Below are 144,179 nucleotides of genomic sequence, written 5' to 3'. Positions count from 1 at the left end.
CGTAATAAAAAAGAGATAAAAGATCCAACTTTCCGTCCTGCGCACAGGTGGACTTGTGTTTTTTGACGCACATGTAAAAGATATAAAGCGACTGAGCACAGTGCATCAAAAATTCGTGAGGTAATTTGTCTGAGCAAGTGGGGGCAAACATATCTCCATCACTCAGCACTGGCTTCCCCCCATGCCATGGTAACCGGGCAGCGAATGAAAATGTGTCATCCCCTTTGTCAATTTCTACATGCCGAGGTGGCCGGATATGAACTACTCGTACTAAATGTTATCAAAGGATGAATACGAATATCCGTCTGCATTAATCAGTAGAGTTTGCATTTTGATTTTTTCCCCGTTCTTTTTAATCATTTTTTTTTAATTCTATAAAGGAACTAAGAAAACAACGCAAAGAACTAAAAAGAGATGTCATCATCTCGAATTTGCTCGTCTTCTTCTTCCATATAATTGTATATTTAGGGTATCCTTCGGGGTCTGAAGATTAATCACACAGCAGTGGTGCGCGCATATCGATCAAAGTGTGAGCACAGATGGGCTCTAGGTGCACATATTTACAGTGAGGTGCAGTTAAAAATTCATTGTAGGAATAATTGCTACAGTTTGACTTCCCGTAATGCCTTTTGGAAGGCATCAAGTGATGGGAAGTCAGCTGGATCTTCCTTGAGTGCATTCAATTCCATGCTCGTGCGTATGGGAAGAAGGAGAAAGCCATCGAAAGATTTTAAATATACCAACTACAGTGTATATCAATTTTACTTACATTTACTTCAAGAACCAGACTCGACAAAATGACAGCAAATGTTGTTATTGTTGGTTTTTTTTTTTTCGTTTATCATGTCGCCTGGAAACATATCGAAAACTCATGTACACTCACTAGCTGCGACGCTTGCTTTATTTAGTGTCCAATATTTCACGCTCATAAACTCGTTTTTTTCGTGGAGTCTGCAGGGTCATTACGGAGGCCTTCTACTAGTCAAATGCAATATCAAATTTTGGATATGGCAGTATTCTTGAGTACTTGGTACGTGTCGGTAACTGCTGCTATCATGGACTTGCGCATCTTCGCTTCCATACAATAATAGGCTACACGTCAATATTTTCAATGACACAATTTGGAAGAGGACTCTTACTTGAAGTGTAGTTTTTATCGAACATAACGTCGAAGAGAAGCAACACAATCACGTAATATTTAAGCAGATGACTGGATTGAAATCAACGTTCTTCCTTCATCAAAAAAAAAGAAAGAAAAAAAAAGAATAATATTATATGGCGAAGGTCGGAATTATGTGAATCAAACAGCACAAGCGTAATACCGGTTTCTCATTTCACATGTAGTGCGTTCCTAAAGGAGATTTCTTCTTTAATGAGATCAGAGCTTCAATACAGGCCCCGGGCGATTGAGACGTTTTATAAGAAGAACACCCACCGAGTCTGAAGGCAAAGTATCAATAGTAATCCAGGATTTTAGAAGTTTTTTGACTCTTGCACACTGACAAATAGGCCCAGCAATTCTATTTTCACAATAGGTGCGTTTCAGTAATGGCAGTTTAATGACGGAGGTCAAAAAGATTAACAAACTAGCTATATAGCAAACAGAAAAACACGGTGATTTCTTCGCTTCTACAATACTTTATTTGATGATGGTAACGCCGGCATACACGCAGAAGAAGGGGAAAAAAGAAAGAGAAAAACATCGCGATTTCAAAGACTTCATTGTTGGAGAAGAAATGAAAAAAAAAATTACAGACTTTCTCCCTTCACTGGAGATTTTCCCCTAAAACTTCGAAAAGAATAATGTACCCCTGCACCTTTGTGGAGAACTGATTAGGGATCTTACCCCATGGTCATCTGAATACCAGTCTAGAACCATAGAGCGAACTGTGTTGAACACTTTTGTGTGTGCAGGGGTGGATCCAGAAATTCCGTAAAGGGAAGGCGCCTTCACAAAATTAAAGGGGGGCACACGCGCCCCTCCCCATTTTTTTTTTATTTCTTTTGTTTTAACAAAAAAAAATAATAATAAAGAGGGGCGCGCACGCCCGATGCGCCCCTCTCTGGATCCGCCACTGGTGTGTGTGTGTGAAAAGAAATTTAGAGATGTGGGGTCCGTTTTATGAAGTTATCCCATTAAAGTCTTTACATGAATCTTAGAATGGCCAAAATCGCCCATTTGCAGCTTTGTGTAGATGCAAAATCCATTTCATGAAGTCTCTCATAAGTGTGTCTAATGAGCAAAAAGCCTCTCATCGGACTTTCATGAAGCTGACCCCCTACAGCAGTGGGAAGGCCGGCCTGACTCAGATGAACCCTAGTCTAGAATCCCTGTAACGAATGGTGTATCGTTTTATCACTGATCTCTGTGTAAAGTAATGCACACAGTCAACGAATCTCGACTAATATCAAACATTACCAAAGGGAGTACACTTCGATGCACATACAGTGCACTCCCATTATAACGAACACGGTTATAACGAAATTCCAGTTGTAACGAAGTAGTGATTCGGACGGCAGCATTTTCTGCTCTATGTTTTTTTATTGGTTATTTGTTCAGTTCTAACGAAATTTTGATATAACGAAAGAAAATTACCAGTCCCGAGGACTTCGTCATAACGGGAGTCCACTGTATTCGCTGATGGGCAATTCTATTATAGCATGCTTGCGCCAGTCGTGGTTTTCGAATGTACCCCGTTGCGCAGCAAATGATGAAGAGCTGTTCAATCTGGCCAACCATTTCTTCTCACGCTAGCAACGGGTCTTGAAATTTCAGGACATATCCTGTACAGTTCTAGGACAATTACCTCCTGGGCAATTGCCCCAGACCCTTCCCCTGACGCTTACCATGAACCTAATCCTTACCCTAACCCAAACTCTAACCGTAAACCTAACCCTAACTCTAATCTTTACTCTAACCCTATCACTAATCGGTATTTGGCATGGGGTGGCTGTCCTCTGAGAGTAATTGTTCCGATGCGTCCTGCAGAATTAGCGTGGCACAACAGTTCTGCTATACACAAGATGAGCACGACACACACACACACACACAAACATACATATTTGGTACACACACAGAGATCAAATATACACTGTAATCCTCAGAATCTTCTCTTTGTTTCATTATACAGTGTACTATAAATCCATGACATGTGGACAATATTTTTATTGAATGAGATTCAGTCCCATGCACAACTACCATAGCTTGATTGCTGTCGCATGTACATGTATGTGTTAGTACTGGATGAAGGGGAAAAAAACTAGAAATGTCGCTACAGCGACTGGTTATACCCCCACCAAACAACATTTCATAAGCTTTGGTCAAAAAACTGAGGAAGTAGTTAAATCCGCAAGATCTTTCCTTGATCTTCTGCCATTAATATGCCGTTACCATGGCAACGTACTTTCGGGTACTGTCGAAAAATGCGTCTTGCACATCTACAACCAAAGGCACACATCTGTACCAAGTTTCATGGAAATTGGGCAAAAACTGAGGAAGTAGTTTGCAACACAAAATTTTCCATTATTTTGGCTCATAATATGTGAGCTGTTACCATGGCAACATACTTTTTGTCACTGTCAAGAAATGTGTCATGCTGACCTATATCCTAAGACAAACATTCAATATGAATTCCATGAGAATTAAAAGAACACTGATGAAGCAGTTTTGCCATGAAGCATTTTGCCCTATATTTTACCAATAACATGCCGTTACCATGGCAACGCACTTTTTGCCACTGAGGAAATATGTGTCTTGCACATTAACGTATTCAGATGAACATCTGTACCTAATTTCATAAAAATTGATCAAAAACTGTGGGAGGAGTTCGCGACGCAAGATTTGTACCCATTTTTGCCCATAATATGCTGTTACCATGGCAACGTACTTTTGGGTACTGTCAAAAAATATGTCTTGCACATCTACAACCCAAGGCACACATCTGTGCCAAGTTTTATGGGAATCGGTTGAAAACTGAGGAAGTAGTTCGCGACGCAAGATTTGCAACGGACCGACTGCCCGACCGACCGCCCGACCGACCGCCCGACCGCCCGACCGAACATCCGCTGATTCCTATATACCCCCTTCAAACTTCGTTTGGCGGGGGTATAATGAAAGGCAACAATGAAAACATACACAAAAATTGGTCTATCACTATTTGCAATCTGACTGGCCAATTTCCACATAGAAATGTATGCTGTTGATTACCTGTTCAAATAGTTTGCAAGCAAAATTATATCACATAATTTTTGAATGGGAAGCATAAATTCCTGGGGAAAATAGATCTAGTTTTGACATTCCACTATGTTCACATGTCAATTTCATAAAACACATAATGAACACTTTGTGTGGAATTCTACAGCATACCTATATTCCTGAATAAACAGGTTATTCTCCTTTGTTCTGAAACTCAAATAAGAAAACAAAACAAAAACGAGAAGATCAAGACAATAATGTATACAGTCTACTCCCGTTATAATGAAGTCTTTGGGACGGGCAGTTTTCTTTTGTTATATCGAATTTCATTATCACTGAATGAATAAACAATAAAACATTAGATAATCTTAATTTGAATTTTAATCTGAATTTTTCCTCCGTTGTAACCTTGTAACCAGAATTTCGTTATAACAGTGTTCATTATAACGGGAGTGCACTGTATGATCAATTTTGACAAGAAATCTCACCAGTGAGAAATACTGGTATGCGTTAGGTACTATCCAAAATGCAGTACATATTGTATACACCCAATACCTGCCCTTTAATTCTACAACACAATTTGTGAATATAAGTATTGCCACTAATATCTAAAACTTGGATTAAAAAAGGATGCACTCAGTTTACTTATTTCTAAATCATTAGAATCATAATGTGACAATCACATAGGCATGCTCTCAACTTGTACATGCATGTCTGGTGCTACTGTCTTGTGAGTACATAACAAGACAATATTATTTAATGTAAATGACTAAGGCTTTAAATTCTCCTTCACAATTTAATTTGTAACAAGGACCTTTAATGCAGAGATGTGGGTAAGCCAAGAAAAAAAAACAACAAACAAAAATTGGTAATCACATCTTCATCTCATCTAACTTACATAATGTGTCATTGGGATCAAAATTACAGTTTTGTGAGAACTTGTCAAGCTATGAAAACTTCTCACGATTTTCTGAGTTCTTTGGTCCAATAAAACCTCTTCCACTCTTGTTGGCTTGATTTCACTCTCCTCATTTAACAAGTGAAGTTTTTGTTTTTCTTTTTTAATAGCCTTAACAAGTATGACAAAAGAAAAGCACTCTGATGAACACCATCTTCAGTGCCTGGGCAATATTCCTTACCTGACAGGGTACAGTAAAGAGTTACAATACTTCACACAACATCACATTTCTATTATACACCCGAGTTCAAAGAATTACTGTGGATGAGTGTCTACTGTACGAGCTGAAATTTTGGCATATAGCTATTTTCGCGAATTGCTACTTGGAGGACGTTTTCGCATGTTGTTAATTTTGCGGTTGCAAGGGTCTAAACTGAACTGAGTTATTCGCACGTTGTTATGTTCGCGTGCTGCTATTTTCGCGAATCAAAGGCGATTTTCGCGAAAATACAATCACAGCGAAAATTTCAGCTCATACAGTATCTTAATTAAGGTAAAACGTGATTCTCAAAAGGGCTAGAAAAGCATCTCGCATCGTTTGGAATTAACATGGAAAGGGTCTACTCAGAAACACACACATGAATCACTGACATACTGTATGTTGCCTGGAAAATTACTACATGTATAAGACCAGAAATGTTTGCAAGTATTTCAATTTTGTGTGAGCCAAGATTTCTGAAATATCTCACCTATATTATAATGCACTAGATGCCAATGGCAATTTGAGAAAATTTCATGCTCCAAAAGGGATCATCAGCTCCAATTCGCTACATTTTCATGCAGCGAATATTTCTCGCTTTACACTAGTTGTTTGGGAATACTGATCCTGCCAGTAAACCTTTTTGGCTAAAATCTCACATTTTGGTTACCAACAGAAATTGTATTATCACAGTGTTATCTCATCCATTTCTTATGCATATGTTTCCCTTTTAAAGGAAAAACTGAGTTTCTGCAGGTGTATGAGAACAATGTTTTTACATTGAAGTTCCTACATTGAAATCTAAATGTCATATAGAATTCATTGAACATAACATAGAATGTTATTCATTTTTTATTTGGTTTGATTTGAGAAGCAAAATAAACATGAACGAACGAACTAACGAACGAACGAATTAATATGTGACATACTGCTGCGAAAGCCAAGTTTTGAACTTTGTAGGGCCTGCCTAAAAAGGTCATGAGATTCCAACAAACATATCAACAAAGACATCTTGCTGTTGTCCTATCAAGATGGATGTTCAATATCCCTGGGCATACCAACTACAGCGGAAACTCAATATAGCGAGATTTGATATAACAAAATACCTGATGTATAACAAACTAATTTCTCCGGTCCCAATGAATCTATTTCCTTTGTTTTGTATTGTTTATTGACAACTGATATTATACAAATGATGCACAGGATAGAGTGCATTAGTGTAGGCGTATAGTGCACTCGAGGGTATTTACAATTGTGAAACATGCATGAGGCGAAGCCGAGTGCATGTTGCACTACATTGTAAATACCCGAGAGTGAGCTACGCCTCCACTAACGCCACGAAATAATCCTGTGCATCATTTGTCTTATAAAATGGGTCAAAAATTCGAAAACTAACAGCATTTTTCAGCGTTTTTCACGTACCTTTGTGGGTCAAGATGTCCGAAGATGTTCGTCCCAAACATTTACGCACGTCGCACTCGGAAATCCCGCACATACAGTACTATAATGGGGGGTTGGGTTTCCGGACACTTAAGTTCCCGCATGAAAACTTACTTATTTTACATAGAATATGCACCCTTTACCTTAAAGACTTGATATAGACTCCTCATATAGGCCTACTAGACAACATACTCTGAAAACGGCATGAGAATTAACCTGCTAAATCGTTGGATTTGCCCTTCAAAGTGACTCCATGTACGCGTCCGGTCCCACAACGCCTGGTCTACTGTACTGTACAAAGTGTACGTATAGTAGAGTATACGTACGCCACATTGTGCACAACCAAGGGAAGAAAGGCCGGCCGGCCGGCAGCCCGAACAAGAAGTTGTTTACAGGATTGACAGCGCATATGCATGCAATTCAAAGGAGCCGCCGCGCGCACAGACGATTGGCAATAGGATTTAACACGCAGTACTAGTGCAATGGGACTAGAATAAAGGAAGCACACGTGACTCATTTCAGCGCTTCCTATTGGCTACATTCTTGAACCCATTTTATAAAACAAAATATCTGATTATCTGAAATGAAGAACAAATTGTCGTGCTCCCAGGGATCTTGTCATACTGAGTTTTCACTGTATCCATACATATTATACAAAATCTATCTAAAGTTTCTATTTGGTAGAAGCAGGATGAATGATATTCTGCGGTGCTCACAGTATCTAATTCTTCTCATTTTCTCCTCTCGGCGATTTCGTCTTTGGCAGCCTGGAGTATCGGTCCTGCACCCTTGTCGAAGAGTGCCTTGGCCAGTCGTATCCCTAGAGCCTCCGCCTCCTGCATTGCATGCTGGGATATCCGAGGTGCCACAACCGAGGAGTAGAGTTGAGATTCGGCGTTGGATTCTGAGTCAAAGGAGTGCTGATGTGGAAACAGACACAAACAAAATTTGCGAATAACGTGCGCAAGTAAAAGAAACAAAACAGAAACAAAACAAAGATCAAATGGGCCAAGGCCAGCTCATTGGCATTACATAAATACAAGTACGTGTGTTAATAGTTCTTCCTCCATCTGTGTTATTGCGTGACTAGAAAGTCTTTTTGTTTTGCCTTCTTGTGTGTCAGTTTGTTCTCACAATGTCAGAATCAGAGTCATTTTTAAGATGTCTGTGTAAGGTGTGATGGTCAATGCAATTACTAATGATCCATTCTCATAATTAAACTCAATGGCCCAAATTCAAGAAGGTGGTACAAATGAAACCATGGTTTAAACCATGGACAAAAACCATGGAGCGCCAAGTGTCGCACGGAATATTTCGTTACGAAATCAGTCACTTCGTCGACGAAATGATTATTTTGTAACGAAATGAACATTTCGTCGATGAAATCTAACAAAATGGCCATTTCGTCAACGAAATGACTGATTTCGTAACGAAATATTCTGTGCAACACTTGGCGCTCCGTGGTTTTTGTCCATGGTTTAAACCATGGTTTCATTTGTACCACCTTCGTGAATTCGGGCCAATGTGTCCAGACAGCCACAAAAGGTTTCAAAAGCTAACATCAAACTTGACTGAGTCAGCCTCTGGTAAGTTGAACATCTATCCAAGGTAGCACTTCACACATAGCATTCACAATTCCCACAATAGACGTATGTGCAAGCAGCATCTTGATTCACTTTGTGCAAAGGACAGCTGTAGCAAACATTAACATATCGTTCTTTATTTCAATCGAGTCAATTTTGAGGAAGCTAAACCCGCTGAGGACGGGCTGATTTTGCTACAACACGCATTTCCAATAGACACCTGCCTGAGTTTACTCGGGATTCATTTTCGATGGGTTAATAGTGTGTAGATCTACGAGTCTTGGTTTATGCATAATAAAAAGCAACAGTGAACTCTCCATCCATTCATTCCTGTTGTTTTGGTTTCCAGTTCATCATCTTGTTTTTAGCCTTTTTTTTCCACAAGTGGATCAATTTACAAATGTAAGGGTGCACTTGAGCGCTCTAATGGAAACCAAAGCGAACTGAATTAAAGCGTACCGTACTGAACTGTGCCAGATTTGGAGCGTTTGAGCATTGTGCTGGGACAGTGTACCTCATGAGTAATTTTTAGAGGGGGTCACGCATTTTGAAGCAAAAGGGTCATTCACCTGGTGTGCTTGAACTTCTTACAGATGTCCCAAACAAAGAGAATGAACTGCATTATGATGTATGTGCATTTTACGCGCTCTCTCACATGCGAGCTTTTTGTAAGTGCCTACACTGCTGGTACCCTTTTGGAGCACATCAGGAAGTGGTCCACTTTTGGCTCGGTACAGTACAGTAAGGTACACTTTAGGAGCATTTGAGTGTTCCTCTCACGTGGGAATGGTATGGTACAGTTTGCTTTAGGAGGGCGTTCGAACGCACCCTTAATGTAATGAGTGACTCTTACTTCTTGCGTGAGGTCTTGTGGCAACTTCACTGTCATCTTCTCTTCTCGTAATTCGGATCCATCTAAACTGAGCACGGCGGCCGTGAGCATGAGCTTATCGAAGACAAGGGCAAAAACAGAACAAACAAAAGCATCACCACGTAACTCCTTTGTTTGGACGAAAAGCTTGTGGCTATATCCAGTGAGACACAATGACTTCCTTTGAAGGCAATGGATTGTCATGCACATATAATATGATCATTATCTGGGCTCTTGGCAATCACTGCACTCTTTGATGTTTAAAGGCACTATTTACCATTTGCTGATGAAACAAAAACCCAGCTTTAGCATTTCAAAATAGTTTTAAAATGTGAGTTAGGGATAGAAACAACCAAATGTAAAAATGTTAATCAATATAATCAATGGTGAGTATTGTTAAATATACAAAATGTGAACAATAGTTATGATAAAATTGTTTCTAGAATAAACCATCTACAGTTCAGGTTTGTTGAGATAAACAGTGATATCTCTTAATTAAGATTAAAAATTATTTAATTTGTTGTTTTGGGGACACAGACAATTTCAACACTCAACAGTCTATCACAAATGCAATTTCCAATCTGCTCTCACCTCCCCATCATTGACATCTGTATGGACGGCAACGGGGGCGCTGCACCCTCCCTCCAGCGTCTTCAACAGCGCTCTCTCAGCGACGCACCGCAGGAGAGTCTGCGGGTGGTTGAGGCTGCTCAGTACTTGCTGCATGTGGCGGTTCCTGGTCTTGATTTCAACACCGAGCGCTCCTTGACTCACGGAATACTTGCAGATCTCTGGTGAAAGAATCTGTTTAATGACCGTTGTATCATCAGCCAATAGGCAGGAGACAAATAGAAAGAAAGAAAATTCATGTTAACCCTATTCTAACTGGGCTATTTGAGACCAAGTTTTTATTGACCCCCCCCCCCCCCCCCCCCCCCCCCGAAGATCTCGGCCGCCGATCAAGCAATCGCCGCAAAATTTTGCCTGAACATAGAGCTGGATGTCAATTACAAGATTACATGGTCATACAAAAGAAAAATTTTGATTTTCTATTTTAAGTAAATTAAATATGCAAATTTATGCATGAAATCATATTTTCACCTATAACTCCATTAAAAGATTGAATGATTGCTACATTTTTGTGTAAGAGTTCCTCAAGACACATTGAACAATTTTCTTGTAAAAAATAGCACAATCCAAATCAGTTTCTTTTGTTTTTTATTGTTTTAATTTCTTATGTATTTCATTGTTTTTTGACCTTTTGTTTCTATTGTTTTTTGCCAAAATTTGTTGCAGGCACTTTTTCAAGCTTATCTACATTAAAATTGATTAATTTCAATGGTTATCAATTTAACCACAAAACACAATTTGCATTGGATTTGCACACGATATCATGAATTTGAGCCGTTTTCGGGTTGACATGCGTACGCAAAACATTATGTAACTTCAGAACGGTGTACCCAGACAATGCAAATTTGGTCTCAAAGTATGTGGGAGACTTCAAAGAAAACAGTCATGAAACGACGCGGCAAAATCTTTGTGCGATGCGGAATCGCTCCGCGCAATGTCGAGGGGGGGGGGGGTCAAATTGACCCCCCCCCCCCCCCCCCCAGCTAGAATAGGCTTAATCCGTTGAAGACTAGTCCCAAGTATACTCCGGCAGGGGTAAATGGGAAATGTGTGTGACAGGAAAATCAGTCCCTCTTCAATGGGTTAGCCATCTATGGACCACCATTGTAACATTGTACTAAATATGTTAATTTGAAGACGGAAATATAATTCCTTACATTTCACTTTCTTGTGGAAATGCGATAGCAAGTATCACAGGGGGACAAATTTACAAAAGAAAGAAAGAGAAATCAATGGAAAAAGGCACTAAGACCCTCACAGGAGAAAACACAACCAAAATTTAAGATTAAGCGTATGTCACCAGTTGTAAATGTGGGGATATGACACAGAAAAAGAAAGAAAGAATTGGCTTCAATTTCATCAATTTTTTGTTAGGCATATCACAGGGAATATAGTCTATCCTATGTGCAAAGTTCTTACGACTGACTACAATTCAGGCAAATAATATCAGACAGAAGACATAGAAACAGTAGGAAATATTTGAATACAAATCAAAGTACAGTACAGTTCACATAACAAACATGACATGACAGACTTGCTTACACCATAGTTGTTATAAGTTCAGGCAATAATTGCTGAATGCAATTTAGAATAAATATTTCAAAACTTCTAATGATGTACAGTGCAGTATTTACCTGACATCTCTGCCTTTTCTGAATGTTCAGGGAAGTCGGGTGGCATTTCCCTTTAATTAGACTGTGACCCTATCTCTGGTCTTCTTCATGACACAAACACAAAGTCGGAAGGAAATTGAGGTTTTACCTGACTGATCCTGTGTTCCCATCCCATGCGCAAAAGGCCTGCTACAGCCAGGATCAACCCGTCATACACCTTGTCCTCGTCCAACTTCCTCAGCCTGGTGTTGAGGTTGCCTCTCTACACACAGAAAGTCAGCACAGTCAAGGAAAATGCTGCTAGGTGTGAGGTTGGATTTAAAGGTACCAATAGGCATTTAGTTTTCTTTTTAAAGAAGAAAATTACTTGATTCTTTTTTCAAGAACACTTCTGGTTGATGGAAATTGCATGATTATTGTGCCCTTTTGAGAGTAAACTTATACTACAAACACCAAAGAATTGGATCAAAAGCGTAATAGAGGTAGCATACAGTGACAAGTAAAGCAGGCAATATCAATGAAATCTAAGATAAGTAATAGAAATGATTCATACACTCGAACATATGTAATTCATATCTTTATGTTATGTACATGAATATCAAGAAAGTGATTCCTCAGCAAACCACAGCCATGTAGATAGGTGTTTGTGCTTTCCAACTTGGCACAAGATCTGACTGTCCTTGGCATACTGTATCTTGATCGCCTCTACCGCCCTCAACAGTCGATGGAGAGAAAGGATACAACATCTTTGAAGACCAGGTGGGGAAACTTCCTTTTCAGCTGGGCCACTCTCCGCACCGAACTCGTCCCGATGACACTGCAGACAAAACAAATTAAAAGAGGTATCTACAGAGGTGTACATGATTGGGTGGGGGGGGGGGGGGGAGGAGTTGGGGGGTAAAAGTTGGTGGTGAGCACAAGGTAGGAGGGACATAGAAAAATGACCTTTTTTGGTCCAAGATCAAAATGTAGTGGAGAAAGATGTCTGCTTCTTGTAACTGCATAGTAGCTGTAATGCTGATGCAACATAAGTGCCAGGCAAGAATGTCAGATTAGGTAATGCCCCACATAAAAATGCCGGATATACAAGTATTAACATAAAATATTAACAAACATAAAGACAAAAAACAAACCCTGCAAAAAACTTGAATCCTGAGAAACTGGGGCAGATGGACAGATGGAGGGCCGCATACATGTAAATTCAGGGGTTGCACTTAACTTTTTTTTTAACTAGCCAGGAGGACTACTTAGAATCAATTTTGACACTGAAGCAATATGTTGGCTAGCCAGACGGACTAGTAACTTCTGAATTTTACGATTTTTAGCTAGTCCGATGTGATTTCGGGTGGCCAATGGCCAGCGGACCATCGCCAATTTCGAACCCTGAAAATAACCTAAAAAATAATATCTCCAGAACCATCTATAGATAGATACCATATACATACATAAACACAGAAATAAACAAGGAAAAGTAGAAATTACGCGGTGCGTAACATATGTCCCCGCCGGAAGTAGCATTTTGTAACAAAATGTGCAATATAGGTAAAAAATCAAGGTCAAAGGTCAAAGAAGTCGAAGGTCAAAATTCTGTGTAGAAGTTTTGAAGCCCTCACCTAGTGCCATCACATAAAGCAAATGGAATCGAAATTGGGTTAGAAATGGCGAAGGAGTAGCATTTTGTAGCCAATGTACAATATAGGTCAAAAATCAAGGTCAAAGGTCAAAGAAGACAAAGGTCAAAATTCTGTGTAGAAGTTTTGAAGCCCTCACCTAGTGCTATCACATAAAGCAAACGGAATCGAAATCGGGTTAGAAATGGCAAAGGAGTAGCATTCTGTAGCAAAATGCACAATATAGGTCAAAAATCAAGGTCAAAGGTCAAAGAAGTCAAAGGTCAAAATTCTGTGTAGAAGTTTTGAAGCCCTCAACTAGTGCCATCATATAAAGCAAACGGAATCAAAATCGGGTTAAAAATGGCGAAGGAGTAGCATTTCGTAGCAAAATGTACAATATAGGTCAAAAATCAAGGTCAAAGGTCAAAGAAGTCAAAGGTCAAAATTCTGTGTAGAAGTTTTGAAGCCCTCACCTAGTGCCATCACTTAAAGCAAACGGAATCGAAATCGGGTTAAAAATGGCGAAGGAGTAGCATTTTGTAGCAAAATGTACAATATAGGTCAAAAAATCAAGGTCAAAGGTCAAAGAAGTCAAAGGTCAAAATTCTGTGTAGAAGTTTTGAAGCCCTCACCTAGTGCCATCACATAAAGCAAACGGAATCGAAATCGGGTTAGAAATGGCGAAGGAGTAGCATTTTGTAGCAAAATGTACAATACAGGTCAAAAATCAAGGTCAAAGGTCAAAGAAGTCAAAGGTCAAAATTCTGTGTAGAAGTTTTGAAGCCCTCACCTAGTGCCATCACATAAAGCAAACGGAATCGAAATCGGGTTAGAAATTGCGAAGGAGTAGCATTTTGTAGCAAAATGTACAATATAGGTCAAAGGTCAAGGTCAAAGGTCACGACTGAAATTCTGTGTAGAAGTTTCAAAGCTCCCATGTAGTGCTATCATATAAAGCAAACAGAATCAAAATTGGCTCATAAATGACAGAGAAGTAGCAAATTGAAGATTTTGATCACACACGGACGCACACACGGACACACGGACGGACGGACACACGGACGGACGGACGGACGGACGGACACACGGACACACACACGTACGGAGCCCGTTTCATAGTCCCCTGCTCGAACTCGTTCGGCGGGGACAAAAATATTGAGTCTACATACATACATAAACACATAAACACAAAGATACAAAGATAGATAGATAGATAGATAGATAGATAAGATAGATAGATAGATAGATAGCTGGCTTGATGGATAGATATAGATTCATGAACTGAACTATCATACCAAATTCTGCCCTTTAACCCATTGAGGACAAGTCCCGAGTATACTCGGGCAAGTGTCTAAAATGCATGTTGTAGCAAAATCAGACCGTCCTCAACGGGTTAAGTGGCTTTCTTTCATCAACCCTTACCTTCACCCATAAAACAGAATGCCTTCTTGCATTTGAAGTATTATATCAAGGTAAATTCTGGAGATGATGCCAGGGGCTTTTGTGGAGATCACATCATTGTCTGTCTTCACTCACCTTCCTTCAGGCAGCGTTTCTATGGAAACACCCGTGTGCTTCTTGTGTAGTACCAATGCATCATGGGGATCCTCCCTCCTGGATTCAAGAAGAAGTAACACTGAGTTAATGACAACAGTTTAACCCTCTTAAAACGATCTCATGAAAATGTCACTGACATTGTCTACAAACCATGTGCTAATGGGAGTAAGACAAATTAATAAGACTATGTGAGTGTTTGGGGCCACTGAAGAAGCTATAATTGCTTTATTATTATTGCTTAATTGCATGAGCAATCTACCACAGGACCAGTGGTGTTATATCCTCTTCAAAGGACTACATGTAGATAAAGAGAATAAAATGCCTGGTCTAGGGGCTTTAAAAGCTGCAGCTTACAGTAGACAGGGACCTTGGGATTGAGTATCTGTGGTTTTACCAAAAACTCTTTCCATGGCCAGGAAAATCTTTGCTCTACTTATGATCAGCTTCAGAAAAACACATCCTTGGCTCAAATTTTACTTCCATCATCAAAACAGTTTTACTGCACTTTTTTTTTTTTTTTTGGTGAAAACATCCTTTACAGTATGCACAACTTCACAATGACCCCTCTGAGTTAAACTGTACTACAGCTTGAGAATTCAAGTCATTTGGTAACAGAGTATGTGTCCAATATCTGCATCAATAAAGTAAACCTCATGCACAGCTATCACGGAGTGAAAGTGTTTACTTTATAGGATACAATTCTTGTTCTTACTTAGTATGTAGTGTGCACAGAATTCCTTAGTGAGGTCAGGTATTTCAGTGGTCAGCCAATACATCCCAACAAATGTTTGTGGCAACATATGGACATGCAATGATGGTGATTTGGCTCAGTCGCTAGCACATCTGCCTTCGGATCCAAAGGACCCGGGTTCGATTCCCGAGTCTATCTGAGCAATGTTGTGTGTAATCATACCATCGTCTCTAGTAAGAGGCAAAACATGTGCTCTGTTCCACAGATAGGACATAAAATGGAGGTCCAGTGTGTGAGAGAGTCACAACTCATGCACGTGAAAGATCCTGCTTCATTCACTCATCAAAAAGAAGAGGGCAAATAACCTGGTGAAGTGGTCTCGCCTCACATCAAACTGGACCCCATGGAAGACCAGCTATGCAGTTGGGCCATCCAGCCATCTTCTCAAATAGAAAAATGAAACAAACAAACATGCATCACTATCATTCTAATGGCTACACAGACATACAATGAAGGCCTTGAAATCACGTTTTGCACTCACTCAGAAATGGCACCGATAGCCATGTCTGTGGGTAAGCGGGTAGGCATGTCCTTCAGTGAGTGAACGATCATGTCCACCTCGTTGAGAGCGAGGGCCTTTTCCAGCTCCTTGGTAAAGAGATTGGACTCTCCGATGGAGGACAGCGGCTTGTCCTGAATCCGATCACCAATGGTCTCCATGGTAACTGTTGAGGTGGATTTTATGTATTTGCAAGGCTTAAAGGGATGGTACATTTTTGGTTGAGATGGGGCTTGAGGTTTCCAATGTTTTTCTTTTTTTTATGATGATTCTTTGAGATGAGAAACCTCTTATCAAATATGAAAAAGCATATAATTCTAAGAGGAATTTGAAGTTTATTTGATGAATATTGGTTCTGCAATGGCCGAGATATCCCAAACAAAGTAATCCCAATGAAAGGTAGAACCCACCTTTTATTAGGATCACTTTGTCTTACTTCATTTTTTGGATATCTCAGTCATTTCACAATACATTTTCATCAAATAAACTTTGTATTCTTCTTAAAATTGCATGCTCTTTACTATTTCATAAAGTGGTTACTAAGAATCTCGCAAAAAGATAAAAGCTGTATCCTCACCTCAACCAATACTATATACCATCCCTTTAATTCATGAGGACCGACATGAAGAATATTCCTTCTGCAAAATTATAGTTCAGTGGAGGAAGCTTTACTTTTGCTTGTGACAACAAAGTTAACATGGAATTTAGCATAAATGTCCCGTATTTTGCTGTTGATACGTGTAACATGTTAATTTTGTATAATTCTAGTTTGGCAAGGTGAGTGTTCACTTTGGTAATGTGCCTGTCAGCACTACTTAGTAGCATTGCTAGCACATCTCAGACTATAATTCACTTGTGCACACCTACAGATAATTCACTTGTGCACGCCTACAGATAAATAGAATCTATTTACACTACTGAATCTTGGCTGAATTTCAGTTTTACATTTAAATGCAAATTAGTTGCTTTCAATTTTGTGTCTTTAAGAGAAAAGTGGAGTATTGACAGCCTTGCAAGCTGTGGGAAACTCACCAATCTTGAACTCGATGTCTGGATGGATCTTCTGCAAAGACTCCACTACAAGATTGGTCTGGATCATGGCCAGCTATGGCAAGAAGGGGAAAAGAAACAAGCAATTCAATAACCACTGCTGTGAAGACTCTGTAGTTTTGTCCTACCTCACAATGCACATTAGTATGTTTGTTTGTTTGTTTGTTTTTTCATTTCTAAAGATAGACATCATTTTCAGATTTTTGCAAACTTAAAGAGTACCATACATGTATGTACCCTCAAACAAATCAGACTTACATGTATTCACCATCAATACTACAATGTAGTTATAGTTTAAAAGAGAGCAACATTTTTTTTTTTTTTTTTTAAATGATGATAGAGTCAAAACTGGGGCTCGAATTCTGTTTTTTTTTTTTATATTCTACCTTGTAAGCAAGCTAGATCATTAATCAGAGTGGCAGCGACGTGGTAGATCTTTCTTCAATTTGTCTCCTTATGTAGAAATGAAATTTGTAAGATCACAACTTCTAGAAGTCTTTTATCAAAGGAATATTTCTGTCCATTTTATGACCTTTGCGATTTCCCCCCCCCCCCCCCATATCATTTAAAATTCCGAGTTGACAAAAAAAAAAAATCTCATTTTCCCCCTTTAATTTCAGCTTCCCATTTTGTTGTTTGTTAGGGGACCTGAGGAGATAATATTATGAGAACAAAAACTTATTTTTGCTATTTCATTCATGTCTCTCATTGTGTTAAATTGGTCTTTTGCCATCACTGCTATCCTGCAGGATATTTTCAAATGAATGACAAAATGTCAATTCCTGCAATTTTTACTCTTTTGCCTTGGTAGTAATCTACTACTATTACTAGATCTAGTTGGAGAGAGAGAGGAAAAAAAAAACAACAATGAATGAATGTGTACAGTCTGGCTAGCCTACTAAGTATATGTAGTTTCCCTTTGTATTAAACCTACTAGTTTGGTAGCTAATTACATTAACTTAAATATGGACCTTATTATGATACATTGGTTTTTATCTAAATATCATGACTCATGAGAAATAAGAACTCAAAGGGACTGTAGAGTAAAATTAAATTTACTGGTTGACCTTGAGGTGAGGATTCAGCCTTGTGACGTTTGTGAGATATGTAGAAACCACTCTATCCCCGAGTCTTGACTATATGAGTATGAAATGTTAAAAAGCATAGAATGGTCTACAGTTCAAAGGGGAATCAAAGTTTGATGAAATTCGGTGTTGAAATGACGGAGATATCTAAAAACAAGGTAAGACAAAAAGATCCTAAATATCTAATAAAACTCAAAGTCGTGGAATGTCAGTGTCAATTTAATTCTTATGCACTTGTCAATGTAATGACTCACCCCACTACCCCCGGACATGGGTGCGTCATTTCCTCGTTTGGTCCGTCAAATTTGTGACCCAGGTGTGCGTCATTTTACCAGCTATGTCCGTCAAATATTTGACCGAGAGGTGCGTCAAAATCCCATCATTGTCGTCAAATTTTTGACCGAGGGGTGCGTCATGGTACGTCACTTGGCTATGGAAAATAACACGCATTATTAACGAACCGAGGGGTGCGTCATGGTATGCACTTGGCTATGGAAAACTGCACGCATTTTTGCACGCTACCAGTACCGGATACACGTACGTACCGCGAGTGAATTTACAGTGAGCGCTTTTCCCGCGGCAAGTGAAAATCAAAGTCGGGAAGCGTTTTGGAGTAGGCCTAAGAGGGAAAAATGCTTGCTCGAATCTGGCAAGCAAATGACTTAAAAGCCACCCTTTCTCCTCACATTTTCTTTCCAACAAACTCATGAAATCACGCATACTCAATCTCAAGCCAGACGGACTGTTACCGATTTCGACCTCACAGACAGTACTATAGTAAAATCAAAGATCGTATACGGAGATCGTATACGGAATTCCGTATACGATCTTTGGTATACCGTTGCGTGGTGCGTACTGCGCGTACCTGCCGTAGCAGGCAAGTCGAGTGTTAGTGGTGCGCGACTCGCTCGCTAACGCTGTGCAATTCGCAAGTGAGCAGCGTGCTCGTTATTCCTCATCGAACGTACATCGTCCATGTGTTGCATTCAACCGGACTAGAAATGGACGCGCACATACAGCGAGCGCATCTGCAGACAAGTCATATGTATGGCCAGGTACAGGTGACTATGGATTGCATGCACATACATTCGGAATATCGTAGCAGCAGAGTGATGTACGGTGAATGACAGTACGGTGCTTACAGGGCCAGGGTAAGGGAAACTTGCCGAAACTTTGACAAATTGTGTTTACGAACCGAAAGGAAATGAAATTGCTTGAATAAAGCGTATGCAAAAATCCTTTCAGTATATACGGGGGTGCGTCAAATGTACCGAGGATGTCCGTCAAAAAAGTGACCTAGGTGTTCGTCAAAAACCCCGTGTGGTCCGTCAAAAAAGTGACTGTGGTGTTCGTCAAAAACCCCGTGTGGTCCGTCAAAAAGTGACTGTGGGGGTGCGTCAAAAACCCCGTGTGGTCAGTCAAAAAATGACCATGACGCACCCATGTCCGGGGGTAGTGGGGTGCGTCATTACATTGACAAGTGCATTAAGACTTATGTAGGATCGCTTTTTTTTTTTGATAGCTCGCTCAGCCATTTCAAGTTGAAATGGCTGAGCGAGCTACTTGAAATGGCTGAGCGAGCTATCAAAAAAAGCGATCCTAAGTCTAAGAATTAAATTGACAGGCCACGACTTTTATTAGGATCTTCTTGTTTTATTTTCAAGGGCACAAGGCCAATTTTCATCAATCAAATAAAATAAAATTAAACATTGATCCTTCTTGCCCTTGAAATTACATGCTCTTTTATATTTCGTGAGAGGTTTCTCATTATCTCACCCAAAAAAAAACAAAAAAAATGTTATAAACCTTAATCTTCACCTCAACCAGTACTGTACAGTCCTTTAAAGAGTGTTTACTTTTTTCTTTTTTGTCGCCGAGCGTCTGATACGAGCTGCGAGTACAAACTTTAACAACCGCCAGAATAAACGTATGGGACTAATAGTATTGAGAGATTTCCTACTTTTACCTCACTCTTCCTCGATCCAATCCGAACGACTTTCTGGTCTTCTTCCATGATAATATGATGGCAAGTTACTGTAAGAAGGAAAATATGATGTCTACTGCATGATACATCAAATCACAAAGAAGAGCGCAGAGGTTTTTGTTTCCTTGCAGCCACCAAGTCTTGTAAAGTCGAGCGTATAAGTAAAAACACACGTGCAGTGACCTTCAACCCGGAAGTATTTACATAATATAGCTTGTACATCGAAAACATATAGTTCGTGATTTTTTTCAACGTAGAAAACCCTACAACTTGCTATATGATATCTAATTCCAATTCTTGGTTTGAATAAATATTGAAGGATACAACAGATCTTCTGTAACTAGCTATCTCTTCACAGTGGCTCAAAAAACCTGCAACAGTCTCTCAACATGTTCTAATATTAATCCGCCAAATTCGTGACACGTCCCGTGGATGTACGTGGCCTCATATACCTAGACGTGTATGTACGTGGAGCTCGCGGTGGGCGACCAATGATTACTGCATCGGACCAGACTGACCTGACACAACAATAACCTGAAAATCTGACTTTTCAAAATGGTAAAGTATATTTCGTGTTCCTTACCTTTTCTTGTAATTTTACTTAGTCATATTACGCATGTAATGCGGACAAACTCTTTTCTGTAAAGTAAAAAAACGAGCAACTTGTGTCTCCGCTCCGTCCAGTTTATAGACTGTGTAGCTATAGTGTACCCGGGTACGGGGCACGCACGGGCAGTGAAACTGAACTGGTAGATTTTACATGCAGCAGTGGTTGTGGTAGGGAGGGTAAGGGCAGTGGGTAGTTGTCTAGTCCGCCTAGCGCCTGCCTCTCCTCTCCATCTCAAAAACTGAATTAGATTAGATCTAGGATTTACTTGGTAATCCTGGAGTCTAGGGGTAGTTAGAAGGTGGTTATTCAAGTGATGACCCCAGAACTATTTAACGTTAAAGTTTAGGGTGCCTACACTGCCATGTAAAAATTCAACAAGTCAAATGATGACAGTGAAATATTTTTATATGTTTCAGCTTCTCAGTGCCGTCTTTCCGCACTTTTATCTGAGCAGTCGAAAATGTTTAATTACAGCCATATATTGCCAGATGCACTCAACAATACCGCAGCCATAATACATATATCAGTCCGGGAAACCCGCTCATGAGGACCGCCCCCGCGTACGAGGATGGTCCCTCCTCATGAGGACCTCCCCCCTCCTCATGAGGCCCCCCGGGGAACGCCTCATGAGGCCCCCCCTTCACTTCTTATTCATCTCACATCTGACGTATAAATTGTCGCAACTTTGCACGGTGATTTTTTGTTACACACACATGTCCACTATCCATGATGAAAAGAAGAAAAAATCCTGTCTGGTTTTTTTTTTTTAAATCGAGTTTTAATCACCCGATGCAGAGCGCCCATCAAAACACGGGCGCCAGCGCGTTCGCACAATGCAAGACTGCCGCACCTAGCGGCCTGATCCGACTAAATATTTTCGATGCTTTTTTCTGCGGCTCTCACCTCTCCGCGCACGAATCAGCCTCGTGAAGCTGAAGTTTGACATCTTTTTACACAAATTCGTAACGAGAAAAATTAAATCAGTACTAACCTGATCTTGTCCATATATTCCAAATTACTATTCCACACTGATAGAGTAGGTGGGTAGATGACATACTCCAGTTTGTTAGCAAAATAATCACTTTGTAGGTATGACGAGTTCACTTTCTTCGTCAATTCCGCCCACGATTCCGCCGCCCGCTTACCGTTTGGGCGCTTTCTCTGGAATCATCCCGCGACGCGACGTACGTCGCATCACATCACGCATCCAGCACATACCAGTCTGGTACTTAGTATGTGCTGGATGCGTGATGTATGCGACGTACGTCGCGTCGCGGGATGATTCCAGAAAAAGCGCCCAAACGGCGGAATCGTGGGCGGAATTGACGAAGAAAGTGAACTCGTCATACCTACAAAGTGATTATTTTGCTAACAAACTGGAGTATGTCATCTACCCACCTACTCTATCAGTGTGGAATAGTAATTTGGAATATATGGACAAGATCAGGTTATAGTACTGATTTAATTTTCCTCGTTACGAATTTGTGTAAAAAGATGTCAAACTTCAGCTTCACGAGGCTGATTCGTGCGCGGAGAGGTGAGAGCCGCAGAAAAAAGCATCGAAAATATTTAGTCGGATCAGGCCGCTAGGTGCGGCAGTCTTGCATTGTGCGAACGCGCTGGCGCCCGTGTTTTGATGGGCGCTCTGCATCGGGTGATTAAAACTCGATTTAAAAAAAAAAAAACAGACAGGATTTTTTCTTCTTTTCATCATGGATAGTGGACATGTGTGTGTAACAAAAAATCACCGTGCAAAGTTGCGACAATTTATACGTCAGATGTGAGATGAATAAGAAGTGAAGGGGGGGCCTCATGAGGCGTTCCCCGGGGGGCCTCATGAGGAGGGGGGAGGTCCTCATGAGGAGGGACCATCCTCGTACGCGGGGGCGGTCCTCATGAGCGGGTTTCCCGGACTGATATTACGAAGACTCACTTGTCGATCGCTTAGCATCATTGGTGTGTGCACACATTCGCCTGTGTAATCCCATCACAACTTTTTGAGTTAGTTTGGAGTCCATTATGCAAGCAGACAAACAAACAACCCAACATCAATTAAGAAATACGCTGCAACCTCCGCCTCCTGCGTTTTTGAGGTAATAAAGTGGCTTCCTTAATTTACTGATATCACTATCAGCAAAGTCCATCATGTTTGGATCACAGGGAAAGTTGTGTTACTGTTACTGTTAGCTCAGTATAGAGAGCAGTGTGGTAAGATGTATGGTCAGGAGTATGTCTGTCTGTTGGGGTTTTGTGTGTGTATGTATATGGCTTGCCTGAATTCCCTCCTTTGGGTTTTTTATGAATGAGGTGCTTCCTTGGTCATGTGGTTGCCATGGTTATGTGACTTACAGTAAACTCCCATGAAGGAAGCCTAAACCCAGATGTAAATATTGGATTGATTGAAAGCAGCAATATTATCAGTGTAATACAATTGTAGGTCAGCGAAGTTTGAGGAAAATCGGACACTGGATTCAAAAGTTTCTGTGCAGTTATTGCTGGATAAGAAGACTGCTACAGTTCGTGACATCATGTATTCAGTTCAATTCAAATCAATTCAATCTTTATTACCGATCCAAAGATTATAGACCTGTATAAAATACATGTTAATATGAGCAAATTGTACAAAAGTGCAGGTATAAAAAAAAATGAAAACATTGACAAAACAAGGCAAGATTATGGAAAAGAAAAAAAAATGACATGGGGAAAACAGATCTATAGGTTCATAAAGAACACAAGCTCATTATCATTGTGTGTGTAGTTGATCAGAAAATGGTATGTGTGTAGAAAGCCAGAATAGGCTTGTTTATATGTTGCACTGTATACCCTGTGATATATTCATTATCAAAAATAGTTCTACAAATAATGTGTGCTAAATTAATCATGACAACAAAAAATATACTTTAAACAACATCATGTATAGACAACAATGTTACGGTTGGTTATTCGCCCTGTTTTCTGATTAGTTATATAAGTCAAGTACTCTTTCACTATGTTAGAAAAATGAACATATTTTGAATTTTACTCATATTTTTGTTATATTGTTGTGCATACATCACACCAGGAACTGTAGTAATCTTCTTATCCAGCAGTGACAGCCCCCCCCCCCTTCCCCAAAAAAGAACCCAACACAACATTGTTCAAAGAACAACTAGATTTAAATACCGATAAATGTGTGCATTCAATAGGTATAGATGTCTATAACATTACTTTTGGGATCTGCTAAATGCCCAATTACAATTGAGTGTGATGAGGAGGCAATTCCAAGCGTTACTGAGTGGTCATCTTGTTCATGGCGTTGCATGTAAGAAACAAAGCTGTCAGTGTCTTGTAAAATAATGTGATTACTAGAGCACCCTGTCCTTGATTATGCAAAATGGTCATAATTTCACTGTGCTGATTAACATTCAGTTTTATAGCATGGTAAATCAGACACAGTCATCCAGTTTAGACTTACCATAATTACCCGCCAAGGAAGGAAGTTATGTTTTCATCAGCGTTGGTTTATTTGGATTGTTAGTTTGTCTGTGTGCAAAATAGCTATAACAGTTTGAATGGATTTGAATAAAACTTGCAAGAAAACTCGATAATTACAAAAGGAACATATGGTAATATTTTGGAAGTGATCCAGGAATTTTCAAGGATTGTTAAAGGATTTTTTTATCTGTGGGCAGATAGGGTCAGTAAATTTGGGAGTTCAAGCTGTGCGCATTTGAACTTTGCATACACTACACCCTCTAAAGCTGTGGCGCGTGGTCTGCCTGGGACAGGCGCCAGGCTGCTGGAGTCTGATGATGTACAAACAAAAGGCTTCTACATTGGGAAATTGGGCAATATTCAGCATGTGTGTACTAGTAGGGGTGGAAATGAGCTGCTTGGTGGAGGTCTGCGCTCACGAAGTGCTTTTTCTAGTTTGCAGTGTACTCCCTTCAAGAGACCTTGTAGTAGCAGAGAGTGAGTGAAAGACGTTTTTCCATTCTCTCCCACCAGGTGCTGTTAGCAGCGGCCATATGCACCAAGAGCGGGAAGGCCCTGATTTCGCGCCAGTTCGTCGAGATGACGCGGTCGCGCATCGAGGGCCTCCTGGCGGCATTCCCCAAGCTGATGAACACGGGCAAGCAGCACACGTTCGTGGAGACGGAGAGCGTACGCTATGTGTACCAGCCCCTGGAGAAACTCTACATGCTCCTCATCACCACGAAGACGAGTAACATCCTGGAAGATTTAGAGACGCTGAGGCTCTTCTCCAGAGTAGTAAGTTAGCTGATGGGTTTTTACTTGATATCACAACGTTTTCATTTGAAACAGACATCTAAACCTGCTCTTGTGATAACCTTTCCATCTTTCCATTAATGCCACTCCAATTATATGTTCCTTCAGAGCACTTCAATGTCTGTGAACCAGTCTTTTTGAAGACCACATATTCATGGAAATTGCCTTTTTCTTGTCTTCTGAATAAGACAATCAAAATTTGCACATCTAGAAAAGTTTGATTATATGATATATAAAAGTTCTGCCTTTCTAACCAAGTTATAACACTAGATTCCTTTTATACTATTAAGTAGTTAATGTAAATTATCATAAGACATGACCTTTCTGTGTTATGTAGATGAAAGAATAAATTTTGAGATTGAGCATTCGTAAGCACCTAAATTATTTATCTGAATTATTATTTTGCTGCTATAACTGTCATTACTATTATGTGCAATGTTATGATGCCAAAGAGCTAGTTCTTTTAACTCTCAGACCTGTGTCTTTTACAGCACAAATTAGAACTGGGCTCTGTTGCATAGAAAGATGCAATCAAACATAAGTCTGGTATCCACCAATCAGAATTGAGTATTCAGAGACTTATGTGTGATTTTCTGACTTACGTTCGATCTCAACTTCTATGCAACAGGGACCTGTACACATTAAATCCTGTGTTTATTGCCAACAACATATTTTACATGCATTCTTTTTCGCACAGATACCAGAGTACTGCCGCGCCATGGAGGAATCAGAGATCCTAGACCACTCCTTCGAGCTCATCTTCGCCTTCGACGAGATCGTCGCCCTCGGCTACAGGGAGAGCGTCAACCTTGCCCAGATCCGCACCTTCACCGAAATGGACTCGCACGAGGAGAAAGTGTTCCAGGCTGTCCGAGAGGTGAGCCAGAAAAAAAGGGGCGTGACACTCTGTCTCATGTGGGTGTGTCCTCATTAAAACCTGTCAAATCCTAGGAGAATTTTTTGTTGCAGAAAGTATCATGCTATCATCATTAAATTTTCACCTCTGATTTTCACTGCATAGTACTGGAGAAAGGTTAAACAGAGCTAATTGTATTTTCAAAGTCTTCATTAAAAAAAGAATGGAAAAAAAAAATTATATTTTGCCAGTATAAGATAGAGAATAAAAAGGCACTTCAATCTTCTAAAATCTGCTTTGCCAATCCGAGGATCATTTACTGATATTGATTAAGCAACCATGAGGCTTTTGAAATTTCTGCAGTCGAACAATTTAAATCTGAACGGTAGTACAGAGGGCTTAACTGAAAGAGATTTTTTTTTTTCTCTCTACCTCATGATACTCTATCAATTAATAAAGGTATGAAACTGTTAAAAAGGTGAAAAAGTGTCATGTTTTATGCCTGATTTCGATAGATATTGTAGCATTCTGCTTGTCTGAGTTTATTGATAAAGAGTATTGTCTACAGCATCAGAATTATTATCTTTTCATGCAGTGGAAAGTATTTTGTCAGCTAGTTCTGAGATCATGACAAGCATTTCTCTGACATAAGTATAAACTGTATACTATTACTCCTATGAATGTAGCCATTTTTCTCTTCCATATTTTTTCTCTCACTTTTTTTATGTAGAATGACGTGGATTATGTCTGAAATGTGTTCAATCTTGACGCTCTGTATTTTTCCATTTTTTCTCGCAGTCACAAGAGAAAGAAGCAAAGCAGAAGATGCAGCAGCGAGCCAAGGAGCTATCCAAGCAGCGACAGGAAGCCATGCGGCAGGGCAAGAGAATGATGGGATACGGCAGCGGGGGCTACGGCTCCTCCAGCTCGGGGATGTCGTCGATGTCCAGTTCGATGTCGGTCATCACGCCGGAGAAGCCCGTCGAGTCGTCAAAGCCAAGCAGGTTAGAACTCGAGCGATTCGTCAATCGTTCCTGAGGCATTGTTGATGTCAGTGGTATATTTAAGTATTATGTGAGGAGCATCGTGTGATTTGCCCATGACATGAAGATATCTGCGTATTCTGACATGTTGAGATTCTGCGACTATGGATGGCCTACAGTGCAATGTTGCAATCTCATGTTGCGTGTTATAGAGTATTACTTTATTGTTTCCTGGCCTGTCAAATATAGATAAGACAACTTGTTTATCCCTGAACAGGACACATTTTTGGGTATGCATTTGGTTGTAATGACTGGCTGTGAATATGATGATGTGTCATAGTTTGTTCCAGATAGCAGAAAGTGAGCCATTGTATTTCCATTACATTGATTATATTTTCAAATGCATCCACGGACATGTTCTAGAGCTCTAACTATTTCTTAGAGGGACGGCAACACAGGCGATGAATAACTGTGCCTTGGTCATATGATTGAAATTAGAAGAGCAAGGTGTACAAATGAAAGTCCTGAAATGTGCAGGAGCTAAACAGATAACTGGTGAGGAAAACTGAAGTTGAGCACCGCAAAATGGATTTGGGCCGTCTTTGTGTACTGAAATGGAAAAGTGAGATGGCGGTGGCTACATCAGTATCCTGTCTGTTCCCCCCCCCACAGACCGTCGGCTACGGGCAAGGCCATGAAGCTGGGCAAGTCCAGTAAGAGCACCGACATCTTCGTGGACAAGCTGAGGTTAGAAGGGGAGGAGGTCACGTCCGACGCCCCGAAAACGAGACAGTCGTCAAGCGCAGCCAAGACCGTCACACCGGCGAGCAAAACGGAAAGGTACTCTCTTTGGGGATCCCCGCATCACGAAGATTTGCTGTAGTTGATATGCCATTGATTTAATTTGATTTACACGTAGTAGGAAGTAGGTTCTTTGACTAGAAGTTATCATGGCGAAGTTGTTACATCTTAACAGCATAGGATGCATTTGTCATTATGGATTCATATAACACATGCAAGTAGTTGTCAACATGATAATGAATTCAATGGCATAGACACACCCACCCACACACCAACTCACCACTAATTGATCCGCTACCTTAAACACAAAACTCTTGCAATCAATAAAGCGACCATATCATGCAAGATCCTGGTCACATTTCGAACTATATTGATGTGGGTAATACAAGGGGGACATTGATTGTGCTGTTTGGAAATGAACCTCCCCTTCTTTGTATTGATGAACTAGAGAAGCACTCTGAGAGCGCAGACCTCTGCCAGGCAGCTTCCACCACTGATCTTGTTCTGCCTGTAGAGATCAGCGATTTCCACCCATAGGTATGCATGCTGAAAATCGCCCGAATTCCCAATATAGAAGCCTTTTGTTACGTCATCAACCTTCAGCTGCGCGGCATGCCTCGCCCCAGCAGAAACTAGAGCACGCACTTTAGTGTGCATATGAAAACCTCAAGTTCATTCACCCTACCAGCCAAAATATTGAAAATCCTTCATAAAATCCATAAAAATTTCTGGATCACTACCAAAATTTAATCATCTGTTCCTTGCGTCATTCTCAAACTTTCCTGCAAGTTTCATCTAAATCGGTTCCCGACTTTTTGAGTATTTTTGCACACGGACAAACAAACAAACGGTAATGAAAACATGACCTCCTCCCTTGGCAGAGGTAATGAGAGGAGGTGGCACACAAACCATTGAGCTTGGCAGAGAAAGCCTCATTCTAGGTAATTCAAATCAGGCATTTGTTACAGTTTGTGTGTAGTCAGGGCCACATGCACACTAATGCCCTTTCCCTACTGGTCCAAACTTTTAAATTTACTAGCTCTGTTGCTTTTTTTCAACTGGCCCAGACAATGTTATTTTTGTTATTTTACTTGTCATGCCAGACCAGTAAATTTAGCAATCCCTGAAAAGTTGCTGGTCCGAAAGCGGTTTTTACTGGTCAACGACTGTTGAACCGTTATGCACACCCTCATGAATATTTGCTGCGATGCCCGAACTGATTTGCAGGACAGGCTTTGTTTTGTGAGATGGGAAGAAGTTACTGTGCACAACATATATTTAGCAAGTCCAGTTTTTGGGGAATCTGGATTTCCTGACAATATTGAGAGTGGTTAATGTTTGCCATTTTGGAGTACCGTAATGTATAGAGAAACCTACACATGCATGCTGCGGTCATGTCAGGATTAGACTTACAGATAGTTTAATGCATTATCAATTTTGCAAATTAGCACCTGACGCATGAATTTTACGTAGATAGAAACCCTGTGAAATGCTTGGCATGTACAGTATGCTGATGGTTTTTTAATGATCTCTTTGTGCAGTGTCCACCTGCGCGTGGAGGAGAAGATGACGGTGTCTACGGGGCGCGATGGCGGTCTCCAGGCCCTCGACGTCCACGGCATGATCACGCTCCGCATCAGCGACCAAAAGTTTGGCAAGATCAGGATCGCCGTAGCCAATAATGACGAGAAGGGCGCGCAGTTGCAGGTTCGTGTGTTGAAATGTACATCTGTCCTCTGCATTTGGACATGTCCTGGACTAGTGAACGAGATTTTATCTAGTCGAGAATAACAAAGATGCCAACTGTTACTTTTTTACAGTATTTTTTATTATTATTATTATTTTTTGTTTTTTACTGTTTGCCTCAAATACTGCAGGTTTTATGGAAGATAATGTTTTCCCAAATTGTATAATTACTATTGGAGGAAAAGTCAAGGTACTGTTTTCCCACCAAAAAAACCAAAACAAAACAAAACAAACCATTTCTAGCCCTCAGAATACTACACTGCTGTTTACAAGGTTGGTATCTCTTGGTTATGTTTAATTGATGTATGTTGTGAATCACTGGGATGTCTTGATTTGTTTTTGTTTTTGTTTTTTTTTTAATTGGCCATCAGATGGTATGTTTGCTTGAATATTGAAAAAAGAAAAAAAAAATGTCTACACCTGCATGGACATAAGGATATTTCTGCACATCATGAATTGAGAGTTAGGAGAGTTTTAACTGGGTTTGCTGGGTCAGTGGTGTTTGACCTCGTCTGTCGCTTGCTAGGATGGGTGCATTTGGAAAGACTTGCTCCGTGACTAAATCTATATGTCCATCCTCACTTTTATTAGACACATCCCAACGTCGACAAGAAGTTATTTTCAACTCAGTCACACATCGGCATGAAGAATCCAGACAGGCCATTCCCACTCAACAACGACGTCGGTGTGCTAAAGTGGAGATTCCAGTCTACAGATGAGACCTTGATTCCACTGCTAAGTAAGATTGACTCGAAAACGTTTTATGCAAATATTTTTGTTTCCTTCCATAACGTAAAAATATGAAGTCATATTCATGTCGTCACATTAAAGATAAACTAGACACAAAATTTTTTTTTTGAGGAAGTGTGTGAACTTCTTTTTGTGATATTTAGAAAATGAATATTTAGTGAATGAATGAGATTATTAGCTCTGATGTGCTTATTTTAAAAAGTACATAGCTTCCGACCAGTGGAGCATTGAGAATTGGGGTTTCTTGGACGAACGCTGAATTAGGGCTTTCTATTGCTCAGTTGGTTGAGCACCGGGCTAGCAATCGGGAGGTCTCGGGTTCGAATCCTGTTGGAATCCAATTTTCTTTGCTCTTTTTTCCACTGAAGAATATCTTAATACCAGGATTATGTACACAATTTTTTTTTTTTGCTAGCATGGAGATTGCAGTCGTTGTTGTGTTTCGCTTTATCAAACTGAGCTGTGGTGTCTTAATTCATTTCTCACTGGTTTCCGTTTCGCAGTCAACTGCTGGCCCTCGCCGAACAACTCCGGCGGCTGCGACGTGAACATTGAGTATGAACTACTACAGGAGGACATGGAACTGCAAGATGTCGCCATCAACATCCCCGTCCCGTGAGTTGAGTAGCCTAGTTTCAGGAGCTCTCTTGCATTTTCTTCCATTTTATGTGTATTATAATATGTATTTCATACATATTGCAGGACTCGACACTAACGGTGGCCCGGTGGCCCGGGGCCACCAAAAATGAAAGTCGGGCCACCATATTTCCAAAAAGGGCAAATTTGATGGCCCGCCTCGGGCCACCAAAATTTTTTGAAAAGTATGTCAATAAATTCGTAACTTTTTGCGCCGGAAATTAGCAGTTAAATTTGTTTAAAGGATGGATGAAAGGACTGAATGAGTGCCTGAGAGTGAGTGTTGCAAGTTTGCTGAAGTTTATTTATGAGTAGATATGTCCAACTTGTAATTCTTACTATCATAAACTTGAATATTCGACTCATAAAAAGAAAAGGACTTTTAATGTTTTTTATTGTTTTTTTTTGGCGGGGGGGGGGGGGGGGGACACCAAATTTTTCTCTCGGGCCACCAAAAATTTGAAATCTAGGATTTTGGTGGCCCCATCGGGCCACCAAACAAAAAAGTTTGTGTCGAGCCATGCATATTGATTGATACATATACCTCTTCGGCCGTCAAGCAAGCAAGCAAAAACACAAAAAAAAACAAAAAAATAATAAGAAAATAAAAATAAAAGTTTCCACCTTCTACCAACCCAAATCAAAAAGAAGCTTGATAATGTGGTTCTTTCAAGGTGGTTTAGTGAGTTTGTTTGTTTAATTTTTCTTTCTGAGAAGATGTCTTAGTAGCCCATAATCAGCTGCACTAGTTTGTCTTCCATTGGGTCCAGTTGGATTTGAGGTGGGACCACTTTAGCGGGTTAGTACCCTGCTCTTTGCAATGAATGGATGAAGCGGGATCTCTTATGTGCATGAGTTATGACTCTTTCATATACTGGACCTCCAGTTTTTGTCCTGTCGGAGGGACAGAGTGTTTTGCCTCTTATTAGAGGGGATGGTATGATTACACGCAACATTGCTCATTTAGACTCGGGAATGCGAACCCGGATCCTTTGGATTTGGAGGAAATGCACTCCCCACTGAGCCAAATCACCACCAAAATCATTGTTGCTGAGAGTATATTACGAAAAGGTGCTATCAGTATTCCACAGAAGGCTTGTGTTTGTGTGGTGGCTAGCCTTCTTCCAGTTGTTGTCTTTTTTTAGCACTGATCATTTTCACAATTGCAAGGCAGCTGTTAGAATTTTGGGCAGAGGATGTTAAAATAGTCCCAATAATCAATTTCATACAACCCTGCATGTTCACTTTGAAAGACAATTAGTGCTGTAAAAGGAGTGGGAGTACTTTGATGGAGGTGCCCCCAAATCATTGGCTAAATAAATGTCGTAAATGTCCGGCAGTACTGAGGCAAAGTTTGACATCACTGTCGCCAATATTCAATTGCAACCTCTCAGGTCGGGAGTTGGGGCACCAAAGGTCAGCGAGGTGGACGGCAACTACCGCCACGATGCCCGACACAACTTCCTGGAGTGGTCACTACCGGTCATCGATTCCAGCAACACAACGGGCAGCATGGAGTTCAGCATTGCTGGTCAGCCAGATGACTTTTTTCCCGTCACCGTCAGCTTCATTTCCAGAAAGTCGTACTGTAATATTCAGGTGGGTTTTTTTTTTTGCGTCCTGTCCTGTGGCCCCCTCCTTAGTGCCAATCTAATCATTTTGTGCATTTCTTTTTTATTAAACAGCGGGAAACGCCACATTTTCCCCACATTCTGTATATACTTTCCTAGTGCCACAGTCGGGCTTAGCGTTGTCATCCTCATAAGTGAGACTCCTTTTATCAGTGCTACCAGCCGTACAAATTTGACTTCCCCATCATAATTTTTGACCATACATTATGTGTGTGATAGGTGCTGTTACATATATGTCAGTGATTGCAGTTTGATGATGGACTTTGCATGGTAATAGTTGCAGGAAAAAGAAACAACAACAACCTAGAAGTAACAAAAATAGCAAAAGAAGCAAAACAAAATGGTAGCCATTTCTGAAATACAGTCAAACCTGTCTTCGGAGCCACCTACATGTATCTGTAGATGCCTCCTTCCACATACCGCCACCAAAAACAATTCCCTCTGAGAGAAAAATGCATGTTGAAGAACCTGTCTGAAGCGGCCACCTGTCTACAACGGCCACTTTTTCTCGTCTCCCTTGGATGGCAGCTATAGACAGGTTTGACCGTACTTTCTTTGTTTTTACAGAGGTTTTTTTTTACTGTATTCTCCGGCGATAAGGCCGCACCTCTGCATAGGCCACACCCCGATTTTGGCAGTAAAAAGAAGCCCCCCCCCCCCCCCCCAAAAAAAAAAAAAAAAAAAAAATCTCCCTGAAATTGGCAAGGAAACAAAAGCAGTTAGCAGGTGATGACAACAAAAAAACAAAACAAAACAAGTTGTCTATTGATTGCAGAACATAGCGTTGTCTATAAGATTGATTGATTCATTGTATGACTCTGAGTTGCTCATTGGCACACTGCATAGTCCCTTACATGATTACGTGTGTCTGTTCAGCAGCTTATTCGCTAGGTTGAACAGGCCATGATTTGGTTGTGATGGTGTATAGGCCGCACCCCCAGTTTTTTGTTTCTTTTCTGTGAAAATTAGTGCGGCCTTATCACCGGAGAATACGGTAGTTGTTTAGAGGATGAGTCGATTCAAGTTTACAAGAAGTAACTCATTACCTTATTTGTCTCTGTGCCATGTTCTCTTTTTCTCTTTGTCTGCAGGTTGACGACGTTGTATCTGTGGACAGTGAGCAGCCAGTGAAGTTTTCAACAGATGTCGCCCTCTTGGTTGAGAAATACGAAGTTGTATAGGACAACGTTCAGACGGGAAGAAGGTCACTTAAGCATTGCAGCCCGGTTGCAAAATGTACAGAAATAAAAAGTAACTTCTCGCCCAGCACCATCCAACATAAAATGCAGTATGTGGGACCGACGATGAGTACTGTTGTGTTTAGAAAGTAGAAAAAAAATCTTGTTAAGTCAGACACCATCTCTCACCTTCTCCTTCTCTAAAGACTTGTGAATTTCTTTGCTGTAGTGCAATTAGATTCAAAGCAACAAGAACAATTGAAAAACCTTGAAAAAAAAAAAAAACGTCTGCGAAATTTCGTGAGAAAAATTATGCAGTCTTGACACTGCTCAGTATTCATACTGTAGAGGTAACTCCATAGTTGGATGAATTTTTCATTTTTTTTTTGTTCCTGCCAGACCTTTCTTGTCATAGAAATATGTGAATAGTAATAGAAATATATTAAAGAAATATTTGCATTCTTTCCATGCTTGGTACTAGTATAAATATTAGTTTGGCATACCGAGATGCCTCCACAGATAACTTTTTGAAGTCATGTCTTCGTAATTGTTTGCAAGAGGTGATGCTTCCTTTACCAACGATTCACGGGAAAGCCAATTCAGAATATCTGATGGAATTCAGCATTTACCAGGGTATTCTCTCGTATAGGAAAACCAAGTTAGATGTAGAACCAAAGGAGTTTATTTATCATGGTATTCCTCTGTTCCCATTGCTTTCTGTTGGATGGTGCTGGAATTTTTTTTAATTTTTTTGTTTTTGTTTTTGTAAATACATATCAAGCATACTTATTGTAGCACTCCCCTTATTGTCCATTCCAAAAAAGAACAAAAAAACCTAAAAACAAATAAAAATGTAAAAGAAAAAGGAGATGCTATTGTTTACTGGCTGTAAGTGGTCTGATACATTTTTTCTCCCCTTTATTTATCGGCGGTATATAATTTTGTCGTTGAGTAAAAGTACTGCTTCGATTTTGTTCCCTGCGCACTGCAGATTGTCCTGTACTTGACGGGGGTGTTGAAAACTCTTGTACATTGTCCGCCTATGAGCCATGCCAAGTAAATGTTTGTGTAACTACTTCGTTGTTGTCTAGTTGGCTTGTAAGGGCAAACTCGTGTCAGGGTGGGCTTAGGGGAGGGGATGATAGGGGAGGGGCACCTTCTATTACCTCCTATTCTCTATTGATTTCTTAAAGTTTTGTTTATTTATTTATTTATTTTTATCGTCGATAGGGTGACATGAGCTTGGCAAAATAAAGGCAAAGTGTTTTAACCCTGGAAAGGAAACACTGATGAAGAAGCTCATGCTGGTCACGTCCATCCAATATCCACATAACTCTGTGACACTTGATGTGCCATGAAGCGTTACGTGCGAGAGTTGAGGGCGCCCTTCATGTATCCAATTTCCTCTTGTCTTCATCCTTAGCCATTGAAGACAAAAAATTGCATGAAACTGCCGCCCGACTTCCCATATGACATTAGACCTTGGGCTGGAATTTTGATAGGGCAGATTTCAAACAGGAATTTGAGCGACAGTTTCTTGCAGTTTTTGTCTGAGTTTGGCATTGGTCCGTGGGCTAGAAATTGGATAGATGTCTATAGATTTTATGAGTAACGGTAAGACAGAGTTGTATGTGGAATGAACGAGGTAAGAATTACAGGGAAAGCTGAATTGCTTGAAAAGAATTACATTTAAGCATAATTTTAGCATTACAATTGTACTTCATGTCAGTGCCATCCCCCCTCTGTCACTCCCTATATGACAGTATACAAATGATGCAAAGGCAGTGAATTGGTGAGAACTGGATGCACAAGTTTAACTTTGGAACTGTTTAAGCCCAGGAGTGCAGGAAGTGGGTTTTAGACTAATTCCAAAGTTAAAAGAGAGCATCCAATTCTCACCGATCCACAAATTAGGCCTGTGTATCATTTGTTTTATAAAATGGGCCCATAAATTCTTGAAATTCAACCTTTTTTCCCCATCATTTGTCTGGTACACCTACAACACTATACACAAGGCTTGAGCAATGCATTCAGATTTTACCGGACGTATGGCTCAGTGTGGATCAGTAAAAATCAATGCATGATAATTGACCAATCAGATTGCAGAGATTCAAAAGCTCCTTTTACAAAACGGATTATGTTTGTGCCTCTATTTATTCTGTAGATAGGCATTCATTTGCCATGTCAGTCTCCTCTGTAGCATTGTTTCTCTGCTTTTGAAATGCTGATAGCAAGATTTTGAGGACATTCCCAAAGTTCATTAGATTTCAGAAAATAGCAGCAAAATGAGCTCCCTGACTTTTGTATGTGTTCCTCATAATGGTGCGGGAGGCTAGTTCTTTGAATTGTATCCATTTCCTGTGTGTCCTAATATTTGAATTCAGTTGCTGCCTTATACCGTTGTATCGACGGTCGCCGATCTATTGAAAGTTCAAATATGTATGATCATGAGAAATGAAGTGGTATCTGATATTTTTTTTTTCTAATGCAGGGGGGGGGGGGGGGGGGATCGGGTTGATGGGTAAAAGATAATGGTCAAGATTCAATGTGATTACTTTTTTTTTTCATATCGCATGCTATGTTGAGAGAGAGATCTGATTGACCACAGTCATGCATGATGTAAGGGTAGTCATTGACTGATACACTTTCTTGCATGGTATTGGAAGACAGTGATTATATGTTTTCGTGTCAGAGGTCAAATGCCAGCTTGAGGTCAGAGGTCAAAGTGTACTCGAGTTCTTGACTTCTTTTCTTTTGTCAGAGAATTCTTGATGATGTGTTGAAATCATAACAAGGAAATGCCCTAGGCTCTTCATGATTGTCAGTTATCTTTCGATTGTGATTAAGAGATAATATGTGTTAATTGATTTATAAGGGAATGCCCTAGCTATTTTGGGATTGTTATATTTTCATTTTGATTCAGAGATAATCCGTGTTAATTGATTTAAATTAACTACTGATTAGACTTGTGAGGTGGCGGCTTCTCACGAACCTTTGGATCATAAGGTCGGGATTAATTGTGTATCAGTGATGGAATTATTTGATAATGATATCACTGAAAAGATGTGGCCGAGGATGCCACAAGTCTATGGGAGCCGAGTTAAGTAGAGAGAGATAGCCGTATGGTCATTTACTCTGGGGGAGATCTTTATGTCATTTCGAGTCTCACTGAGTTTCTTTTTGTTTCTATTCTTCCTTTGATGCAGAAAAGTGATCTAGTATTACAGTGATGGTATTGTTTTCATTCAGATGGGAATTCAGATTTTAACGTTTTGCAAGATGAATCACTTATGAAATATGAAAGAGCATACCGTACAATTCAAAAAAGGAATTCAACGCTTATTTGATGAAAATCGGTTTTGAAATGGTTGAGATGTCCAAAAACAAAGTAAAACAAAGATCTCTTTGTTTCTGTATATCTTGGCCATTTGAAAACCTATTTTCATCAAATAAAAACTTAATTCCTCTTGGAATGGTGTGTTCATTCGTATTTCAAAAGTAGTTTGAAATTATGTCACAAAAAAAGTTGGAAACGTGATGCCCCATCTCAACTAAAACTAAACTATCCATTTCAACAGCATTACCTTACGGCTTTTCTTTTTCTCAATTTTGTAGCGATACGTGTACGGCACAAATGTCTGTGTATCTCCCAGAGGCTCCATTTCAACATTCAAGACTTACTTGATATCAAAATTGTGCATCAGACTGATACTTGCGTAGAAGGTATAATTTGTGGTTTGTTAAAATCGAGATGTCTGCTATACTACTGCTGTAGCGATGCACATGTAGACAGTGTTTTTTTTTTCTCCTTGTCAAATTCTGTTTTGTATTTTCATATTCCAAAAAGTTTTATTGTAGTGGCTCCAATCAGACATGGCTATTGTATAAAATCAAATGTCTGCTGATCTATTTTCTGGCAGTGGCCCCCCCTTTTTTTTTTTGCAAAAACACAAAACAGAACTCACTACCCTTTTGCATTTGATTATTATTAATATTATTCACATTTGTAGTAAAAGGTGAAGTTTTAATGTGGTAGATGAATTGACACAAAGTTGGAGGCAAAACTTTTTTGTGTGTTATCATGACACATGTGTGTAATATGATGTATAAAATGATAATTGTAGAATGGACTATACTTAGCTGTACTGTACCATGACGAGTAATTTTTTTTTTTCATTCTGTTCCTTTGAATAGAAATCCAAATATATTACGAAAGAAATACTTGAATTGTTGTATCTGTGTGTTCTGTCTTACTGCAAAGTCCCTAGTATTTGTGTTAAAAACGAATTCAGTTTTACTGTAGCACATGAAAGTGAAAAGAAAAATATATACACTTGTACCTGTATATAAGTTGGAGGCCTCTAACCTTTCAAGACTTAATGGCTCGAATTCACGAAGGTGGTACAAGTGAAACTATGGTTTAAACCATGGACAAAAACCATGGAGCGCCAAGTGTCGCACGGAATATTTCGTTACGAAATCAGTCATTTTGTCGACAAAATGACCGTTTCGTTAACGTTAACGTTAACATTTAGTTACAAAATGTTGTCATTTTGTTACAAAATGATAATTTCATCGAGGAAATGACTAATTTTGTAACGAAATATCCCATGCGACACTTTGCGCTCCATGGTCTTTTCTCCATGGTTTAAACCATGGTTTCATTTGTACCACCTTCGTGAATTCGGGCCAATGAGTCCACAACACATTTTACAACCCTTGTCCTGTGTCAGATACTTCGGGAAGTGTAGTGTATCTTGTTCGACAAAAACTATCAAGATACTACAGTCAACCGTGCTGCAGTTGACCTCGCATAAGTCGAATAATCACCCAAGTCCAAGGTCTTTCCTCGTCCTTGTCTCTTTAAATTCTTTTGATTTTCATCCCTCATAAAAGTCAAATTTTCTCTAAGTCGAAGCTATTTCTTCAGTCCAAATAGATTCGACTTAGGCAAGGTTGATTGTCTTACCACTACCACAACCACTACTAATGTACTACAACCACCACCACCACCAATACTACAGGGGAGCCTCGTTATAGCAAGGATCTAACAGCCATGACAATTACCTTTTTATCAGGTGTCTCACTACTGTAAAACACAGTATTTTTGCGGCATGAAATTTTCGCGAGTTGCCTCTTACATTCAATGCCTATAGTGTAGACAAGAACTTTCTTGTGCATTTTAATTTCGCGAATCATGGCTCTCGCAAAATTTGCGAAATTAAAATGCATGCGAGCATTCCTCGTTTTACAGTACTGATATGTTAGGGTACAAAAACAAAACAAAAAGGATATATAGAGAGTTGGGACAGTCTGTAAATTGCCTGAAGTTGTATTTTGTCATATCCGACCTTTTTATGACAAGGTTCCTACGTACATTGGCCTACATACACAAACACAGACATACATGTATGGACACATACACATGAATTTATGCTGTATCTCAAAGCCAACATTATGACCACTCTCTTGAAATGAGAAGTTTTCTTCGAAAAGAATATCCTTTATTCATAATTTTCAAATTTTATGAGTTATGTTAGCACATAAGGTTCCATAGCATACAAAAACACAGTTGTCAAAATACATTGTACATCATAAACAATGCAATACGTCTTTTCTCACGCTGAAAAGACATCTAACTCTCAAATCACAGTAACAAAAAAAAAGTTTCAAAATCACAGGGAAACTGTCATTTCAGATCCATAATCTCCAGAGAAAGAAACCATCACGAAAAGAATTCAACATTTTATCTTATTTTCCATGTGATGGTTGAAGGACCACAGGATCCTATCGGTCTACAGACTCCATGGAGATGTACAATGCATTACTAGATGAGCCAGAGTTTCAAAACTTGCAACTTGTTCCTTGATGAAGTTTCTATTTGTGAATGGTGCACTAGTTCATCATTACAACAGCAGTTAGAAGTCTGTGAGTCTGGAGACTGTGACACGACATGCTACTGTGACAATTTCTACAGTCTTATTTTCTCCATTGACTTGGGGTTAGGCTTGCGTTTATAGGCAGAATTATGTTTGGCTTTAATAGCATGCAGATATTTCACTGGCGCAATTGTGGCAGGAGCAAAAATTTGTCGCTGGGGCGACAAGACCTCATATCTACAAAATGTAAAATGTTCAGGAGAGCCAAAAAACATGGCAGCCAACGCACAGTATCAAATGGGAGAGCCTTTCCTTTGACATGCCATGGTGGCTTCACTTTTGGGGTAAGACAGCTAGGATTTGGACAGGACATCACTTAACTGACTATCTGACCATTAATCCCAAAAAGTCATTTTCACCAAAGTTTGAGACAAAAGGTCTTTGTCACCCCAGCGACATAATGTCATGGAACCGGCTTTTACTAGCATTGTGCGAGTGACACGATGTGAAAGTTTACTTTCTTTTCTTTTGCTTCTTGTGTGTGTGTGTGTGTGTGTGTGTGTGTGCTGATAAATGAATTTTCCCATATGAGGACATGATGTTGCTGTGACCAGATGTACATTGTATGTAATTTACAAAGTTGGTCTTCAGTTTTTGTTTGTCCTTTTGTTTAACTTTTGTGAGATCTGGGGCCCGTTTCATAAAACTTGTCATCAGTGACAAGTTGTCATAGATGTGACAAGCTACTGAAATCCTTACATCTGATTGGCTGAGAGCAAATTTGTCATAGAAAAGTGGCAGTTGTCACTGATGACAAGTTTTATGAAACGGGCCCCTGATGGCTTATTCTCACTTTCTCACTGCACAACATCTTGTGATCTCACATACAAAATCTGCTTCCTAAGGGGGTTTGCTTAATGCTGAAATCATGATAATGGCATCTGGCATTCTATGATGGCATAAGGTGGGTGATATACAGTAGCCTGCCCTCATTAGGTGTATATAATAAAGTGTATTCCCTCTGCACAGGTACATTTCCTACCTAGCTATGGCCAACTTCCAGCATGACTGCTTCAAACACACAGATATGATACTCAATTTGCATTTAACCTTCAAATACACCGTCTGATAATTATTACACTGTATCGGCACAACTGCTGCCAAAGCAGCAAAATAAAATTTACCAAATCGAGTGGATCCCAAGTGATTAGGCTGGTATTTGATCGTAACTACATTGTAATGTTAGAGAACCAATGACAAGGAAACAAATTGCACCTGGATCAAACAAAATCTACTTGGTTACCACATTCTTCCATTCTTCTGAATTATTAATTAGGAACAAATGTCTCCTCCATCACCTGCACATTTGTAATTCTTCAAAGTTGCATTTAGACACTCTATTACAATGAGAATGAGGGCAAAATTGGCAATTTGAACAAACTGGTGGAATAAAAAGTATTAAAAAAAATAAGCAAAACAATAATGCTGAAAACTGGCTGTAAGTCAAAGACTACATAAATACCAGTGAAAACGATGCAAAATACGATTAGAACACCCATTTTCCACCAGTGGCATCCCTGCTCTTCTGCATACCTACTTCACCATAATTTTGAAACACCAATACCTGGATCTCTTAAAATAATGAAATACATTGTTGCCTTTGTCACATACCAATTCCTTGGTGACAGACTTGAATCAGTTTTTCAGACAAACAAGAACAAATACTTTTGCTATAGCAACCAGAATTATAATCACTCTTTTCCTCTTCCAATGAGAATATCCTCAGGAAGCGAAAGGGGTTTGGGTTACGGCAAATTTTGTGCTCACAAAAAAATAGTCTGATCCACATCTACACAAGCTCATTCTTACAATGTGTTTTGGCAGAACTGCAAGCACAGACATGTAATATCCTAGAGAATGTTAGCTGGTATACGAATTTGTATCACTGAATTCTAGAGGTCTAGAATGGCCATCCAATTTACATCTCCTGTCAAGTGACATGATTACAGTTTCCCATCTCTGATGTCCCCACATTCAGATGTTGTATAGTTGCAAGCGTCACAAGTGTTGGTGAAAGTGGATAAAAATCAGGTTTGTTGTGGTGTTTCACTTGAATTAATAGTTTGAAATCATATAAAGAGAAATCAAAAAAGCTAAGTAAAATAACAAAATAAAATAAAAACAGGTTTAAAAACAAACAAACAAACAAACAAATATTTGAATGCAGGAACATTTAGAAGTTTGATCAAGTGAGCAATCAAGAGACCAGAAGTTCTAAGCCCAAATCTGAGTTTTCTGCACATCCATGGATAGGAATTTCTGCCCTTCTATGGCAAAATGAAATAAATGACAAATCATAAATATGAGTTGATATTCTTTGAGCCTCGACTTACAATATCCTACCACTAACCAGCATGCTAAATTTGGAGTATAATACTCATCTCACCAAGGGATAAAGTACATTGTATCTAGAGTGGGTTAAGATGTTACAAACACTGCCCTGACACCAATGTCAATTACAAATACATTTTGCCCATTTATATATAAATTACACGTTGTAACTTACTTACTTTTTGCTAAAAATAGGAGAGGGTCATTAGTACATGATAACAAGCTAACATTTCACAACCAAAGCACGTACAAATGTGTCCACAAGCTGGTGTGGTCTTATCTGAAAGATCAATCGCAAACTTACGCTGAATTCTCTTTATGGACAAAAGGGGCTATGGGGTGTGAAGTTGTGGAGTAGCCGAGAACTTTATTTGCCACTCTTTGCATGACCTCTATGCAGCGTTAAGCAATTTTCCTTCCTCCACATATTTGAAGAATCAAACAAACAATGTCATTATATTGTATGTCACTATAAAAGATCAACTATGACAAATGCTATGCAGGTGATGGTGGCAGGTCCAGTTTGTATTTCCAGCAAAAATGAAATTATTCTATGTCATCGTCAAAGAGTGGTGCATCACATTTTGAAACAATAAGCTTTCAAGACCGTATACATAGATTCATACAAGTAAATGATTTTAAAAACTCATGCGTAGCTTTAATGTCCTCGTGTTCAGTGCTTAACACTTTCCTGAAAGTCTTTATGAATACACTAGAAATTCTTTAATAAACCTGTGTGTGTGTAAAGAGCAGATCGGTACAGAAAACCCTATAGCAATATAATGCCCTGTTCAAAGTCCCTGTCCCAGATAGGGTTAAATATTAAAAAACATGAAATATAATCCATGTGAAAGTTGTTTTGCCTCTCAGTGATGGATTCATCAGGCAGGAAAAGTGCCCTTTGAAGGACGGTGTCATCACCCGAGTTAAAGTTTGTGCATCTCTTATAAAGTTAGCAAACAAAATCACACCCTCCATGGCATCTCAACGCAACAAAATCATGGTTAGCAAAAGAATAATGATGTGTTAATAGCATCTGAGACATTGGGTAAACATAGAATGTTGGCTACTATTGACACTTGTGTTTCACACTCACTCCTTAAAAAAAAAAAAATTCTGAGAACAGAGCACCAGTGAGTAGCAAATGCCATTAATGAAAAAAAAAAGTAACTCACAGTATGTAAGTGCAGAAGCTCAACAGAAAAAAACAAAAAAGTCAGATGATCCCTTTTTACCATTGAACAACAAAGGCAAGACCTGCTCAGGAGTATACAATGTAATACAATAAAAAAACAAGGGAGAGAATAGAATTGAATCACAAAGTATTTGACAGCTCTCACAACCTTTGGCAGTAGCTTTTTCTCAAAATTTTACGAACTTATTGGCTAAGCCACGGCATGCCTTGAATTCTGCACAGGTACAAAACAGCCATCACATCTATTTCAAAGCATGGACCCAGTTTTGAATAGAATGGCTCATTGTGTTTAGCAAAGAGAAATTCCAACTCATCCATTGTGGGTAGTCACATCACAGGTCACAGGTCAACTTTTCACTGCGAAAATCCTCAAATACACTGTAGCCTCAGCTGGGAATGAAAAAAAAAAGGGATGTACCCACCCGAACTTGCTTTTCAATTGTGTGTGCTTCCAATGCATAACTGTGGGCCTGGGAGGGGAATTGTAATGAAGCTCTCACCCATAATGGACTCTCTCACATTCAAATGAAGAACTATCAAATGCCAATGCTATCATTCCTGTAATAATATTGTAAAAGTGGATATTTTTGCACAACTAATTTTTCGCGCTCGGCCGGGTAAGATGAGTTTCATGTGTCTTTAATTCCACGGAATTAAGATATAAACTACTGGAACATATGGCAAGCAAAAATATTTGCATGCTTTTATTTTCGCACTTGTTTGTGGTTGCGTGAAAAGCGCGAAAATTTAACACCGCGAAAATTTCCACTTTTACAGTATTGGAACAGCTGTGAACATGTATGTCACTGCACAACAAGTATAAACCACAAGTTTGATTGGGTGAATCTATTGACACTTTCAACCTTTCACAAAAGAGTGACCCTGTGTAATCCTAAACAATTGCTTTTTTTAAAGTTCCCTTTTGCCCTGTCATATGTTCCATGTATGATGGAGAATGTCAATTCGGCCATTGCTTGCAAGACAAAGGAGTCTTAATTTGATAGATTTTTTTGCAAGATGTCAAGACAGAGAGAGCGAAAGAGACAGATACAGACAGACAAACAGACAGACAGACAGACAGAAAAGAAAAAGGAAAAAGAAATGAAAAAAAAAAAAATCTACAGCATATATTTCCCTCATAGTGCATAATTGTGATTCACAATAGTAATGAAATAGTTGTATGAGGCAATGTGAAGCAGTGACAACAGGGGCCTGTTGCATAAAACTCCAACCGGATTTTTTTCCGGTTGAAATCACAAAATTCCGGTTGGAAGCTCCCAACCAGAGTTTTTATGCAACGGATTTTACATTCTTAGATTAGCAACCTTAAAAAATTCAGGTTGGGCAAATCCCAACCTGAATTTTCTAAGGTTGCTAAAAAAGTTTTATGCAATGGGACCCAGGGAGACGGTTGAAAAATGAGAATTGAAAGTGTGGCTTTACTTACAATCACAAGATATTAAAACAGGGTTTGAAATTAATTAACCTCAGAACATGTAGTGAGAACCACATCACCAAAATGCATCCAAGCAAAATCTTCGTGTTACACTAGTTGCTTTCGTTGCATACTGCCCAGTCATTCAAAGCGTGACAAATACAATGTACCTCTACACCGTTTTAGTTCCTTTCCTACAAAATAATATAAAAACCGACAGAATATAAATAGGCAAACGTTGGATGACGGTTTCTATTCAAACATTTCGTTCATCAGCAATGCCAGTGTGAGTGGTCTGGTATCGTTTCCGGTGGCACTGATGCTTCCAAGTTACAGGTTTACAAAGTTGATGACCTCCACAGGCACTGGTGTGTATTGTCGACGTCGGCCACGCTGTATAAGGCATCTCAACTTTGTTGGTGGTGCCCAGCATTTTCTCTTCTTCTCCTCCATTGTCTCCCATCTATCCTGTTCTGTGGAATGGACGAGGTCACACGTTTCGTGTTTCTGAACTCGTCAGGGACGGGCTGATTTTGCTGTAACACACGTTTCCCGCAGAGAGCTACCCGAGTATATTCGGGACTAGTCTTCAACAAAGCTAAATATTCATGCGGGCGTGGCTAGCGGGTCACTTTGACGCAACTCATGAAAGATGTTTCCCGATTCTAAGCATGACTAGTCAGAAGACATCTCATCCCTTCAGGGAGTGGAACCATCAAGGCCGGTAGTTAATACACGGCTTGACCTGGAGATGTGTGGTCAGTTTATCTGCCTGGCTATGATGGTGTTGAACCCACATATCGCTTGACCGTCACTGGCCGGGTCACCACTCTCGATTGACCTGCCGCCTGCACAATGCATCGAGTCCCACAAACGAAGCGGTCAGTGCTGCATCCAATACAGTCGATACTCTCTTTGTAAAGGTGTGGTCATCTCTAAAAGGGCAGTGTAGTCACTCAGGCATCACTGGCATCACTGATAGGCGAGGGATGGGGAGGGGGGGGGGTTATGATGGCCCCGCCGCTTGTTGCTTCTGCTCCTGTTCCAAATGATAAATGAGTTTCATCGTCTCTATATACTGATCACTCAGGTCTATTGTCTGTGAGGAGCTTACAAGGGGCGGGGTCCGAACTTTCAGCTCCGACGAGCCGTCCAGCAGCCTCTCCAGAAAGTCCTCCAGTTTGTCCTGCAGCTTGCCTGGGGAGAGACAATGGTGGCCTAAAACAATTTAACAGTTTGATCCTAGAACACGAATGAACTACGTTCTCATAAAGTTGAGATATTTGAAATTAAAGCTGCTAAAAAACAACAACAACAACAACAAAAATAATACGAAAAGATGTGATGATTTAAATCATAACTTCAAAAATAATCTTTGTGTTACAGGCTAGGTATCAAAGGAAAGGATTTATTTCACTCCATCTGATGATGGACTTACTTTAAAATGTTTAAAAATAGCACTAGCCCATTTTGCCATCAAACTCTTCAATTCTAGCCCTCTACTATGTCTCCTCCCCTCCCCCCCCCCCCCCCGTAAAACAAAAACAAACAAAAACACAGACATTAACTCTGTAAGTGCTCAGACACTCAGCTTAACCTGCCAAGCCTTTTCATCAGCCATAAAGGTGCATACATCGTCCACAGTTCCATGTGGCACCAAAAGGGTTAAAGGGATGGTACAGTATTGGTGGAGATGAGAATTGGGCTTCTAACTTTTTGGGAGATACCAAGAAAACATGTGATATAGCACAGAGCATACCATTTTAAGAGGAATTCAAAGTTTATTTGATGAAAATCGGGTTTGGAATGACTGAAACATCCAAAACCAAAGCAAAACAAAGCAATCGTAATAAAGTGTGAGTCTCACACTTTATTAGCATCGCCTTTTCGGATATCTCAGCCATTTCAAAACCAATTTTCATCAAATTAACGTTGAATTCCTCAATAACATGCTCTTTCATATTTCATGAGGTTTCTCATTATCTCACCAAAAAATGTTAGAAACCTGAAATTAGGTCTCAACCAAAACTATACGATCCCTTTTAACACCACCTCATCCCCCTCCACACCCACTCACCGCTGATGTCCTGACCAAGGTACGTGCACCACTTCCCCCGAATATCCTGCACGGCGTCGGCGTCCGGCCCCTGGCTGGCCGTCAGATGACTGATGCACGGCACCACCAGTTCGCTCATCACCTGCAGACTCTGACTCGCCTCAGCGTCGTCGCCAGACTCAAACGATGACATGCACTGCTCGCTTAATTGCTGTGGGGAAATAGGGAGAAGTACAGACTATAGCATATACTTTGTACTTCTGCCCTGCATGTATGCAATCAACTGAATCCGCACCGTATTCTACTTGACTTCATGGCAATCAAGTAAAGTCAGATGGCACAAAATGGTATAAATTTCATCAAAATCAGATCTGAGACAAGAAAAGTTATGATTCTTAGAGCGGTTACACATGGTCAAAAATTCGTCATTTGAATGATGATTTCAGTGAAAAATAATTCTAATGACGAATTTTTAGCACGTGGGAAGCAATTAGAATCACGAATGCTAATCACAATTACGAATTCAAATTCTAGTCTGGAGGTGAATTCCAGTGAAGTTTCACTCAAATTATGGTGCGAAATTTGCGTGTGTAATGCTTGACCTCCAAAACATCTTTTGAGGGGCGGAGCTTACGTGACCTTTCAAGCACTTTCGTAGATAATATGCGCGCCGCATGCATGCACTCGATCGTACGTTTTGATTGACAAGTCACCAAGGATTACGTAGCGCCTTAGCTCGAGAATTTGAATTCTAATCAGTTTTCGAGCGAGCGTGTGTAAGGTCCGATAATTCTAAAGACGAATTGCAATCATCATTACAGTGATGATTCAAGTTACGAATTTTCTCTCGTGTGTAACCAATCTACGTTTCAAATGTTTTCATCTCATCTTGATATCACTGGGAGCATCATGCATTTCAGCTGAGGTGATAAAATTATCAACTCATACGAGATTTGTATATACCATACACAAAAAAAAAACACCCATAAAAATTATGGTACTTTTGATTTCTATTTAAGTAATGATGACCATTTTTTTCATATTAAACTTAGCCATAAAATTGGTAAGATTATTACAACACAACGAAAAATGACAAATATGTGCAAAGATAAATCTAATGAAATAAATATTTCTGCGGGTGCATATGTCCAAGGGGTGGGGAGGAATTTTAAGCTTCAGGACTCTATCAAGTATCACACACATGCTGTATGAAGTACGTTTCGTAGCATTATCATTTACAGGAGAGTATGTACTTAGTAACTCTACTGTACATTTTGACCAACACTTAAAGAAGAAATCCAGGACTACATAAAGTCATGCTCAAATGAAAGACAAAAATATGAAACGCTCAGATATACTCTTAATTTCACAAATATTTGACGGAAAATATATTTAATCATTTTGTTTAATATTTTCATTTTGCGACACGCATTAAAAGTGAGCGAGACTGTTCTCTACCACAATGCAATTCCCGATGACATACGACCCGCCCTTCCGTTTTCTACGATCGCTGCCTGCCCTTGCCATAGAAATTGTGTGTGTGTGCCACATGTATAAAGTCCTATGTGTGAGTGAGTGTGTATGTACGTGTGTTGTCGCAGCGTTCAGCTCACAGCGTGCGTCGCGTCCTACTACACCGTGAACCATATACATACGTACAGCATACAGTTCATACATCGCTTGTTCTTTCCTTTATAATTTTCTCTCCGCTCTAATTAGCGCCCATTTTGTTAATCTCTGTTTATTGCCGTACGTTCATTCTATGTCGTTTTACTGCAAGTGTCATGTCGGGTCCACCTGGATACGCTTTCCAACCAGAGTGGAATCAAGAAGAACTGACCGAGAGGGCTGCCGCTCCTGGCGGTGCTGATGCACATATCCCATCACACGCGCACGAATGTCATCCTGGAACCAGTGCGGCTCAAAATGGTCTTCGCATACGACTCGATTTGGATTAAATTTGTATGTCTTCACATCAAATTTATCCGTTCCAATGTTGTTGAGCCATTTTGCACACCGTTCCCTTTCTATTTCTGGGTTGGGTATCTGAAAGAAGCTCTTTTTCTTGCCTTTCCCAGGCTTATTCGTACACCCGTATGCCTGACACATCGGCATCTTCGCTCAATGTTATGATGCACGCACGATGTCGAACAGCATGCATATCATGCATGCAGCTCAGTGTATACAACGCAGTTGCGCAAGGTACTGTACGTGTATTGAGCTCCTCCGAAGCTCCTCCGCAAATAAACTTCGCTCGAGCAATGTGAGGGTGAAACGTCATCGGGTCACGTGATTGATTTCAATTCCATACAGCAATTTGAACTGTTTGGCTGAAAATATTCCCAAATGTAAAAATCTCGTTTGCTACAACGGTTATGAAGTGAGGTATATCATTAAGCTCATCGGAATCCTGGATTTCTTAACTACATGTATATTATGAATAATCTTTGTATAGGTCGTGGATTTCTTCTTTAAAGTAAAAGTGGACATTTTCATGCATTTCACACAACATGAAACTGAGGCAAAAATAAAAACCTGCAAATCTTTTCGCTTCTCATGTACATGTGTATATAATAATATTTTATCGCTTCGATTCCACAGAACTAAACACATGCGAAATTCATTTTATTAAGCTGTCTACCAAAAATTACTCATGAGAAAATTTCCATTTTTACAATACACAATGGCAAAGTAAATTGGGAAGAATTTTGCCTATCTCATAAAAAGGTGTTTATGAGAGCATAATGGCACTGCAATCTGTTCCAGCTGCTCGCAAGCTGGACCCAGAGAGGTCACCCCATCCCTCTCGCCTTCATTCTTCACTCACCAGCAGACAGAAGCGTCGATATCTGGCCAGGAGGTCTTCGTCCAGTCTCTTGTTGGGTTCGCTCTCCCCAAATTTGTCGTTCAGAGCGCAGGCGTGTATCAAGTGCGGCAGGGCCTCTATGTACCTGGAGGGAAGAAGAAACATCCACAGGGCTGCCGACAATTACTCAACGAAATTACGGAGAGACTCCATAGGGCGATCAGGGAGATATTTGCTTAAAGGCATAATTTACCATTTGCAGATGAGAAAAAAACCCAGCATTAGTGCTTCAAAATAGTTCTAAAATGTGATAGAAACAAGCAATGTAAAAATTTGAACCAGTATAATCGATGTTAAGCATTCTTCAATATACAAAATGTGAACAATAGTTGTAATAAAATTGTTTCCAGACTATAAACCGTCTACAGTTATGGTTTAATGAGAAAAAGTGATATCTCTTTATATCTTGGGCTCTATTGCAAAAATTTTATATGGTAGAATGTTTTGTGATACAACTAATCTTCACGTATATGCATCAAAAGTGATATCTAGAACATTTTTCAAATCACTGCTCCCAAAGGTAAACAGGACCTTTAATGAATGTAAGATGCACATCAATGGACATATCCAAGGATTCTTAAGTCCCTGCAGAAAATAAGACCGGAGCAAATGTCGTGCCACCGCTTGGAACGCCATCCGCTACTCACATGTCGTTCTTCAGGCAGTGGCTGACCCCCTGGCAGAAATGCGCCGTCATCAGGCAGAAGGCGTCGTACTCCCTGACCCAGGCGTCGAGGGCGCCCTGCTGATTGCGGTACTTGGGGTCGCCCTCCAGCTTGCGCTGGGCTATCTTCCCGATAGCTTGAGAGCTTTGGGAGAACCACAAAGGGGATAAGAGTGAGTTGGAGACAGGTGTAGGGGGAGAGAGATAGAGAGGGAGAAATTGAGAGAGAAGGGAAAACATATTGTATTGTTTTTGTTGAGATGGGGATTCACATTTTTTAACTTTTTGAGAGATAATTACAAACCACTGATGAAATATCAAAAAGCATACAATTCTAAAAGGAATTAAAGGTTTATTTACAGCACTTCTTTCGACTTGTTTTTTGCTTTGTTTTGTTTTATTTATTTCTGTTCTCTTTTTTTTTTTTGCACAGTTGACCCAGAATGGCTTTTGACATAACAGCCTTCATTGGAAGTCCCTTTGGTATCATCAAAGGTGACACACTCAAAGAGTGTACAACAACACGCAAAGCAGTCCTTTACTGCAGTCCCACACACAGCAATTCATGCGCACTCATGAAATCCACCAATTCACATCTAGGAGCAGTCATCAAAATATAAAAACTACAGAGATGCCTTCTCAAGCATTTGAATAAAGCTGCTGCTAAAACAGGTTGCCTTTGTTTTGTTTTTTTTCAAATTTTTTCTCTGATTTATGTTGTACTTTGTCCCATTCCCCCCCATTCTATCCATACACACCATATCGTGCCTGTTTGAAATAATCACCTCTTGATTCAGTCCCACGCATAGGAATTCATGTGTGCAGGCAAAGCTACGTAAACTCCCCCTAAGCCTTACCCCAGGTCATTGGTCCTCATGCCTCGCTTCTTGATGTGGAGCAGGATGCTCTGCTGCATCAGTGCCTCGCTGGCTCCGTTCCTCAGGAGGTAGATGGGCAGACCCTCCAGCCGCCGGTCCTCGAAGGGCGGGTCCTCGGTCTGGGCGATCTGGTGGCACTGTTCCAGCATCTGGCCGTACAGCTGGGTGCGACGATATCGAATATGAGAGACGTGACAAAAGTTTTAGCATAATTCTATAATTACTTGAGGAAGGAGGATGCCTGAAATCAGGAGAGATGATGAGAAAACAAGACAGAATTGTTGCATGCTGCTCTTATTGCTGTAATAGTGGTCAAGAGTGGTTGGAAATGAATGCAATCAACTTTTTCTCTCTTTTTTTTCCTGGTGTTTCCAAGAACATGTATGTTGGACATGTCCATGGAAATATACACTGTGGTTCAATATATGGCAGAATACCAATTCAAATTCATTGTGGTGATAATCAACCTCAAAGAGAACATTAACAGTGGTTGCCACAATATCAAACTCTGTGTCTGATTTCTTTGGGATAATACAAGAATGTATATCTCACTTTTGCCCATTTCCTGAAACTCTTGCATAACAGTAGTAATCCTTTGTAGTAATGCTCTACCACAGCATCAATACAAATACAAATATTTTTTGGATCGGCCACATAATTTCTCAAGTGGTGAATTTGCAGGTTTAAAAAAAATGTGGAAAGTTTGTTCTGATCCATCTGCTTGTCAAACAAATTACAGTGTACTCCCTTAAACAAATGATAACAAACACAGTCATAATGAAATTCTTGTTATACTACTGTAACAAAGTAAAAATTCAGGTCCAAAAATCATAATTTCTATGTCTTTATACTGTTCGGCTGTAATGCAATTTCGATACGAGGGAAAACTGCCAGTCCCGAGAATTTTGTTACAATGGTAGCCACCTGTAATACCAATCAATTATCCACCGCTCAAATTAACCATCCCCGCCCATCATGGAACCAAGGACCAGCCCTTTTTACTTAACAAAAAGGGACCCTCCAGAAGACCACGCCTTCCTCCATTACCTTTCTCATGGCTGCCTCTGGCCCCCCTTCCCCAAAGAAAGGAGCGGCGGAGACTGGGCTCTTGGGTGTCTTGGGACTCTTTGGGGTCTTGGTTTTAGGCTGCTCCGGAGCTGCACGGATCAAGAAAAAGGAAAACAAAATTTGAAAACTTTAACGAAGATGAGCATGCAAACATTAGCCTTTCGTCAAGGCCCTCTTGCTGTACACTGTACGATAGCTACATTGTACATGTATAACAGGCGAGTGAAGAGAGCCCAACTGAGCGCGACAGCGAGAGGACCTTTTGAGATCTTCTTCGCACATTATTATTCATGACACATGAACCCTACTGAATACATGTTGTTACCTCAAATCCATCTTAGCTGCTATCCACAGGCCTAAAGTGCAGCCACTACAAACTACACCAAAAAAGAGTCATGAGTAAGAGTCCAGAAACCTTTCACTCAGGTGGCCACCTGTCTAACCTGGTCAGCAGACATCTTATTTGTCCCCCATGGGCAATATTTTGCTCTACATGGCACCTAGACACAAGCTGACAAGCTGTTGCCACAACAGTGCAAATTACAATGTACCAAAGGTAAAGTTTATAAGTTTTTAAAAGTTCTTTACGATGGGCGAAATGTGCCCACTCAGAGGCCTGCCACATTAATCTTCTGTCCGTAGGTAATATGATGATAATAAGTACAGCATTTGTAATGCGCCATCAATCTCGTGGCCAATTCTGAGGCACAGCGGGACATATAAAGAGAATAACATACATTGTATAGCTGTACATAAGAAGGTTGAAGAACAAGAAAGAGATAGAAATACCATGTATATATACCCGGTGAGCAATTCAATGAATATTCAACCAAAACAAGATGTGTACATATATGACTTCAGAAGCTTTTTAAATGTTTCAATGGTTTCTGCGGATCGGATCCTCAGTGGAAGAGCGTTCCAGAGAGATGGGGCTGCAGAAACAAAGGCTTTTTCTCCGAGAATCGAGATCATACTTTTAACTACCGGTATTAACTGTTTACTGAATACATAGAACGGAGATTTCTGCCAGGGATGTACTCTGAAACAAGGTTATTTTGCAAATATTTTGGAGCTGAAGAATGTACTGCTTTCCATGTATGGAGCAGATTTTTTAACTCTATCCTTTTGGATACATGTGTGAAGTTTGTATATGTACGACTCATAGGAGGGTCAATCACCCAACAATGATTGCTTCACAGATGTCCATGACATTCACAGTCTTAAAGTTGCGAATGTGAAACAAATGGGTTCTCATAGAAGTTGGGTCCCACCTTTTATTAGGAGCTCTTTGTTTTTGGATATCTCAGCCATTTCAAAACCAATTTTCATCAAATAAACTTTTAATTCCTCTTAGAATTGTATGCTCTTTAACATTTCATAAAAGGCTTCTCACTTTCTCATAAAAAACAGTTGGAACCTGACACCCTATCTCAACCAACACTATTCCATCCCTTTTAGCATCTCTCGGTGCTTGCACTGTTAACTCACGCGCCGTCTCCATGCGTATTGGCCCCGGTGGGGGCCCCCTCCGTGGCGACATGGCCTCCTCCTTCATGGGCACGTCGTCGAGGGCGACCACATCCCCATCCCTCTCGCTGGGCGTGGTGCTGGCCCCCCTGGATACCACTTTCTCCCTTGTCCCACCATCAGCCTGCCCCCTTTCTCCCTGCTAGAAAAGGAGATTGACAGGGAGCATTTTTCAGTACCTGAATGTATTAATGAGAGCTGAATCTTTCTGGTGTAATCCCACATCACGTTCATAAGTTGACTTGCATTCATAGAATGAATTTAGACAAACTTAAGAGGAAGAAGTTTCATAGCAATCGCATAAGAAATAAGAAAGTCACAAAATTTGATAATTTCATCTGTTTTCTGCAGACAGTGAAATTGGTCACAGTCACACGATATTACCAGGCCTAGTTATGTCATCCTCATAACTCTTCCAGTGGCATGTTTATGAACATACATATGTCATGGCTCGACACTAACTTTTTTGTTTGGTGGCCCAATGGGGCCACCAAAATCCTAGATTTCAAATTTTTGGTGGCCTGAGAGAAAAATTTGGTGTCCCCCAAAAAAAACAATAAAAAACATTAAAAGTCCTTTTTTTTTTCTAATGAGTCAAATATTTAAGTTTTATGATAGTAAGAATTAGAAGTTAGACATATCTACTCATAAATAAACTTCAACAAACTTGCAACACTCACTCTCAGGCACTCATTCAGTCCTTTTCATCCATCCTTTAAACAAATTTAACTGCTAATTTCCGGCACAAAAAGTTACAAAGTTATTGACATACTTTTCAAAAAATTTTGGTGGCCCGAGGCGGGCCACCAAATTTGCCCTTTTTTGAAATTCGCTGGCCCGACTTTCATTTTTGGTGGCCCCGTGTCACCGGGCCACTGTTAGTGTCGAGCCCTGCATGTGTACATGTACTATCAAATTCAAAATCGTATTTGTTATCAACACCTTTAATAGCATCTACAAACAACCCTTCACCCTTGAAGTAATCATTTCAAGGTTATTATATCAATACAAAAATTTGATGCAAAAGAGATGACTTATTTGTTTTCTTTTTGCTGTTTTTTGTAATGTAATTTTAAAAAAAAAATTGTGAAAAATTCATATTCACAAATCAATAAGGACTTATGACATGATTACATCATCAGTGCTAGAAATGCACATAATAATTATAATACAGTACATACCTATCTTTTCAGGAACACACACATATTTCACTACACCAACACACACAAAGAACCCTGCAGCTGGCCACACACATACACACACACCTCCAATCAGAGGCATATGCGTCCCCCACAGTTCGACGGAGAGGTGCTGAGATTTTATCGCACACTTTCAGCCCAGGGCAGGTTCATACTGATTCGCACAAAAGTCAATGGCAAATGCATTTATAAGCTAGTCTAATTACACCTCTCTGCTCTGTCCTCTTGTTTTTTTTTTTCTTACTGTCCATTTTCACTTTGATACTGTTTGTTTTTGGTTTTATAATTTGTTTTTTGTATCTTTTGTGCTTTCATAATTGACACTCTTTCTTTTCCCTCAGTTCTTTCACGCATGATCCCGAATTGTATTGATTTACACATACATTGTACATATTGTATTTTGTACTGTGTCATTATACAAAGTAACTAGATCAGACATCTTTATTTCAACTGATATCACGGAATATCAATTTAGTAATGAATGCAAACAGAGAATCGTGAAAACAAGAATGCCTTTGTTCTGTTGATCTTTACAATCCTGAAGTGCAAAAACAAACAAACAAACAAACAAACAAACAAACATATAAACATATTAACATATAAACATATACATTGTCACAGAACAAACACCCACAACCTTTGAGCAACACCCGCCAAACATACCTGCTGCATCTGCCGCTCGAGTTGTTGTTGCCGCCGTTGCTGGACCTGCTCGTCCCACTGCCGCAGCTCGTTTTCGAACTGCTGGTTGTCGCGGATGATGAGCTCGCGCAGGTCCTCCGCGAGACCGTCGGTGTTGATCAGCCCCGAGTCGTAGTGGGTCTCTGGTGGCGTGGTGCAAACAAATCACAAGCAGAAGGTGTCAGTCGTTATCAAGAGACACGGATAGTTATTGGTTCTTGGAGGGTTGGAGGGATGCACAAACTGTAACGTGTGTATTAATTCGTTCTTTTTTAAAAAACCTTCACTTGATGAGCTTATAACATCCTGACCTGATGATAGAGCACAGGGCCCTGTTTAAAGAAGACTTAAAATTGATTATGTAGTTGATTTTAACTGTAAGTCTGTGGCAGCTTGTGTGGTAAGGAAATTTAAAATCGATTTTATCTTTTGATAAAACAGGGCCCAGATGAGACCCAAATATGTTGGCACCCACCAAAAGAAAAAAAAAAAAATGTTTCGTACCTTCAAACAGTGCTCTGTTGCCCGATTCCACGTACATGACGCAGTAGGCGCTGGCGTTGCCGTCCCCGCCTAGCGACACACGCTCCAGCTCCTCCCACGTTACCTCGGTGACCGCGATGTCGTTGAACTTCAGCCAGACGTTGCGCTTGTGGTTCAGGATGTAGGCCCAGTAGTGGCCTGCCAGGGCCTGGCCCTCATGGACTAACACGGCGTGCAGACGGTACTTGTGCTGGAATAAGGAGAGTGACAGCATATTTCTATAAATCACACTTGAAATATATACATTGTGTAATATTAAGCCTTTAATAACCCGTGCCATACGTGTATTTCTAAATGTTGTTGCATTGCTCCTCTGTTCCTGTGTATTATGCTAAATGGAGTTGATTGTCAATATCAAAGTGTCAAAAATGTCAAGTTTGGTGGACTCGAGCGAGATGCAAGTACAAGTTGTAGCCACCAATATTTACAATATCATTATCAACTCATTGATAGCTACCAACAGCCGTCTGGCCCAATCTACTTCATAATGAAATTTACACTTGTAAAGTGAAATGTTAAGATTTTCAAATTCTATTCATATCTTCACTTCAACAGTTGTTCCAATCTGAATGAAAGCTTGCATGAAACTCCCTTGACATAGTAATAGTTTATTCATTGAAAATGAAAATGGACTTTGGTATTTTAGATTTTAGATTAAATTGCATTCAGTTGGAAAAACTAATAACTCCAGAAAAAAAATGAGTACGATGTACAACACTGTGGCTTTAACACTTATTGCAAGCAGACCATAAATTGTACTTGCAGTATCCACAGTGGAAGTTAGGCAAACAACCAAAGAGTTGAACATCTGTCAGCTGAAAGTATTTCAGTTGTTGCTCTGTTGATTGCAATTTTAATTAACTTGCAGCAACTGCTAAAAACTTCATGAATCGGGACTTGGAATGGTCAAGATCTACAAAAGATGAATGAAATTGACCCCTCTGGCGGAGAATCTGGAATGGTACTCACGTATTTGAGGTCGCTCCCTTCGTAGGCTGTGTGTATCCTATTGTCTAGCCTGGCAATATCATCCTGCAACTCTGTGTGAATGACAATGGACAGGACATGCTAAAGGTCAAATAATTTGCCTATGGTGTCCTAAAATCCATCACACAGAAGATAAAACCCAGCCAATGCTATTTACATTGTACATATATCTTCTTTAGAAAAAGTTAAAGGCATGAGCTGGAAACTGTACAGAGGTCTGATACACTCAGGAGGGACAATGAATAGATAGTCGTAAATATGGGGGCCTCAAGTCAAACAGAATGTCTAGAAGTGTATCTAAAAAAAAAACAGCAAACATGAAGATTATCGAAACTTCCTGGTATGTACAACTTTGTATTCTTATCATTTTTTTAGTGAATACATGTATCTGAGAAGTCAAAATTTGTTGATTGTCAAGGAAAACAACAATATGACACCACGTAACAGAAAGAACTAACTTAAATCATTATATTTTCATGTGCATAAACACAATAACATTTTTTTCTATCAACTGCCACTGCATAGCAGGCAATCAAGCTGTACTCCCCAGGCATAGTTGGATTAAGATGCCAAGTGCATATAGTGTAGTGTGGTGTGTCTAAAAACTGATGTAAGCAACATCTAACCTTTGACCTCTCCAATGACTTCCGTCCTCCATCGCTTGAGGCAGCTCTGCAGGATGTCCAGTTCGGTGTCCGTGATATGGCCAGGCTTTGGTGAGGCCAGGCTCTCTTTGGCCGCAGCCACACCCGATCCTAACGCGCCCCCACCGCCTGGGGAGGTCGGAGGAGCGTTGCCGGGGATGTTGATGGGCGGCGGCTTCTGGTAGCGGGGCTTGGAAGACACTGTCGGTGATGCGGCCGGGGCGGGCGTCGCCCCGGAGGACGCGCCAGTCTGCGGCGACGAGGGGCGCGGGAAGGTGACCCTGGAGGGACTCGGTGGGGAGAAACTCTGTTGCATCGGTTGCAGGCCAGGGGAGGAGCTAGTGGATTAAAAAATAAAAGAGTAAAGTTATAAACAATAAACAGGAGTGGAGCAGAAAAGTAGGAATCCATATGATACTAAACCACTCAGTCAAAAATGCCCATACCTTGCAAACCTAGCACCACCATATCATTGCAGAATATATTGAGGTCATCATCTCTTCCTCTAGTTCATGGTATCAAGCTAAACATCAATTTCCAAGTTGACATAGTTGACTGCCATGTACATCATTTTAAAGATCCATGCCAAGTTCACATCCTATAACTACTATATACGCCATATATTTACAAAGTCTAATATTTTGTTAATCAGGACTTCTCGAAAATTTCGGAAGTGGTTGAATTCACAATTGTGGAGCACAGTCCTGAATGGAGAAATGTATGCGTGCACATCGCATTCATGTCGGGATGAGCATTGATATTTTCGCATGCTTGAATTTCGTTAATAGCACCTGACTCACAAAATTTGTGAAAATAAAAACATAGCAAAATATTTGGTAAATACAGTAATTCACTCACTATAACGTTACGAAAAAAGGACATGACAAAAAAATCAATGTCTTGTAACAAAAAGTGTGCAAAAATTCAAGTTACTTCAAACAAAGTGCTGCATTAATTTCAATTATTGCATCATGACAAATGTTCATGCAAATTTTTTTAGCAGTTCGACCGACGATTTTTCAGCTAGACCCCCAAAAGCATGGTTAGTAACGTTACGGTTAGTAACGTTACATTTGTCCGGAGTAATTCCGCAGGTCATTTCACCCTTTTGTAATTGACAAAATGTCACATGACTTCTGGAGTATTTAAATGTATTCATCCTTTACCCTTTAGCAAAGCTTGGAGGAAAAAATTTCAAAGGAACCCACTGTAATTTGCATTTAAGTAAATTTCAGCATCCCCAGTCCCACATGTACATTTTAGATGATGGTTTTAGATCTCGCAAAATCAATAAATACGAAAAATAAAATCTACTGAATTTGAAAGACCTTAATGATTGATGAACATCCATTGCATTAGTATTTTTAGAATGTGACCCATCATGAATGTGCTATCATTCTAAATCCAGACCATTAGGGCCTATTTCTATAGTACCAACATTACAATGTCGAATATGGCATGACACCATGACGTTGTGCCGCATTTTCATTACGTTCACGTAGCCCCTCCATCTTAATGACAGGAATCCAAAAGTCTTTCAAGAGTACACGGTCTTGGGCTGTTTACATGTCAACTAAGTGGACATGAGCAAAGTTCTTATTCACTCATTCAAAAGGTCATAACTTCTTTTCTAAGTTGTATCGTAGGTCAGAAAGATTACTGTAAAACAAAAACATTCACGGCATGACACTTTCACAAATTGGAGCCAACAGCTTTTTTTGCAGCATGAAACTTTTACAACTTGCTGACAATGAGAAGATTAGGAGTATATTACATATACCAACATTCAATGCATTGTGTGGACAAAAACTTTTGCATGCATTCTACTTTCGCAAATCTTTGGGTTCTTGCAAAATTCACAGAAGTTTCATGTACACTCAAATTTCTGGTTATAGTATCCCAAAGGACATCACGAAGGGTCTACTCTGCGTCTCACCCTGGTCTCGGACTATTCCGGGCCGACCCACAAGGGGACGCCATCTCCACGTCCTCGTTGGCAGAGTTGTTATTGCAGCTGGGCTGGGGATGGCCCGTCTCCGCGGCAACGGGATGACCGGACCGGTGGAGCGAAGGCGGCGGAGAGGTGGACATCTCGGGGCAGCCGCTGTTGGCATACTCCAGCGTGTATTGCAGGACGTCATAGAGAGGCATGCGCTTTGGACCCGACCCGTAGCATAGAAACCTGGAAGGCATGTAGAAAGATTGTGTCAGAAACTGCGATCCAATAATTTTTTCTCCTTCCCAGTATTTGGCATAAAAAAAAAAAAAATATCAAAATAAACCAGACAATTGAAACAATGTAAATATCAAAGCCGCCTGCATACATCAAAATATTACCACAATAACAACACTTTGCAGGATGGATGAAAAGGTTAGTTACATCTTTTGGTAGCCCAAATAATGGAGTGTAGCGCAATGTAATGTGTCTACGCAAAATAAAAATATTGTTGCCCTAAGCCTGTTAAGATGGGGAGTAAATGCAAAACAGGGTTTGTTTTGCTTCAAACTTTAAACTATAATGATTGACTTCACTGCCAAGGAGGAATAGACAGATCCCCTTGCCTCAGAGAGAATGAACCAGTTTGCAATCTTTTTGACAGTAATGCTCCATATTTGTGTAATGCATACAGTGATGGATCCAGGCGGGGGTGCACCGGGCGTGCGCCCCGTTATTTTTTGTTAAAGGCGTAATTTACTATTTGCAGATGAAACAAAAACCCAACATTAGTGCTTCAAACTACATGTAGGTCTAAAATGTGAGTAAGCGATAGAAACAACCACGGTGAAATGCTAACCAGTGTTAATCAATGTTAAGTATTGCTGAATATACAAAATGTGAACAATAGGTATAATAAAAATGTTTCCAGACTAAACCGTCTACAGTTATGATTTAATAAGAAAAACAGTGATATCCCCCTTATATTTTAGGCTTTACTGCAGAAAATTTTATATGGTAGGATGTTTTATGATAAAACTGACCTACACATACAATTGTATGCATCAAATGTGATAACTTGAACATTTTTTAAATCAATGCTCCCAAAGGTAAACAGGACATTTAAAACAAAAGAAATAAAAGGAAAAATGGAGGAGGCGTATGCACCCACCCCCCTTTTACAGAATTCCTGGATCCACCCCTGGTATATAAGAAACAAATAGTTTCAGTTACAGCAACGGTAGCTCCCAACTCCGATTCTGCTGCCAGAATTCAGAGTTGCTGCAACGGCAACATGCAATTGTGGCACAAACCTCGCTTGTTTTCATTGGCTACCAGAGCTCACACCGCTGTATTACTGTCGCAAGACTTTCGATTCCACACTGACCTATTCAGCTTTGTCTGCAGTTCGCTGTATTGCTGCCTCAACATGGCCACCTCCTCACGCTTCTTCCTTACTGCGTCCTGATTGCCCTCCATGTATCTGAAAAAGAAATTAGAATATGGATAAAGCAAACTTCCTACAAAAAAGGTGATGTAAAAAGCTTTCATTTCCCTAAAAATAGGTAAAACATATTAGAAGGGAGGATCGACCTTTCATCATTAACCCACTGGTAACTGAACCACCCCAAACCACCCGTCTTATTACTCCCTAAGATGCCCTAAACTGCCCATCCGCTCTTAATTTATTTTCACATAGATCATATAATCACATAATTTGAAAGAGGTAAAAAGGTCGACAAAGTAAGTCAGAATTACTTCTGTGACACACCATTCTCTCGGTAAAGTCTTAATAGGCTTTCAAATAAATGTAACTTATAATAGACAAAAATGCAGTAAGCTATTTACACGCAACAGAAAGTTGTCGAAATAAGAGTAATATTGCTGTACCTTCCAGGGAACTAAAGACCATTATGGAAAGAATCTTCAGTTACAAAACTTGGTGGCTTGGGGTTACCATTGGGGGGGGGGGGGGGGGGGGGGGGAAGGCTGGCCTGACTTGGATATATTTGTGAATCCCAGTCATGAATTATGCACAGCTTAATCACTGATCTCTCTGTAAGTACACACAGAGCCGAAGAATCTCAACAGGGGTCGACCATTATACTGATGAATGTACACCTCCATGCACTAGTGTATATGTTGACAGGTGCTATTTATGGTTTTCAAATGTACCGCAGGTGAGCAGCGAAAGAAGATCGATCCAACAGGACCACCCATATTTCCCCACGCCACCTGGTTTTTAAACTTTCCAGACCCCTCCGCTCCCCCCCCCCCCCCCAAAAAAAAAGAAAAGACACACTGATGTATACGCTGTTAAATATTCAACAGTAAAAAGAAGGAATTTTCATATGAAAAGCAGAGACATGACAATAATCTGTCAAAACAGAAGAGTAATTTTAAAACTAAAATAACATGAATAGATAGGTTAAAGTAATGCATCAAACATTTGCCCGATTAGTTGGTACCTCATCCTGGTCATAGAGGCACAATTCCATTGAGAGAGAGAGCAAACTGCAACTTCTGCATTTCTAACATTTGAATGGAGTCGTGGATAAATCCAACTCACCTATCCATGTACAGCGTGGAAGGGAACTGAAACTGGTTGTGAATCTTCTCCGGCCGCCCCAGCTGCTGGTTGAATTGAAACCTCGACAGCTCAAAGATGAGGACGTGGGGTAGCCGGGTGAACCAGTGCTGGTGGAAACAGGAAACACAGGGGAGAGCAGATGCCATGTCATAGAATGCTTTCTTTCAAGACCAATACAAGGGGATATTGCACAAAGGTTTTTATGTTGATATAAAAATTAAGATCGTCCTCAAATGAGGATATGTGCGTGTGTTTTTGAGGATATGTGCGTGTGTTTGCAATGATATTTCAACTTCAAATGATCAAAACTTTGAAGCCATTCACACAAAACAAGACAAAATTCTAATGACAAAGGAATCTTTCCACAAATTTTGATATCAATTTGAGGAGGATTCCTGACATTAAAAAGGACTGACCACAGAAACTAATAGTATACCATAATAAATTGATTAACTTTAGTTTAGGCATCTTACGTGTACTATCCCTCTATATAGCAAAGAATCTGATACATATTGCAATGTCACAGAGCTCAAAGACTTTTACAGATGAAAGCATAAAAAAACATATTTCATAAAGACAAATTTGATATGCCATTACCTCTTGGGCTGACCGATACGTCGCGTCCCCGTTGACCGTTTCTATCTCACCCTTAGACATGGAGGCCTCAAGACTCTGGTGCAGGTCACTGTAGCCGTTAATCTGAAGCGGATACTGACCGAACGTCTCTTTGTTGCTGAAGACTTTGCCTGAATGTGTACAACAAATGATATTACGCTCTAGGAGGCAATTTCTTTCCGTAATCCAAATACTGTATACTGTAGAAGGGTAAATTTTTGCAAGACTAATTTTTGGCACTCGTCCCGATTAGAAGAGTTTCGTGTGTTTATAATTCCACGGAATCAAGAGAGTAGGTATTGAAACATATGGCAAGCAAAAACATTCGCGTGCTTTTATTTTCACGTTAGTTTCTGGTAGCGCGAAATTCCAGAAATTTGAACACCGCAAAAATTTCCACTTTTACAGTACGCTGAATATTTCGTAAGGTTTATTTAGGTAGCATACAGCTAATATTTCGAGTCAGGTGCTACTTGGGAATGTAAAAGAGCACAAAAATATAAACTCTGATCCAGACATGGATGTAATGAGCACGCATACACGTACATTTCTCCCTTTGGTGCTGAACTCCACAAGTGTGGATTTCACTACTCACGAAATTGTCGGGAAGACCCGAATCAAGAAAATTAAAAACCCTAAAACTCAGTGAATTTTCACCCATCTCCCATACACCAACAGTGAAGCAGGTGTTCACACACATAGCAACACAAGGTTGCATGAACTGTTTTCTTTCATAACGAACAGAAAAGTTCCTACTACATGAGAACAGTTGGAAAGTTTGTGATCAACCACGTCCATATGCAAGCATTTTGCAGCTTTATCTGCCATATATCAGTATCAAAGGACAGTTATGTGACTAGCTGCCTCCTTTTGAAGAAAAAAGGGAAAACAAAACGCAAAAAAAAATAAAACACTAAAAAGACAACAATAGTGCAGACTGGCTGAGTGGGTCGATAAAACATATGTTGGTCACTTTAATAATGGGGTTGTGTAAATAATGAGATCGGACATATTCATGTGAGAATCCACTTACCTTCGTTGATTCCGACAGCCTTGAACTGCCCGTAGAAGAGATCCAGCATGGGATTGGTGGTGGATGCGGTCTCTCCTTCACCCCCCTCAGCACTGGAGGGAAAAGGAGAATGCAGATTGAGATGGAGATGGAGAGGAAGATGTAACATCAAAGTATTTTACTGCTGTGATTCTATCTCTCTCTCTTTCTTCAGTCTCTCTTGCAAGCTTTCTTTCTATCTGTCTGTATTCTTGCTCTCTCCAATTTCTTTCTTTTTTTTCGGACACACATTCTCTAACTCTCTCTGCCCCTGTCTGTCCCTCACACTTCTTCTCCTCCCCCTCCTCCTCCTCCTCCTCTTCCTCTTCTTCCTCTTCTTCTTCTTCTTCTTCTTCTTCTTCTTCTTCTTCTTCTGCTTCTTCTTCTGCTGAGGACAGGGAATTCTCTTCCATCTGTCTCTCATTTCTGAATCACTTTCAGTCTCTGAGTGTTTTCTGTCTGTCTGTCTGTCTGTCTGTCTGGGTGTCTGGGTGTCTCTCTCTCTTTCACACACACACACACACACTCTCACACCGTCTTTTCTATATGTGACCGTGCACCACAAAACAAACAAAAAGTCACACCCCTTGATTTTACGTGAGGACTCAAAACAGGTGAAATGGATCAGCTAAGTCAATCCTGAGTTTTTCATATATTCTGAAAGAGCTATCTTTCTTCTACATTATTCTTTAGTTTGGGATCATAACATGAATGGGAAAGTGTGTTTCCAGCAGTTTTCTATAACCCCTTTTGGGAGGAGAGAACAATGATCAGGTATGTATTAGAGGCACCTTTTCATTTCTTGAAATCCTTTGTACATCCTTCACTTTCAAGTCTAATAACTTTTGAAAGAATAATGCTACTGCTTTGTAAGTTGGCATCAATCGTGGAGAGAATGTGTTAATAGAACATGCTCAATTTCAGCTTAATCCGATAATCCCTTCATTGTTGTTGCTCTGATGGTTGACATCATGTGTCTTGTCCCTTTCATCGCACAGCTAGTGTGGCTTGGTGCAAGATTAAGTGCTTGAGTAGACCCAGCACTTCAGAGCCTCTTTTTCAGTTCACACTTTTCCAGAGTGTGTGCATTCTTTCCAGTATTCAGGTAAGGTAGGGAAGTCCATTTGAATTGAGTTATACAAGGTACATCATTTTAAAGCTTAGAGTCTGCTCTTTCAGAATCTGCCCTTAACTAAAAATCCATATCTGGCGACTTTTTGTTGGCTTTGTGATGCAGGGTCACATAGTATGACAGCCCTGTGCTCTTTTTCAGTCTTCACTCATTACATGCTTGATGTTCCCTATCAACATGACAATGGAAACAACATTTCTATGTCCTATCGTAGATGAATAAAAATGAATCTGAATCTGAATTAGCATTCCTCCCTCTTCTGTTTATCTTTCTCTTTCTTCATCTTTTCTTCTTGGTGACTTCTTCCCTCTCTTTCATCTTGTCTTGAAGATTGAGTAGATCTTGTTATCATCAAATACATTGTAGCAATAATGCAACAGCAGCAGCAGCAGCAAAAAAAAGAAAAGAAAAGAAGAGTATGACATAATGGCCTGAATTCACAAAGGTGATTCATTCAAGCTTGGTTTAAACCTAGACCACGGTACAAATTAAGACCATGATCTACAGTGTGATATAGGCGTACCCTCAACATGTATTTTTCATTGTGCATTTGTCACTGGGCGTCTGTTGGTGTATGCAATCTGTCAATCGTACTTACGGCTAAGAAATTTGCATAAAACCATAGTTTAAATTTGTGCCACCTTCGTGAATATTCAGGCCCATGTGATTTCATACAAAGATAAACTGGAAGAGAGATAGTAATCTTTACCCATCCTCCTGCGGGGTTTTACTGGGGGCCTCCGTTTTGAACGCATCCTCCAGCCATTCCAGCAGTTTGTGTGTGAACTCACTGACGTCCTGGATGAACAATGGGAAGAAGGGTAAGAGGGGGAGAGGGGAGGGGTAAGAGTGGAGGGATAGAGAGGTGGAGTGGGGGAGGGGATGGAGGGGCGGAGGGGTGGGAAGAGGGGAGGTAGGTGATTGAGGCATAATTGGTCAGAATTTAAGGAGTTTTTATTCTGATTTTCTCATTCTTGACACAGAGACTCCAACTCTCCCGTTTTCGACGGGAGATCTCCCGCCGAAAACCCATTTTTGCAAAATCTCCCGTTCTCCCGTTTGAGATTTAATTTCTCCCGCCCTGGCTCTTTGTCTCCCGTTGGAAAGGATTTCTTACATATTTCTATCGTATGTTGAAAAAATAAGCCTTAGATAGCACCAGAGAGCATCTAGAACCCTGGGAATTTCGCGCTTCGCACACATCAACTTTGAATCTCCCGTTTGCTAGGGGTTTCAGGCGGGAGAATCTCCAGATCAAAAGGTACTTTGGGTTGGAGTCTCTGTTGACAAAGAGAAAGCATACTAAACATCAAAACAACAGACTGGTTTTGTCCCACAGAACTGAGAAGACTTAAGTCTTGGATAAGGGTCTATTCATATAGAAATTACTTACAGGTATAAACTGATGTAGATAATTATTAATCCAGTCAAAATGTAACCTCCAAATTCTTATGAATCAGAAAATGGACTTGCAATTTAACCCATTGAGGATGGGCTGATTTTGCTACAAAATGTACACATGTGTATTTCCCCATAGACACTTGCATGAGTGTACTTGGGACTCGCTCTCAATGGCTTAATTGTCGTTTGACGTTTCACCAATCAACAATCAGCTTCTTCTGGCATCCTCCCCATGGAAGAATGCTACTTATGGTACTTTGTACAGGTACATACATGTATATATTTGACGAAGAAAAGAACACTAAATATCACAAAAGCAGGCTGGTTGGAAAGTCCATATGTGACCGTGCACCACAAAACGAACAAAAAGTCGCACTCAGTGATTTTGTGTGAGGAGTGAAAATAGATGAAACGGGTCAACCTAACCGATCTTGAGTTTTTCATATTTTCTGAAAGAGCAAGTCTTTTTCTATATTATATAAAATTTTGGGATCATAAAACAAACAGGAATTTGCGTTTTCAGCAGTTTTTCTCGAACACTTTTGGTGGAATAGTGTGATTAGTTGATTCACATAGAACCCTCTTCCCATTTCTCAAAAACCCAGTCCACACACTTCAGTTTCAACTCCAATAACTTTGGAGAGAATAACTCTACTGTATTGAAAGTTGGTACTAGTCATGTACAGAATGTGCTAATGAAGCATGCTCAATTTCAATTTAATCTGATAATCCCTTCATTGTTGTTGCTCCAGTGGTCAACATCCTGTTTTTTGTTCAATTCACCACACAGCTAGCATAGCTTGGTAAAGATTAGAGCCTGTTTTCTCAGTTTCACACTTCCAGAGAGTGTCCTTTCTTTCCAATATTTAGATAGGATAGGAGAGTCCATTTGAATTGAGTTATACACTTGTACATCATTTTAAAGCTTAGAGTCTGCTCTCTTAGAATCTACCCTTTACTTAAAATCCATTTCTGGCGACTTTTTGTTTGTTTTGTGATGCAGGGTCACATATATAAATGTGAAACTATTGCTCCAGTCACTCTACTTCACAGAGAAAATTAAGTTCTTTACATATTCGTAGACTAAACACTAGGTACAAAGGGAAATGTGATGTGTAAAACCTGTTGGTTGTCTGCTCCACCGCTGCTGAAAGCCGCCTTTAAGATCTGGACCGACTTGGTGGGGTCAACATACTTTCTCTTTGTTCCAAGCATCAGTGCAAACAGCGCCCTCAGCTCTGCCATGAAGAGTGGATTTCTGTTCTCCTGTTCATATCGTCACACAAAGGATCAAGATTTAGTCACCAGATTACTTGTCTAGCTTGTGCCGGCAATACAATTTTGGGAAAAATGGTATTTTCCATAAAACCTACAGTATATGTGGCCACAGAAAAAAGGTACAAAATACTGCAAGAAAGCAACAGTTGGTATCTCTGTTACATGCACTTCATTGGGTAATGATAAGCCCCAAATCAGATTGGCTTTACATGTACATGTATGTATCCCGTTGTCAGGACATTAAAAAGAAAAAAAAACATCCTTATCATTTCTCACCATCTCCTGTGATATCTGGGAGACTTAGCAGTTCTGCGATAACATGCAATACTCTTTCTCTTCCCTTAGTATCTTTATTATTTCTATGGCACTCACAGTTTATAGATAAATTGAATATTTTGGAACCTCCAATTTCTTCTTTGGTGTCTTTGTCTTTATTCTTGTAAGTTTTCTGCAACAGAATAGACAAGATGTAATGCTGCAGAGTGGACTTACAAAATGATCTTCTTTACCCAGGGTAACCTCTTCAGTGTTAGCACAGCTCTTGCAGTAGGCACTGCCATTATCATTACCCTAGCAGTGGCGGATCTACAGGGGGGGTTTAGGGGGTTTAAACCCCCCTCTTGGGCTGCCAAGTAAAAAAAAAAATAAGAACATACAAACAAACAACAACTAATTAGTCAATTATATGAAGACCAAAATCAACAATAAAGGCACTTTTCTTGCGTAAAAGCTGTCAATTTTAAAACTAAATATGCAAAATTGTCGCCCCTAACGGGGCGAAAATTATCATACACTATCAATATACATTATCATATCTTTATACACTAATATTTACTTTATGAGTAAATTTAGTGTATAGATGGTAGCCTCGCGTCCTCGAGTGTGCCCCGTGGAACATACCTTTAGTAAAGCCTACTTTTTTTCTTTTCTTCTATGCTTTCTTGTAATACAAGAATAATTTTTATTGCTCAAACAATGCGATTACGTTTTAGCTTTTAATGAATACATTTCAGACGAATGGCAAAGTGAGAGTGGCTCGCTCACTCTGTCCATACTTATAATAGAATGAATAGTTTGCATAATTTATGATCATAGTCCTTCGCGGGAATTTTTTTTACTGTGTTTAGTTCCCTAGGAATTTGATTTAAATGCTCTAGAAACGCGACTTTTATACTCTGTTTTTACAAAAAGTCCCTATGCGTGGGACATGGGAAGAGGTATATCCCCCTCCCACACCCTCCCCCGCTCTGTCGCTTCGCTCTCGCCGCGGATCTCACACCGTCTCATGAAATAATGTTATACCCCCGTATAATCATAGTCATTTGCAAATGATTCTATCCACTTTTTAATTTCCTAGAAATTTGCTTTTAAATGCTCTATAAACGCGACTTTTGTACTCCCCCTCCATCCGCTCGGTCGCTTCGCTCCCTCGCCGAGGATCTCAAACCATCACGTCAATGTGCCCATCCCCGTCGAAATTTTGCCCCCCCCCCCAAACCAGACATGTTCCACCGCGCTTGGGGCGCGGGTGGGGCTGCACCAACCCCCCCCCCCCCCCAAAAAAAAAAAACAAAAAAAAACAAAAAAAACAAAAAAAAAAACAAATATATATATATTATATATATACACATTGTATATATGTTTGGCAAAAAAAGAGAGAGAGAGAGAAAATAGAGCATGCAAAGTAATTAATATGCTTAAAACTGCAAGCTGGCAATCCTAAAAATTGAAACTCTCCCTACTGTGGGAGGGGGGATACCCCCCTCCCACACCCTCCTCCCCCCCCCCCCCCCCCCCCCACTCGCTTTGCTCTCACTCACTTTGCAATACCCAGCTCAACCCTTAAACCCCCTCCTTGGAAAAAAGCTAGATCCGCCCCTGCCTAGCATTGCCAGGTTCCCATTTATACACCTGGGTCGAGAGGGACATGGTGGGTAAAAACATCTTGTCCAAGGACGTAAGTGCTTGGCAGGGCTCCAATTCGGGAGCTTTGTTTTAAAGTCAAGAGTCTCATCCACTACATCAAAGTGCCCCAAACTTACAGCATTGGACGCATCTCCACTGGTCCCAGCCGCTGGCTGCTGGCTGCTGAAGCTGAGAACGAGGTGACGAAAGGCCGGTAGGTGGAATAATGACTGGACAAAGAAAGAAAGAATGATAGAAAACAAGAACGAAAGACAAGAGTACAGCTTTTAGAAAGCCAGCACAAACGATTCCCCCTCCCCCCAACATGTCAAGCATTTGTCCACTTGGTTTAAAAACAAAAATTCACATTTTATTTATCATTCTTTCTCTTGAGAGAGATTTTCTACAGGCCTGTTCTTGGCATATGATATTCTAAAAGTAATATGTTTTTGGCATGTCCTCCTCAGTGAATAAGTATTATCTAAGCCCAATATGTTGTGAAAAATAAAATACAATGATGTTGTAGAGAGCTGCTAAACATCTAAACCACACAAGGATGTTTAAAAAAATAGTCTTACTCTCTAAAATTTTTACAACTATTTTGTGTGTCCAATTTTGTGTCCCCAAACTTTTACTGATTTACAAGTTTTCTGTTTTCATGCAAGGCAACATGTCAAGATGGAATATCCCTTTAATCTGATCTTTGATCACTTCCCTTTGACCTCTTATACTTTTAGCAAGTTCATCTTCTCCAGCATTTTGTTTTACTCCTTTGCCCTTCTCTTTCATTTCCTTTCCACACAAAGTCCTGTGCTTCACAACCAACGAGAAAATATTATAGAATGGGTAGCGAGAATCCTGCGATCTCATTGGTCGAGAGCTATGTGTTATTTTGTACTGGCCGCACGCTGAGTCACTGTGGTAAACATGTTATCGCACACTTGCAGCAAGAGTACGCACATTTGTAACGAAGGTTCACGCATTAAGCAAGCGTTTGCGCATTCAGTACGAGATGCCTATTGGCTAAAACAACCATGCATCAATTTTTACTGGATGCATGGTTCTGAAGAGAAACCATGCGCCCAGTAAAAACTGATGAATGGTCGTCTATAGCAAGCCAAAAGGAAATGCATCCAGTAAATTTGTCATCGGGTAAGAAAATTACCCATTCTATTAAACAAATGACGCACATGTCTTTTTGTGCATCAGTCGGAATACAGTGAGCATGTGGTAACTATGGAATTTAGCCTAAACCCACTCGGCTTCGCCTCGTGGGTTAAGCATTCCATAGTTACCTTATGCACACAATTCTGACTGACGCACTCAGACCTGTGCGTCATTTGTATACTAACAAACATACTGCTCACCAAACTGCAGTACTAGCACTTCTCTTCCAATTTACAATTTAAAAGAGTTGCCTGATTCACACCTTCGACGGGTTCAAGAGAAGAGGGCACACACACACACGACACACCAACCTGTATGACAGCGCTGAACCAGCACGTGTTGCCGACGTTCTTGAGACCCACGGGCCAGCCCACCTCCCTCTGTCTGTCGTGGGGGTTGAGGGGGTCCACAAACCAGCTGTTGTTGCGCCCCTGGCCCGCATCACGTATGCTCTGCTCCAGCACCCTGCAAATACATTGTACACATTTCTCCTTTAACCATCGCAGTGCTTTCTTTGACGATTTGCACAAGTGTCTCGAAACCAACGACTACCAATGAATTGAGGTTATCTAATAATCTCTTAAAGGACAAGTTCACCACTATATACAAGAGTATTGAGAGAATGCAACAATACTAGTAGAACTCATCAGTGAAAGTTTGAAGAAAATTGGACAATCTGTTCAAAAGTTATGAATGTTTGAAGTTTCACGAATTCTAAGTGTATTACAATCTACTGTATACGCTATATATTTCGCGGGGGTTTTATTTTCGCGAATTTCGCGAGTCGGGAGCTATTCGCGAAATTAACAACACGGGAAAATATTACCTTCCAAAATGAATCCCTTGCCATGATGATACGAACATCTCAGTTCTAGTATACCATGTCACGGCATACCGAACAGACCATACCGGCTAAGCTTGTTTACACACGTCCACGTCTACTTACGAATACTGTAGAGAGCCAATCCATTATCGCAAGGGGACCACTCGTCAGAAATCTAGCGCGATGGACTTTACCACTTCAAAAATGTTGAATTCTAACTTACTAGTTCGCAGAGTTTGGTAAGTTTTTTTCATGCAGTGTGTAACTAGTATCATTCTTATTTGCTAGTAAGTTGAAAATTCACACTTTCTTTGCCACTTCATATTTTCTCTGGTCCCCCAATTGCGAATTTAACCACTCGCGAAAATGTGTGACAGCGGCTATTCGCGAAAATTTATGTACGCGAAAATTATAGCGTATACAGTAATCTGTCATCTCAGAGACCCGCTATAACTGATAGCTTTTTGTGCATTGTGCATTTTGTACATGTACTTCTTGTACCAAGTGCACTGCCACCTGCACCTCCTAAAATGCCAAAGGCACCTTCTGATTTGCAAGCTGAATTTATTCTGTAACTCCAGATGTCAAAGTGTCCAATGTACAGTACCTGCTGTACTGGCTACTGCACCTACTAGAGGATAATGCAAACATCAGGCATTTTGCAGTAACACCTGTGCCATCTCCAGATGCAAGCTGTAAACTCTGCATTGCACCTCTATAAAGTTTTCACAAGTCCACTTCATCTTTTGGTCTGCCTGTTGCAACTTCAGACACTGGAGTCCAGAATCTAAACTTCTTATTGCATAATCTGGACTCTGCGAAGCTCTTTTCTCCTAGTAGCAATACCAGATTCTGTATCATTGTGTGCGTTCGAGTGCTCTCCTAAAGCGAACCGAACCGTACTGAACCCATGTCAGAGGAGCGCATAAATGCTCCGAAAGTGTAACGTACTGAACTGAACTGAGCCAAAAGTGGGCCACTTTTCCATGTGCTCCAACAGGATACCAGAAGCATACCAAAAGTTTGTAGATGCGAAGAATGCGCATAACATGCACATGCATTTGTACGTCCTAATGCAAAGAGCTCATTTTTTTTTTTTTTGTTCGGGACATCTGTAAGCAGTTTAAGCGTGCCATGACCCTTTTGCTATAAAGTGCGTGACCCCCTCCACAAATAACTCACGAGGCACGCTTTCTCAACAGAGCACTTGAACGCTCCAAATCTGGCATAATACAGTTCGGTACGCTTTGGTTCGCTTTCAGCGCTTGAATGCAGTCATTGACTGCACTCTCTGAACAGTCTAAATGCACCTCTGAAGTTTGGACTGCACCTTCCGTGTGGCAACTGAGGTGCCTAGTGTACCCTCTGAAACTGCCCTCTTTACACATGGTGTACCCTGAGTCTGCCCATGGGTACCTGCTGATGTCCTGCTCCTCTGCAGACACGCCGATGCTGGCCTGGTTGGTCTCCTGTAGACTCAGGGCGATGGCGCGCTGCAGGTCCTCTTTCTCATCCCGATCCTGGGTCAGATCGATGACGTCCGACGATTTACCCCCGTCACCTGCGGCATTGGGCAAGATTTGAATCATAGAGTGACTTTCCATTGCTTTGTTCTTTCTGAGATAAAACACACATGGACACTTCATAACCAAGATCACCTAAAAACTAAAACACAATAATGAAATCAAATGTTTCTGAAGTATCTGAACTGACTGCTTTATCAATTCTAGCACGTTTAAAGATACACATTTGTAAGAATGCTTGTGGTACTTTCTGGACAGAAGTAATCTAATGTTTTTAGATAAAATTAAGCAACAAACATTTAGTACCTGACACATGGTAGTTCAGATGACGAGATAATGACCACTTTTGATATGCTAATTTTGCTTGTATACTACATCACTGGTGCAATATTTACTTGAACTTGGAAGCCAAAACTAGAATGGGGTTCAAGATGCACATAGAACAAGTTCATCCTCTTGGACAAGATTGCATAATGTTTGGTACTAACCTTGAGTCCTATTCCTCGGGCCACACAGGGCGGGCGCATTTGCCGGCTGACTGACGGGTGCTGCCGGCTGGGCCCCACCATGCAGGGCAGCGGTGTGGGACGAGGATGGAGGAGGGTGGGCAGGGTTGTGGTCATGCCCCTCTGTAAGGAAGGCTATGGCCTGGCCCACATCCCCGTTGCTGGCTTCGTAGGCATGCTTCAAGGTATCGGGGTCTTGTACTCCTGTGATCTCCTTCAACTGGTTGATGACAGTCTCTTGGTTCTACGTATATTGGGGATTATAGAGAGAGAAAAAAAGGAATTGTAGCCAATCAACAATGAGGGCAGCAGACAGTTAGTTATTCAGCAGCTTGAGGGCAGCAGATTAGCAATGAGGGCAGCGAACAAAAACTGGGCAAGCTGATAAATGGACAGACAGAAGGGGATTAAAGAAAAAAAAAATCCTGGATATACATAGTATGTACAGAGGAAGAAAACATTTACATGTAGGGAGAATGGGATTTATCATTTATTAATGAAGAAATAAATGGATGCTAATGAGAAAGTAGTGAAGCTGATATTTCAGGTATAGTGAAAGAGAAATAAGGATATTACAGAGTGAAAAAAAAAGAAAACAAACAAAGAAATCGAGCATCAGAAAAAAGGGGAAAGAGAAGGAAAGAGCTCATAAGAATATATAAAAACAATGAAGGTATTCAGATTAAAGAATGAAAAAGACATGGGGGGGGGGGGGTTCAAAGGGGGAAAGGGGGCACCAGAGAAAACAGAACAAACCTCTGACAGATAGCCAAAACATAGAAGAAAAATGAAAAATCAAAAAGGCAAATACAGTGTATTCCAGTACAGGTGAAAATCATTTGTACAGTAGGTGAATATAAAAGTGAATGAACGCTTGCTTGTTCAGGGCATTTGTCCAAATACCAAGTTGGGCAAGTGGTATTTAGAAAAAGAAAAGTGGGAAAATACAATCTTATGCTTTTAGAGTAGAAGGTCATCTGAAGAAATCATATGATTTAAAGATTTTTAAAAAGAAGAAAAAAATAGAGAAGAAAAAAAAATACAAAGTATTAATACACTGTACATGTATCCTGAATTTTCAGTTGTCAACCTTACAACTCTCATCAGCAGGGGCCCAACAAAGTTCAAAAAAAAGTCTATGACCCACTAATTGACCATTGCGTGATCAAGGTTGAGATTGGTCAGTACGGTGACAGAAGCTGTGGAGTTTACAGCTGAAAATTGCGGTGGTAAACACTCACAGTTGTACTGTGATTAAAAGCATATAACTTTAAATCAACTTTTGTTTGTTTGTCTATTTGTTTGTTTCTGTTTGTCTATTTATTAGTTTGTCTACTTGTTAGCTTAAGTTTGTTTGTATGCATTAAATTGACAATGTATGGATAAAGGGGAGAGATCTAAGAAAGAAAAAAAAGACAAAAAATATCAAAGGCAGAGGGATTGACGGCTACAAAAGAAAGAATGTATTCATTATGACCCTCTTTGACAAAAAATACCAACATCCCAACTTCTGTATACTTTAAATCTTTATAAATTGTACAAGCAGTAACTGTACAAGTACACACAATCACCACAACACGAGGGAACAGTATCAGGAAAGCCCTACCAAGTGGATGGAGTGAATCTTTCTGCGCAGAGTGTACGTCGACTCCTCCTCTTTGTTTCTATCAAGCAGAACTTCTCGCACGGTCATCGTCAAGCCTGTCTCTAATCCCCGAGCGATATATATATAAATCCTCAAATATTGCTGAATGCGGGGCCAAAATCTTGGCAAACTTTTGTCACAAAAACTTGAAGAAGTTTAATTACCCTCACACGAGAGTCAGAGTGAGTTTTCTCTGCATTGGCGAGGTCATGGTGTGAGGATTACACTCGGAGCATGTTAGGAATAAAAAGTTTGATGCTGTCGCGATTGCAACATAATGAAAGCACAGTATCCACGGATAAGAAGTCAACGCTTTCAGCATATGAATCACAGCAGAGGTTATCACAACCAGACCTTCCAGAAAGTATGACGAGCTATCTCGGATTGTGTCAATCAAAGCGGTCTTGGTTTCCACACGGCACTGCCCGCATTCATGACTACAATGATATCACTTCAAATATAGTCTACCTTTGTATGCTACTAAATTCAATACAAATGAATGATAATGAATATTCTTCCTCCCACTGATAGAGAAAGGTTTATGAAAAAAAAAAGAAATACAGAAGACTAACAATGTAAAGAAACCAGAGCTGTCAAAGGCGCAATGGATCCATAAAGTCATTGATATGATACCTAATGTACCGGTACTGTAAATTTGCTTTCCAGAGTATACACAGAACCCACTACTGGACTATAAGCGCACGATCAGTTGCATTTCTAAAGTTGTCAATAATTCAATGATTGCGACATTGGCACCAGCTGGTTTTGCAACATCAGCAGTGATATCACAAGAGGGCATGATTCCACTATTCCACACAACGAAATATGTTCAGGTCACTAAACTTTTTCTCCACATGTTAAAGGACATGTGCATCTCTCCCGAGCATTGGTAGTTGATATATTTGGCAGATATTAAAGTGAGCATGTGCCAAAAATTGCCAGGTCGCCATATGAAACGCTGTCCAAAAATAGAGAACATCACATTACAGGGGCTCCTTTATAAGACACCATGCAGAGCAAGGATGCTACAAACCAGCAATGTGTTACAAGCACATCACAGCTCAATATATTCTTATCTCTTGACTTGGTGGATAGCGAAATATCCTCTGTCATTCACTTTTAATACCAAGAATACAAGATGTATGTGAAACTCAGAAGGAAAAAAAAAAAGCAGTAACTTTCAAAATAGTACTAAGTAATAGTAATGTTCCCCTTTACACATAGCAATATAAATCAATACATGTAATTCCTCCTCCTTTTCTTTACTCCTGACAGTTTGACATTTTCCAGTTCCCACAGATCTGAGCTCATCACACTATGCTATCTAATCAAGCCAACCTATAATATGCAGTCATAACAACAACAAAAAAGAATGAACAAACAGTGCTCAGTAAACCTGTACAGTAGCAGCGAGTTAATTCAACTTTTACTTTAGAATGTCAGCGCATGGCAGTACCATAGGGGTCATATCTCATCATAACTGTTTAATGTAGACATCTTCTCGCATCCAAGCTGTGTTGAGGCTCTGCTGAGCACAAACAACATCAGCTACAACAAAAAAAAGGGAATATAATAAGGAAACATAAATACTTCATGGCAGTTATTATGTCCTAGTGCACGCAGCCAGTCAGCACAAGTCTCCCATTGAATCTTACACCACGAGGCATCCGTGCAGGTATAGAGAGAACGAGAAGGTGTCTGAATTCCACAAATTGCTCGCATTCCAGCATGTCCCTCATCTCCAGTCACAATTGACTCGGTCTGTGATGGAGTGCATCCATGTTCTGCGTGTCAGCGATCCGCATGTTACACATTACGTGTGCAGCATTTCCCCATCCAAAGCATGCACATGTATATCGTATATGTTCAGTGTGCCCATGGGGCCAGTACATTGTAATATTGTAGTCTCACGTGTCTACAGGATGGAGCTATTTAATGCAGGTATAAATGCATAAGATCCAGCTATTCGTATCCTCTGCTCACAAACACACACACCACTCTTCCGCTGCTATCCTGCAAAGTGATGTAAGCGTACCATGCCGAGAGGAAACCCTACTCTCATCCGACCCTCAACATCCCGGTTGAATGGTCCCTTAATCGTCTCGGCGGATGCGGGGATTTACATACGTCCGACTCCAACTCTTCCTCCTCCTCCTTCAGCGCCCGAATGTTGCAGAGAAAAAGAAAATGAGGAGGAGGCCTTTGAGTATTTCCTTCCTAATAGTTCACTGACTGTTTTCTGCACATGCAGAACTTCTGTCTGAGGGAAGAGCTATAGAAGCCAAGGGGGATGTGTTATCCCAGATAACATTCCGGAGATTCTCTAAGGTCACCATTGGTGATGTGGAAGGCAGTGGGGAGGATGAGGGGATAAGAGATGAAGGGGGATGGGTCGGAGGGGAAGATGGGGAGGAATGGGGAGTGGAAGGGGGGGCATGGGGGGGGGGGGGGGGGGGAGTGTGGGAGGAGAGGGCAAGGCAAGGGGACGGAAATAGCCAAAGGCTTTCACAGCGACCTGATCTCGATTCTGCCTCACCCCAAGATGATCCCCATCTTCCTTGATGTGTGCTCATGTGTATCACCATGCAAAGCTGACTCAATTGCTCAAATAAAGTAATGCTGATGTCAATATTCTATTTAAAAAACAACATTTAATGATGATAATTTGCCAACCCAGAGATTAGAATGCCACTTTTTTATCCATGCAAAGCCTCATATATACTGTACATCTTGAACAGATCTGTAAGAATGACATTACCTGAAATCAGATATATAAATCTGTATTAAATACTTTCAGAAACTGCATGAGACTACCATGAGGGTTCACATTCATAGAAGTGTCATGAAAATAATGATACCAGTAATGAAAAAACAGGAGTGACCAGAAACCCAAATTTACATCAAATTCATGTACAGTGTATACACATCAATCTTTTGGTGTGTCTTTTGCTCTTTCTTGCCACAGAACTTAAATGGCACATTCTTAATAGAGTTCGAGCGACACTGTCTCTGACTCGGTCCCATCGTAGGTTAAAGGGATCGTACAGTTTTTGTTGAGGCGTAACCTCAGATTTCTAACATTTTTTTGGTGAGATAGTGAGAAATCTCTTATGAAATATGAAAGAGCCTGTAATTCCAAGAGGAATTCAAAGTTTATTTGATGAAAATTGGTTCTAAAATGGCTGAGATACCCCAAAACAGAGTGATCTGAATAAAAGGTGGGACCTATCTTTTATTATGATGGCTTTGTTTTACTTTGTTTTTGGATGTCTCAGCTATTCCAAAACCGATTTTCATCAAATAAACTTTGAATTCCTCGTAGAATGGTATGCTCTATACTATTTCATAAGTAGTTTCTCGGTATCTCACAAGAAGTTAGAAGCTCAATCCTCACCTCAACCAATACTATACCATCCCTTTAAAACCCAAAGAGATCATGTTTAAAAGAGATCATTTGTGTGTGATGGAGAGAGTGAGTGAAGATTGAATGGGAGGATGCGGGGAACCACAATGGATGAGAGAGGTCTGTGGAATCTTGGATGAAGGTGAACTCTTGTCTCGCTCATCTTTACTCCTGTTACGAGGGGGAAGGGCAGGGCACATGGGGAGGGGGGAGAAGAGGGTTAGGGGGTTGGATATTGATGAAAAAAAATATTCAGGTGGGTGGGGGCAGCAAGGGAAAGAGGGATGAGATGAGATTATAAAGAAGGTCGTCACAGAATTTTGTGGACAATGAAGGAAAAATAAAGTGTCCTCTTTTGATTTCATTGCTGCCTGCCAAAAAGATGCCTAGATGTCTGGCAGCTGCAGCACTTTCTTCAGGGATGTCACAGAATTATTCGCACCATGAAGGACAAACTGTCCACCCTTCGATCTCCTCACTTGACAGATGAGCAGGATGGATGGTACACTGTAGCTTTTGCACTTTCAACACAATGAAGATTTTTCCATATGTGCACATACTGTACGATAGAAAGTGTAAAGCATACAGATAATGTGTGTGTGTGTGTGTGTGCGTGTGTGTGTGTGTGTGTGTGCGTGTGTGTGTGTGTGTGTGTGTGTGTGTATGCAGGGAGGAGGGAGAGGGAGTTAGGAGTGTATGGGTGGGTGGGGTATGAAGTAGGATGTCACAGCAATTTGTGGCAGGGGGGAGAAAGTGTCCTCCTCCCTAATGACCTCCTCACTTGTACTCTCAGCAGATACCACAGCTGGGTCTTCCTGTTGAAACATGCACATGAGAGCTCTAGGCTACAGACTACAGAGAGATTGACTAGTAGGCCTGTTGGGAGATACCCCAACAGATTTTGACAAGATAAACTCAGAAACAACAGCTCACAGTATCGGCATTTTCATGATCAAGACAATCATAATCCTCCTCCTCCTCCTACTCCTCTTCAACAAATTACCATCATTATCCTCATCACTGACATTGCCTTCTCTTCATCAACTTAATTTTCATTATCACCGCCATTATGAAGTTATTTCATCATCATCATCATCATCACCATCACCATCACCATCACCATCACCATCACCATCACCATCACCATCATTATCACCATCACCATCACCATCACCATCACCATCACCATCACCATCACCATCACAACCACCACCATCACTATCACCACCATCACCATCACCATCACCATCACCATCACCATCACCATCACCATCATCATCTTCTTCTTCTTCTTCTTCTTCCTTTTCTTTATCACTATCATTCGTGAAATCATCATAAATATCATATCCTCCTCGTCTTCACCTTCATCATCTTGCCAAAATTATCTTCTTCCTTGTGAAAGTGATACTGCAGCTTCTGGGCCCCATTTCATAAACGATGTTAGGATACAATCTCTTCCTGGAATGGCAACTGCCCATAGCAACAGCTAATCAGGAAGCGTGATTCTTGTCCCTACCATGACACTTGTCATTCCAGCAAGAATTGCTACATGCATCATATCAACTTTTTTTTTAAATGAAATGTGACCCTCGTGTCTGTAATCTCTGTATATAGCAGTTTCTGCTGTCATCATAGCCATCACTATCATCTGTCTTCATCTTCCTCCTTGTCTACATCCTCCTCCTTCTCTTGTTCCTCCTAGGCCCATTCCTTCTCATTAAATCATCTCCCCATCTATTCTTTTTTCCTTTCCTCTCTTTCTCATTAGGAATGTTGACATATTTTTGCATACTGCTTGTGATTTGTATAACTTGTTTTTAATTCCAATCACCAATGTGGAAAATATTTTTACATTAAAGGGACTGGGGATGAGTGTTGGAACCCAAAATGCAAAAGTGCTATTTCATGAAGTGAAACAGGCAAAAACAAGGACCAATGTCTATGAAAGGACTAAGCAATGAAAAAGAATCGATGAAAAATACGGCATTATGAAGATATCTATGATTTTTTGAAGAGCGTTACATGTAACGCTTGTCAAAATCACGGGGGGTCGGCTTAGAGGCTCTCCGTTCAAGTGTTGTTTTTGCCTCCCTCTTTTGTCCGATTTTGGCACAGCGTTAATGTATTGCCTTCTCCTCGGCGAAAAGCAAGCCCAAGATATCGCCCCTATTGCGAGGCGAAACCCGGGTGCCTGTTCACTGGCTAGCGAGCGTTATCGGTGCATTTCCCGGGATCCGCCCGGCAGCTTGTAGCTGGCACGGGTCCGCTTGAACTCTGATCTGCTGGCTGCGTATAAATACCATCCACACTAACAATGGAGCCGCAGGTGGAGAGCGAGAGATCTGTCTCCAAGAAGAGGAAGACCATGAAAACCAGTGACAGAGTATGGAGATGGTGACAGAAAAATAAAATGTAGAGTCCCAATTCCCCTCAAGACACTAGAAGATAAGGGGCTGAACGACAGAGATGTCATTTCACTTCGGCTGGATCGGTAATAAATTTGTGAAACTCAGAAGACCTCATAGTCATACTAGTTCAGTGTGAGTAGGACCTATAACAACTGTTACAGTGTTTAGTGTTGTTAGTGTAACATTAATTGATAGAGATGTCACTTAGAGGATCTACACACACTATTGGCCTACTATTTAGTAATACTGATAGTAGGCCTAGATTAGTAATTTTGTTAGGTGTCCTATGCCACACCCTAACATTTTTCTATTAAACTAAAAGATATAGTCCTATACCGGTACTTGTAGGCCTATCAGAGTTTGCCTGAGATTTTTAATACTCACATATGTGGAGAAAGGCTACATGCAGATTCACAAAAAGGTGTATTCAGAATGCGATTGAGGTATGGTAGGTATCTTAGACCTAGACCTATGTATTTTGAGACCCATAATTTAATGACATGAAAGTAGAATAGGGCAACATAATCCAGTATACGGTAAAATAGGAATTCGCGTATTATCTACATGCAAAACACTTTATTAGCGTGCCATTTCTTAATGTGAACAGCGATTTATGTGTAATTAATAGAGAAGCACATTTCAAAAAGGAGAAATGTTGAGCCAAATTTGGGATGTCATTCATAGGCAAAAAAATTTCCAGTTATGGTAACTATACACAGCCCAGTCGCTGTACGTACGTAGCGACAGGATTCGCACAGTGTACTTACAGCGTGTGGTCGGGCTACAGCTATAATGGCAGAGAAAAAGGGCCTCGGACTAGGAGTGGTAGACGCTGTAAGTACGGTACGCTGTGCGAATCCTGTCGCTATGTACCTACGTACAGCAACTGGGCTGTGTATAGTTACCATAAGTTAACATGGAAATTTTTTTGCCTATGATTAGTATGAATGACATCCCAAATTTGGCTCAACATTTCTCCTTTTTGAAATGTGCTTCTCTATTACACATAAATCGCTGTTCACAGTAAGAAATGGCACGCTATTTGTGTTTTGCATGTAAATACGCGAATTCCTATTTTACCGTATTCTGGATTATGTTGCCCTATTCTACCTTCATGTCAAATTATGGGTCTCAAAATGTCGAAATAAGAAAGTTACGACACTCATCAGAACTGACGTTTGTTACAAATTGGCGATAGGCGAGAAATCCAATTTTACGAAACGACACTGAATGAATGAAAGTGTCAGCGAATCTGGTAACTCTCGGTTTTTACAAAATACTTTGTGGAGACTCAACTGTGTATATGTTGTCATCACAGCTATGATCGGACCAAAAACGTGAATTCACATGTTTGGTAAGGTACCAGTACCTTGTTATTGTCTCCGGTACACATGGCATTGCAAAAATGTTGATTGAAGTGTATCTATTGTGCGTACATACATAAGTGGCTAATGGCGTATATGCATTGTAGCGCAGTTCACTCAGTCTCTATAGTGTAGTGGTTAATGGTGTATGCTTTGTAGCACAGTAGGTGCTAATTGTTGAGAAAGGTCTGTCGGATATTATTGTGGGTATCTTTTGTAGAGCAACAGCCAGCATCGCATTCAAGGACCATCCTGACTAGGCAGCTCAGTGAAGCCAGTGACAGCCCCTCTGGTCAGTTGAGACCAGCCCTCCCAGCTACCCAGCTTGATGAAGCCAGTGAAATTCCCTCTCGTCAGTTTTGACCAGCTACCCAGCTCGGTGAAGCCAGTGACATCCCCTCTCATCAATTGAGACCAGCCCTCCTAGCTAACCAGCTTGATGAAGCCAGTGACATTCCCTCTCGTCAGTTTCGACCAGCTAGCCTATACCCGGCTTGATGTCCCCTCTCATCAGTCGAGACCAGCCCTCCCAGCTTGATGAAGCCAGTGACATCCCCTCTTGCCCATTGAGACCAGCCCTTCCGTTGGTACAAAAGGTTTGTACAAACTAACTTTAATTACCTGGTACTATTTTAATACACCTAGATCCAACAACTGTTTTGAACCTGCAAATGAAAGTTAATGTTGATATTTAGTACACAAAACATCAATAAATTGAATAGATAACTCTGTGTTCTCAAACGATGCTGTTCTTATTCTTGCTGTAATTTAACTTATAACATTTTTTTTTAAAACCCAAAGCTGTGGTAGTGGTTAATAAGATTATGGTTGTCTTGATCATTACTTTTAGGGTTACAAGTTACATAGTTTGTACATTGCAGCCACATATAGGCCTACTATATGATTGTATGTGGAATTATACAGACCCCCAAATCCCTTGCATGTGGCTGGATTGAAAGACATCATAGGCCCGATATGAGGTTGTATACACAACATATAAATAAATAGGGCCTACTTTGTAGATGGGTAATTCCATGAAGTTGGGGCAGTGTCCATGTATGTAGCATCGTGATATTGACAAAATACATGTCAGCATAACTCAATATCAATTATGCTATACATTTATTGTTTGTAGGCTTTACATTTGCATTGAGGCCACACATTTTCCTGGAAATTTTGTGCCATTCAGACTCAATTTTAATGAAGTTATTAAACAATATGTAACACTGTGTCCTGGAGCATCGTGACGTGTCCACGTAGCATCGTGATATTTTAAAATTTGGTCCAAAGAGACAAATTATGGCAATGAGCTTGACCAAAATTTGATGCAATATGCATATTTACAAGGTATGAATAAGATAGCTAAATATCTCAAATTTCCTGTACACAGTTTCAATTTTAAAAGAAAATTACAAAATGTATCACGATGCTATGCGGTGTCCTTTTTTGTGTAAAACTGTGGAAAGGAGAGTTAAGATATTTAGCTATCTGACTAATCTAGTAATTATGCATATTATATCAAATTTTGGTCAAGCTAATTGCCTTAATTTGTCTTTTAGGACCAAATGTTTACTATCACGATGCTACATGGACACGTCACGATGCTACAGGACACCATTACATATCGTTTTAATAATTTCATCAAAATTGAGTCGGAATGGCACAAAATTTCCAGGAAAATGTATGGTCTCAATACAACTGCAAAGCCTATAAACAATACATGTATAGCATAATTAGTATTGAGTTATGCTAAAATGTCACACTTCGTGCCCCAACTTCACAGAATTACCCAGATGCACAATGAGAGGCTGAGGTCATCCCGACGTCATGTGCAGTGTCAACTCATCAAAAATTTGGCTAGGGTCTCTGTAGGTCTTATTTTCCTTTTTGCTATTTAAGTTCTACAGTAGACAGTCTATTTCTAACATATTTCATGGAGTTTTCTCTGTTGCATGTATGTGAGCACTACAAGATAAAGCTACCTGGTAGACTCTACACTGAAATACATGGGATAGCAAGTTCTGTGACTAAATTTACAGATTGGTGAAGAACTAACGGGACTATCCTAATTGTAAGTCCGTGTTAATGCCTTTCATTGTGTCTGATATACAGATGAACTCCAGTCCAGATGCCCCTGTGAAATGGAAAAAGGACAAGTTCATGAATGCCGTTGCCTTCTCCAATTAGTTGTGGAGGAAAATGCTACTCTGAGGAAAGGACTTGGGTCAAATTGAAGTGGATCAAAACCTGGTGAGAGTGCTGACAGATATTGATTTTATCAGAGCCTGGGCAGATGTAAGGAGATAACAGGTTACTGTAAAAGTGGATATTTTAGCGCGACTAATTTTTTGCGGTCGGCGGGGTAAGAAGAGCTTCGCATGTTTATAGTTCCGCGGAATCAAGACATCAACTACTTGAACAAATGGCGAGCAAAAATATTCGCATGCTTTTATTTTCGCGCTAGTTTCGGCTTACGCGAAATGCGTGAAAATTTCAACCAACACCGCAAGAAATTTCCACTTTTACAGTAGATGATGAAGACGTCCCTTTGGCATGCATATTAGGGAATTTTTATGTAAATATCATAAATAAAATGAGCTATTTTCATTGGACTTTCAGCATATAACATAATTGCTTTCATCAGTACTAAACTTGTCATTGCTTGAATGATAGTCTTTAAAGAGAATATTTACTATGTGTATTACTGAATAGTTAATTGAGTCTATATGAGTAGTAAAATAATTTTTCATTGTAAATGTGTAGTAGTTACTTTATTACCAACATTCAGTCATTAGATGAGAGATCAATAGAATGTGCTTGTTGGCCTCTATTGCAGTGGAACAGCTAGCATCACATCCAAGTGCCATCACAGATATCCAGGTTGTTGAAGCCAGTGACACCCCCTCTCGCCAAATAAGACTGCCTCTTCTAGGCTACGCAGCTCGGTGAGACCTGTGACATCCATCTCGCCAGTGGAAACCAGCCCTCTCTGCCACCAAGCTCAGTGAATCCAGTGACATCCCCTCTCATCAATCAGAACCAGCCCTCCCAACTACTTAGCTCCATGAAGCCAGTGACATCCCCTCTCATGTTCTTCTTTGTGGCTGGCAAATGTTTGAAAACTGAACTTGGATGACTTCAATATCATAATTATGTTGAGTGCATCCAAGTGATGGCAATGATAATAGCTCTGACACCAGTTCTTCCTGTAGGCCTACTGTCAATTTATGCCTTCATTGTGTATTATAGCAAAAGACATGTTAGTAATGAAAAAGCTGCACCTTTGTACCAGGATTGTTGGGGATTCTGATAAATGCACATTGAACATGAATAACATCAATTCCAATCATAGACTACATTCATGTGATGGCAGTGATAACTGATATGACACTACATTTACATCTCTGAACTCTCTATTTCTGTCTTTCCTGTGAGGTAACAACAAACATGTTAGTACTCAAATGTGTGAATCAGAATGAAACAGTGAATTGATTGCCTGGAAAATTTGTTCTTGCCCCATGTAGCAAGTAGGGAAAATAAATCCTGTAAACTCCTAAACTGCATGTGCGTTAAACTGTTACTGGAAACTGAAAGGGCTGCAATATCCAGGCACAAAGTGTTTTGTCCTTTTTTAGCTCACCTGAGCCGAAGGCTCAAGTGAGCTATTGCGATCGCTCTTCGTCCGGCGTCCGTCGTGCGTCGTCCGTCGTCCGTCGTGCGTAAACTTTTTACATTTTCATCTTCTTCTCGAGAACCCCATGACCGATTTTCACCAAACTTGGCAGGTAGCATCCCTAGGGGGATAGGATCTCAATTTGTTCAAATGGGCACCATGGCCCACCTGGGGGGCCCCAGGGGAGCCCAAACACCCTAAAATTAAGGAATCTTTAAAAATCTTCTTCTCTAGAACCAGAAGTGATAGGGCTTAATTGATACTATGAGTAAGTACATTGATGAATGTAGTTTCAAGTTTGTTCATGGGGGAATCAGGGGTGCCCCCCTTGGGACCCAGGGGAGGGGGGTGGGGAGGAGTCCTATTGGGGCCTAAATTGTACATTTTCATCTTCACTTTGAGATCGCCATGTCTGATTTTCACCAAACTTGGTAGGTAGCATCCCTAGGGGGATAGGATCTCAATTTGTTCAAATGGGCACCATTGCCCACCTGGGGGTCCCTAGGGGGCCAAACCCCTAAAATTAAGGAACCTTTAAAAATCTTCTCTCGAACCAGAAATGATAGGGCTTAGATGATACTATGAGTTAGTACATTGATGACTGTAGTTTCAAGTTTTTTTCATGGGGTTGGCGGATTCATTCCCCCCCCCCCCCCCCCCCCCCCCCCCACACGCCCTTAGGACCCAGGAGAGGGCTGGGGAGAAGTCCAACACTTGTAATGGAGCCTGAATTGTACATGTTCATCTTCTTCTTGAAAACCTCAAGATGAATTTCGACCAAACTTAGCAGGTAGCATCCCTAGGGGGATAGAATCTTAATTCCTTCAAATGGGCACCATGTCCCTCTTGGGGGCCCCCTAGGGGGCCCACCCCCCCCCCCCCCACATTGAGGAATATTTAAAATCTTCTGCTCTAGAACCAGAAATGATAAAGCAAAGTTAACCATGAGTTTGAACATTGATGACTTTAGTTCCAAGTTTGTTAATTGCAGATTCAGATCCAGGACTGCCTGCCCCTCCCCCCCCTACCCCCCCCCCCCCCCGAGTTGAGGGGGGGGGGGGGAGGGATCCATATGCAGACCTAAAGTTTCCAATGTTCTCAGGTAAGAGTGTGCAAGAATGCATGGAAGGTGAAATTGCGATACTCAGGTGAGCGCGTGACCCGCGGGTCTCTTGTTTTTCATTTGGTCTTTTTTCCCCCTGTGTTTCCCAGGTGTTTCAGAGGTGAAATACTACAATTACTCCGTTACGATAAAATATTGCATCAGTGTTGGTTAGTTCCAATGCAAGTTTAGATATAACATTGTACCGGATACTTCGAATTCTCTGGCCTACTCGGTACTTGTGTTTCAAATCTTTGAAGAAAAAAAAAAAAGGGTTTGCCATGAAGATTGCATTGAATTGCATGTACATGTAATAACACAACCCGTTTGTGTTTCATGTAATAATTACATGAATTGTAAATTATTGTAAATTGAGATTTCGTTGATTTTTTTTTTCTACGTAGCCCGACCAGACGCCGTGCGAAGCACGGCAGTTACTGCGTACATGGTACCGACCTAGCGCTGGGCCGGCTGTGTCCGTCCTTACCCGGAAAAGTTTCTATGTACGTACACGCACAGCCCAGTCGCTGTACATAATAGCCCGCCCGGCGTCTGGTCGGGCTACGTATTACTTTACCGCATTCACCTATCCCGCTTTCGGTACTTCTCAACGAAGAATCTTGTAATAAATGGAGTTTGATGGCTTTTAGGATACGTAGCCTACCGAGTCTTCTGACGATAGAACTAGCTCTCATAATATCTTGGAAGAAGGACATGTGAATCTGAAAAGGAGGAGTCCTTTGATTTTAGGTTAGCGCTCTCATCAAATGAAAACACGCAAGATCGTACAGCAGCTCGAGCTTAGAAGCACTAGCACTGGACACTGTGTATGATGATGCAAGTGAAGTGCGGCCAGCGCTCGCCGCGCCCATAGCACAGCCAGCCGTAGAGCTAGCCACAATTGCTCTACGTATAACTACTAGTAGTTCCGCAGCTCACTCGGCATGTTGGCTTGATTTCGCTGTAAGTTGGCTTGATGTTCGCAGTCAACAAGCAGTATTCCGCAATTCAAATACGTATCGCCATCGTATCGAAGGGTCTTTTTCCAGAAAAGTATGTTTTGTTTTTCGCTTTTTAAAACATTTGAGAAGATTCCGATTTCCAAGATATTTTCACACATGTTAAGTTACATATCTACCTTTCATTTTATACCCAAAGCACCTTCTCTTTCGCATGTTTTGCACAACCGAACACTCATCCCCAGTCCCTTTAAACCCTTGTCTGCCCCCTCACTGACGCACCATGTGAACAATGCACATTTGCACATCACGTCTCCCAAAATACAGCGGTTACCCTCGAGACAAGAGGAATGATCCATGAGAGGGATGCAGTTTCCGTGGATACCCGGCAACCTCCGCCATCATCCTGCGGGGGTAAAAGAGCCCAACAAGAGTGTGTGTATGCTACACGATACTGGGGCTGTGTAGTCCCGGCCCGAGAGATCTTCCAGGCGTGGTATGTGTGGAATCCGAGTCGACCTAATGCAGGCATCTGGCTCCCTCGCTTGTCAGCTGTTATCAATGATCCTGGAGAGAGCATTTTAAAGATCTGCTGAGGAGTAGTCTCAGCTGCAGACCCCTCTCAGAATTTTTCTACGCCACATCAAGCACATGCTACACGCACATCCACTCAGTGACATCATCTTTATTTATATACCATTCATTCTTCTTAGCCTAGTACCAAGTGATGAGCTCATTTCATGCACTTATTTTAATTCTGCATAGGTAAAGATGATATCGATAATATAATAATATATATTTTTCTCTTTGAGGTTTGTTATTGCATTGGTTGCAACTACTGTCATATATTAATCATACAAATGTTTCTCTCCACAGTCAGGGCAACCCTTATAGCCATGTCACGCATAACCTTTGCGATGGTCGTATGCACACATTTGCATATAGACTACTGAGTAGCGTCTGGGGGGACATTGCATTATATTTCCTTCCCCATAAAACTCTATAGAGGACGTGTGTTCCTACTACGGTGTATCCCTGCTTGGTTTTGTTTTAAATAAAATGTGATGTGAAAGATTGGTGGATGCTCCACTGCAGCGTAGGGGTGTTTTAATGCTGCTGGTCTTTCATTCAGAAGTGCAGGGAAACATAAGAAGAGTTTGGCTGCAAAACAAATTGACTCCACTCTTGCTTAAACGTGAGATACAAGCCTGTATGTGCAATTCGTGCTGCCAAGAAATAAAGAATATATACAGCAGTTATATGGAACATATTGGATATTTTTATTCACAACTTCAAGAATACTTCTTCTTATGTGACAAGTGAGGTATCACTGGAAAGGCTACTATATCTTGTTTTATATTTATTTACATTCCACATACTAAGAATCTTGTTATAGGATTGGTCAAGAGCTGATCACGTGATAAAGCATTGTTTTGCCCATCGCATCACCTAAGAAGAAAAGTTCGTTACACTCTATGATGATAGTCATTTTTGTTCGCTGATCTCTTATAGTCCATACAGTCCTAACGCGTGATATAACTTATAATTTTGAGTACGCACGAAATAAAAGTGTGTTGCACTGTGGTCAATCATTTGACCTCGGTCAAGTGATAGACCACAGTGCAACGCACTTTTAGCGTCAGTGAGACGATGCCATGTTGTAATTGCCAGCCTACATCTAAAGTTGGCTCATACGTTACCGTACCGCGCGTGCACGTAGTCTACCTGTATAGTTACCTTGATGGTGTTTCAAAATGTTCAGCGTTTTTAGCAACAACATGATTGGTAAGTGAACGTAACCTAAGCCCTAAAGGCTTGGCCTAAGGATTGATCTATACCAACCTAGGATAGGTCTAGATTCTCCAACTCTCGCTAGACCTAACGTAGGCCCTACAGATCTGCAGTTTTAGTGTTTTTGGACTTGGAGTCTAGTCTAGAAATAACTAACATGTTAGATCTAGAAACCTAGCTGTGTTGTTCCCCTCCCCCCTTCCTGTCTTGTTCCCGACAGTTAAAATGATTTCAGATGTGGAATTAAACAGGAATATAGGCCTAGATGTGGAATATTACAAGCAAATAATCAACTTTTGATTTCAGGCAATGAGACAAACTATCACTTCCTCGGCGATCTGAATGTGTACGCTATCTTTCCTCAGCTGCGCTTCGGAAAGATACATTGTAGCTACATCCAGATCACCTCGGAAGTGATAGTTTGTCCCAACACCTTCACCAACGTTAATTATTTGCTTAGTACCATACTATTACGATGATGGACCTACAATACTGTACTTTAAAATGTTTTAAAATGGCACTTGTGGGTCAATCCACGTCAAATCATCCAGTGCTTGTCACCCGACCCCCTCCGATTTTCTTTAAAATCGCACCAAATGTTCCCCAAAGTGTCTGACGGAAAATTCCAAAATATTTTGCCCCAAGGTCAATTGGTTGCTAAGATACAGCCTCACATAGCAACCGATGCGCATTCCAAAATATTAGTTAAAAGAAAATTATGCATTTTTGATTGATTGTGGTAGCATGGATATTTATGCAAAAGTGTTCATTATCTGGAAATTGAAAGAACTTTATAGTCTTTGCAAGAAAAAGTGACTGTGACGCGAAATTGGCTTTTCGTTAACGTGCACGAGGTCACCGAAAATGGTGTTAAATGTTAATTTCGAAAATTTTAATGCATATTTAGAGGCTAATATCTTCCACATTTCATCACCTTAGGTTCTAAAATATTATGCTGTTGAAGGCTTTGACGTGCTCAGTAATTTTGAAAAAAATTAGCGGATTCGTGCTCACCGTTTTTACGGAGAGCGCCCTCAAAGTTGACAAAAATGAAAAATGTGCCAAATTCAAGGTCACGGATCACCCTTCGTCCCACCTAGGAATGGCATCAATTTTTTTGTATTGATAGACATGTACCTATGTTATCTTGGGTTACCAATGAAATTTTGCTACCGAAATGTTCAATGGTAAATTTACCCCACTGAAAATGGACGTAAACGGCCAAATTCCCATGTAATATCACATATTGGGTTTAGAGGACATTACAAATGTCCATGCGTTCAAGCTGAAAAGCCCTAGCCCTGTGATATTTGCTGTAGGGGTAGTCTGTTATACATATTTTAATAATATATACCACAAAACACTTTTATTACGTGATAATGACCTTGAAATTTAATCCAAAATTTGATAAAAACAATTAGTCGCTCTATTTTCCTCATTGCACTGCATGTAATATGTGTTTTGAAAGACTTTTCACACAGCAGTATTTCAAGAATTATGAAAGCTGACAGCCTACCATATTAAGGTTCTAAACTATTTTGTGCTCTTCTTTCAGATTTAGTGTCAATTTGATCATGAATGTTATACCCTTGACCTTGAAGTGTTTCTAAAAATAGCTGTAAATTTGTTAACTACAAATTACACACATGACAGGTGTTTTATGGCATGATATACTTGTGATTCTTTCACAAACACAAAAGCTTTTTATAGTGTAAATGTTATATACTGGAATTAATCTATACGTGCTTGCAAGATTATGTTACAATTAATTACTTTGTTTTGACGATGACCCTCAATTTCAATCACAAAAGGGGACAGTAATATTTTGTGATTTTGTGTGCATTTCCTATGGAAAACAGTGCTTTGTGGTGAAATTCATAAAAACATGACCATTTTTACTATTTATCACTTTGATTGATTAATTCTATTCAAATTATGGTAGAAAAAGTGGGATGTGACAATTTCCAATAAAAAAACCCTACAAAGAATGCTGTAGAAAATAAAAAACAAAGAAATACATAACAAATATTCCAAAAACAAGAAAATACATAAGAATGGAAATTATTTTGGAAGTTGTCACAAGTTACAGAACAAATCCCCCCAAGAAGAAGACTCTCAGTGCTTTTAATGTGCGTTTCACAGGCTAGAATAAGAATCTAATGTGTTGGGTGCAATGTCCATAATAATTATCAACTATTACTTACATACAGGTCTTTATGGGCAGGAATAGGCATTTCTCCTGATTTTGAAGGTCATAAATTCAGGGTCATTGTCAGAACAAAGTAATTGATTGTAATATATCTTGCAAGAACCTATAGATTTATTCCAGTATATAACAGTTACACTGCAAAAACTTTTGCGTTTGTGAAAGAATCACTAGTATGTTATGCCATAAAACACCTGTTGTGTGTGTAATTTGTAATTTTAACAAATTTACAGCTATTTTTAGAAGCACTTCAAGGTCAAGGGTATAACATTCATGATCAAATTGACACTAAATCTGAAAGAAGAGCACAAATAGTTTAGAACCTTAATACGGTAGGCTGTCAGCTTTCATAAATCTTGAAATATTGCTCTGTGAAAACTCTTTCAAAACACATTATTACATGCAGTGCAATGAGGAAAATGGAGCGACTTATTGTTTTTATCAAATCTTGGATTAAATTTCAAGGTCATTATTATGTAATAGAAGTGTTTTGTGGTATATATTATTAAAATATGTATAACAGACTACCCCTACAGCAAATATCACAGGGCTAGGGCTTTTTATCTTGAAAGCATGGACATTTGAAATGTCCTCTAAACCCAATATATGATATTACATGGGAATTTGGCCGTTTACGTCCATTTTCAGTGGGGTAAATTTACCATTGAACATTTCGGTAGCAAAATTTCTTTGGTGACCCAAGATAATATAGGTAAATGTCTATCAATACAAAAAAATTGATGCAATTCCTAGGTGGGACGAAGGGTGATCTGTGACCTTGAATTTGGCACATTTTTCATTTTTGTCAACTTTGAGGGCGCTCTCCGTAAAAACGGTGAGCACGAATCCGCTAATTTTTTTTCAAAATTACTGAGCAAGTCAAAGCCTTCAACAGCATAATATTTTAGAACCTAAGGTGATGAAATGTGGAAGAAATTAGCCTCTAAATATGCATTAAAATTTTCGAAATTAACATTTAACACCATTTTCGGTGACCTCGTGCACGTTAACGAAAAGTCAAATTTGCGTCACAGTCACTTTTTCTTGCAAAGACTATAAAGTTCTCTCAATTTCCAGATAATGAACACTTTTGCATAAATATCCATGCTACCACAATCAATCAAAAATGCATAATTTTCTTTTAACTAATATTTTGGAATGTGCATTGGTTGCTATGTGAGGCTGTATCTTAGCAACCAATTGACCTTGGGGCAAAATATTTTGGAATTTTCCGTCAGACACTTTGGGGAACATTTGGTGCGATTTTAAAGAAAATCGGAGGGGGTCGGGTGACAACTTTTCTGAAAATTGGATGATTTGACGTGGATTGACCCATATGCCATTATGCGATCCAACCATTCAGACATTGTACAATAATGTAGATAGATAATGGGTGACAAGAAAGGTGGTAACACATGGAATGCTCCTTCATGTAAAAGTTTTGTAGACCTACCGTCCTAGACTAGCATTGCAAGCATCGAGGTCGCAGCATTTTGTACATTCCCATTCCCAATGAGGGCCTTTAGTGTAAGAGCTGTTATTTTCACAGGGGTTTAATCTTCCCGAAATTTCGCATATCCACTGTTGGGCTGCGAAATCAACAACACCGGAAATATCGCACCTGATCTTAATCGAGTTAATCTGCGGCACAAAAATATTGACATGATCATTTCACAGCATTTGGTGCCTTCCGAACTGGGGCGAAACCACGGCCTTGGCTGGTCGGAAACACACACGCTAATGTGTCTTCTCATTACGCGCATTGCTCCTTATCAACAAACCTAAATCTGCGATAGGGTGCAGTGAACTTGATTGCAGAACAGTGGCAGTATGAATGTGAACAGACATTACATGTAGTGCACTTACAATGTACGACAGCCTCTGTGTCAAGTCACGAAAAATAACATCAAGTCTGTGACCTCCTCATTCACTATTATACGGTCTTTATAAATTTATGTGAAATTAGCAGCTTTTACAGTCAGCCATTCTGGGACACAGCGTCTACATGTACACAAGTGTGTACCTTGCAAAACAGCACTGCAGGATTCTGAGGGTAGTTAATAATAATAATAACAACTATGTCTTATTGAGCGCTTTTACAAGAACTGATCAAAGCGCTGTACATACATGTGTACATCAACATACAATATTCACAAGGCATATTTTTGGTGGAAAGATAACTATACAGTACCCAGCATTTTTATCTTTCGTTCAATCGACACATGTGTTGTAATACAATTTAGGGAAAGCAGAACTTTAATTTCTATACAACCTGCTGCATTTTTTGGCAACTAAACCAGCAGAAAAACACTGCACAAAAAGTAACAGTTGGCATCTCTGTACCATCCATGCAAGTACATGGATCAGTCAAGGTAGCTTGCAAGAACCCATCAAACCCAAGTTCAATGTACAGTATGTCATTGTTTTGCATTTTATTTTTTTCCATGTATTTTTTTTTTACAAATTTCTCATTCTACCATTTCATACCCATGGATGCAGATCAATAACAAAATGTTCTCCTTGAAATTGGACACTATTTATTAAGCAATGAATAGAGTCAATTTTAATCAAATTGCAGGTCTGGGGAATTTTATGTGTGCACAGCATTTCATGCACCAGGTAATTAGCACATTCTGCATTCCTGTCAATGTACAGTGTTAAGAGCTCCTGTGATGAATCCAAATGTCAACCACAATTTTTGCTAACCTTTCCATGACATTTGAAACAAATCTTACTATCCAGTTAAAAATATCTGGTCAAAACAGAAAAAAAAAAACACATTCTACAAATGTACATGCATTCAAATAACTACAATGTAGTTACAATTGCATCATAACCTTGAAACAAGAGAGTTAATGAGAGTGAGACTTTGAGTCGTTTGAATCTAGAGATTCATCCCAGATATACAGTTTATTAATTTAAAAAAAAAAAACCACTTTCCACTTTCGAGATGTATACACTTGTATATCAAGTGGCAAGTGGTCAAAAGTGGTTAAAAGTATCAATGAACAGTCAAGTAGTTTTGCGTGATAGGATAGATTACACCCTTACTACTGTGCTGGAAGAGCTTGTATTTAAGCTATGCTGTTGATCATGTTACTGGTTGGCCAGCATTTTAGTACTGTACATTGCATAGTGAGCACAATTGTACAGTGTGCTGAAACAGCACACATTGCATTGGGTCACATTTTTTCATACCGTACATGTAACACCACAGATAATGTATTTGATGTTTCATGTTTTTCTTTTCCTTTTTCCTGAGAGGGGATAGTTTTTCCAAATTTTGCTTTATTTTCTTGTTGTTTTCTTCTCTCGGGGGGGGGGGGGGGGGGGGGGGGGGGGGCTGAAAATCCTAAAGGTTTTCAGCATAGTTGATGTGTTACATTGACATTTTGGGTGTTATTGTTTCTAACTCTAAGAAGTTGTGTACAATGCACATGTACTTGTAAAAATAATTCATGAAACCTTTAAAAATATTGATAGCAGAGATGGCACAGTAAGAGAAAGAGAACAGCAGCCGAGGCCTAGGCATGAGATTATGCATCCCCCCCCCCCCCCTCCCCCCATGGTACTACAATGTATTGTAGTCATGAGCATTGGTATTCTACAGTTGTAAGCTGTAAATCACATGATAATATGGTACATTATACAAACATAATATTTTGGCTTAAATGCAGATTTAAAAAACGAGAGGAAATCCCTGTTTGTTCTGTTTTCACAGTCTTTTTTTTTTTGTGGGGGCAGCATAACCAAAACAAATATGATGATACACCTCCACACAATAAACAAGTATATGTATGATGATACACCTCCACACAAAACTTCAGAAAAGTTTGTAAGAGTGCAGACAATGAGACCCTAAAAAGTAAATTATTTTGCGTAAAAACTAGACAAGCAAATGGTGATACCACTAAGTAAAAGTTAAAGGCAGTAAGAAGTTCAAATGAATACATTTCCATATACAATTTTTGTAACGGATCATAAGCCATGCTGAGTTTGAATAAAATCAATCAAGAAATGCAGCCCACTGGCCATGCAGCCCACTGGCCACGCAGCCCATTGGCCACACACAAGACACTGACTTTTACTTGTACATACAGTGTTAGATACACTTTGTACACGTACATGTAGGGCCATTTACCCCATCAACGGGGGAACACTGGGGCAGCATCATCAAAAAGAAAGACAAAAATTACAGTGATGCACCTCCACACTGCTCCTGATTTCATTTTTCCCTTCAAACTTCACATCAATTTTTTTCGATATACTGGGTTTAATAGAGGAGTCAATGATACTGTAGGTTCTGGTGTTGTATGTACACCTCTCATGCATCAGAGTGGACTAGGCCTCTTGAGGCTGAGAAATCTGCTTAACGCACAGAGCTGGATTGTCAAGAAGATGCAATCCCCTCCCCCCCCCCCCCCCCACCCCACCAAAAAACAAACAAACAAAAAAAAAAACAGGAAAATCAGGTGGGAGGAAAGTTTCACTATGCCGAACCTTGGACCTCAAACGTAAGCCAAAAAGATACAGAACCCCACACATACAAATGTAGATACAATGTAGCATCAATTTTCAGCACACAAATCGAAAGCAAAAAAAAAAAAACCAAAAAAAAAAACTTTAACAATAACAACCTCCACAAAAATTTTTAACATGAGTCTGATGAAAATTGGTGATGTCAGTCATGTGCTGCCCATGTTTACTTAAACATACAAGTATGACAAAATTACAAATGGGGAGGGGGAACCTTTGGTAAATTATTGTAGTGTCAGAAGTCTACTGATAAACAGCCAAAACATTTTTAGAATTTGTTGGTTCATCAACATTCAATGGTACAAATCTCTAGCTACTAGTACCACATGAACAATGCAACTACAATGTACATATTCACTCATCTTTGCACATTCAGTTGTACAATGCTTGGGCAATATCAAATACAAGACAAAATGACACCAGAATCTAATATTACAGTAATAACAAACAAACAAACAAACAAGCCAAAAAGTAGAATAAAATATGTTAGGTCTGATTTTGTTTTCCAGTGCTGTAAATCAAATCGACCAGATACAGTACACTGCAGGTGGAAATAGTTTAACATGCAAGCAATGTAAACCCGTTTCCACTTTTTTGTGTGTTCGTTCTTGGTCTACAAGAACTTGAATGATAAAATGTTAGTTAAAAAAACCCTCACCAAGGTTTGACTTTCAATGCAAAAATTTGACCTTGTGCAAAAGCAAAGGTTTCTACATAGCGGGTGGTCAAATCGTTATGATCAAATTATGGGCAGCTTGCTTTACATAATTTCAACAGCTTGCAGTCAGTAGTAGACAAAGTAATCAGGCAGACACACATTGTACTACACAAATGATTGCTGATGATTAATGACCACCATTAAGTCAGTAACATACAATTGTAGCCAGTCAATGCACAAATTTCAACACTTAATGAATTTCTGAAGAGGAAAATGATAGTAAACAGGGAATAATTTTTCTAGTATCACAATTTGCTATGCATATTTCAAATTATATGACTGCTACACACGAGTACAATTGTACGCAAAATATCTTGTGTGTACATTTGTAGCAGGTTTTTCACACAGGAATGTACACAACTCTTGACATGACGTCAAAGTATTTTCCCATTGATCAAAACTGCTAATCAAATTTGAGAAGTAAAATAATACCCCTGGTAGCCGAACTAAACTACGTATAAAACTGTCAAAAGATGAAGAATAAATTTACATGTATCTAGAGGAGGGTCTAAACAAATTCAGTGATGAGTTAAAAGTGAAAAATTACATCCACATGTCCTCACTAACCTCAGTTTTTAATAAAGGTCTAGAACTAATTCATTGGATTTGCACTCCTGTGGTAGTGCTGTCTGTGCTAGTAAATAGTTACATTCTAGACCTGCTTTGTTTTCAACATTCAGATTTAGGAGCTCTTGAACATGAATGAACACTGCTGAATACATTCTCTAGAATCTATTGAAACGATATTTGGAAGAAATTTTTCAATTGATTACTAAACAGCATTATAACTTACATGTACGTATTTCCTGGAAAGTAGACGCAATAAAAACCGATAATAAACATGCACGTCAAAGGCGAAGGATGGAAAACTGGGAGTGGAGATTTAGGTTCTGTCATGTTTACTTTGACACCTTGTCCTTGCCACTCCACAGCAACACATGCATGAAGCAGCGCAAGACAACTGCTACTCACTCACGTACACACACGCAATAACACAGGTTGCAATGTTTGGGACTATACACAAATCTGAAGCGTCAAATGCCCATTACATCTCTTAGTGCCTTACCTTTGAAGGTCTGTGGGTACGGAGTACATTTTGTTCTACCGTCATTTTCTTTAAGAGTTTCTCAGAATCAGCGTCTCTTCAGTATCAGTATTTGCCATCAGAATTATGGAATCTGCGACAGGATAAGCTACGACTTCTTTGGCAGTAGCAAAGACATTCATAAGCACGCATTCTTCCACCGGTTTTTACATACATTTCAGTGTAGCAAATATTCTGCACATCACACTGCCTGCATGCATGCATGCACTGCACTTGTGACGTACGTACACACCACACACACAAGCACTGCAATGGGTTCGTGCGTTTGTGAATTGTGTGTGAATGAGTGATAGAGGAGCGGAGAAGCTGTGTTGTTTGCAACACTTACTCCCAAATATTATCAACTTTATGTAGATTTCCGTGAATTCTTAACTCCATTACAGATTTTGGTCACCATCATTTCATCATTATTAATTTGTTTACAGGAATTCAGAAGAGGAAATGGTCAGATATAATACAAATTCAATATATTTGTCTAAAATACATGAAACTACTATTTCATTGCCTGATAACAGGAACACTATTTCAGCTAGTCTGATTTAGGTTCTTCTTTTCTAACTATGCTCGATGAATGTCTTGGTTTCACCAGTTTTAAAATCCTGAGACAGTCTATCTTGTGATCCTAATTGATCTTAATTCTCGATGCATATTTATGTGTTTCTATCATCTCCTCAATCCAAATGAAGACCTTCAAATAACATCGAAGCTCTTTGAGAATGCCAAACGGTCTAGATTTAGAAAGACTAGATGTGAACCAAAATGGCAGCCCCCGTGCAGGTCAACAAAGTGTGATGTGCACCGTGGCATTGGTTGTTGGGTGATGAATGAGGAGTAGCGATTTGAATTGACACAGCGTCTAAGTGCTAGACACGATGGCCTTCTTTCTCGATTCATTTGTAATGTTCAGCACTCAGGTAAATGGCATTTATAACCAAATGAATTTCCCCCATTCTTATTTTCGCAGGAGCATCGAGTTCTCTTTGCTTGTTTTATGCGTGTACGCCATGACGCACGACGCCTGGCTGGCTGGCTGGCTGGCTCCCTCCGTCCGCTGCGCTGCCGCAGGCAGCGCGCTGCGCTAGCGCTAGGATGCGTCGGCCGGCTGGTCCTGGGCCCCGTTTCATAAAAGATGTTAGGATGTCAACTCTTGCTGGAATGACAACTTCCTATAGCAACAGCCAATCAGGAAGCTGCATTCATGTCTTTACCATGACAATTGACATTCCAGCAAGAGTTGTTATCATATCAACTTTTTATGAAACGGGGCCCTGGTGTGCACTCTGGTGTAAATTCAACTAAGCCCGGCCCTGAGCTAAAAATGTACATGTTTATGTATGTAGGGAGTCTTGCCTCTCAATTTGTAGATCAGTGACGTTACACCGTGTTCTCAAGTCGACACGGGTATCCATTTTTGTAATTGCTCATGTGTGTGTGTTCATTTAATGTTTGTTTGATGTGTGTGATCTTTGTTACCTCCGCCAAGGGAGGAGGTTATGTTTTAGTTACCGGTGCTGGGCGATGGTTTGTTCGTTCGTTCGTTCGTTCGTTCGTTCGTTTGTCTGTGCGCAAAATAACTCAAAAAGTATTAGACTCTAAATGGATTGGGATGAAACTTCCAGGAAAGGTTGAGAATGACACAAGTACCAAACGATTAACTTTTGGTAATGATCCAATAATTTTTAGGGAATTTATGAAGGATTTTTGATATTTTGGCAGGGAGGGTCAGTGAACTTGGGAGTTCAGGCTGCGCATATAGGTATTAGAGGTTTGCATGCACGCACTAAAGTGCGTGCTCTAGTTTCTGCTAGGGTGAGGCGCGCTGTGCAGCTGAGGGTTTATGACGTAACAAAGGCTTCTATATTGGGAAATCGGCGACTTTCAGCACAGCATGGGTGGAAATATCTCTATGGAAGAACAAGATCAGGGGTGAAAATGATTTGCATGCTTGGCGGAGGTCTGCGCTCTCAGAGTGCATAATTTCTAGTTTGTATAATGTGTCTTTGACTTTGTATTGTATGTAAGATTAACATTATTTCGTACAATGTTTGTGTATAAAATAATGCAATTTGTCTTTCTATAATGTTTTGTTTTTGTTTCTGTAAGCGTGAATTTTGTGATGATTATGAAATTGAGTGGACTTCAAATAAAGAGTTACGGCTTTACGCTATCATAACAAACAAAAGTGACCTGCAGAAAATGTTTGCATTTAGATCTCAGAGCATGCATTCTGAAATTTGTGGTTTCTATAAAGACAGTAAAGTCCAGGTTGTAGACTGTCTTTCAATTACAAGCACGACAAGTGAAAGTAGGAAGTTTCAATACTATCAGTCCCATACGTTTATTCTGGCGGTTGTTAAAGTTTGTGAGATAATGAGAAACCTCTCTCTCACGAAATATGAAAGAGCATGTAGTAACATTAACAGAGTTAGATTAGATCTGCATGTGGTTTATTAGTTCTGGGGGAGGTCTAGAATTCTGTGGCGTTGAACATCCATGTGAATTGTCAATTTGTTGTCTGGACCCTAAGTTCATTAAGGGAGCTACATGTGGCATGTCTTTCGTAAATTTGGGAGGATCAAGTCAGTGTGAGCCGTCCAAAATTTGACCTCCGGTTTATACATGTAGAAACCAATCCATTATACATGTGATCAAATTTTGGTATTTGATGGTAACTAAGGGTACACAGAACAGCATATCAATTTTTATTTACATTCACTATTGTTAATGTTGACATTGATCTTATTTTTTGTTTTTGTTTTTTTCCTTCTCTTTTGTTTTACTCTTTTTGAAAGATCCTCTTCTTTCTGGGAGGCTGGATATTTTTCATGCGCAAGCTCTTCAAAAATTATGAGGTAGGTGCATTCCTACATTATTTGTTGATTAAACACCATTACCCTTTACAATGTTTGCTCAGATTTTGTTTTACAGCTTTGTTTTTTTTCTCTCTCTCGTTTGATGTGCCATGTGAAGTTATTGTGTCAAGACTGATCTATTTTACTGTGAAGACCAAGTAGATCTGCAAGAAAGAAGGAGCCAGCCTGGGATTTGAACCTGTGTCCCCTGCTGCTTACTGGGCAACAGGGAGCCTAACTGCGACCAGCCCCAACGTGCAGCGTTGTCCCCGCGGTCTCCGGGGCTACGCCCTACATACCAACTGAACTGTAACCAGTTCATGGCAGTGACATGAAAAAGTCTCACCTCTCTTTCATTCTTAATCCGTAATTCATTATTTTCCAAAAAGGCATGTTTTATGAAGGAAATTGTTATTACAAAATATGTATATTATCATTAGATTTAGGGGCCATTCTCTGCTAAAGCGTTCAAAAACTGAAAATATGTGTCGCCAACGTTCCAACGATTATTTCCATTGCTAAAGGCCTGGTTTGAATTGCCAGAATTGTCTATGTAACACCTGAGGGTTTGAGGAGAAAAGTAAAAAAAAAAATTATTGTTGTCGCATGCGTAAATTTTGAAATATCTACTGGTAAAGTTGGAGAAGTATCCCAAAACCCAATGTCGCCGCAATCATGTACTTTTTGTATTATGCTAAAAAATTATACAAAATGAGCTTGAACCCAACATGATATTGGTAAATATAATTAATGTCTGATATATTTATGCATAAACAAGCCAAAATTTGAAATCTTCCACGTCATTTCCCTTCGGAGCTCACTGAAGGTGTGTCGCCAAAATTCATGTCAGATACGTTACCAAAATATTTTAATTGATAAATTAGTGAAAATAGCAGACGTGAGATACGACAATACATGTTTAATATCAGAAGGATATACTTTATCAAATACAGTTAAGTTTGATTTTCTGTTTCTAAATTTCGGTTTTCAAAATCAGACCATTATCTCCGAAAAAGCATTTTCCACATTTTTTTCGCAACAGATACGTTACCTATAAATCACGACCCCCTACAAAAGTGTTTGATGTAATATTGTTTAATTGTACATTGATTAAGACCTTTTGAGATTATGCATCATCACAAAAGATAATTACCCATTCTTCGCTAATGTTTAACAGTTATTGCGCTTTGAAAAAACGTGCGATCAGATACGTTACGTCAGATACGTTACTGAAAAATGCCCGCTCTGTGAGCATAATTTTCCGCTCATGATTACGCAAATTTAGCAAAGAGAGCGTCTCGTTTATCATGTGCTGCAGTCACTTTTTTCATGGCTACCCTTTGTGGAGCGCTCGGTAGTCGTTTCGATGGAGCATTTACAGTAAATTTTCACCGTTCTTCGCGAGACATCTCGTAAATGCGTTTGTCAAAATAATCTTTAGATAATAACGGTACATTTGGCATGTTTATGATATCAATAGTTTGTTTAATGCTAATTTAGTACAAGTGCACCACCTGTGCTATACATTTATTCAGTTGTCAGTAACTCGATCATGAATCTAACATTATGTGTTGTGCTACAAAAAGCTGGTAACGTATCTGACAGGTGCGGTAACGTATCTGTCGGTTAGGATCTGGTGGTTTTTTAATAAGTTATTGTGCCGGTAGACGAATCATTTTTTCCCTAACTGCTTTGAAATGAAGCATAATGATACTTATGATTATCATTACTATTATCATTATCATTATTATTGTTATTATCATTATAATTATTATTACTATAAGGTCTATCTTTAATAATACATTATTGTTGGTCGACATCGCACCGAACTTAATACTGATCCACCCATCTCTGTCCTTCATATACATACATGGGCATTTCCACGGTAACTCACGTTACATTTTGAACTCAAAATTAGGTCGTTGAGATCAATATCCTTAAAACCTAATTAGTGATATGAGTTACTATATGTGAATGAGTATCATGCACCTCCATCCTACCTCACAGTAACATTACATCCACAGACTCTTATGAGAACTATGAGAAAAAACACTACAAATGTCGGTAACTCACGTTACATAATTTGGACATGCAAAAATTTGGCATGCCTTATATTCAAAAGTTTCCTCAAACAAGAAACAGAGAGACTTTAAAGTCTATTGTGTCAAAGTCATGGACTAACAACATACATCACCAAGTATGGTAAAAATTCAAATTGTCTTACATTCTCCAGGTATCGTCATGTGAAGCGGTAACTCACGTTACGGTAACTCACGTTACAGTTTGTCCACATGATCACAAGACGATTTTTTGTCTTAATAATCCAAAGAAAACTTACCAAGACAACTTTTTTTCACAAACAAACTCCATGAATAAAGAATCTAAATTGATTTGAACATTGATCTGACAGTAATTAATCTCATTTTATCCATGAGATTACCAAAAGGCAGGAAACTTTACATTTAGAATACCAACTTGAAGATAAATTTCATTTTTAATTGAGTCGTTTTCCAAGCTTTCATTTGTACTGTGACAAAAATTGTATTCAACAAAATGATATGAAACAGAGTCTATTTCATTAAATTACACTCTTTTCCACTTAACAAGTGCATCAGAAATTGAGGATTTAATTGAGAATTTGATTTGATTGTTTTTTTATTTTACTAGATTTAAATGGATTTCAGGCTATCTAGATAAAACAAGTCATCCATAAACTATCCATTCAATACACTGAGTCACGAGACTAGAGACCTGTACATGTAGTCTGTGGAGAGTTTAAAGGTTCAGAAATGAATATTTCAATAAATCTTTTAACTTTTAAACAATGCAATTTATATTCCAATTATTTGATAATTGTTTGAATTACTCAATAATCAATTGTTTGTATGTTTGATTTGTTTACAAATTCTTATACTCAACTGGTACAGAAATTAGACTTGAATTACAGAAACTCCAGACAAATTTTAGTTATCTGCTACCAGTATTGATCAGTTTAATAAAACATGTTCATAAATGTTTAAGCCTTAAAAAAACAATGGCTTTGGTCTATGAAATGTCAAGTAGCCATTATTTAAATTGTACATGTATACATGTAAAAAGTATACCAGTATTTTCTAGAGTAATCAAGCAGACTGAAGCAGTAAATCCCAATGAAAAACATGAGTAGTAAATATTTTGTGATCAGGAGGCTAACTATTAATATCACAAAATGTTGATAGTTTGCTTTAAGGTACATAACTGTCCAGCTCTTAAAGAAAATGTCTGATAATGAGGTTCACATTCAACAAGTTTTTGGTAATAGATCAGCATGTAAAGTAAATTATAGTAAACATGGAAAAGTTTCATTGTAGGATTTTTCAACAATATAGCTAAAACCTCAGAGTAGAATAGTATAAAACACATAAGCGTGTCAAATTCACAATGTTCAGTTCTCAAAAATCTCAGAAAAAAACAGCAGGAAGCGAGCTCCAATCTTAAAATTCTGTTCACATGTAAATGTTTCAGCGTCATAAACAATGGCTTTGGTCTATACAGGTAGGTATAAACTACGAAATGTCAAATAGTAATCACTTGAATTACAAAAACAAGAACTTTTCAAGAGTAATCATGCAGTGATTATCCCAATCAGAAGGCTATTAATAGTTATCACAAAATTTTGATAATTTGCTGGAACAAGGTCCATGCAGCTTTAGAGGAAATGTCTTTTAACAACTTTTGTAACAGATCAGTATACATGCACTGTAAAATATGGAACCTGTTGAAGCACATGTGATGAACATGTGTAATTAATACATTGTACATGTAGACCAGTTGGTTTGGTGATAGAGAGAGACCAAGAGAATAACAATCTACTGGAAATAGAATCTTAATACAAGAGTTCAGTAATCATGTACTCATTGGTTACTTACAATCACAACCTTCATATCATTTCTTGGTATTAAAGAAAAATCATGTCAGTAACTCACGTTACATTGTGGTAACTCACGTTACATGGTAACTCACGTTACAATTTTAAGACCTCTGTTATGAGAATTTGAAGCAAAGACTATAAGTCCCATCATATTTCTTGGATGTGTGCTGCATAGTTATTTGATAATCCAAAATACCATGTCTCAGTTGGGCATAGCAAAATTGCTAGGTTAAAAAGTTCATGTTTCGGTAACTCACGTTACAGCAGCTTCTCGAGCTGTGTAAGAGCACGCTGGTGTCCGAAGAACATATCTTATATCGAGGTCTCCACTTTATTTACTGCTAGATTAGTATATTTTTTATTTGTAAAACCAAACAAAGTTTGATTTGAGTCTCAAATATAAAAGATAATCACAAAGAGCAACAAAAATGCATTTTTAGGGATTTTTAGGTCAAAAAATGCTTTCTGGTTTCAAAAGGTATAAAAATGCACAAAAGGGAACTTTTCTTAAAGGTAAAGTTGGTTTCACACACTTCAAACTATGGCTAACAAAGTAAGATTATCAGTTGTCCTGAAATATGCGGGTAAAATTTTGGTGGTCATGTCGCACAACTCACGGAAATGCCCACATACATACATACATACATACATGTATACATACATTTGTGTGCGTGTATTACATATTTGTATATGGCATCTTCTTTATATGCAGTTTCCTTAATAAAGCAGAGCCCTGCATTTTCAGATATTTCACTTACCACTCTCTTTCTCTTACCTTACAATGTACAGTATATGTTTACTTGTCACCTGTTTAGTCTCATTGTTATTATTTAGGTTAGATCTCATTAAGTTTTTGATTCCAGATTCTTTAATGCAGGCAGTATTCATCTTACATTGGCTAGTTATGACTAGTTGAATTCTTTTTTACACTACTATGATGAACATAATTATTTTGATAATCATTTTCTTGGTTTCATTTCTTCTTCAGAAAATGGGGAAAACACGAGCACAAATACAAAAGGCCTATACAGGAAAAGGAAGAAATTACATGACCCATCCTTCCTACAAAATGACAGATATCACCAGGCGAGATATCGTAAACCTGTAGAAGATTTGTCAAGCTCACCTCAATTTAAAAGACGGGCATTAAACAGGATTCACACTCGAAAGTACAGGTATAGGCGTATATATCATGAGATCACATTTTCATCTTTGCTTAAATTGTTTGTTTAGAAGTAAAACAAAGGACCATAACAACAAAATTGTTTTATTCAATTTGATAATCTAATAAATAGAAATTACAAAATTTGCAACTATACAGAGAAAACCGTTTTCTGCATGGTGATAGAGAGAATATCATACGTCATGAATAAATTAATAAACTTGTATAAATTAGAACTCAATAAATGAATATATAAATAAATCAATATATAATAATCATGTATATAATATATATAGGATATATGATGTGCTGTCATTACAGGGCAAAGAGAAAGAGCGCTACAGTACAAACAATAAGGCATTATTTCACATTTTCTTTAACCCATCAAGTACGTGCTGCACTACAGTACATGAAAGTCATTTCCAATTTGCTCAAATAAATTGACAACCATTTGAAAATTGAAATCTCACTTTTTCTCATCCAAATTTGCATCATTTCCAGCAGCATGACCTTTGAAATATTTGACTTTGCATAAAAAACATTGAAATATCGCATTTTAAAGGAATTTTCTGTAAAATGAAGAATTCTATGTGCAAATTTAAAGTTGTAATATGAAAATTGTCTCCTTAAAACTCAAATTAAGTTTTCGACCTTGATGGGTTAACATCTGTAATTATGGATGTGGAATTATATTTACATGATTTTAAATATATGGCAAATCGTGTAAAATGCTATTGTAAATATGTGTTAATTACATAACTTTATCATAAAAATCACATCTTAAGCGTATGTTAGGACATTGCTTGAAAATACTTAGATTGCCTGATTGAATATCAAATGAACTTTCATGCGGGCACTGTTGAAATGTAGCCGACGAATATGCATTATACTATCATGCATCCTTCTTATGGAGATAGACCTCCTCTAATGTTAATATTGGATGCGTATCAAAAAGGGATTTTCTATGGTATGTGATCAGAACAGGCTACTAAAATGTGTCACCTCGATATGAATAATGACGACAGCCACACAAATACTGCATTTTATCATTTATTACACACAGGAATTACACAAGATACACTTACAATGATGTTTCGATTCTGCCAGGTGCCAGAGAAGGTTACATGATATATTTGCTAGGCAGAAAATGGATAATCATTTTTTTGTCAGATACGTTACTATGACTTTTACCGTGAAAATGATATGTTAATGAAGAAGCATGTGAATTCACTGAATCGCATATTCAGTCTTTTTACTCTTTTACAATGAGCATAAGTAATACAAAACATGAACAAGTCTTTCTGATGTGATTTACACCGATATACGACAAGTTACTATTGCAACAGATACGTTACCATGATAAGATTATCAAAAAACTTCCTTTGGTGATTCAGTCATTTACCAAAGTTTGTAACCATGCAAAATAATATAATTGTAACATCGTTTTAAATCTATTTGTGTGCCTTTACAATTTGAGCTCTTCACAATACATGGTTTAGAATTTACGGAAAACTAACAATTAGATTATTGGATAAATGTACAGTTCTGATATACAGATACTCACAATACCTTTGCATTTTGATATATACCGTCAAATTTGGTAGTAATTGAAGACAGAAAGTGTTACTCTTCCTGCACTGAGCTCAAAATTCAAAAACAGATAGAGCACATTCATTAAAAGAGGTATCAATATCAATAACAGTTACGAAAAAGATGCAGAAACAGATACGTTACCATGGACATGTGGTCATTTTCGAGATTGTTGTTCCAAAAGTGTACAATAAAGCCTTTTGGAAGATGGTCAGTTTTAGTCGTGTTGGCCTTCCATGTAGTTTAAACCAATTTAATCAAATATATTGGCATTTTTGTTCTTTGCATGTCTAACTGAAATCAAGTGAAAAAAAAAGTTAGGAAATATCATACAAATTTTTGCGTGGATTCCTTATCAATCCAGCAAAAAGACAAAGTATATAATGAGTTTGTCTTTATTCTTACTTTAAAAAGGCAATTCGTGTTGTTGTACAGGATCAGACGCCATTCTTGGGTGAAGTTCGGTTTCAAATAGTCCGATATATTGATCTAAACTTGTTTTATACCATGCTGTGTCCTATCGGTAACGTATCTGTCATAGAGTTATATAGAGAAATGTATGCCCAACTTTGTGCCATTGTTACATTGTAAATGCGTTCCTTTGGGAATTTACTGTGTTTTGTTTCTTATCCAGCAAGTGTTGTTGTTTATATAAAGACAAGTTTTGAACAAATATTTCGTGGTTGATTTTGGGGGTTTACTCTGACTGAAATTGAACACTTTATGTGAGAATGGCCCTTAGAATATATGATTTTTTTTTTAGATAACTAACATAGTTATGGGTGTTTCCTTTTTACTGTTACTCTCCGTGAATACATTGTAAGATAAATTAGTAACAGACAAATGAGACCAATCCTATTTATGGAGAGTAACAGTGAAGAGAAAACATCTATTTAGTATAACTACACTTTCTCTTTTTTTTAAAAAAGTAAATAGATGAATTTAAAAAAATATCGGAAAACAATTTCCTTTATTTAGTTACGTACTGTAACCATCTTGAACTCCGCTTCTTCAGATTTAGTCAGTGATATCTTGTGAGTGGGTATCAGTATTGAAGTAACTTGATCTTTGCCAAGGGAATAGAGAAAATTATACCACTATACCTCAAACAGTATAGACGAATGGGATTCACACTGATTTCCCTTTTCTTTTGTTCTCAATCAGGTCCACCATGGCAGTGTACAGTTGACCTTTTCAGTGACCTTTGCCCTGTCCTGCACTTTATTTGAACTCATCATCTTCGAGATCCTAGGCATCCTTCATTCAGAGTAAGGGCATTTGTCTACTCGTTCTGTTCCGCGGCAGCCCCACTGTGTCGGTGGTGTAGCATACTGATAACAGTACAGAGACCAAACGAGTTTCAGAGTTGTGGAGGAAAAGAAAGTTGTTGCAGATAGACTGCAAAGATTGGAAATTAGGACTGAGAATGTTGAACAATGTTCAGTAATTCAAGTTGCCTTTTAGAATAGCACTTATATGTTGACTTGAGGGTGTTACTCAGTATTGGAAGTCATTCAACAGAAACGGACAAATGTACTCAAAGCAACATCTATATATGTGATGCGTCATCACAAAAGCCATATAATGTTGGGTAAATTATATTTTTTTTTGGGGGGGGGGGTTGGGCAGATATGAATTTGTTAGATGATAAGCTTTGAATTGATTACCCTATTTCATTACAATGACAATATTTCTAAAAAGAATAAAGTTGGCTTTGAGCGAGTTTTTCTTCTTTGTATGATCTTTATCGTTATATGGGTAACATGATGATGCATCACAATGAAGTTGAAAGTATATTGACAAGGGCAAAATGGAAGGAAGCCAAGCTCAGATTATGTAACAATGCATATATGGGACAGGTGGTTCAATCTAATTATTGGGAGCTTGAGCAATTTAACACTTGTAAACACTCACAAGAAACTATCCCTTGGGTGAATAATTTCCAGTGTGAGACCAGCCTGTACAAAAGCATACTACATGATATTGGCTCCAGATATGTTTCTGAACAAAGGGGTATCCATCTTGTGTTTACATAGAACACACAAAGTGACTCTCATTAGGATGCCTTGTACATGATAATTTCAAATCTTGTAAGATGTAATCAGATCTTACAAGAAAGGATATTTCTCACAACCTCAAAGATTTTGCATTCTATTTACGAAGATCACAAGAACATACTGTCTGAAATGTGTTTCATTTGAAGTGTTCCAATTCCATCAATGTTATTATGTCTTGGATTTTCAGCCTAGATCAGTGTGGAAGTGATGCTGTTCCTATTAGAATAGAAGCATAGAACCTCTGATTTAAATGTGGTATAAGGAAATAGATACTGTAAAACCATACATTTTCTAATGTATGAAACTTTTGCATATTTAACAAGGAGCCAAGATTTGCAAAGGTAAAATGCACATATTATTTTTTTCTACATGATGTGTTGAATGCTAGTGGCAATTCTCAAAAGTGTTGTGCCACTTTAAAGTCCATCAGCTCCAATTCACAAAAGTTTCATATCTGTTATTGTTTCTGTTATTTCAATACCTAATATCTACTTCTCTTTCTTTGAATACTACTGACTACTTGTTGTATTCCATTCATCCCACCCATTACAGTTCACGTTTCTTTCACTGGAGGATCGACCTGTACGCCATTCTCTTCACTCTCATCGTGGTTCTTCCTTTGTACATAGCATATTTCCTTGTTAGTGGCATCCCTTTTGGTAAGAAAAACAATTCAATTTCATTCACTTCAACCCAACCTGACCCGACCCAGCCTGGCCCAACAACCAAACCAAACCCAACCCAACCCAACCCAACCCAACCCAACCCAACCCAACCCAACCCAACCCAACCCAACCCAACCCAACCCAACCCAACCCAACCCAACCCAACCCAACCCAACCCAACCCAACCCAACCCAACCCAACCCAACCCAACCCAACCCAACCCAACCCAACCCAACCCAACCCAACCCAATCCAACCCAACCCAACCCAACCCAACCCAACCCAACCCAACCCAACCCAACCAAACCAAACCAAACCAAACCAAAAAATCATTTGGAAATACAGTATACAATGTTTACAAAGTGTAACACATATAATTCAGTAAAAGACAGTGATGTGTTTAGATAGGCTGTACCTGTATGTCATTGATTAGAAATCAAAGCATATGTGTAAAGCAATTTGTACTTTTTTTGCAATACTTGCTGTCAAGCAATTAGTGGTTTTATGGGAAACTTTATTCCGTTGGAGAGAGAAAAGATTCTGAAAAAGGTAGTGTGGCATTTGAAGGAAAAACAAATAGCCCCTTCCTAATGTTGTATAAAAGTAATTGATAATTTAAAAAAAAGCACCACACAGTTGTTGAAATGAAAGACTTACACTGATGTAAAGTAGATTTGGGACCTTACCTTCTGAAGGACTGAAATGTTTTTCTAGTGGTGCTTGTGTTCGCTGTCATTCATTATAGAGAAGTCTTTGTATAAGAAGTCTGCATAAGAAGTCTTTAAGTCATGATAAAGAATTCTATTAAAAAAACTCGCAGTGAAAAAGATATTGTCTAGCAGCAGGTTGTTCATACACTAGTTGAATAACTGAAAGTGTTTAGCTTAAATGCCAGTTTTCAAGAAAATACTTTGTATATAAATGAACCATGCTATCTCTCTCCCTACATATCTATCCTGTAATAGGGTTTGCTAGAAATCCATTCTGTAAAAGTGGATATTTTCGCGCGACTAATTTTTCGCGCTCAGCCGGGTAAGATAAGTTTCGCTTGTTCGTAATTCCGCGGAACCAAGACATCAACTACTGGGACATATGGCAAGCAAATATATTCGCACGCTTTTATTTTCATGCTAGTTTCTGGTTGCACAAAACGCGCAAACATTTCAACACCATGAAAATGTCCACGTTTACAGTATTAGAATTATAGCCTTGGCCAGACTTACAGTGGCAGCAGTGTCTCAAATTACTCGATTTTTACTTGGCTTTCTTCGCCCTCAGTCGCTCAGCGGCGGATGACTCTTATCCTAACGTTTGGGGCGTGGTTTGTCTTCATCTACTTCTTCTGGAAGCTAGGTGATCCGTTCCCCATCCTCAGTCCCAAACATGGTGAGTGTGCATTCTCTTTCCACAAATTTATTGCATCTACTTATTCTACTTTCGATTTAGCAGTTGCACTGTCTTGCAAATCGAGCTCGTGTTTGAACTGTCAGTTTCAAATTGCTATATTTTTGGATTGGCATTTGTAAACTAAACTGTATTAAAACACACTCCGAATATTTTCCTCTGAAAGGTAAAGCAGACAGTTCTTTATATAGCTACCAAAACAAAAAAGTCAGCCTAATCAAATGAAGCATCCTTTCAATGTTTGCGCAGGGCTCTGAGGAACAATGTATGTCACAGTATTTTTGCATCCCTGTATACTATCTTGAGCCATGCAGCACTTTGCTGAAAACTAAGCTTTTCAAATTTTTCTGACGTATCTTAATTTTCTTATCGTTTAAGTCATGCTATGTTGAGTGATGTTGAGCACGCAATATGCTATTTAACAAAAAAAAAATACTTTAACCCTAAAAAGACTGGGCTATTTTGGTAGCTCGAAAGACTGGGGGGGGGGGGGCCTAAAGGGCCCCCCCTTAAGATCTCGGCCGTGGATCGCGCGATCGCCGCGGAAATTTGCACAATGATAGTGTGCGATGTAATCTACAAGATCGTATATTTAGATTTTCCAAAATAGTCTTCTTTTATTTTATTTTGATTAATTATACTAATTTATGCGAGAAATCAGACTTTTTAATCTAAATCAGTAAATAAAGCTCCAAAAGTGCTCATTTTTGGTCTAGATATTCTTTGTAGCATTCTCAGCAAATGTACCTCGAAAAAAAATTCAGTATCAAAATTGATTTCTTATTTATTTTATTGTTTTATGAATTTCTTATGTATTTCTGTGTTTTTTCGACCTTTTGTTTTTGTTGTTTTTTTCAGCAAAATTTGTGGCAGACCCTTTTTGAAGCATAATACTACTAAAACAAATTGATTTTAGCCATTGAGAGTAAAAATAAGCATATTTATATGAACCATGTGATAAAACTCAATTTGTATTGACTTTGTACACAAAATCACATTTTTGAGCCATTTTCGGTCTCACGTGCATGTACAAAAAGTTATGTAACTTCAGAACTGTACCCCCGGGCGTCACAAATTTGGTGTCAAAATGTGCGGGAAACTCGAAAGAAAAAAGTAATAGAGCATCGCGGCGAGAGCATTGCGTGTTGCTGAGTAATCGCGCGAAATGTCAACGGGGGGCCTTTTAGGCCCCCCCCCCCCCCCCCCCCAGTCTTTTTAGGGTTAAGCTGATTGACTTAGAATTATGGCTGATTGTTCCGGATCTTTTGCTTTTTGGTGTCGTTTTCAGGCATTCTATCGATTGAGCAGGTCATTAGCCGAGTCGGCGTGATCGGGGTGACACTGGCAGCTATCCTGTCTGGCTTTGGTGCCGTCAACTGTCCATACACATACATGGCGTACTTTACCAGGTGGGTAGACATTTCTGACTTGAGATGCCAATGAGTGAATCTGTTGAAAGCAAGCAATAGAGTTTGAACTGAAACTTGTAATATGATGAAGGGTATGTTGTATAAGTCTGTGTATCCCACAGTGTCTAGAGTAAATTGCTTTTTTCTTGTTGTGAAAGAGATTTTTATTCATGTTTATTTACTGGATGGATTTAGAGTCCATGGCAGGCTATGTCTGTTGACATGCACGTCATAAAACTCCCATTTTTATGTTATCACTCTTTTACAATACACATCAGAACCTCAATAGGAATCGTTCCTTATGCTTTGCCAAGGTTTAGAAATTGGCCAGCTTGCCAGTGTATTTTAAGTTGCTGATATGTTCTCTTAAAGGCCATGTCACACCATTCCGGACAAGCTACGCGGGCTTGTGGCGAGGAGGTAGTTTCCAGCACGTAGAAGATTTTCAGCGGGCGAACAAGAATGTTTGCAATTTTCATTCATGCCTTGTCCTACCGTACGGGGGAAGTTTTGCGGCTTGACTTGCGGGGAAACAAATTTATTCCCTGGAGCTCTCCGCAGTTGGTCCGCACCTGACAGTATCTAGCGCGTAGTTGCCCAGAGGTGCTCACGCAAGTCCGAGTTAACCGCAGCCAAGTTTTGAGCATGACCGAAACTTTTTCCGGGTGAGTCGCGGGAATGCCCGTAGAGGTCCACGCAGAACGCCAGTAGGAGGCCCTTAGCGGCAGCACTTCCCAGGTAACTCCCACGCAGGTACTTCGCAGTCCCGTATGCAGCCAAGATAATGAAATTCTGTGGGATTTCAGCCATTCCATTAGAGGAATTCCTTCACTGAGTTGTCAGCCTCCACGCGACTGGTACAAAGGTCACACAGTATACTCGCAAGTATAATTTCAGTAGAACGCGTCCAGCAAGTAAGACACGTGCTCGACTCGCTCAAATCCTTTTCCGCCCTCAGGAATGTCCGGTATGCTAGAAAATCCCTACACATAACAAGCCCGAGTAGCTTGCCCGGAAAGGTGTGACAGGGCCTAAACACGGTTGCGGGTAAAAATATATGCGTGCGCACCTTCGGGCGACTACGGTTGAGATACATGCTAGGTACTGTCATGTGCGGATCATCTACGGGGACCTCCAGGTAGTCAAAAATGCTCTTTGCAAGTCGCACGCAAGGCTTGCCCGGAAAGGTGTGACACGGCCTTTAAGGACATGGTAATTTGCTATTCCATCCACCTGTGCACTCACAGTGGTTTGCACACATTCATTTATTGATGGTCTATCTGCAAGGCAAGCTGTGGGAGGACTGTCTGTTTTTCAGGAACAACCTGTCTTACAATAGGTACATATACACAAGATTTTACTGCGTGGGTAAGGAGTCACAGAGACTTGAATGAAGACTACTTGACCTGGAAGTTGCCTTTTGTGACAACAACAACAATAAAAACATTTTCCTGTGTTGGGTGGTTTGTTTTTTTTTTTTCATTTGGTCCCTGTTGCACATAAATTGAGATCAAACATAAGTAAGAAAAATCTAACAGAAGTCTCTGAATACTCAATTCTGATTGGCTGATAGCTGACATAAGTTTGATTTTCTGACTATAGGAATGTGTAATCGCATCTTTTTTATGCAGCTGGTCCCAGATTGTATCGTTACATGTGTACAATGTACGTGCATCCTGTGACAATTTGTTCTGTTTTTTGTGTGTCACTCCTTATCCAGGCCGGTGTCAGAGAGCGATGTCCACAATCATGAACGAAAGTTTATGCAGGTCATGGATATGATTCTGACCAAGAAGAAAAGGTATTTCATTTCATTTCAGATTTCATGTCAAAGGGATGGTGTAGTTTTGGTTGAGATTGGGCTTCAGGTTTCCAGCTTTTATATAAGGTAGTAAGAAACTTTATATGAAATATGAAAGAGCATACAATTCTAAGGGGAATTCAAAGTTTATTTGATGAAAATTGTTTACAAAATGGCTGAGATATCCAAAAACAGGTCCTATTAATAGATGGTGCCCAACCTTTTATTAGGACCACTTTGTTTTTCTTTGTTTGGTAAATCTTAGCCATTTCAAAACATTAATCTATGTATTTATTTATGTGTGTATAATATGTATGTATGTATGTATTTACTTACTTATTTATTTATTTGTTTATCTATTCATTTATTTATTTATTTATTTATTTATTTCAAAACATTAATCTATGTACAAAATTTGTATCTATTTATGTATGTATAATATGTGTGTATGTATTTACTTACTTATTTATTTTTTTTTTATTTATTCATTTATTCATTCATTCATATTTTCATTCATTCATTTATTCATGTCCATCCATCCATCATCCATCCATCCATCCATCCATCATCCATTCATTCATTCATTCATTCATTCATTCATTCATTCATTCATTCATTCATTCATTCATTCATTCATTCATTCATTCATTCATTCGTTCGTTCATTCATTCACATGAATGTATTTATTTTCTTGTCCTCACCCAGGTTGGCCCTTGCACAACGTGACCAGCTCCAGAGGGCATCGACAACGCCGCGGGCCAGCGGAATTTGGGGGATGATAAAAAGTGTGACTAACACAGGAAACAATGCCAGTATCCTTTACCACTATATTTCTATTCCATTGATGATATACTGTGTATTACAAATGAATATATTCTCTGTCCAAATTCAGGCTGTTGGGCCTTATTCAAAATGAATGCAGATTCATTATAAAGAATGCACACGTTCATGCCAAATTTCATACAAATGTACCTCATGTTGATGCAATGGAAATTGAAGTACAGTGTATGCTTCTTCAAATTTGTTTGTTATTTTTCAGTACCCCCTGAGCAACACGAGTCTTTTCTTCACGTTGTTTCTTGTACGTACGATCATTCCTATATTTTTGTTGGATTACCTGATATAAAGGAACTATAATGCAAATACATGTTGACTCGTGTGGATTCATGTAACCTCAACATCACTTATGTGGCTAAATGAATATCTAAATACATGTATATGCCAAATATGTGATAATGATTTCTGCACAATTTTTCTTCAGAATATGTGGAATTGCCCACCAAAAAAAAAAAAAAAAAAATCATCTAAAACCAATATTCAACTGACAACATTATGTGTCAATCTCTGCTAGCATACTAATACGATTAACAAAAGACATTGGAATGCACCTTTCCCTAGACTGAGGATGTCGCTGATTTGGAAGATTTAATCTCTGGGCATATCCAAGTAATGTGAAGAAAAATTGTTGAAGCATTATCATAAAATATATGACTTATACGTGTATTCAGATATTCTTTTGGCCCCATGAGTGATGATCAGGGTATTATGAATCAATACATGTCAACATGCATTTGCACTGCAAAGGTCCTTTAACATTATGTGTTTCTAAATGGATTTGGCAAATGATCAAGGTAGATAAGATAGCCTTTTCTTGTGCACCTGTTTCATGAACATCTTAAAATTCTCAAGTCCAGGTCATTGAACCCCAAGTGAATTGAAAGTCTATAGTCTGTGTATTTGAATATACAGCAGATATATGTATAGTGCAGGTCCGACTATTGCTGTCCAAAGTTTCTATGGAGGTGTTATTGCTTCATTACAATATATGTTCTTTGTTTTGTTGTTGTTGTTTTGTTTTTCCATTATTTTTTTTTCACAAAATTTCAAAGAAAGCATCACTGACCTTAACAGCAAGCCTCAGATACCAGCCAACTCCAGCAGGAGATAAAAGGCTATGAGGAGTTGTCGCGGCAACTCTACATAGAACTGGTGGATCTCAACAGCACAATGGTACACAAACTCTTCTTTTTGTTGGCTCGTAAAGACTTTTTGCCCCTCTTTCATTGTACCTGATCAAGTGTGTAGGATAGATACAACCCTCCTCAAAGGAGTCTTTGAATTCTTTGAAGCCTCTTCCATGTTGATTGGTTCTTGTTGAGTATAAAACACTGCAGAGTTTGCTAAATCTCACGAAGGCCTGGACTTCAACTTTTGATTGTACTCTATCTCCCCGGTAATTGCCTACCTCAAACTTCTCCTATGTCACTTAGGGTGCGTTTGAGGGCTCTTAAGTGAACCAAAGCGAACCAAGCCAAAGCATACCATACTGAACTGTGCCAGATTTGGAGTGTTCAAGCGCTCTATCGAGAAAGTGTACCTCAAGTTATTTTTAGAGGGGGTCACACATTTTGTAGCAAGAGGGTCGTTTGCCTGGCATGCTTAAACTACTTACAGATGTCCCAAACATAGAAAATGAACTCTGCATTATGATGTATGTCTGTGTTACATGCATTCTTCACATGCGAACTTTTGGTACGCTTTTGGTACCCTTTTAGAGCACATCGGGAAGTAGTCCACATATGGCTCTGTTCAGTTCAGTATGGTACACTTTTGGAGCGTTTAAGCGCTCCTCTAGCATGGGTATGGTACTATCAGTTTGCTTCAGGAGAGCACTCAAACGCACCCTTACTCCCTGGGAGTATTGTCAAAGACCTGTTCTCTAGCTTGTCATGGTGATTCTTCCCTTCTCAACTCTGCAAAGATTTTATAGATAATGGCATCTTTGACAAATCTTATGTAAAACTGTTTGAAATTCTCTTAAACCCTTGAAGATAACCTAGTCATTATTTCACCCTTCAGGATCACACACATAGAATACCCCAAAATAATCTACAGCTAAATATACAATTAATGGGTACTTCCTCCATATCCCAACATCATTGGCCCTTGTAGAGCCTATTGATACCTTGGACACTCTTTGAAGACCCTGTAGTGTGGGGTTACCATAGAGTGGGGAGGCTGGCCTGGCTCGAATTTATTCAAGAATGCCGGTAACAAGGTGTGTACAGCTTCATCACCGATCTCTGCAAGTACACACACAGCCAAAGAATCTCACCTGCAGTCAGCAGCTGTACCAATGAGCATACGCTTCGATGCACATATTTGCCAGTATACAAATGACGCACAGGTCTGAGTGCGTCAGTCAGAATTGTGTGCATAAGATAACTATGGAATGCTTAACCCACGAGGCGAAGCCGAGTGGGTTTAGGCTAAATTCCATAGTTACCGCATGCACACTATATTCCGACTGACGCACGAAAAGACATGGGCATCATCTGATTTATAGAATGGGTAATTTTCTTGTCAAAAACTCATTTTTCTATCGTGTTACCCGATGACAAAATCACTGGATGCATTTCCTTTTGGCTTGCCGTAAACGGGCATGCATACCCGTGCTTACCGTTTTTACTGGACGCATGGCCAAGCTGAGTGCGCGAACGCTTGCTTTAGTGCGCGAACCTTTGTTACAAGTACGCATACTCTTGCTAAGTGTGCGATAACATGTTTACCACTGTGACTCAGCATGCGGCCAGTAAAAATCAACACATAGCTCTCGACCAATCAGACTGCAGGATTCTCGCTACCCATTCTATAACAAGTGATATTTATGGTCTTCTGTTCAAATGTATTCCGGTAGGCAGTGAATGATGATCCATTCAATTGGACCACCCAATGTTTCTGTGCGCTACCAAGTTTTTAAAGCTGTCCCTTAAATCCTTAATCTCTACTTCTTCCCTTTCCTGTTGCTCTTCAGGAGCGGATAGAGTACTCCAAGACCCTCAAGGGCCAGTTCTTCAATCTCTCGGGATATTTCTTCTCCCTCTACTGCCTCTGGAAGATCACCATCTGCACCATCAACATCATCTTCGACCGCGTCGGCAAGACCGACCCCATCTCCAAATTCTTCGAGATATCAATCAACTGGCTCGGGTTCGACTTTGATGTAAAGCATTATTGTATTTAGTAGCTTACTGTAAAACCAGAAATTTTCATGTGCATGAAACTTTCGTGAATTCCATGAGGAGCCAAGATTTGCAAGAGTAGAATGCATCCATGTTTGTCTATACAATGCATTGAATGCCAGTGGCAATTTGTCAAAGTTCCTTGCCTCGAAAAAGCCCATCGGCTCCAATTTTGGAAAGTTTCATGCCATGATTGTTTCTAATTTTACAATGTTAATTCTTCACCCCTCTAATCCCCAGTTTTGCTAGTAGCTTTGCAAGAGACCCTATTTCAAGTTACATGTTCTATTGTCTTTTTTTTATCTTAATTTCATACAGATAAGATAATTTTATCGATACAGCTAATTATTTGCGTATGGAAACAGGATTTGTCATATGATTATCCTGTGAGAATCACATTATCTGGGATTTTGATTTGATTTGATTCTATGATACTGAACCTGCCCTGGTCCTACACTTTCGACTCAGTCAACAGTTCCAGCACTTTCATTTACATATTTCACTTCACATTAACCCTAAAAAGGCCGGGAATTTTTGCGACTACTCCGCCGGGCGAAATTTTTGACCGCGCCGTTCGCTGACTTTTCACTTTCAAGTCTCGCGCATCTTTTGACACCATTTTCGCGAAAATTGCGCGTACCGTTATGACGCTGAATAGCATTTTATACATGCCTGTCAGACCGAAAATGGCTCAAAAACGTGATTTTGTGTATAAAGTCTATGCAAATTGAGTTTTCTCTTCTTATTCATAAAGATATGATTATTTTCACTTTCATTGGCTGAAACTAATTAATTTTAGCCAAAAAAAATTTTGCTTGGAAAAAATGATAAAACAAAAAGTCCAAAACACCCAAAAAAGCCCGGCCTGGTTAGGGTTAAGCTGATACAATTGTATAGTAAGTAAAATACAGAAGACAAAATATACAGCAGATTATAACTAGAAAATGTGTCTACATGAGAGGTCGATATGCAAGACTTATTTTAACATGATGTGAAATATGATTGAATCATGTAAGCAGAGCTTGTAATTACCAATTGTGGGTTCCAGGGAAGCAATAACAGTGTGAATAGATATCCCAGTGGCAATGGGACACAAATTAGATAAAACACATAACTTGGAGCAAATATAACCAGCAGAGAAAACAAAACGGGGAAAAGAGTAATGACAGGGAAAAGGGAATGAGATGGGGGGTGAAGAAGAAAAAAATAACACAAGAATGCACGTGTGAAATAAGTCACATTCATAGCGAATTCCGATTCAAAGAGACAGTGAAAGTCAAACTTTGAGACCAGATGCAACCAAACATATCAAATAAATCTGTCACACGTAATGTTGTTTCAAAACAGCATCTATAATCGTATAACTAGTCAATGCATTTTTTTAAAATAACAATTGTAGTCAGGCAACTTATAGTCTTTGAGTAGCATTCATATAATTATTTGTTTGAAAATGCTGCAATCTTTGAACGAAAATGCTTCATCACAAATTTGGACTCGTATGAAAATTCATGAGTCCTTCCATTTGTGTGAATGTTCTCAGAGTGCTAGCTGAATACTGATTGTGTATTGCTCAGGCATCAGTTAAATAGAAAAGCCTACTGTGCATTCACATAGAGGCATAATACATGTACTTCGATGTGTTCCTACGGGCTTGTAATTTGGCAAATATCAAGCAACTGATAGAATTCACCAAGTTAAAACCACAGTGACGTGTAATTTGTTTACAGTGAGTGAACATTATGGTACACTGTAGTCAATTTGGGGAGCAGTCAGCATATTTAATGTCGTATAGAAAACAATAGAAAGTTTAGTGTGGCAATAAGGGTCTTCCAAATTCCATAATTACTGTTTACTTTCAACTTAATTTGTGTACTGTGTTTATATTTTCTTTTTCTTTCTTTCTTCTCTCTTTCCAGGTGAAATTCTGGTCCCAGCAAATTTCTTTCATCGTGGTTGGAATCATTATCGTGACACAAATCAGAGGCTTACTGATCAAACTCACAAAGGTAGGAACATTCCTTTGATCTGAATTTGAATTTGAATTCATTTTGTACCAGACCCCAATATGGACAGGTGTTGTGATGGGATCATTGATAAATTTGTATTTTGCCTTTTTGGGGGAAAGCCATGAAGGACACTGCACATATATGAGTATCCAATTCTTTTTTTCCCTGTTGAGGACAAGTGTTGACGTGAGCTGATTTTGCTGTAACATGTATTTCCCATTGATATCAGCCAGGGTATACGATAGTATACAAATATACCAGGCCTGAGAGATTATTGTTGAAACTACGTGCATGAGGTGACTTCAGTAGCGAAATAGTGCTACTGAAGTCACCAAAGGCACATAGTTTAACCAGAACCTCGAAAAATGGCTTGGTATGTTTGCTTTATATACCTCCCAATGAATTTTAAGAGTACCAGCAAAGTAAAGTGAGTGGTTTACTGATCTAAAGTCATCTTCTTTACGCACAAAATTACAACGTGAAAGTGTATGTATCGACTGCGCTGCGCGATGCCCTTTTTCTCTCAAAGCCTTCACGTAGCGCGTTTGGTGGAAAACCGTACTGTGACGTGATGCCTCATGCTGGTTACGCGCTTGCGACAAGAGTGGCGCGTGAGCGCTTAGCAAGTATCTCCATGGCAGCATGGTATAGTTTTTGTACTATTTCCCTAGGGAGAATAGTAAGACGCGGACGGGACAAGGATTTGTATGGTAGAAATATGTTTTGTCGTTTTCAGTGCTCTCGACCAATCAGCGGACAAGAATAATTTGTGAGGGATATGATTGGGACTAGTCTTCAAGGGGTTAATATGTTGCGTGACAATATTAGCCAAATATTTTGATGAGCAAGACTGACCAATATGAAAAGCAAGTTTACTGCCACATTATGTTTTACCCCTTGACTGAATATGCAACTGATATCAATCTTTCAATTTCCATTTAGGCCTCAAAAATCCACTTTGCAGTTCTTCTATACTTAAATAGGCATGTCCCATGCTAGAAACAAAATTAACCAGAAATGGTAAATTTTTAGAATAGATATACAACTGTTGTCTCTCCTGAAACAATATATGGTTTTGCTCCACTTTCTTTACAGTTCTTCTACACAATGGCAAGCTCCAAGTCTTCCAATATTATTGTTCTGGGTCTTGCCCAGATCATGGTAAGTTCCTTTCTTTGTGTACCCCCTTCTCCCTGAAAGCTGCAGCAAAGTTGTAGAATAGTGTAGATCTGCCACAATCATGTTCCATATGTTCATTCTTCAATTCAATTCAATTCAATTCAATTCAAGTCAATTCAATTCAATTCAATTCAATTCAATAGTTTGTTTATTTTTATCATAAAAAAGAAAAAGAAAACATGAATCAAAGCGGTACAAGTTGTCGATTTATCTTTCATTCATCTGATGAGGACAGTTTTTGGTTGTTGTTTTTCGAATACAGTATAAAGTATATGCACGAATTATGTCATAAAAAAAAGAAACAATGCACACTTTGTCATAGTAACAACACAAAAAAGTAAGTAATCGTAACAACGGAAAACAGTGTTCCACTAAATAGCTAAGCTTGTAAGATGTGGAACACTGGAAACAAAACAATGACAGCACCAATTTGTTATACCAATGAAATATATTCATGTTGAATTCATCTATATACCATTGTTTATTGGTTAACAACCATATCTTGTCATTATACTGAAACAGAAATATATGTCTGAATTGTTGTTGAATTATGTTTGAATTAGCATGTAAACTTTTATGGTGTTTGATTCTTTATTATGTGTGCGTGTGTTTTTGGGTGAATGAATGTGTCTTATCCAACAACCTGTAAATGACACTGTGAGAATTCTGTACCCTGTTCTACCAAACCTTTTGGCCTGAGAAAAGACTTGTTTACATGCGTGCACATCTCTTCCCTCGCTCAATCCATACAGGGCATGTACTTTGTGTCGTCGGTCCTCCTGATGCGCATGAACGTGCCGCCGCAGTATCGCATGATCATCACGCAGGTGCTGGGCGACCTGCAATTCAACTTCTACCACCGCTGGTTCGACAACATGTTCCTGATCAGCGCCCTCTCCAGCATCGCTTTCCTCTACCTCGCCCACAAGCAGGCGCCGGAGAAAAGCGTCTCTGGGTCTTGACGACCGCACACATGCGGTCACTAAGAATTTCCTTCCTCTCTGTTGTCGTTCTTTTTACTCTATGTCGTCATATTGCTGCTGTTGTTGAAGGACACTTCCAGATGATTTTTAGACGTTTGCATTTGAAGATTTATAAATTGGTTACAGTATACGCTGTTATTTTCGCATACAGATATTTTTGCGAGTGACGAGGTCATAGACATTTTCGCGAGATGTTGTTTTCGCGAATGGACGCCGACCTTTACATTAATGCTGTATTACCCGTTGAGGACGGTTTGATTTTGCTACAACACGCATTTCCCATAGATGCTTGACCGAGTATACTCGGGACTCGTCCTCAACAGGTTAACAAAGTGCATGGAGACATTTTCGCATGTTGTTAAATTCACTATCCAGCTGTGATTCGCTAAATTCGCAAAAATTAAACCCTCACGAATATAACAGCTTATACAGTATACCGGTTGCAGAGTTTCAGGATTTATAGCGATTGGGATGAGGAATGAGGATGTTTTCAAAATTCATAACAAATCACAATGAACAAGGATGATGACATAGCAGCTTCACATAAGAATGCATAATTGGGTGCTGACGGAAGTAGAACAAAAGAAGAAAGCATGCAATTCTATAAATGCGAACTTGTTAAATGGTAAAATTGGTGTTAAACTTTTGATCTCAATACGCCAATTTTAGTTGAATTTCCAAAACAGATAATAATAATAATAATAATAATAATAATAATAATAATAATAATAATAATAATAATAATACATTTATATGACGCATTTTCCATAAACATACATGTTCAAATGCGCTTTACCAGTGGATTATTGATATTAACGGAACAAGTGGGTTTTTAGATGTTTTTTGAAGGTGATGAGAGATTGCTGGCTTCGGAGAGTTTTGGGCAGTTGATTCCACAGTTTGGGAGCAGCAGATGAAAATGCTTTATCACCAAGTGTTGCCAACATCTTGGAAGTTGGGTGATTCAGTGTGATACCTTGTGAGGAGCGGAGGGTGTACGGGGATGGGTGACGGATGGTTATGAGTTCAGATGAGCTTCTATAATAGTATTAAATGGTATTGTAATGATATGGCATTGCTGCATTACTGGAATATGTGAGCCTCCTATGTCATCATCCTTGTGCAGTGTATTATGTTTTGGGTTAGTAGACTTTCAGAGCATTGGTTTATCTGCCCAAGGACAACAATGAATTCCTCATATCTATACATGGCGTTATCGATTTATGTAGTACATGATGTGAAAATATGTAAATCATCTGGAATGCCCTTTAAAATGTTAGTGCATTTTGCACACGTCTATATCTCTTGCAGAAAACAATTTTTTCGCCCACTTGAAATAGTTTGCTGTGTACAGAAGTGTTTATACAAGGAACATGTCCAAATTTTGTTGTTGTTTTTTAATAGCACATTGTATTAGGAATGCACAGAGCTTTTGTGAAGTGAAACGCCCTCTCCAAGGTTCAACCTCCCGTGCTGAAGTTCGACCACACGCAAAAGCATAGGTTTCTCATATGGCTGGTGGCCAAATTTTGGATGCCATTATGGTCAAATTATGGGCTACTTGCTTTACATACAGCAACAACAGAATTTCCACAAAATGGTTTTCAGACTATAGCTGCAACAAAAATGTCAAGGACAGGGACCAAAGCATCCTATGGCTTGCTTAGCTTTGCTGATCAGGAATTACAAGTCTACCACAACACTACGAATATGATTATGCTGACCCTTCTTTATTTTTTATATTGTGATGAATTGAAGTCTCCAGGTTTGATTCAAGAGCACTTGTTATGTCATTTTATATGCTGGCTCATTTGTATGTCCTTCACTTTTTTTCTAAAGAAAAAGAGGAAGAAATAAGAAATATCCCAATTGTAAAAGCTTTTGATGGATATGCCTACGCAATGTACTCCAGGTGCCTATTGCCTAGAAAATGACATGCCTGGAAAAAAAAGAAAAAAGAGAAACCCTGCTAGGAACTGAAAACTCAGATTGTTTTGATTCTGCCATTGGCTTTAATACCAGAAAAAAAAAAAGAAGAAGAAGAAATTCTGTTAAAAAGTGACTTAAGTTTTCTAAGGTAAAACATTTGATGCAGCAGGCCTCTGATGTGGAAGGAATGCATGGCTTGTTTTGAATTTTGCCACAATTCATCTTGCGTAAATGCTACTGTCACAATATAAATTCTTTTTTGATACTTTCTTTGTCTAGTGGGAAAGGGCAGCTATACATTTTCCCCCGAGAGAAAGTGATTAATAGTACAAGGATGTGGTGCCATCATCCCCTAGTAATCGCCAAGGACGTACTGAGCATTATCCGTAAATGTTAAAAGCCATGTGCCAATGACAACTGTACCGATATGCGCTAGGTTTTAAAGTGCGCATTACATCTTTTTTGTCATTCAGTAAATCTTACAAGTGATCCACCCCAAGCTGTAATCCCATGCAAGTCTAGGCACCTGAATATAACAGTCCCAGCTTTTTTCTTCTGTTAGGATGGAAGAAGATGGGGAAAACCCCAAATTCTCCCCATGCCGCTGTATTCAACTTTGCTGCGAGTTAACACACATCTGCCTAATCTGAAGGACGGAATAAGAATAATTGTGTGTAAGGATGTACGTTTGTAATTCTGAATTCTGACCACATCATTATGGCTTCATAGCGTCTACTGTAGCTGCAAGATTGTGGATGTGCAATTCATTATTCCACATGATTGTTTCATGCAATGTCTGCTTTTTTTTTAACGTAATAACACTGTTGCTTTTCATTAACTGCATCAATTGAATTTGGTATGCTACATGTGAACACAATTTTGATACATTTTGTCAGTGTTAGCAAAGCCCATTATGAGTGTATCAGAAAGCAGTGTACCAGATGCAAAGTGACTAAAAACGCTTGTCCTGACTTTTTTTGGACGGTACCACTCCCATCAACATGTGCCATTAAAGGGGAAATCCAGTCCAAAAATAAGTTAGTCTGATAAAAAAGAGTAAGACCTTACGAATTCAACGGTAAAAATTTGACTGAAATTGGACGAAAAATAGGAAGTTACGAAATTTTGAAGTTTTGCTAATTTCTGCAAAACTGTTCTTGTACAGCGGATATGAATTTGCAAATGTGTGAGCTGACTATGTCACAACCTCACAATTTTTCATTGTTCGTGTACAAAAAATGACGAAAATTCAATGTTTCTGTCATTGAGGTCCAAAACATGATGTTATTCCTGGTTGAATAACTTCAGAATAGTGATCAGTAAAGATATATCAGGATTTGAACCTCAGGCATAATTCCGTTTAAATTAAAAACTGGAACTTTTAAAATGTTATGTTAAACTATACGGTGAGTTGTGAGGGGATGACATGCTCACTTTCCATTTGCATATTCATATTGGCCGTCCCAGAACTGTTTCCCCCAAAAATAGCGAAACTTCAAAATGTCATAACTTACCTTATTTTTCACCCGATTTCAATCAAAATTTTACCATTGAATTCGTTTGATTTTACTCTTTCTTATCAGACTAACCTATACTTGGACTGGATTTCCCCTTGAAAGCAAAGTCAAAAACCATGCTGACATGTTCAATTTCAAGTTTTCAGCGTGCACATGTGTTAATAAGGTCATTTTTGTATAATGACAAGTCACTAAAAGTGTTTAGACAATAAGGATATAGGATGAGATTCTATTCAGCAGAATGTGTCACTGTGGGCATTAATATTCCGCTATGTACGAATGTATGTATGTATGTATGTATGTATGTATGTATGTATGTGTGTATTTATGTATGTATGTATTTGATCCTGCAACACAAAACCAACAAAAAGTTGCCAGTCATGGCTTTCTAGTTAAGAGCTGACTTTAAGCTTTAAAATGATATATAACTCAAGTCACATGGACTCTCCTAACCTATCTAAATATTAGAAAGAAGGCACACACTCTGGAAAAGTGTGTCTTGAGAAAAGAGACACTGAAGTACAGGGTCTGTTCAAGTGCTTAATCTTTACCAAGCCATGCACCCTGCCTTCAATGGGACAAAAAACAGGATGTAAAACCTCATAGCAACAACAATTAAGGGATTATCAGATCAAGCTGAAATTGAGCATGCTCTATTACCACATACTAGCCACGAGTATTACAAATTTTCAAAGTAGTAGCATCATCCTTTCAGAACTTATTAGAGTTTAAAGTGAAGAGTGTGTAAAGGGTTTCAAAGAAATGGAAAGGGAATCTAAGACACACCTTATCACACTATTCTACCAAAAAAGTGTGCTAGTAAAACTACTAAAAAACACAGTTTCCCATTTGTTTTATGAGCTCAAACTTTACAGTGATGTGGAAGAAGTATTGCTCTTTCAGAAAAAAAAACACTAAAGACTGACTTGGTTGACCCATTTCACCTATTTTGAGTCACCACACAAAATCAGTGAATTTGAATTTTTTGTTGCTTTTGTGATGCACAGTCACATATATGAAGACTCTTGATCTGTGAGTGTGAGCTATGAATTGTTCCAAATTGATAATGAGATATCTTTGCTGCTATATAGTGCTATCGTATCCTATGAAAGAGATGTTGTACGTACATTATAGTAGCATTGAAGTGTATTGAAATATCGCAATGTCATCTTAGTGAAGAGTGATGTTTTCTCAGCTAGTCACCTGTGGCTGTCATACGTTGATGTATGTGTATTTGTGTGTGTGTGTGTGTGTGTGTGTGTGTGTGTGTGTGTGTACAGGGGCCACAGAGCTTTTTTTTTTGGGGGGGGGGGGTCAAAGATCACTGCTTCAACGGGGCAAATGTCCAGACGGAACCTTTGGAAAGTTGTGGGTTTTGTTGTGATTTTTTGGTTGTTTTTATTTAGATTTTTTTTAAACAGTCAAAAATGTGTGTATGTGTGTGTGTGTGTCTGTGTCTGTGTCTGTGTCTGTGTGTAGATAAGTGCAAGTGCACTGTGTTGAGATGTGCACCCAACTTTGCGACCAGTTTTCCATGATGCAAACTTTGGTGGCATGTTGAAATATTTGCCTTGTGTTTGGCAAGCAGACACTTTTTGAATAAGGTTTGTGAAACTGAGGGTACGCCATTTGTGTTGGAGGACAGAACAACCAGTTTGATATACTGTTTTAAAGTTTATTGATTTCACTTTGTCTCATCTACAAGTGATTATGCCATGAGCGGTTTCTGCAAATTTCTTTGATTTACACTGTATTTGTACATTTCATTTTGAGTGTGACGTGAGAATTTACACTTTGTGAAAGCGAGTACATACTTCTGCTATAAGTGGCAGAAATGAATAATAATTATATATAATTATATGTATACATGTTGAAGTTCCCACTGTTTTCTCAAATCCACTTCGACCAGCTTTCAAGTGTGTCAAGGAATTTATAGACGTGCTGCTTCATATGACTCTATTCTGATGAATATGTTCGATCAGCAGATCAAAATATTTGGTACTGATATGTAGTATAAACAAAACAGAACACATCAAAGTGTATTTTGATGGCAAAAATCATGTTTTTGCTTACAAATAGGGAAACCTGCACATGCTAGGCATGCTAAATGAAGTTTAAGAAGAAACGGTTTTATTTTTCAAACGGTGTCTTGCTTTGATGTAGGAAAAATATACTGAATGTAGAGAAAAGGAAAATAAACTAGTTGGCAGCCCTATTTTTATAGTGCAATGAGTTGTATGAAATTCTTAAGTATCTGTATAACTACTCTCCAGAATCATTGTTTTTAGTGACTGTATTAGATCCATAGTTTTTACATTTTTTCTATTTTTGTTGTTATGTTTGCATACTCAACGACAAGGTTCCATATAGGCCTACTGTTACATTGCTCACATCATTGATCAAATAGTGAACAAGATTAGTGGGTATTATTTTCCTGTGGCAATTTTGCAAAATCATTTGCACAACAGTAATATCTGCCCAATAAAAATCCCCACCTGTTCGCCTCTGTAGAAATGTAACCTTCTCCACAGTACTAATGATTATTGGACAATCACATGTTGTAGGATATTCAACAGTCATTACGGCTTTGAGATGGCAAAACAATGTATCTACATCCAACCTCACTTCCAGTAAATCAAGCCGGAAGTTTCTCAAATCTACAGCTCTTTTTCTGTTTTCCTTCAACACTTCATATCTTACCCTAAAAGGACTAACAGTATCAGTAGTACAGTGAATGCAAATTGATTTCAGTAGACCCTTTATTTTTAGAATAATTTGCATTTAATCAAAACATAATGTTGTTTTGCCGTCTCAACATAACCACACTATTGCCATTGATACAGCAAAGCAACGTAAGTCTCTATCACTGGCGCGCGTATAATGTACATGTATTACAATGTCAATATGCGCGTGCTTCTGCAGTCGGGCGCGGCCTATTACTGCGTAAACATGTAGATGGCAAAATAACGTATCGCATGTAGATACATTGTTTTGCCAAGTCCATGCCTGACGTGTTGAGCATGGGCAAGTGTATCGCCGCTTACGTTGTTTTGCCAACAAAATTTGAACAATTCCCACTGGGAGGGATCGTCATATCTCATTAACGGAATGGATTTTTATTTCAAGATTTGGTCAAGAGTTAGATTATATTTTAGGGCCTACTTAAATAAGCTGAGATATGCGACTACAATTTTCATGAATTTTTGACATGGGACATTGTTTTGCCATCTCATGCCGCTTACACAAATTTTGAATTGTTTGAGGGCACTTTGTATAAACTCAATAGGGGCTAAAGAGTAAGAACAAAAAGGGTCACAATACAAGACTTTGGTGATATATTTGTTCATTTAAAGTCTTGTTGTACTGAAGTATGATGCAACGCTTTATGTGCCACAGTTGCATGCCCGACTCGGTCGATGGCTTGCCAAGTTCGCATGTTTTGCTCAAACGCACCACCCTGCCAAAACTGATAGATAAATCATCAAATGCCACAATACAATAAAAGCTTCACTCATGATCCAATTTTTCAAACAGATAGCTTGCGTTGTGTGGTGATTAAACAGTGATGTTCTGTAAGGTGTTTTTTTTTTTTTTTTTCAAGTAAATTCTTATTTTCTGTCACGATTGTTCCTAATGTGATGTTTCCAAGGTGTTCATTGTCATCTCATCCAGCAGTGGCTGTACCAAAACAAATTCCTCGGTTTTATACAGATCATCTAATTTTCCTCATACTTCGTTAATGTGTTCTAGTAATGCTGCATTCACTCAATCCACACATTCATTGGGTTCCATTTCCCTTTAATTTTGAAACCACACGGGGCGCCCTGCTCCCTCTGTTGAACCTCAAAGCTTCAAGTTATGTGCATTGTCAATCTGTTTCACCATTAAGGAACTGTTGAGGCAATATCCTTTACCATCTGCACTGCACGTTGCAAGTGTAACATATAAACTGTATTGTTAGAAAAGTGATTTTTTTTTTTAAAAGGAGAATAAAGGAAAAGAATGAGAGTTTCGTCTTCATGTGTTCCTTGTCCATGTACAGGTGTAGCTCCATATACACTGTATGACCCCAATTGTGACTGTACAGAGTTATCTGACCCAACCTTTCCGTATCAACCCTCTTCAATCACTGGCTTGTTTGACAAGAGATAATCTGCAAATCGCTCTTGTGATGCCAATCTCTCGTTCATCAGCTAATCTCCAGGTAGCTGAATACGAGATGTCTTCATGAAACCTTAACTGGCCCGAATGTCTTTGTGAAACCTTTAGTGGCACCATATCTGTGATAAACACTGACACGTCTGACATTAAAATTTGAAGCCGCTATTGTACAATGAGTGTGATGGGGCAGCCAGCTGCCTCGGTTGAACCTCAAAGCTCAATTACAAGTTTTATCTGCATCGTCAGTTTGTTACACCAGTTAGGAATTGTTACAATATCCTCATTTTACCTTTCATACTGCATGTTGCAAGTGTAATATATATAGTGTATTGTTTAAAAAAGAAAAGTGATTAAAAAATAACAAGAAAAGAATGTTGTCTTCCATGTGTTTGATGTCCAAGTAGCTCAAAATATGACCCCTGTCATAAAACAAGAATGCATTTCCCCCAGCCTCCTACTTTTAAAGCATCCAATCACACTCATCTGAAGAAAAAAAAGTCTTTTACAATTATTGCATATCATCAATCATATATTTTTGTTTCAAATGAAAATAAGTTTTCTTGAAATACATACCTTCTGATTCTGATTCATCAGGTAAAAAGTTTTTTTTTGCAGTTTTTTTAAGTAATATTCAAACTTACAAGGCTTTTTTCCCTTCCACAGAGATATTGTATATTCGATGTCACAAATTCGATATTATTCAAGACATGAGCATATAGTATTATTTGTATTTCATATCTCAACAAGATGAAATGGGACACTATTGAACAAAATGACCTGCCGTGTCACAAAACAAATAGACTGATTTACCAATGTAGTCATAGTTATGTTTTTGTTTTTGTTTTTTCCAGGGTTACACATAGTAACGAGCTTTCCATTTATGTTCCTGATGAATTAACTTCATCATGTACATGGAATCTACCCTGGATACAGTAGTTGTTGCTATGGCAGGCAAACCGCTGGTAAGCATTCTGGTTGTCAGGAACAACCTTTGTGTATTATATGTATACATTATATATATGAAGAGTTTGTTCGAAAAAAACGATAAGTCCATTTTTGAAGATTTTGAAGTACGGTCTCTGTCATAAAGTACGAAATAATACCTTTCAAATTATATATTGGTCACTACATATAAAAGTAAATTTTTGAAGTTATGGTCAAAAGAAGCAAAAATTTTCATATCATTCTCTTTATTTTTCTTGACCTGCAATCGCAAATATCTCCATTTGGCAAATATGGACTTATCGGTTTTTGCGAACCAACTCTTCATACCAAATCCATTATATATGTATATATATGAAGAGTTTGTTCGCAAAAACCGATACGTCCATTTTTGAAGATTTTGAAGTACGGTCTCTGTCATAAAGTACAAAATGATACCTTTTAAATGATATGAAGAGTTTGTTCGCAAAAACCGATAAGTCCATTTTTGATGATTTTGAAGTACAATCTCTGTCATAAAGTACAAAATAATACCTTTTAAATGATATATTGGTCACTACATGTAAAAGTACATTTTTGAAGTTATGGTCAAAAGAGGCAACAATTTTCTTATTATTCCCTTTATTTTTCCTGACCTTTAATCGCAAATACATGTCTCCATTTGGCAAATATGGACTTATCGGTTTTTGCGAACAAACTCCTCATAGAAGAGTTTGTTCGCAAAAACCGATAAGTCCATTTTTTAAGATTTTGAAGTACGGTCTCTTTCATGAAGTACGAAATAATACCTTTTAAATGATATATTGGTCACTACATATAAAAGTACATTTTTGAAGTGATGGTCAAAAGAAGCAAAAATTTTCTTATTATTTTCTGTATTTTTCCTGACCTTTAATCGCAAATATCTACATTTGGCAAATATAGACTTACCGGTTTTTGCGAACATATATACACAGGTATATATGAAATTTGAAGGTCAGTAAACTGGCATATTATCACAAAATAATGTTAAGAAAACGTTTCTGAAATTCTCTTGGACTGTGGACTGATTATTTTGAGCAACTCACTTTTCGTCATCATATTCCCTAATGATTTTCTTGCACAAATGAAAATGAGGTACAGTACACTGAATTATTTTATTTGGCTTAAAGATGTCATCAATTGTATATGAAGAGTTTGTTCGCAAAAACCAATAAGTCGTACAATGGAGATATTTGCGATTAAAGGTCAAGAAAAATAAAGAGAATAATAAGAAAATTGTTGCTTCTTTTGACCATAACTTCAAAAATGTACCTTTATATGTAGTGAACAATATATCATTTAAAAGGTATTATTTTGTACTTTATGACAGATACCGTACTTCAAAATCTTCAAAAATGGACTTATCGGTTTTTGCGAACAAACTCTTCATATGGATGTAATACTGCCTGTATGTTTTTTTTCTTTAATCTAGCTGTATCCAATCCTACCCATCCCCCCCCAAAAAAAAAAAAATAGAATGAAATAAAGGCATGCACACACACACACACACACACACACACATACACACATACACACACACACACACACACACACACACACACACACACACACACACACACACACACACACACATACACACACACAACAAAAACAGCATGTTACCTTTACAATACACTTGGTGACCAGGGGTGAATAAGGTGTACCTTCATGAGAAACAGCCAGGTGGTGCTGTGTCGCAACTTAAATCGCTTTTTCAATACCTTTCCCCCTCATCCTCAGATAATACAGCACACACACACACAGGGAATGGTACGCAGAACCTGTTTAATTACAGAACTACAGTGTAAACACTTTAAAGGTACTTCAGCCTCGCACATCCTGACACACCCGAAATTTGACACTTGACCCGTAATGGGTTGTGAAAGCTTAAGTCAGTTTCTATACTATCAAGGGCGGCAGAATATTTTGATTGTATTATTTGACGTGTACCCAGGTATACTTGAGGTCATTATCTTCATTAAGCATCTGCTTACAGTCATGACAATGGTTTTCTGCATTTCTATTACATGTACTCCCAGATTTGTTTAAACAGCAGGTACGTTAAATCTTATTTTCATCTAATGTGTAAAAGACACATGCCGGTAATCATTTTGTATTATCAAAAAAATAAAGTGCTGTACATTTAAGTCAACCACATCACTATTTTCCATGTAATTTACTGTTTAAAATATTACTCAATAACTTTTTTTTTTCAATTGGCTACCTGTTATATTCTTTGTATGAAAAAGGAGTGCTGAAATGCAACAAAATCCTATCAAATGTGTCTACAAGAAAAATATGAAAATCAGACTGCGTTCTGAAGAACATGAAAATAATATGATCGAATTGATTGATTGATTGATAATGGTTTATTGGAACAAACATGCAAAGTAGTAGCCCGAAGGCTAAATTATAATGCATCACATGAAAAACGTATAAATTACATCAAACAACAGACATTATATAAACATTTTAACAATAACAATATTGGTCGCCCCCCAGCCCAACCCTAGATCTGCCCAAACCTGGATGGACAGTCCCTAATATTAATCTACTTACTCATATACTGCAGCACTATTAACTTAGCTTGGGCCTTATCACTTCTGGTTCTTGAGAAGACAATTTGATTTTAAAATAAAATAAAAAATAGAATAGAATAAAATTCTCTTTTTAAGGCAAGTGTAGAATATGTTGCCTATCTATGAGCATACAAATATTTACGGCTACTCTATCATCTTGGCAGTAACACCTGCCATGTTTGGCAAAAATCTGAAAATGGATTTTTAAGAAGATGAAAATGTACAATTTGGGCCCCACTTTGGCATGGTGCCCGTTTGAACAAATTGATTGTGATCCTTTAATCCCAGTGATGCTGCTCTCTGCCAAATTTGTGAAAAACCGTCTTGGGAGTTTCAAGAAGGAGTTGCTGAAAATCTAAAAAAGTTTACGCATGATGGACGATGGACACCGAACGCGAGGCCGGACAATTACCGGTAATATCGGCAATATATACCTGCAACAACTTCACTGCTCAGTATACTAGCTGTGAGGTGAGCTGAAAAGGACGGCTTGCAAAACGATTCTTCACGGTTTGAAGTGCTGTAGCGCCATCTATTGGCGTACACTACCAGACAGAAAGGAGGCCGGGTCGCGGTCCGACTGCAGCTTATTGTAGGGCCTATAACTTGCAATGCCAGGTGTTATAATCCATTCTGAAATTGAGAATAGCGGCTGCTACCATTTCATCATTCAAACATTCAAAATGACGGGGGGGGGGGGGGGTACAAACAAACAAGTACAAGTACGTCGTCCACGTACTCATACAAGCCATGATAAGAAATTAATTATGAGGGCAATTCGTTCAGTGATAGATGCAAACTTCCATTATGGTTGCAGCTGTGTCACGTTTGTTAATTACTACTTATCAAACTGCCTGCCATCTGGCAAAACAATAAACATGCACCTCCCAGACCAGCAACAAATCATTGCACAAACAAAAAGAATGCGGGCGTATTTAAAGGACATGTCCACCTTCATAGAGATGTGGATTGAGCAAATCAATCCAGCAATATTGGTAAAACACATCAATGAGAGTTTGATGAAAATCGGATAATCCGCTCAAAAGTTATGAATTTTTGAAGTTTCTGTGCAGTCACTGCTGGATGAGAAGACTACTACAGCTTGTGATGTTACAAGTGTACAACGATATAAAGAAAATATTTTTTAAAAAATCAACATATTTCCACTTTTCTCCCTGAATAAAAGGTCACTTGCGTTCCCTCTTTCAGAAGGCAAGGGGAATCATATTACCCTTAACATAGTTGCGTCAGTGACAAGTCGAGGAAATGTATAAACTCTTTTCAAAAAGTAAAATATTGTGAAATTCTCTTTATAATTAGTTTCCTTATATCGTTGTACGCATATGACATCATACACCGTAGTAGTTTTATCATCCAGCAGTGACTGTGCAGATACTAAAAAAAAATCATAACTTTTGATCAGATTGTCAGATTTTCCCCAAATGTTCACTGATGTGTTCTATTACTAATATTGATGCATTCACTCAATCCACGGATATGAAGGTGAACTTGTCCTTCAATGTTTCACAAGTTTATTTTCCTTTTGACTCTGTGATGTGCTATATGTGTTCTCGACATAAGACGGAGAGCGGGTAGGTGTAATACTGGCTGTATTCCAGAAGCTGTTTCCCGCGAAAACTTTTCTGCTTTGGCGCGGCACCTCTCAACAACATAATAACCCTGACGATGGGATGGGATGTCATAATTATTAATTATCGAACGACCTTTGACCCCGGGATCTCCCAAACAGTGCACGTACTTATGTTTCACAACAGCAGTTTCATAACAACAGAATGCGACGGCTTATATTCATTTCAATATTGTCGGACTTGTTTCAGGTACGATTCCACAACACTTTGAAGATGGACTTGAACAATAATGGAGTAAACTCAACCGAAGAGCGTGATAGAAGTTCCATCATTTCTTTTTGTTAAAACATAGAATGTGGAATGTGTTAAATTCTGCATGTAACAATATTGGTCGAAACCATGTAGACAAACTCGGAGATGAGTTATCTCATCTCCACTCTCTCATTGGTCAGTACTATAGAATACAGTGCACTCCCGTTATAACGAACACGGTGGTTATAACGAAATTCTGGTTACAACGAATCAGGTCGCAAATTTATCGGCTCTATGTCTTGGTGTTGTTTATTTGTTCGGTTATGACGAAATTTCGACACGACGAAAGAAATCTGCCGGTCCCGAGGACTTCTTTATTACGGGAGTGACTGTATTGTCATTTAAAAAAAAATGAAACAATAAAAAGAAGTTCTTCGTCGGACATCTCGGCCTTCAGTCCCTTTCCGCATCGTTGTAGGTTATGACAAGTCCACAGTAATATGACGATTTTTGATGAGGATATGATCTATAGTATACACTGACCCTCGTCCATTCATTGAAGATTAAAGTACAGGCATGAGAGGGAGGGAGAGAGAGAGAGAGAGAGAGAGAGAGAGAGAGAGAGAGAGAGAGAGAGAGAGAGGGAGGGGGGGGGGACTGACTTACGAGGGGATGACATCATCCGCTCCTCCATTTTCCAAGACGCGACTCAATAATTATTGCCTACTCGTTCTTGGCAACGTGTGGAACTTTACAAGGACTGTACAGCACTGGCTGAGGTGAGTATTCAGGTTTATAACATTCCAAAGAGAGATCATGAGAAACCTCCTATGAAATATGAAAGAGCATGTAATTTTAAGAAGGATTCAACGTTTGATGAAAATCGGTTTTCAAATAGCTGAGATATAAAAAAAAAAGTGATAATAAAAAAGGGCGACAGGCCACGCCTTTTATTAGGATCTCTTTGTTTCACCTTGTTTTTGGATATCTCAGCCATTTCAAAACCGAGTTTCATCAAATAAAGTTTTGATTCCCCTTAGAATAATATTGCATGCTCTTTGACATATCATAGAGTGGTTTCTGAATATCTCGTAAAAACGTTAAAAGCTAAATCCTCACCTCAACGAGAACTGTACAGTCCCTTTAATATACCAAGACTTCCGGCTCTTCTAGGTCAATTTCTTTTTCTTTTCTTTTTTTTTCTTAATGAAAATTTTAACATTAATTTGTTTTGTCTTGGCACTGTTTTACTTCAGCAAATGTGAACATGTGTCATTGCACAGTGTTGTTCCTCTCTCTCTCTCTTTCTGTTTCTCACTCTATCTCATTCTTTGGCATTTAAAAAAAGTTTGGCACTATATCAGTAAGGAAAGGGAAAATCGCAAATCAAGCTCAATTGTTAAAGGGATGGTACAGTATTGGTGGAGATGATAATTTGGCTTTTAACTTTTTGCGAGATACCAAGAATACACTTATGAAATAGTACAGAGCATACCATTTTAAGAGGAATTCAAAGTTTATTTGATGAAAATCGGGTTTGGAATGACTGAAACATAAAAAAACAAAGTAAAACAAAGCGATCGTAATAAAGTGTGGGTCCCACACTTTATTAGAATAGCCCTTTTTTGATTTCTCAGCCATTTCAGAAACAATTTTCATCAAATAAACGTTGAATTCCTCATAGAATTACATGCTCTTTCATATTTCATAAGAGGTTTCTCATTATCTCACCGAAAAATGTTAGAAACCTGAAATTAGATCTCAGCCAAAACTGTACATCCCTTTAACTACTCACTCTTATCTGAGTCTCTTGTTGTGTTCAAAAGCGCGGGATAACAGGATTTTGGCGCGAATTCTAGGGCATACCAACTGAAGCCCCAACATAAAAATTATCACCATTAAAATTCATAATTTCCCCCATGCGGCTGTCAAAGTGACCACCATTCGACACCATCGGATAAAAAACATGCCTTACTAGTCCGGTTTTCACCCCTTTATCGAACGGAGAAATGGGGAATAACGTAGAAACTAACAATGAAGCAAAATAAACGGCGAGTTTTGCCAATAATTCATTTTGTAAAGGCGCCCCCTTCAATTATAGAGAGAGAAAAAAAAGGGGGGGGGGGCGTACGCCCCTTTCATTTTGTAAAGGCGCCCCTCCTTTACGGAATTCCTGGATATGCCCCTGGATTGTGTGGTCTGACAAGGAAGGGACAGACTGTTGTTATCACAGAGTGGGCGTTAGAGTTCGGTTTACGCAATCGCATCGGATGAAACACGTGTGCTGTCTGGCATTACGTAAGCTCATTAGCCCATGTCTAGCCGGTCAATTTGGCTAGCACCGTTATATGGTAATCACCGTCCACGCATCATTTGTCCAGGAAACCGAGAAAGGAAATAATTTACGAGAATCCTCGACAAACTTAGACAGGTACTTCGCGGCTATTATGTGACTAATTCTGGTCTGACAAACCCGCGACATGCAGGTTTATTTTAAATATCCCTGGCGTGTCCTGGTGATGAGACTAGCACAAATAGGGTCATTGCCCTTTGTGAAACCATGCGGTGACCCGAGTTTGACCCCAGTGTGGACTGTCAGAACTGCGTGATGGTCCTGTCTTGCGGTTTTAAATGGAAGGTGTCAAAGACCTATTCGAAGAATAGTAGGCCTATAATGTATGGTAGAACAAGGACGACAGGGCTCTGGAGACCCTCCCCAACAACACATGTCGGTTCCGACTACACACCACGGTCACGACGGTGTGCTCGTATGCCTCCACGATGTACAATGAAAGGCTCGATTTTAACAGTGAATCAGGGCCCGGGGCCACCAGAAATAAGAGTACACGTTGGGCCACCACATTTTCAGAAATTAATCAGTATGTTCTGTGAGTGTGTACATCATAGTTTTGAAGGTGCTTTTCTCAACCAGAATAGAGGAGAATACATGTATATCAGCTCCCGGCCCAGGTACTGCTTGACAACTTCAGCAAGTTGCCGCTATATACATTACCAGAGTTGCCAGATTATTTCGCATGTCGGTCAATATTCGGCTGCAGTTATGCGATGTACAGTATCTCTTTTCTCTCTCCCTCTCTCTCACGACGAAATTAATCAAAATAAATGACAGAAATAGGTGTTCCCTTCTGCTAAAATAATTATTTATATAAGACGTCCTTATGTTCTTGTAACAATATTTCAATGATGAATATGTCCGACTCCATAAACTTTGTCACAGTAGTATTTGAAGCCCTTTCATAATATTATAGTTTTATTGTTTTATAGATTGATCTTATGATTATGTTTTCCCTACTTCTTCCAGGACACTGAATACATACGCACACACACACACACACACACACACACACACACACACATATATATATATATATATATATATATATATATATATATATATAGTACATATGTGTGTGTGTGTGTGTGTGTGTATGAAGTTATTGCAAAATGAGCTATCAAGTACCAACGAGGAATATTCTAGAAGTTATGATTAAAAATGTCCTGTGTTTTGGGGTGTTTTAAATCACAAATATCTTAACAAGAGTGGAGTCTTATAATTTTGTGATAAAACTCTTCATATATCTATTATATACGCGCGTATATACATACATACATACATACATACATACATACATACATGAGTGTGTGTGTGTGTGTGCATGTGTGTGTGTGTGTGTGTGTGTGTGTACACAATGTATTATATAGTTACCTTTTGTTGGATGAAAATGAAGTATAATTGAATTGAACTAATTGGAAACACACGGCCTTATACTGTATGTCAACCACTGAACATTGTTTAGCCTCTCTTATTGATTGTGTGCACACTACGGTAACGAACATGCACACATACATCAAAAAGTATTGCACACTGACAGCACACACACACACACACACACACACACTCTCTCTCTCTCTCTCTCTCTCATATCAAACACTATCCAACCATCTATATGTTGCTCAACAGCATTCATATTTTACTTTATCTCCTGCCCTGAAACCATTCTTTTTTCTTTCTTTTTTACCATTATGTCACAGTGCTTAGTATACTCATAAAAAAGCCGGACCTATTTTGTGGAGGAAGTACTATAGTAGCTACAAAAAGGAAATGATTCTACAAGAACAATACTTGCCTCTCCATAAAAAGATACTAACGCCACACACCGATACACAACAATAGACACAAAAGAATTGAGGGAAAAAAAGAAGAAGAAGTAGAAAACAACAACCTTCTTAAAATATCACTCTGGCGACTAACCGCGGTATCATGTTGCTCCCATGCAGCTTGCCTACATGCGGATGGGCTTCACATGTCATGATTATCACTTTATGTATGGTACATGTACTGCATAATTACAAATTCCCATAATACTTCCAGCTTTTTGTTAAATATGGGTAACAAGTTGAATTATAGCATTTTCACTTGACCTGTGACCCATGACCCGATTCTTTCCCTACAGAATCATTGTCCAGTAATGCATTATACTATACAGTTGGCAGCAAAATTATTCACGACCCCCCATTATTTTCGACATTTTGACGAAAAGAATAACATTGCAACTGCAGACTGTAACTAAATCATTCACGTAGTCAACAGATAGTTTATCACAATTAAATACCGAAACAGGAGTCAAGATTTACTTCATAGTCCATCCAAAATTGCAATTTTCACACAAAAACCATGTTACAAAATTATTCAACCCCCTATAAATACACACGGATGAATACACAAAAAATGACAAATTAAAAGCCACATGCACATGTTCCGAGGTGCATGCCGGATTTTATTTATCGTCCATCCAAAATTGGAACATTTACATGCACAAAAAACAGGTTGTAACGTTACTCAACCCACTAGGGTGTGTCTTTATTACTTAGTGCAGCACCCACTTGCTGCAATGACCTGCTGTAGACAAGGGTTACAGCTCGTTATTCCGAAGGTTCTTTAGTCCGAAGGTTCGTTATTCCGAAGGTTCATTATTCCGAAGATTCTGAAGATTCCGAAGACGAATCTTAGGAAGAGCGAAGCTTCAGAATAACGATCGGAACTTTATTCATTTTCGGATAACGAAACTTCGGAAATTGTTCTCGATCCAGGAAATGGCGAACCTTCGGAATATTTAAGGAGCCTTCGGAATAACGAACTTTAGTAAAAACGAACCTTTGGAATAATGAACTGTAACCGAATCCTCAACCATCATTTTCTATAGACCAGTTCGATTTGAGTACTGCTTTTAATGGTATTCCGAAGATTCGTTATTCCGAAGGTTCGTTAATCCGAAAATGAAATAGGGTTTGTTATTCCGAAGGTTCGTTAATCCGAAAATGAAACAAAGCTCGTTGTTCCGAAGGTTCGTTACGGACCCTATATCACTTCGGATCAACGAACCTTCGGAATAACGAACCCTATTTCATTTTCGGATTAACGAACCTTCGGAGTAACAAACCCTATTTCATTTTCGGATAAACGAGCCTTCGGAATAGCGAACTCTATTTTACTTTCGGATTAACGAACCTTCGGAATAACTAACCTTCGGAATAACCCCACAAATGTTCGGATTAACGAACCCTATTTCATTTTTGGATTAACGAACCTCTGGGTATAGGAAATTTGTGTTTCGGATTAACGAACCTTCGGAATAACGAACCTTCGGAATAACGAACAGCACCCGTAGACAAGAGCTATAGTCTCTCACAAGCTTCTGGCAGCGCTCCGTGGGGATTTTGGCCCATTCCTCATGGGCAATGGTCTCCAGGTCAGCAATGCTTGTAGGTCTACCTGCTGTAACGTTACAACCTGCCTTTTGTGCATGTAAACGTTCCAATTTTGGATGGACGATAAATAAAATCTGGCATTAACCTCAGAACATGTGCATGTGGCTTTTAATTTGTAATTATTTGTGTACTCATCCATGTGTATTTATACAGGGGGTTGAATAATTTTGCAACGTGGTTTTTGTGTGAAAATTGCGATTGTGGATGGATTATGAAGTAAATCTTGACTTTTGTTTCGGTATTCAATTGTGATAAACTATCTGTTGACTACGTGAATGATTTACTAACAGTCTACAGTTGCAATGTTATTCTTTTCGCCAAAATGTCGAAAATGCGTGGGGGTTGAATAATTTTGCTGCCAACTGTAACTAATCAAGTGTATACCCCGAGTCATTTTGAAGGTATGCAGAAAATACTCCTAGTTTAGCATACATTGTAATCAGTGGACCATTATAACGAAGTTCTCGGGACCAGCAGTTTTCTTTCGTTGTATCGAAATTTCGTTACAACCGAACAAATAGACAATATAAAAACATGAAAAGGATGGGCCTGAATTTTTACCTCGTTGTAACCGGAATTTTGTTATACAGTGCACTCCGTTACAAGGAACACGGTTATAACGAAATTTCGTTACAACAGAAAGAAAAACTTCCTGTCCCAAAATTATCGCCATTAAAGTCTATGGTACGACATTCGCTTATAACGAACACGGTTATAACGAAATTTTCGTCAGAACGAAATCTTTGCCGAGCGCCAGTGACAAAGAAAAACAAAAGAAATGTGCTCCGTTGTAACTAAATTCTGATCGCTTACGGAAAGAAAAAAACATGGCGAAACAGGCATTTTGCAGAAAATCTCTGCGTGGGCGATTTAAGCTTCCCATCTCTGCGTTCATTCCGTGTGTCACGCTCAGTTTCTAAAGGGGACTTGCGTTATTACATGACGCTAATCTGAAATGAAATAAGGTTGTTATTCCGAAGATTTTTTTTTTTTATAACGAAACACACCGATTCTGATATAACTAAATGCCCGTAAATTCTGAAACGAAATAGGGTTCTTTATTACGAACATTGTGGCGTTATTCCGAAAGTTCGTTAGGCCATGTAGGCCCTGTTTGTAAGGTTCGTGAATCCGACAATAAAATAAATTCTTCTTACGAAGGTTCGTTAATCCGAATATGACAGGAATCTCCGTCATTCCAAACATTCATTAATCCAAAAGTGAAAAGAGGTGATTCCACTATCAAAACTTCGGGATTAAAAACCTTATAATCATCTTCGTACTAAAGAACCTTTCTAATTTTTGGATTAACAAACCTTCGGAAGAGAGAACCTTTCTCATTTTTTTTTTAGATTTACAAACTCTCGGAATAATGGACCTTATTAAATTTTCGGGTCAACGAAACTTCGGGAAACGAACCTTACATCTTTTCTGGAATTATATATTTTGGAAATGACGAATCTTAGGAAGAGCGAAGCTTCAGAATAACGATCGGAACTTTATTCATTTTCGGATAACGAAACTTCGGAAATTGTTCTCGATCCAGGAAATGGCGAACCTTCGGAATATTTAAGGAGCCTTCGGAATAACGAACTTTAGTAAAAACGAACCTTTGGAATAATGAACTGTAACCGAATCCTCAACCATCATTTTCTATAGACCAGTTCGATTTGAGTACTGCTTTTAATGGTAATTTCTAATTGAGGGGCTGCAAGTATGCATAACAAAAGATAAATGTAATTAATACACTGACAGAGCAACGCATCTGTCTCATTGCATGACCCATTGAAAATGCTTTTGTTCTTCTCTGGAAGTCCCCCAGTTATGGCCGCCATAAGTTACAGTGCTCTGAAGTTGGATTCATATAGATAATATACATTGTACATGTGTTTTCCACGTAGACATGAAAGTACACACAACTTTATGCTCTCTCTCAGAATGATGTAGGATTTAAACGAAATTGATAAGATAGCATTCCATTACAGACATAGCTTTCAGTATATGAGGAGTATTCAATAAACA

General features: G+C 39.1%; 4 protein-coding genes and 1 long non-coding RNA gene across 5 annotated transcripts; 3 read left to right on the top strand and 2 right to left on the bottom strand.

The window, feature by feature from the left end:
* Positions 1-12,167: 12,167 nt before the first annotated feature.
* On the bottom strand, positions 12,168-20,116 carry LOC139716552 (porphobilinogen deaminase-like). Its single transcript, XM_071628089.1, has 5 exons — positions 20,011-20,116; positions 16,942-17,014; positions 15,892-16,075; positions 14,639-14,716; positions 12,168-12,306 (listed from the first exon to the last, which is right to left on the bottom strand). Exons 1-5 carry the CDS (start codon positions 20,056-20,058, stop codon positions 12,204-12,206), a joined length of 486 nt encoding a protein of 161 aa, XP_071484190.1. The 5' UTR covers positions 20,059-20,116; the 3' UTR covers positions 12,168-12,203.
* Positions 20,117-20,490: 374 nt separating this feature from the next.
* On the top strand, positions 20,491-33,651 carry LOC139716551 (coatomer subunit delta-like). The gene is made up of 10 exons (XM_071628088.1): positions 20,491-20,586; positions 24,626-24,889; positions 25,605-25,784; positions 26,562-26,767; positions 27,419-27,586; positions 29,089-29,254; positions 29,885-30,032; positions 30,547-30,658; positions 32,074-32,278; positions 33,402-33,651. Exons 1-10 carry the CDS (start codon positions 20,584-20,586, stop codon positions 33,489-33,491), a joined length of 1,542 nt encoding a protein of 513 aa, XP_071484189.1. The 5' UTR covers positions 20,491-20,583; the 3' UTR covers positions 33,492-33,651.
* An 11,562-nt stretch (positions 33,652-45,213) lies between these two features.
* On the bottom strand, positions 45,214-98,528 carry LOC139716517 (ubiquitin carboxyl-terminal hydrolase 25-like). The gene is made up of 23 exons (XM_071628057.1): positions 98,300-98,528; positions 73,411-73,672; positions 72,816-72,960; positions 70,888-71,041; positions 69,547-69,639; positions 67,349-67,492; positions 65,535-65,623; positions 63,676-63,767; positions 62,625-62,773; positions 62,007-62,134; positions 60,825-60,920; positions 59,438-59,683; positions 57,484-57,839; positions 56,840-56,910; positions 55,832-56,060; positions 55,310-55,470; positions 53,409-53,589; positions 51,900-52,009; positions 50,832-51,013; positions 49,958-50,119; positions 49,272-49,395; positions 46,466-46,655; positions 45,214-45,585 (listed from the first exon to the last, which is right to left on the bottom strand). The coding sequence occupies exons 1-23, from the start codon at positions 98,342-98,344 to the stop codon at positions 45,395-45,397; spliced, it is 3,600 nt and encodes a 1,199-aa protein (XP_071484158.1). The 5' UTR covers positions 98,345-98,528; the 3' UTR covers positions 45,214-45,394.
* LOC139716567 (uncharacterized) lies at positions 82,748-85,636 on the top strand. The gene is made up of 3 exons (XR_011709912.1): positions 82,748-82,844; positions 84,361-84,498; positions 85,085-85,636. It is a non-coding gene; the product is annotated as an uncharacterized lncRNA (long non-coding RNA).
* Positions 98,529-99,188: 660 nt separating the features above from the next.
* Positions 99,189-123,356, top strand: LOC139716550 (Golgi pH regulator-like). Its single transcript, XM_071628087.1, has 13 exons — positions 99,189-99,252; positions 101,131-101,190; positions 109,017-109,120; positions 110,462-110,568; positions 111,852-111,959; positions 113,266-113,386; positions 115,107-115,187; positions 115,893-115,999; positions 117,109-117,197; positions 119,002-119,190; positions 121,126-121,215; positions 122,311-122,376; positions 123,147-123,356. Exons 1-13 carry the CDS (start codon positions 99,211-99,213, stop codon positions 123,354-123,356), a joined length of 1,374 nt encoding a protein of 457 aa, XP_071484188.1. The 5' UTR covers positions 99,189-99,210.
* Positions 123,357-144,179: the final 20,823 nt, after the last annotated feature.

Source organism: Diadema antillarum, unplaced genomic scaffold (genome assembly GCF_040938485.1).
Source record: "Diadema antillarum isolate AM-2024a unplaced genomic scaffold, OU_Dant_1.0 scf00000066, whole genome shotgun sequence".
In the NCBI taxonomy this organism is placed as follows: Eukaryota; Metazoa; Echinodermata; class Echinoidea; order Diadematoida; family Diadematidae; genus Diadema; species Diadema antillarum.
The sequence above is the reverse complement of the archived record's forward strand: the minus strand, read 5'-3'. Positions and strand labels throughout refer to the sequence as shown.

Excerpts from the sequence above, each read along its gene's own strand:
- LOC139716552 (XM_071628089.1), bottom strand. The coding sequence starts at position 20,058 with ATGGAAGAAGACCAGAAAGTCGTTCGGATTGGATCGAGGAAGAGTGAG. Across the intron at positions 14,717-15,891 it reads GCTATCGGTGCCATTTCTGA|GAGGGAGGATCCCCATGATG; the intron begins GTGAGTGCAAAA and ends TCTTGAATCCAG. Across the intron at positions 12,307-14,638 it reads GAAACGCTGCCTGAAGGAAG|TGTCATCGGGACGAGTTCGG; the intron begins GTGAGTGAAGAC and ends TTTTGTCTGCAG.
- LOC139716551 (XM_071628088.1), top strand. Across the intron at positions 24,890-25,604 it reads TGAGGCTCTTCTCCAGAGTA|ATACCAGAGTACTGCCGCGC; the intron begins GTAAGTTAGCTG and ends TTTTTCGCACAG. Across the intron at positions 27,587-29,088 it reads CCGGCGAGCAAAACGGAAAG|TGTCCACCTGCGCGTGGAGG; the intron begins GTACTCTCTTTG and ends CTCTTTGTGCAG.
- LOC139716517 (XM_071628057.1), bottom strand. The coding sequence starts at position 98,344 with ATGACGGTAGAACAAAATGTACTCCGTACCCACAGACCTTCAAAG. Across the intron at positions 65,624-67,348 it reads GTGGAGCAGACAACCAACAG|GACGTCAGTGAGTTCACACA; the intron begins GTTTTACACATC and ends TTGTTCATCCAG. Across the intron at positions 57,840-59,437 it reads CGGAATAGTCCGAGACCAGG|CTCCTCCCCTGGCCTGCAAC; the intron begins GTGAGACGCAGA and ends TTAATCCACTAG.
- LOC139716550 (XM_071628087.1), top strand. The coding sequence starts at position 99,211 with ATGGCCTTCTTTCTCGATTCATTTGTAATGTTCAGCACTCAG. Across the intron at positions 113,387-115,106 it reads TACATGGCGTACTTTACCAG|GCCGGTGTCAGAGAGCGATG; the intron begins GTGGGTAGACAT and ends CTCCTTATCCAG. Across the intron at positions 115,188-115,892 it reads ATTCTGACCAAGAAGAAAAG|GTTGGCCCTTGCACAACGTG; the intron begins GTATTTCATTTC and ends GTCCTCACCCAG.